At 41.0% G+C, this 144,179-nt stretch overlaps 2 protein-coding genes, 1 non-coding gene and 1 pseudogene across 3 annotated transcripts; 1 reads left to right on the top strand and 3 right to left on the bottom strand.

Annotated features, from left to right (window-relative positions):
• Positions 1-3,694: 3,694 nt before the first annotated feature.
• On the top strand, positions 3,695-95,158 carry PHLPP2 (PH domain and leucine rich repeat protein phosphatase 2). The gene is made up of 19 exons (XM_075536902.1): positions 3,695-3,825; positions 12,652-12,944; positions 28,516-28,649; positions 40,157-40,347; positions 54,563-54,688; positions 57,023-57,177; positions 64,071-64,217; positions 65,119-65,349; positions 67,926-68,128; positions 71,248-71,308; positions 74,686-74,781; positions 77,013-77,168; positions 79,129-79,329; positions 83,536-83,698; positions 83,917-84,047; positions 84,706-84,816; positions 87,236-87,430; positions 89,201-89,432; positions 90,649-95,158. The coding sequence occupies exons 1-19, from the start codon at positions 3,727-3,729 to the stop codon at positions 91,801-91,803; spliced, it is 4,080 nt and encodes a 1,359-aa protein (XP_075393017.1). The 5' UTR covers positions 3,695-3,726; the 3' UTR covers positions 91,804-95,158.
• A 3,852-nt stretch (positions 95,159-99,010) lies between these two features.
• On the bottom strand, positions 99,011-111,369 carry MARVELD3 (MARVEL domain containing 3). Its single transcript, XM_075537453.1, has 3 exons — positions 110,971-111,369; positions 109,629-109,756; positions 99,011-99,645 (listed from the first exon to the last, which is right to left on the bottom strand). The coding sequence occupies exons 1-3, from the start codon at positions 111,357-111,359 to the stop codon at positions 99,011-99,013; spliced, it is 1,152 nt and encodes a 383-aa protein (XP_075393568.1). The 5' UTR covers positions 111,360-111,369.
• LOC142433001 (U2 spliceosomal RNA) lies at positions 99,858-100,049 on the bottom strand. The gene has a single exon (XR_012781063.1). It is a non-coding gene; the product is annotated as a U2 spliceosomal RNA (small nuclear RNA).
• Positions 111,370-140,907: 29,538 nt separating the features above from the next.
• On the bottom strand, positions 140,908-141,344 carry LOC142432697 (SOSS complex subunit C-like; annotated as a pseudogene).
• Positions 141,345-144,179: the final 2,835 nt, after the last annotated feature.

The following is a 144,179-nucleotide window of genomic DNA, read 5'->3' on the forward strand; positions in this document are numbered from 1 at the left end:
GAAAAAAGGAATTTAAATGCCTTTGTGATCAAAAAAAGGAGCTCTGATGGTATAGTGCAGCAGTTCTCAATCTGGGAGTCGATTGACCCTTTCACAGGGGTTGCCCGATTCATAACAGTAGCAAAATTACAGTGATGAAGTAGCGATGAAAATAACTTTATGGTTGGGGTCACCACCACATGAACTGTATTAAAGGGTGGAGGCATTAGGAAGGTTGAGGACCACTGGTATAGTGGTTACATGTTGGGCTGCCATCTGCATGGTCAGCTGTTTGAAACCTCCAGAAACTCAGTGGGAAAAGACTGGGCTTTCTGCTCCCACAGTTACAGGCTTGGAAATCCACAGGGGGTTGCTATAACTTGAAATTGATTTGGTGGCAGGTGAGTTTAGTTTTTTTGGTGACTAGAAAATGTGGGGACCAGATGTAAATAACATGCTCTGGCAACAGTTAAGTGCTGGGCTGCTAACCACAGGTCAGCAGTTTGAAACTACTAGCCTGCGCCACAGAAGTGGCTGTCTACTCCTGAAAGACTCACAAAGGCAGTTCTATTTTGCCCTGTATGATTCCTATGAATCTGAATCATCTCGAGATATTTGAGATAAAAAATGTTACTGTAGATATAAGCATCGTGGCATTTCTACGGAAATCTGATAATAAACAAGAACTTTGTTTTTCTAGACCATTTTGTATTGAGAATTGAGAACTGCTCTTGGGAATGTGTGCAAGAGGGTGTGCCTGGGGGCGCGTGTGTGTGTGTCTGAGAGAGACAGACAGATCATCCAGGTGGGGAATGTGTGCAGCTGCTGTAGGAAGCCAGGATGCTGAGTGGGGAGCACCTTTCATGACTGTTCTGCAGCTTGGGTTGAGTCAGTCATTTTTGTAACAATGAACTTGCAGTGAGGGCAGATGGATTTTTGCACACGCAAAATCCCTGAGGAACTTATTCTTAGGGTTAGTCTCAGCTGTTTTGCATTTTCAGAATTGTAGTTACATAACCCTTGGCATTCATAATGCACACTGCCCTGAATTGAAAGAAAGCAATATGTGACCTTTGAAACAAAGTATGAAATATGGATGGTAATAAGTGATTAGAAAACTTAGAATCAACTGGTTGTCAACTACAAAATTGGAAACTTGGCTAATGGGGACATCACACATCCCTTGAAAAATCTTGCAGGTGGTCCTGTCCCCTTCCCCTTTTGAGATAGGTAGTTTAACTGAATAGATGCTTTAGCCCATTAATTAGGCAACAATAAGAGAAAGCAAAAATTCCAGTTACCAGTGTTATTTCCCAGGATGAATTCAAACTCTGGTCCTGTGATGAGATTTTTTTTTTCCTTTGGGTGGTCTTAAACATTAAGGAGGTTGTGCCTTTCAGATGTGGAAAAGGTAGTGTGTGACAGTACTTCAAGAAACGGGTGTTAGAAGCACATTCTGAACATGTTTTTATTATAACCAGTGCATATCTGCCATGGTCAAATCACGTGTGTCTATACAGGTCCCTATGCTTTATATACCAGTGTGCTTGCTGGAAGAATTAAGCACTGAGAGTATCTGAGGTTTAGTGACTTGCTTGAAAGCAACTTCACAGAAAAAGGGAACAAACCCACAAATGGACAATCTAAGAACTTTCTCTCACCACAAATAATTTAAAATTCATTAACATGAGACAAATGAAGATTCTTGGAGATTTAAATTTTGATGTATATGTTAAGAAAGGTACATATCCTGCATTGTTAAACCTGAGATTTTCTTGTCCTTGTCTACAATTAAAGTATTTTAGATAATTGGCTTGGATTAGGCCGGATGAAGCAATACATAATAGTTACCATTTTTGTCCAGTATTTCAAGCTCAAAGGATGATTGTTTTTCTGCTGTCAAAGTTCTTTATAGCTTCCTTGAAGATTCAGTCACCTGTATAAGAGGGGAAGGCCTAAGAATCTACTAAATCTAGAAGATGTCCGGGGGTAGGGGGTCGGCATTGGGGAATATATAATTTATTTTTTTTGTTGAGAAGATATACAACAAATCATACAAATGTGCAATTCAGCCACATGGATTACATTCAAATTATGTAACCATTCTGACTCTAGTTCCTAAGGAGTACTCCCCCTCCCCCAATTTGATCCCATATAGCATAGTTCCCAGACTTATTTGGCCTACTGCCCCCTTTCAGGGGGAAAAAAAATGTACTCTGTTCTCAGTCTAAGCAATTCAGAAAGTTTGTACTATAGCCCATAATTAAGAGTAAAGTGCAGGTCTCTGCTTTTGTGGCACCCCCAGGTGGCATTATCTCCCACCATATAAGTAGAGCTTAGAAGAACAACGCTCAAGGCATTGACATGCTTTACTAGGTAACATATGGTTTTAAGATTTCAGGGTTTAAATACCTTAGGACAGTAACTTTGGGGGTTCATTCAGCCCCCCTGCCTACAGAAAGTCTGGATTCTATGAGATGTCCTAGGAAAATTTACTAAAGAGTATTGAACAAGAAGTTAATTCTAAATTTGGAAATCAAAATTAGAATAAAGCCAAACCTACTGCCATTGAGTTAACTTACCCCCGTATGTAAAGGTTTTGAACAGACATGGAAACAGGCCAACAGATCTCTACCCTGACGTGGCTGGTGAATTTGAACAAGGGACCTTCAGGTTAGCAGCCCAATGCTAATAAATACCCAAACCAAACACTGCCATTGAGTCTATGTGGATTCGTAGCAACCCTATAGGACAGGGTACAACTGCCCCTGTGAGTCTGAGACCGAAAAATGCCCCTTCTTTCACAGAGCTGCTGGTTAGCAGTTAGCCCAACCACGATGCCTTCACAACTCTCTTCCATCGCTAATAGTGAATGCAAATTCCTGCTTGTGTGTGAAGCGCTTTAGAAGTGCTATTGAATAATAAGCAAGCAAGCGTAGTAACTATCATGTATATCCGTATTTCGTAGCTTAAGAACCAGGAACTTAGGTCAAGTATCTTTCACAGGGACAGCACAAATAAGTGTCGAGCTGAGATTTGAAATCAGGTTGATTCCACACTTGGGTCATTGGTCACAAAACCATCACTGTAGGAATTGAAAGACAATGGTCAATTTATGTACAAAGATTTTCTGAACGGTAAATAATCAGTGGCTCACAGACAGTTTTACTGTATGAGGCAGAGTAATTATGAGGCAAGTAATTTGGGAGATGAGTGGACACCTCATACTGGCTCGAATTTGCTGTTGAACGGAGGTCCTAAGTCTCCAATAGGGAGAAAAGGACCTTGCTGAGGTGAACATTTTCAACTATTCTTCCACGAGCTCCGCAAGGGAGAGTGACAGGCCGGTTTCCAGATGGAAAGGGAGAGAACGATTGAGAGAGCTAACAGGAGAGCTACCCAGCGTCCAGTCACAATGACAGGTGCAGGCACTTCGGAGGCGGGGACGGCAGACAATAACCCTCCCTGCGCCTCAGTCCTCCCAAACCGGCACGACTCGCGGCGGAGGCCCAGCCCTGCGGGGACACCACGCTCCGCCCGCCCGGCTCGGTCGCCACCCGGCCGGAATGCGGCTCCCGGGCGCAGGGCCTGCCCAGGGCCCGCAGCTACGCAGGTCCGGCGGGGCTGCGGGAGGGGCGGGGCCGGGGCGGGGCCGCGAGGGGCGGGGCCGCCGGCCGCTCGCGCGCGCCGCCGAGGCTCCTCGCGCTGTAACGCCGGCCCGGCGTCCCTGTGCAGCCTCCGCCGCCGATGGGGGAGGTGGAGCCGGGGCCCGCGGGCCCGCTGGAGCCCCGGGAGCCGCCTGAAGTGCCCGCCAGCCGTCGGCCGGGAGGGATTCGGGTTCTGAAGGTGAGGGGGCGAGCGGGCGGGCCGAGGTGGGAGCGAGGGCAGGAACAGGCCGCCCCCGCCCCGCAGGCTGGCCGCGGCAGCCAGCCGCCCCCGCCCACGTCAGTCCGTCAGCCTCGCACTTCGGCCGCCCCTCAGCCGCGCGGGGGGCTCCGCAGCCCCTGCCCAGGCCTCCGCGCTGCGTCCCCGCGCTGCCCATCCCTGGCCGCCCGCCACCCTCCCCGCAGGCCCCCGCCGGGGCTCGGGTGTCCGCGGGCCGCTGCAGCCTAGCCGGCCCCTTGAGGACCCCGCGTCCCCCCGCTGCCTCCCTGCCCCGCGCTCGAGGCCCGGCGCCGAGGGCCGCCTCGCGCCTGGCGCGTACGCGGCTGTAAGTACGCAGGGCTTTCTCCCCGGACACCTGAAGACATCACCCCAGCGGGAGGATGGCGGCGGTGATTGGCCGCGCGCTCCGCGGGGCCAGGGGCTGCGCCAGCCCAGCGGTCAAACTCGGCCTTCGGGGCTCCCATGCCAAGTTCCCACCCGGCTCCTGGCTCGGGAGCCGCGGGTCTGGAAGGGCGACCCACCGCGTCTGGAGAGGAAACCCCGGGGGGAGCCTGATGCCGGGGAATCACGGAGCGTGGTGCGGCCGCGAGGAGGGGCTGGGCACGAAGGGGCATTCCTGCTGGCAGGGCGGGCCGGCAATCCCGGGAGACGCTCTCGGGGGAGCAGTTATGCAACAGGCAGCAGCGGGGCTTTGGGCAGGGATTGGGGGAGCAGGAGGGAATGAAAGATGCAGGCTAGTGGAGCCTTGGAGGCCACGATAAGAAGTTATTCAAATGCTTGCAGAACGTAGGGTGAAGGCGACAGCGAAGATGGTTCCAAGGAGGGATTGTGTGGGCCGCCCGGCTTTGAGTGTTTACTAGCCTTTGAGATAGTTGGAGACATTTTTTTCTGTAGGTCCGTTAGGTAGATGAGGTGTCCTGGAAGTCGAGTGGAATTCTACAAGATTTGTCGTGTCAAAATTACCTTGCCAGACCACTCAAATACACGATGTTAAAAATACATGCAGAGTTGTTGATTGGGATTGAAGCTCAACAGGATGCACATGCTATTAAGAGTTTTGGTAAGCCACCACACAGATGGTAAGCCCAGGCAGGGCCTGGGGAGGATTAGACAGATTCAGAGACTCCATAAAGCAACATAAACTAGGACTCTGTAATATATATAAGGAAAATTCCGTCATTACTTCCCTGTCTTAGTGCAGGGTCTTAATAACTTGATTTTGTATGTCTTGTACACGTTTATTGTAATATATTTAACTCAATTGCAAATGTAATTATCCAAAAGGTTTGGAAATTCATTTAAAAACTAAGGCCGACAAAAAAATATCAATTGTGAATGAATGCTATTTAAAAGAAAACAAAGTTAACTGACCCAGCTTATCAGGAAGTGGCAGCTCAGAGAGATTGGCAGTGCCTTCTGGCCTAGAGAGTAAACAGCCTTGCCCTTTTTTAGCTTTTTTTTAAAATAACTTTTTGGGAGGGGTGGGGAGATGAGGTGAGGAAGGAACTGAAAAATGAGGATGGTTTTTGAAGACCACCTAACACTAGTCCCAATTTGGACCATTAGAAACATTCCTGAAAGGGATTTTAATTACATTACTGAGATAGTTGTGTGGGAGACTGGGTGTCTAAGACCTTTGCATCCCTTGCTTTATTGCATATAGTCAACAGCTTACATAATCCTTTAGAATAAATGGGTTCATAGATGCCGTGTGTTCTACAACAAAAGTTCCTTTAAGTAGCTGAGTGGTTAAATTTTGTGCCAAGTGAAACTGGAAATGAATTAAGTAGCAGATTTTCTATACTTGGGAAGAAAGTCGTAATCTTCCAGATGTTTTCTGAAGAATCTTTGAAAATGGTTTTTCATTTTATTTTGTAGCGTTGTTTTTTTTAACATTTAACAAAGATGAGCACCATTATCGTCAAATAATAGATGTAGCTCTTTGTAAGAGGCTGATGATACAACTAAGGTCAGGCTGCATCTAAGTTCATTTGTGTGAGCCAACGTTTGATTCAAAGTCTACCCCTAGATTTCCGTTTAGAAAATTGCTATTTAAAATGTGTTCCTTTTATTGTTGTAATATAAGCATGATGTTTTTAATAGTCTTAAAAAGATTAGGCATACCTTTGAATTTTAAAAATATTCCAGATGTTCCCTATAATTTTAAGATTGTTTTATTTATGTTACTCAGTCTGGAGAAACTATGAAGTTATAGCTGAGTCAGTAAATGCCATGAGGCTTGTTTTTCAAGTAATAGTTTTAAATTTTTATAAAAACAATATGTGCATGGTTTAAAAACATCAATACCAGGAAGCTTCTAAGGTGTGAAATTATTGTACTCTTCCCATCCCAGCTAATTCCTTCTCACCCCTTCCAAAATATTTATTGTGTATTTCTAGAGATGACCCCATCATGTTCTGAAACTTTGAATGTTGGAACATATCTCCATCCTTTAGGTAATTCACATTCCAATAAAACTACCTGAGTATGAGACTTACCTTAAACCCTCTTTTCACTATACCTATATCGTAGTCCCCAGGAGTCCTGTTGGTGCAGTGGTTAAAACACTTGGCTGCAAACCAAAAGTGGGCAGTGTGAGCCCACCAGCCACTTGAGGAAGATGACGCTGTATCTCTGATCAAGAATTACAGTCGTAGAGACCCTGTGGAACAGTTCTATGCTTTATTGGGTCGCTTTGAGTCAGAATTGAGTCAAAGACAGTGGCTTTCACTTGGGTGTTTATACTATAGTTCCCGGGAGTCCTGGTGGTGCAATAGTTAAAGTCCTTGGCTACTAGCCTAAAAGGTTGTTGGTTGAACCCACAAGCCACTTTGGGAGAAAGATGAGGCAGATGCTTCCATACAAATTTGCAGTTTGGGAAACCATACAGGGGTAGTGCTGTTCTCTCTTAGAGGCTTGGGTATGGGTTGTACTAGAAATGGCAGTGGGTGGGGCTTTTGGTATATTAAGTCAACTCTGGATGTTACATCATTTGTCACCTTTGAACTGAACACAGCCCTATGTTATCTTTATTAAGAGTAAAAAGTATAACATTGAAACTGGGTGCTTAACTCATGGCTTACTCTGATGACTTTTGCTTTCTAGAAATACCTTTAAATCTGAAAAGAAATACATATGCTCTTTATATACTTGCTTGATGTCAAAATTGATGATTATTGTGCTTTCTTTTAGTTAAGTTTGTCAGTAAAAGTAAATAAGTAACATGTTCTCACTTTAGCAATTCCAGTGTTAGGTGCCATCAAATCAATCCCAACCCATAGTGACAACCGAATAAAACACTGCCCAGTTCTGCACCATCCTCAGAGTTGTTAGCTTTGAGCCCATTGCAGCCTTTGCAGCAGTCCACCTCATTGAAGGGCTTCCTCTTTTTGCTGTTCCAGTCACCAAGCATGAAGCCTTTCCAGTATGTCCAAAATACACGAGAGAAAGTCTCAATATCTAAGGAGTATTTTGACTGCTTCTTCCAAGACGTATGTGTTTGTTCTTCTCGTAGTCTGTAGAACTTCCAGTATTCTTCACCAATACTAATTAAAATAGTTTTTATGGCTCCTTTTTCCACATGCTTATGAGGTGACAGTATGACTTGGACCAATGCTAAGGTGATTCTGAAAGCTGAAATCAGCACATCAGGACAGCTTAACAGGAAGTACTGACTGCTAAAAGACCATTTCTATCAGTTATGTGACGATTTGGGCATTGGAGTAGGCCTTACTTAAGATAAAGGAAAACAAAACCCATTGCAATCAATTGATTTGGACTCGGGGGCAATTTCATATGTTCTTGTAGAGCTTCTCCATAGAGTTTTCCCAGCTATAATCTTTATGACAGCCAGGCCTATCTTTGAATGTGCCAGTGGGTAGGTTAAAACCACCAACCCTTAAGGTTAGTCATCCACTCACTGGCATAGAGGTGATTCCAATCCTATAGGGCAGAGTAGAACTACCCGTGTGGGTTTCTAAGGCTAACTCTTTAACTGAGTGGAAGGCCACATCTTTCGCTTGCAGAGCAGCTGGTGGTTTCGAACTACTCACCCTGTGCTTAGCCGTCTACTGTGTAACCACTATGCCTCTTGGGCTCCTTTTAGGTTAGCAGTTGAATGGAAACCCAGGGACTTTGAGAGGAAGGAAGTGCTAGGTAATCCAGCAAAGGTTAATGATAGTTTAACAGTTTATCTGGATTATTGCTTTCTTTGTTCAGGTCTATGTGCACATTGGATTGATTTATGGAAATACACATTACAGTACTAACCCCATTTATCTCTACAGGGAGAGAGCCTATATCATATATGCAGGACAGCAGTTTATTCTTTGAGGTAAATAATGATAGATTTCTAGTTTTAGGGAAGTAAAATACATTATGCATTAACAACAACAACAACAACAATAAAAGCCTCATTTTAAAAACGGACAAAAATCATTGGAGAAGAAAAATCACAGGAACATTAATGCTTCTTGGGATCTTAACTTTTTTAGGTCTAAAAAGGTCCGTGTCATTCTATTTGACCTTTAATTTTTTTTGAAGGAACTATTTGGTGGTGGTTTTATATGGTGCAATGTTTGCTTATATCTTTTCCGAGGTGAGCAAAATTTGTCCATTGAATGTTGATTGTAGACCTCTTTTGTATAAATGTTACTGTACTATATAGAATGCTGTTTTCAGATGGGTCATCTGATCTTTCCCAAATATTAAAAAAAAGAATATTTAAAATTAACTAGTGGTTAAAAGTCTTTATTGGTATAAATACGATGGTCCCAGTGCTTGAAAAATAAGTACTTGAAAGTCTTTTTAATTCTGAGACACTCATTTTTGGAGTCTGGCCTTCAGTAGAGAGACCTAGTTCCCCCTTGTACCAGGGATTTTTCCTACTTATCTAAAGTTAGAATCAGTAATAATCATTATGGCTTTGAGTAGCTGTACTCAAGTCTCCAGCAGCTGGAAAATGATCAATTTACTTATACTAGACAGGTGGGACTTTGTACTCCCATAAAGAGTTAGAGTCTTGGAAACTTACAGGGGTAGTTCAACCATGTCCCCTAGGGTCACTATGAGTCAGCATTGACTCAACAGCCTGGCTTTGATTTTTTTTTTTTACCCTACATATTACGTGTTGGGCTACTTGCTCTATGCTTCAAATCCATCAGCCGCTTCTCAGGAGAAAAATTAGATAGGATGAATAATTTTTTAACATTTTATTGGGGACTTATATAGCTTATATCATAATCTGTACATACATCCATTGTGTCAAGCACATTTGTATATATGTTGCCATCATCATTTTCAAAACATTTTCTTTTTACTTGAGCCCTTGGTATCAGCTCCTTATTTAGGTTGAATAAAACTTTACAATCTTGGAAACACTATGTGGGATCACTGTAAGTTGGGATCAATTCAATGGTAGTCTGTTTTGTTTTGAGTTTATCCTAAATAAATAGATGAGACAGTGGGCTCAAATTTACCAGTGATCCTGAAGATGGCACAGGACTGGGCATTGTTTCATTTTGTTATGTGTATGGTTGTCACAGGTCAAATCTACTCTGAGCAACTAGCAACATCTCAAATTTAAATAATGAATCCAGTCTTGTTCTTGTTTCTTTCTAAGTGGAGGATACCTTTTAACTTTAACTGTCCCTTTTCTCCCATTACTTACTACCTGGAGTCATGGTGATGTAGTGGGTTATATGTTGGGCTGCTAACTGAAAAGTCAGCAGTTCGAAAACACCAGCTGCTCCCCAAGAGAAAGGTGAGGCTCTCTACCTACTCCTGTAAAGAGTTACAATCTATGAAACCCACGGAACCAGTTCTACTTTGTCCTATAGCAGTGGTTCTCAACCTGTGGGTCATGACCCCTTTGGGGGTCAAATAACCCTTTCACAGGGGTCGTCCGATTCATAACAGTAGCAAAATGACAGTGAGGAAGTAGCAATGAAAATTTTATGTTTGGGGGTCACCACACATGAACTGTATTAAAGGGTCTCAGCAGTAGGAAGGTTGGAAAACACTGTCCTATAGGGTCACTATGAGTTGGAATCAACTTGATGGCAATGAGAGTGTATCTTTAGAAATTGAATTTTAGGTGCTATAACTATAAATATTTGATTTAAATGTTTATTAAGATATATTCAATTCTGGTATTTAAAAAAAATAGTAAAGAAAGTACTTTCACTTAATAGTATGCTCTTGATTCAAAGAAACTTTTTTAGATTCTACAGAAATGTAGACCTTATCCTAAGAATGAACCACATTATTTTTTTTAAATCATTTTATTGGGAGCTCATAAAATTCTTATCACAATTCATACATACATCCATTGTGTCAAGCACATATGTACATTTATTGCCATCATCATTCTCAAAACATTTGCCTTCTACTTGAGCCCTTAATATCGGCTGCTCATTTTCCCCTCTTTCTCCCTACTTCTCTTCCCTCATGAACCCTTTGTAATTCATAAATTATTATTATTTTGTCATATGTTACACTGTCCAAAGTCTCCCTCCTCTTCTCTGCTGTCCATCCCCCAGGGAGGAGGCTATATGTAGATTCCTGTAATCGGTTCCCCCTTTCCACTCCACATTCCCTCCACCCTCCAGGCATCACCACTCTCACCACTGGTCATCTGTCCTGGATTCCCTGTGTTTCCAGTTCCTATCTGTACCAGTGTACATCCTCTGGTCTAGCCAGATTTAAGGTAGAATTGGGATCATGATATTGGGGGGAGGAAAGCCTTTAAGAACTAGAGGAAAAGTATATGTTTCATGGTTGCTACCCTCAGCCCTGACTGGCTCATCTCCTCCCCAAAACCCTTCAGTAAGGGGGTGTCCAGTTGCCTACCGATGGGCTTTGAGTCTCCACTCTGAACTCACCCTCATTTACAATGATATGTTGTTTTTTTTTTGGTATTTGATGCTTGATACCTGATCCCTTTGACAGCTCGTGATCACACAGGTTGGTGTGCTTCTTCCATGTGGGCTTTGTTGATTCTGAGCTAGATGGCCACTAGTTTATCTTCAAACCTTTAAAGCACCAGGCACTATATCTTTTGATAGCCGGGCACCATCAGCTTTCTTCACCACATTTGCTTATGCACACATTTTTCTTCAGCAATCATGTCAGGAAGGTGTGCATCATGGAATGCTAATTTAATAGAAGAACGTGTTCTTGCATTGAGGTAGTACTTGAGTGGAGGTCCAATGTCCATCTGCTGAAGAATGAACCACTTTTTAATAAAAGTACAGGTTGAGTATACATTTCTGTGAGATTGAATTATGCGTACCTTTATGTGCCATCTAGGTGTTCAAGTAAGAGAATCTCTCAGAGGAAAGGGGAAGACATCAAATAATTAAAATGTCGTGATGAAATGTTCAATTTGGAGGTGTTTTACTAAGAAGTGGGGTTATTCTTTATAGGCAGGAAAAGAGAAGAGCCCCAGGATGGTGTGCATACTGTTAACACTTGACTGCACCTTGGAAAAAAGGCTTGGCCTTGTACTTCTGAAAAGCCAGCCATAGAAAATCCCATGGAACACAATTCTTCTCTGACACCCAGGGTCTTCACAAGTCAGAATCAACTCAAAGATAATTGATTTGGGGAGGGAAGCATAGGGATGGTAGACAACTCAGGCTCTGTAGAGAAAGTGATACCTTAGTAGAATTTAGAAAAGTAACTACTCAGATGGCGAAGATGATACAGGGAACCAGCAGAATTGTGGAAAAAAAGTTGGTTTGGGGAACTATATGTGGTTGGTATAAGGAACACAGTGTGAAGGTTAGTAGGCAAAGAAACTAGAAAGTGTATCAGTGTAATTGTTAGTGGAAATTTAAGTTTAAGGGCTCAGAAATGGTCTAATAAAAATAGAGGTAGTGAATGATCTTTTCAAACTTGTTACATTGGCTGTTGCAATTGTTTTTGGAAATAACTTGATTTCACAATTGATGAATTTTGCATACCTAAGCTGTCAAATACAATAATGTATTTTTTTTAATATAGGATGCAAATGCAAATGACAGAAGTGCAAAGATATTTGTTCAATATTGTGTCATAGCTTACTTATTTACTTGAGGTAATATTATGAGAGGATCAGAATCAGAGAAATTGGCATATTTGCATATGGAGACATACAAGAAAATATTTATTGCAGCATTGTTTCCAGTACTGAAAAGTTGGAAACAATGTAAATACTATGAATGGGAGAATGGAGACATTGTGGTGTATGTAATTAATGAATATTATTCAGTAGTTCAGATGGATAAGTTGAGTATATTAATATAGATAAATCTCTAAGCCAATATTGAGCTAAATAAAACATTGCTGACTATTAAGATTTAGGTACAGTTTTAAATTTGATAATACCATATATATCATATATATATATACATAGCAAACAATAAATATGTACATAGAATAAGATATTCTAAATATACAGTGTATGGTACAGAATACCATATAGTGTATGTATATTCTTTAATATGATCTGAAGCAAATGTAGTAAAACATTAACGTTTGCAAAGTCTTGTTGGTAGGTACACAGGTGTTTTATTATTGACACTTTTTCTGAAAACAAGGAAAAGAAAAGTTCAGATTAGGATGACAGATAAATGGAGCCATGAAAGCTAACACTAAAAGAAATCCCATTATCCAGGTTAAGATAACCAAGGGGACACTCATACTGCCCCATTAAGAGGAGATGCTAGCCTAACAATATTGGGGTTGAAGACTCAGCATGCTTAATGCATTTAAACATTTAGCTATTTCTCTCTTGATAATTTTTAGAGAAATATGAAACGCAATGGAAGCAGGAATTGTTTGACTAGAAGAAGCAGGTTTGGTTCTCGAGAAAGAGATTGGCTGAGAGAAGATGTGAAGAGAGGCTGTGTTTACCTTTATGGAGCAGAAATAACCACTGCCACTACAACCATTACCGCCGCCGCCGCCTCCTCTTCCTCCTCCTCCTCCTCTTCTGAATTGCATCTCGTCCTTTGCACAGTGGAGACCCTGGCATCTGAAATATGTGCTGGAGAGGGAAAGGAAAGCCTTTATTTGCAGCTTCATGGAGACCTGGTCCGGTAAGAGCAGAGTTTTCCATTCTTATTTTACTGCAATATAGGTAATGTGCGTTTCCACTTAGAAGTGGATTTTAGGGTTTTAATTTGCTGGAATGGATGCCAATTATGGAGACTTCAAAGAAGATTTGTTCATAGAATGCTTACTTTATGATTCTGAGATTCAAAAAAACTGCCCATGAAGGAACACTTAATGGTTGCTTTTTCTGGATTATACCAGAGATCTACATCTAAATTAAAAATAAATATTGTAAACATTAATTGGGGGAGGGGGGATATGTAGAAATTGAGTATCTAAAAAAGAGATGTAGTAAGTCGTCCTTTCACCCCTTTGGCAGCTCCCCAGGCTGTTCCAAAAGGCAGTTCTTATTACTGTTTTCTAAATAAAGCTACGGGTATTCCATTCACTTATAAATACTGGTCTATGTTCCTGCACGAGTGTGCACATTTACACATAAATTTATAAATTAGTGGTACTCTGTGCAATATACTGCTGACATTAACTTTTGGAGATATTTCCATGCTAATATTCATATAATTTTAATTTTCTTAAATGGCTGTTTAGTATTTCAATTTATAACTCCCATATTTTAGCCAACCTCTTATTGCACATTTTTAACAGTTTTCTTGATACATAACTCATGTACTATAAAACTCTGATTTAAATATATTAAAAAAGAATTGTGCATTTATCACTACAATAAATTTTAGAACATTTTAAATTCTTGTATCCATTAATATTAGCTCCTCATTTCCCCCCATCCTCCCCTGACATAACCGTAAGAACTATTAATCTAGTTACTATTTTTATAGATTTATCTATCTGAAATTTTAAAAAATATAAAGTCTGGAATTTCATATAAACAGAATCATTCAAGAATGATCCCAACAGCATCAACAAAATAAAACACACAAAAGCTTCAATCCAAAAGGAAGCAGAAAATAATAAAAAGTAGAGCAAGTTAAAAATGAGTCACAGGAAACAAATGGGTAAGATGTTAAATTTTAACCTAACTATATCTGCAGTTGTCCACTTTCCAAAGCACTCTGTCTGAGGACAGGACTATGCATGCCTTTGGTCAATGGACCAAGGACATAGACCAAGAACATACAATTAAGGCTTAATCCATGTGGGGGCTCTATAAATGGATTTTGGGCTTTCACTGTTATCCATAGCCTTCTGTAAATTAGATGCTCAGATTTTAAGATCTAATACAGCCTCCCCACCCAACTCCCTATCATGAGTTCTATTATTAATGATCCATTGATCACACTGGCAGTTAAGCTTCTTTGTGCAGACTTAGCTGATACTTCACTTAGATGGCTAATTGTGTAAGACACGCCCTTAGGATGCCAGACTCTATTCTTTCTGATACCCAGGCACTATCTGATTTCATCACACTTTAAATCACACTTTGCTATCGTACCCATATCTTCAGTGATAACTTCATGAGGGCAAGTATCAAACAGGGTCACCTCAGAAGAACCCATTTTCTTATTAAGTACAAATTCAAAATCCTACAGATATTTAGGTGATTATCAATTTGTTTGTTTTACTAATACAAACAATGCTTCAATGAATTATCTTGGACCTATGATGTTTCCCACATATAGGAATATATTTGTAGGATAAACTAGAAGTAGAATTGCTAGGTCAAAGCATATGTACATTTATAATCTTAAAAAATTTTATAAACAGTTTTATTGGTGCTTAATCCACATACCAGATAGTTCAGTCATATCAAGAGGGTTGTATTATCTTAACCACAATCAATTTTACACCATTTTTTTCTTTCTTGTACTCATTGTTATTAGCTCCTCATTCACCTCTTCCCCCAACCTCCCTATCCGTAAGAAATCTTTATTATTTTAATAGATAATCTCCTGGAGGTTTCCACTGACAAAATATACTTGTCGCTCCTTACTTTCTCCAATGTGTACTAGTGTAAAAATTTAGGTATAGATACCTACTAATGCAAAAGTGTATATCTGCTTACAAATAGAAATAATTGTGAAAAGTTTTAAATTTACAAATCATAAAGTTAGCACTTTAAGGACAAATCTTTTTAAATTCACTGACGTAGACTTTGCAAATCTGATAGGAATTCTAATCAGCATTTCTCTTAAGAGTAATACTGAACATACTTTTAAAAAAATCATTTTATTGGGGGCTCTTACAACTCTTATCACAATCCATACATCAATTGAATCAGGTATGTTTGTACATATGTTGCCTTCATTCTCCTCTAGACATTTACTTTCTATTGAGCCCTCCATACCAGCTGAACATACTTTTAATATATTGAAGAGACATTTGTGTTATCTTCAAAATATTTTTTGCATATGTATAGAAAAGTATTTTCATTTGGGGTGTTTTTTAAATTTTAAAATAATTTTATTGGGGCCTTGTACAATTCTTATCACAATCCTTACATCCATCCATTGTGTCAACTGCATTTGTACATTTGTTGCCATCATCATTCTCAAAAGATTTGCTTTCTACTTGAACCCTTGGTATCAGCTCCTCCTTTTCAACGCTCCCTCCCCATTACCCCCTCCCTCATGAACCCTCCATAATTCATAAATTATTATTATTTTGTCATATCTTACACTGTTGGATGTCTCCCTTCACCTACTTTTCTGTTCTTTATTTGAGTCTTTGATTGGGTTTGGTTTGTTTAATTTTTTAAACTATTGTTAGTTTTCTGAATTAAACATCAAATAAAAACCAAAACAGTTCCCATTGAATCTGTTTTAACTTACGGCAACACCGTATGTTCCACAGCGGAAATAAGTTCCATAGAATGTTAATGGCTGTTACATTTAGGAAGTAGATTGCGATGCCTCTCTTTTGGGGTTCCTCTGATAGACTCAAACAACTAACCTTTCAGCTGCTAACCCTTTGTACCATCGGGGACTCCACCAGCCAGCAAGAGTTCCTTAAATACCTGGTCATTGTCCTTCCCTCCTCCCTCATTCCTGTAGTAAATAAATATGCTGCTTGAAATACAATTCAAAGTTGTGGATGTGATTCTGCTGGAAGTGAGGAAGCTCCCACTCACACCTGAAAAAGTGGTAATAGTAGTAGCACCTTTTGCTAAGCTAAAATTGGTGTCATTTAAAAGATCTCAAGTGAGGCTTACTATGCATTTCTTCTAGGATTTTGGATGATTCCTGAAAAAGTAGACTAGCAATTTAATGTTTTCCTTGCTCACCAGTTAATGTGCTCAGACAAATACATCTCCTAAATCCATTTATAAAACTAAAGGATCAAACTGGGTTATCTTTAGGCTTTCCTAAATCTTAACACTAACTCTGATCTAATTTTATCAGGTGGAAACCTTGACCTAGATTAGAGCTGATAGTGATTGGTGGACTGTACTTGTTAAAACAGTTGACTGGAAAAAAACAAACAAAAACGGTTGACTGATTTGTATATTAATGCATATGTATACAGAGATATTATAAATGTGGAGAAAACCCTGTTTGCATTGGTTTGATTCTACTAGGTATAGTTAGTTAAGAAGACAAATGATAGGGTTTATGTACTTTTGTGAGTGCAAGCTACTTTTAGATTGGGAAGTTTGTCTCTTTTTAGCCCTCTGACTGATAATTCATAATGAAGTAGCTCTTTGAAGAAGTTCTGGCGGTGTACTGCTTATATGTTGTGCTGCTAACCACAAGGTGAGCAGTTCCAAACCACCAGCCACTCCAAGGGGGAAAGTGGGGCTTTCTACTCCCATATAGAGTTACAGTCTCGTAAATTCACGGGGCAGTTCTACCCTGTCTTATAGGACCATTATGGGTTGCCATTGACTTGATGGCAGTGAGTGAGCTCTTGGAAGATTTAATTTATTCAAAAATAATGAGAACACTTAGAGCTGTGGTTTGAAAGAATGAACATATTTTTCATTGCTGAAAAGCTCAATAAGTCTCATTCACTCCCAAAATAATGATGGTTATGATGCTGATCTTGGTGGTCGGTTTTTATCTGACATTTGTACTTGTTAGTTGCTGTCCAGTTAATTCCACTTCGTGACAACCCCTTTTATACAAAGTAGAACTACTCTAGGGGTTTCTAGATTGGGAACCTTCTGAAGCAGATTGCCAAATTCATCTCAAGAGCCTCTGGGTGGGTTCAAACCACCAACCTTTTGCCTAGAATATATCCACGCAGTGCTTAGTCCTTTACGTGTACCTTTTTATGTAATCCTCACAATAATAATAATGGAGATAGTATTATATAGAGGAGTAGATACCATATATATTTGAGTATAAGCCCACCCACATATCAGCCGAGGCACCTAATTTTACCACACAACTGCATTAAAAAATGTGCCGAAAACTTGTCTTTTACTTGAGTATATATGGTACTTTCTTCAGAAAAATCCTTTATAAGTTATTTGACAGACAAAGGGATAATGTTTTTTAGTAAACTTTTTGCTGCATACTGAAATTTAATTGGTGCTCTTTGTAGAAAATGTGGGAAAAAACTAAAGAGAAATAATAATAATGTGCAAGGTCATCTTTATGTAGATTATCTCATCTAATCCTCAAAATGATTTTGTGAGGTAATTGCTGATACTGACCCCATTTATGAATAAAGTGAGGTTTAGAGAGGTTAAGCATCTCTCCTAAGATCACTCAGCTATTAAGCAATAGGGCTGGAATTTGAACCTTGGAATGTTGACACCAGGTCCCATCCGTAACTGTCATTGCCTCTTCTCAGTTAAAGTTTTTTTTCTAACTCAGATCTTTTACTAAATAAGTATGTATGGTGTATGTGTATATACAGCTGCACAGATATTTCTGTGTGGTATATGTACAAATACTTAACATGTATATGTATATATGTGTGTATACATGCATACTTTTATTAAAATTTTGGATTCCTATTACATATTCAATTTTATATCCTGTCTATTCACTTAATACATAATCTTAATTTGTCACTAAGATTTCTCTTTAGATAGCTGTTTCAATAACTAAAAATATTCTGTTTGCTGTGCAAAATTACAAGATAATATTTAATAATAGTTTAGAATGTGGGTTCTAAGATAAGACTATGTGGGTTCAAATCCTGGCCCTGGCATTACTACCTATGTGAATTATATAACTCTACCTCACTTTTCTGTCTGTAAAATGAATGATTATATGTATATTATGGAATCATCATAAGATACTTATGCATGTTTTTAAGAGTAAGTTAATTGTGAAATAATGCTTCCAAAATTCTGTCTACCTGGAGAGTGAAGAAAGGTGATCAAACAGAATGCAAATTATAGAAGAGTGTAATTCATATTACTAAAAAGCATCCTATAGTGGCTGCTGTAGTACGTTGACAGGGAGCTGCCAGAGGTTCAGGATGGATTCAGAAGAGAACATGGAACAAGGGATATCATTGTCAATGTCAGATGGATGTTTGACTCAAAGCCGAGAATATCAGAAAGGTGTTTACTTGTGTTTCATTGACTATGCAAAAGTATTTGACTATGTGGATCATAAACTATGGATAGTCAATAAGAATGGGAATTTCAAAACACTTAATTGTGCTCATTAAGACCTGTACATGGATTCACCTTTGCAAACACAACAGCAGAATAGTGCATGATTAAAGATGTGCACCAGGGTGTATACTCTCACCATATTTCTTGAATCTGTGGAGCAAATTATCAGAGAAGCTGGATTGTATAAAGAAGAACGCCATATCAGGATTGGAGGAGGCTTAGTAACAACTTGTGATATGCAGATGACACAATCTTGCTTCTTGAAAGTGAGAAGACTTGAAGCATTTGCTGATGAAGATCAAGGATTGGAGTCTTCAGTAACGATTACAACTCAGTGTAAAGAAGACAAAGATCTTCACAACTGGACCAACAGGTGGCATTATAAGTGGAGAAAAGATGGAAATTGTCAAGGATTTCATCTTACTTGGGTCCATAATCAGTGGAAGCACTAGTCAAGAAGTCAAAAGAAGGGTTGCACTGGGTAAATCTGCACAGACTGTTTTAAAGTGTTGAAAAGCAAGCGTGCTACTTTGAGGACTAAGGGGCACATGATATTTTCAATGCTTCATATGCATGTGGAAGTTGGACATTGAATAAGGCAGACTGAAGAAGAAATTATACATTTGCATTGTGGTGTCAGCGAAGAATATTTAAAGTACCATAGGCTGCTAAGAGTATAAATAGATCTGCTTTGGAAGTATAGCCAGAATGCTATTTAGAGGGCAAAGATAGTCATACTTTGTCTCAGGTACTTTGGAGATGTATCAGGAGAGCGTGTCACTGAAGAACATCATGCTTGGTAAAGTGGAGGGGAAGAAAAAAAAAGGAAGGTCCAGATAGAAATAGATTGACAAGTAGTTGCAACAATGGGCTCAGAACGCAAGAACAACTGTGAGGTTGGTGGAGGGAGGCAGAGCTAACATCACGTTGTTAGAGTCAGAACTAACTCAGGTACCTACAACAGCAACAACAAAATAATGCTTCTCAAACTCGGTCTACCTGTTGCAATACAGATTCTGATTTGTGGGACCTGAGATTATTTCTATTCTAGATGGTGTGCTATACTTTGAATACTAAAGAAGCAAAATACTTAGGATATCTGACATCTAATAAGTGCTCAGTAAATGCTGTTTATTTGGATAGTTTCAAGTCATTCAACTCTCCAAAATAGTGTGATGACTAGACACTTAGCCATAAAATCTTAACATAGTTTCCTAGGCTAGATCCTGGAAGGAGAATTATTGGGACTAAAATTCCCCTATATATGTTTCTACATCTTCCAGTACTTCTTTTTTCTCTTGGTTTGGTCACTTGAGTATGACAGAATGATTACTTAGTCATAGAATTTTGAAGGGACTTTAAAGGCCATCTACTAGTGAAAATAAATCTACCTAGTCTAACACGCCATTTCCATTTAGAAATAGGTATGGAGTCAGGGTTTTTTTTCAGGTTGTCATGACTGGAGAGAGTTAGCTGCATTTAGGGAGCAAAGACAGAAGCTCAATGTCTTCAGTAGTGGGATAGTCCTACACAACAAAGGTTTGTCTTAAACAAACAAAAAACCAGTGAACTTCCTCACTGAGAGCCACTGAGATCATTCTGCTTTTGTTTTGTCTATGTAAAGCAAGCCTAGAGAGATTAGGTGTAGAACTCTTTTCAACATCTGGCTGTATACAACTGCCTTGACTCACAGTTCATCGCTCTTCATGCTAAGATTTTTGGTCTTCTTTTTACTAAACTGTGATAATTAGCTCACCTGAGAAGTTAATATGATTATTGCCTGGTTACAGGTGCTAACAAGATCACATGGGATAAAATACATTGTCCTTTGACTCCAGAGCATTACTTTTATTCTCCATCATCAAAATGACTTGTGTTTGATAGATGATTACAAAAAAAAAAAAACAACTCTTATGAAATGGCTGAAAGTTTATAGAGCAGATATCAATTTTATAGTCAACAATTAATACACATATTGCTTCATTTCAGGTGTTACAGTCCCCTCAATGTAATATCACTTACTTCCTCCTTGTGTTTCCTGTTTCCATTTGAATATCAAGGAAGCAAAATACTTAAGATAACTGACACCTAATTAGTGTTCAATAAATGTTACTTGTTTTGGGTAGTTTCAGATCATCAACTCTCTGCAATAGTGTGATGGCTGGACACTTTACCTTAAGTCTTTAGGTGGTGGGTTAGTTCCCTAGGTCCTCGAAGCAGAATTACTAGAAAGACACTTTTCATTTTGTCCTCTCCCTCTCCACTCCCCCCTCCCTCATGAACCCTTGATAACTTATCCATTATTATTTTGTCATATCTTGCCCTGTCCTACGTCTCCCTTTACCCACTTTTCTGTTGTCTGTCCCCCAGGGAGGAGGTCACATGTAGATCCTTGTAATCGATTCCCTCTTTCCAACCCACTTTCCCTCTACCCTCCCAGTATCGCCACTCACCACTGGTCCTGAAGGGATCATTGCCCTAGAGTCTCTGTGTTTCCAGTTCCTATCTGTACCAGTGTCCATCCTCTGGTCGAGCCAGACTTGCAAGGTAGAATTCAGATCATGATAGTTGGGGATGGGGGGGAGCGGGGAAGCATTTAGGAACTAGAGGAACGTTGTATTTTTCATCAGTGCTACATTGCACCTTGACTGGCTCATCTCCTCCCCTAGACCCCTCTGCAAAGGGGGTCTAGAGTGGCCTACAAATGGGCTTTGGGTCTCCACTCTGCACTCCCCCCCCCCCCAATTCACTATGGTAAGATTTTTTTGTTCTGATGATGCCTTATACCAATGTTTTGAGAATGATGAGGGCAATGAATGTACAGATGTGCTTTACACAATTGATGTATGGATTGTGATAAGAGTTGTATGAGCCCCTAATAAAATGATTAAAAACAACAATGAATTCATGAAAATATAAAATATTCTAAAACTGATTATGGTGATGATTGTATAACTGCTTTTAATATGCTTGCATGCAATGTGAATTATATGCTAATAAAACTTAAATTAAAATTCCAAATAACTAAATAGACTGCAAATTTTTAAAAAAAGACATTTTCATTTCTTCTTTCCTAGCTCTTCCGAACTTGTCCTGGACTAAATGCTACTACCCTTTTGGTCTCAAATGGTTCCTCATTGGTACTATTGTTTTCCTTATAGACTTGTCTATTGTTTGACTGAAAATTGAGTTACAGGGATGAGTTCAGTTCTAGACCAGAAGGTGACAAAAATCTTCTGTTGGTGGTGAGGATAACATCAAATGCTTTGAATTTTCTTTTGCATAAATTTTAACTATATGAAACAAGCTGGTTTACCTCAAAAAAGCTAGGTTGTATAATCAAACCTACTGACACAGTTCAACTCCTGATATCCTATGTACTAATTATGTGATCTCTCAGAACTTTAGCTTTCTTAGTGTCAAAAGTAGGTAAGTGTAACATGTAAAACACCTCTAGCATAGTGTACTCGTGTTTGGCATGGAGTAAACATTAATTGCAGGGTCTTTACTATTGGTGGTTTTATTACTTAATGCCTGTATTGTTGGTTTTAACATTTGCATTATCCCTTTAAGTGGTCAAGGATTGAGGTTTAATCTAAATTTGATGTAGACAGTGTTGCTGTTTTTTGATACAATGTAGGATTCCCTGTGTTGGATTTTTATAGTACAGGCTTTTGCCTTTCACTTCTGCTTACAACTCTAAGCCATTATTGAAGTAGAACTCTAAATTTGGAGCAAAGTGATCATATGTGCATATTATTCAGATTTACATGGACTGTAGTAGTTCTTAGGAACCCTCATGATGTACTAGTTATGCTTTGGGCTGTGAAACCACCAGCAGCTGGTGGCTCTCTACTCCTTTAAACAGTTACAGTCTGGGAAACCCACAGGGGGTCCGTATTAGTCAGCATGGACTCTGATAGTATTGAGTGAGTTTGCTTTTTTGGTAGTAGCTCTTAGGAGTATTAAAATAAAGCCAAAATCATATATTAGTTTTATTTTCTTTTAAAATAAAGCAATAATAATTTAAATGCTTAAATGGAATTTTTTGCTGCCAATTTTACTCTCTTCTACACCTGTCTAGCACTATATAGTTTCCCTATGATTTGTGAGAGATTTAACAAATAGCTAATTACCAGCTTGTTAATCTCTTGGAACTTTGAAACATAAAATTGAACTGTAAGCAGATTTCAGCACTTCTCTCCCCGTACCCATAAGCAAATGAGTTTAATGAGTAAATGGAATGAAATCTTCATTTACTCGTTTTTGCATTTCTTGAAATATTAACTTATTTGATCATTTATGTTAAATTAATGAGAGCAGATTCTAAGGTTCAATCGATTATTTTTTGTTCCTTTCACCAGAAAAATACTTTCTTTGGATGGAGATATGTAAAAAGGTTTTTTAAAAATCTGCAGATCTTTGTAGACTAGGGAATAGATTTAGCCATGTCAAATTCAGGATGGTTTTATTTTCTTTTGATTTTCTAGGGGAAAAGATTAAAAAATGAGCTATGAGATTTAATCTGAAAATACCATTACTTCTTGCTCCTGAAATGGACTACTATGACTTCATGACATTTAAATGGATTGTACTCTGTGTCCCAAAGTAATAGTAGGGCTCTCATAAAGATTTAATAATTTAAATTATTTGTAATTTAATTATTAAATTAGGTGAGTATCTTAGATACCTCATAGAATCTTGAGTTCTAAAAAAAGCAAAAGATCATTTGACCCAGTGTGATCCTGCAGGAATCTCTTCTAAAATATTCTAAAATACTTCGGAGAGAAGGTTCTCCAGCTCTTATAAACTATTTTGAGAAGCAGTCTACTTCATTATTGGAGAGCTGTAATTATTTCTTCCTCGTATTCAGTCCAAGTCTACCTAGGTAGCTTCTTTCCATTTTCCCTAGTGCCATCCTTTAGAGCAATACCAAACCAAAAACCAAGCTCACTGCTATCTGCCCTGTGGGTTTCTGAGATTGTAACTCTTTATGGGAGTAGAAAGTCTTGTCTCACTCCCTCAGAAAGACCGATGATTTTGAACCGCAGACCCTGCAGTTATCAACCCAATAGGGATCCACAAAGCCATAAGGCTTTGCCCTTGGAGCAATACAGAATAAAGTTAATCCTTTTGACATCTGAAGATAGATAGCTCTTTAAGTGTCCCCTTATTCTCTTGTCTTCAAGTTAATCCTCATTCAATCATGTGAAATGTTGGGAACTTCCAAAAGTTTGCATGGGGGCCAGGGATAATCTATTATTTTTTATTATGTTTTCCACAAACTTTTGGAAACTCTTGCATATATATTTTTTGTTATTCTTCATAGTATATAGAGCAGAATACCTAGTAGTTCAACAATTTTTACATGCATAACCCATTGACATTGATGACATTCTTTGAGATATACAGTCATTGTCACCCACTTTTCTGAATTGTTCCTCCCACATTAACATAACTTCAGGGCCCCTAAATTTCCTAGGTAATCTTTCCAGTTGCTGCTGTTAGTTTGATCCCAAACCAAACTCGTTGCCGTTTACTCAAAGTTACCCTTTAGGACAGAGTTTTGGATTTCTAAGGCTTTAAATCTTTATGGATATAGACACACCCTCATCTTTCTCTACTGGAGCAGCTGGTGGGTTTGAACCACTGATGTTGTGGTTAGCAGCTCATGAAGGGACCCTGATGGCTTAGTGGTGAGCTTTGAGCTGCTGCTAGTTCAGTAGTTTGAAACCACCAGTAGCTCCATGGGAGAAAGAAGGAGGCTTTCTACTCCTGTGAAGAGGTACAGTCTTGGGAACTCACATAAGCAGTTCTATCGTGTCCTGCCTCTATGGTGCCTATGAGTCAGAATCAACTCAATGGCAGTGAGTGAGTGAGTGAGTGAGTACATATGTAATCTGCTATACCAACAGGGCTCCTATATCTTGGTAAAACAATACAATTCTTTTAAGAAGGAAATACTCATTGTAAAAGATTTCTGAGAAACTACATCCTGAAGAGGTCAATGAACCATATAATATGAAGAATGATTGATATCTTAACTCGTAAAAAATGTCTACATTGAGAAATGTGTCTTTGTTGTTATTGTTGTTTGGGGCCATGGAGCCAGCTCTGACTCATAGTGACCCTGTGTACAACAAACAGGACAAACACTGCCCAGTCCTGTGCCATTCTCACAATTCTTCTTATGTTTGAATAACCACTGGGTCAGTTCATCTTGTGAAAGGCCTTCCTGTTTTTCGCTCCTCTTCTACTAAGCATGATGTTTTTTTTCCCAGGGATCAGTCTCTTCTGACATGTCCAAAGCACCTTCTTCTTCTTCTCCTCCTCCTCCTCCTCCTCCTCCTCCTCCTCCTCCTCCTTCTTCTCCTTCTTCTTCTTTTTTAAAATCATTTTATTAGGGGCTCATACAGCTCTTATCACAGTCCATACATAAATCAATTGTAAAGCACATTCTTCTAAGGAGCATTCTGGCTGTACTTCTTCAAAGACAGATTTGTTTGTTCTTTTGGTACTTTCTATAGTCTTCTCTAGCACCAAAATTTAAATATATCAACTCTTCTTTGACCTTTTTTATATGATGTCCAACTTTCACATGCATATGAGGCAGTTAAAAACATACTATGGCTTGAGTCAGATATATTTTAATCCTCCAGTAACATCTTTGTCAACAGTTTCAAGGATTCTTTTGTGCTCTTTTAGAACTATATATTAACAGACAGATGGTTCTTAAAAGAGCACAGTTCTCAATGCAGACATTTTTAACTAGTTAAAAACTATCAGTCATTCTTCATTTTATGTGGTTATGGTTAGTTGACTTCTCCAAGATGTAGATTCTCAGAAATCCCTTTTACAGTGCAGCTTTATTAGAATTTTATTATTGTACCAAAAGATGCTTAGTATTGTTGTAAACCTTTGTCAATCTTGACTTTATTTGGCTGAGAATTAATGGTAACTACTATTTTTATTCTGAAATGCTTGCAGTTTTTATTAAATTCAGCCTTTATTTATCACTGTAGGCCTTTAATTCTTTGCCCATTCCCTGTGTTACAGTTTTTTGTCATAATTCATGGAAGCTAAAAGATTTAATTAAATAGAAGATACCCAGGTGGTGGTTTTAATTTTTGGTTATTTTTCCTCATCAATGTGATTTCCCCTCCTAAATCACCATCTTAAAATACCCCTTTGATATAGTTGTTTATATTCAGCCATGCAGTGTTCCCATTCATGTTATTTTCCACTTATGTCTTGTTGCCAACATTTTATAATTCTCTAACTACAAACCACAGATTTTCTCTTTTTGCCATGATGAGAGCTGTATATACTATTTTTTCCAGTCAAAATAATTGTCGTGTTCTGAACAGAATCCTTTTAAGACATAAAGAATACTATACTTCAAGGCCTTTTGAGCATGCTTAGGCATTTCTTTTCTGATTTTGAATGGTACTGGTTTTAGAGGAGCAAATACTACAGTTTTATTCTACTTAAAATTTGGTTCCAGCCTTGACATTTTTGAATATTTTGCTAAGTAATTTGTATAATAAGTCTTGTCTTAAATGAATAAACATGATCTCAACCTATGAGTTAGGCCCTATTGTTTTCCTGTTATACTGATGAGGAATGTAAGGTGAGGTTAAATAACTTTCAGAGACATGCAAATGATAAGTGACAAAATGGAGACTCAAACCCAGGCAATATAACATTTGGAGCCCTTTCTTTTAGACTCTCTTACTTATATTGTTCACTTTCTAAATTCTTTTTTGTTAGGTATGTGTGTTAGCCTGGCTAGGATTAGAGAAACACATTCATAGAGACACTCATGTGTATAAAACGGAGCTTTATACACAAGAGCAATTAAATATTGAGAAAACATCCCAGCCTAGTCCAGATCAAGTCTATAACTCTGATATTAGCCGATATTAGTCCGATAGGTCTGGATCAATCTATAAAGTCCTCTTCAGACTCAAAACACATGGAATGACGCCAAGTACAGGACGATCACAGCCACTAGGTGGGATGTCTTGTGGATCCAGTGGTGTTGTAAGTATCTCAGTGCTGGCAGTGGTCTCCATGTGGATTCTCCAGCTCCCTTGTGTCTTGTCAGTTGCAAAATGTCTCCCAGGGAATTAGCAGAGAGTCTCCTGCCTCCAAGGAGCAATACAGGGGTTCCCAGAATCCTCAGGAGAAGGCCATGCCCACACAGAGGCCTCATTGCCTATATACTGATTGACAGGCTAGACTCCACCCCTACACTCTTATTCTTCAAATTGACACCAGATTATGTAATTACCACAGTATGGTTGAATCTTTTCCAGTTCAGCGCAACACTGTGTACAACATGCACAAAACAAGACTTAGTCCTGTGCCATCCTCAGTCATTGAACTTTTGGACCCATGTTGCAGCAACTGCATCACTCTGTTTCATTCAGGAACTTCTTCTTTTTCATTAATCTTTTACTCTACCAAAGGAACCCTGGTGGTGGAGTGGGCTCTGCATTGCACTTCAAGTTCAGAGGCTCAAACTCACCAGCTGCTCTGCAGCTTCTGTAAGGATTTTAAAGTCTCAGAAACCCAAAGGGGCAGGTTTACTCTGTCCCATAGGTCACTAGGAGTTGGAATTAAAGTGATGACTCTGGGTTTGACTGGGGTTTTAGTTTATCTTATCAAGCACAATGTCCTTCTCCAGGGATTGGTTCCTTTCTGATAACAGGTCCAAAGCTTGCAAGTCAAATTCTCTCCATTAAAATAAAATCATTTTAATGGGGGCTTGTATGGCTCTTATCACAGTCCATACATTCATCCATATTGTGTCAAGGACATTTGTACATTTGTTGCCATCATCATTTTCAAAACATTTTCTTTCTACTTGAGCCCTTGGTATCAGCTCATTTACCCCCCTCCCTCTCCCACCCTCCCTTCCTCATGAACCCTTGATAATTGATAAATTATTATTTTTTTCATGTAGTACACTGACTGATGTTTCCCTTCACCTACTTTTCTGTTGTCCGCCTCCTGGGAGGAGGGGATTATATGTAAATCATTGTGATCAGTCCCCCTCACTTTCCCCTCCTTTCTCTTCCCCTCCTGGTATCGCTACTCTCATATTGGTCTTGAGGGGTTTATCTGTCCTCAATTCCCTGTGTTCCAAGCTCTTATTTGTACCAGTGTACATGCTCTGGTCTAGCCGGATTTGTAAGGTAGAATTGGGGTCATGATAGTGGGAGGGAGGACACGAAGTCTTCCATTTCTAAGGAAGAATGTGGCAGTACTTCTTCAAAGACACATTTGTTCATTCTTCTGGTAGTGTATGTACAGCTTTTTCTCTTTTTCCAGTACCATAATTCAGAAGCATCAGTTCTACTTCATTCCTCCTCATTCATTTCTCAGCTTTCACATGCATATGAGATGGTTGACAATAAACGGCTGTAGTCAGTTGCACTTTAGTCTTCAAAGTGGCATCTTGCCTTTTTTATTAATACTTTTTTTTTTCGTGATCCAAGTGAATTTAATGAGAGTTCAAAGAAGCATCAGGTTTTACGCGGCACCCATAGGATTCCTTTGACCATGCGGCCTGGCAGAGACTGCTCCAGGACACGCAAGGATCTCTCCCCTCCCACGAAGACGACCAGACCACCCAAGCAAGACAAGCCTTTTATTAATACTTTATAGAGATTTTTGCAGCACATTTTCCCAATTCAAATATTTCATTTTAGAAAATATATTTTTAAAAAAATGTTGTCTGGGTTAGCCTAATAGGCTGTTGCTTTAAAATAGATAAGCAATTTTTTGTTTTTTTTTTAAGAAATTCTTAACTTTAGTTTCTAATTCAATGGTTATCAAAGCCCACATAAACAGAAGCTCTTTGGGATTTTCAAACAATATGAAGAGATTCTAAGTCCATAAAAATGTGAAAACCACTTGTTAATCTGTTCTAGTTATATCATATGACGTGTTATAGAAAATCTTGATATAGAAATAAAAATCAAGATTGTATTGAAAAGTTTTTAGGAAGAAAATATGTTTAATACTTTACCAAATGTTCTTCTTTTGAATTGTATCAACAGGAGACTTGAACCTACTGAGCGACCTCTTCAGATTGTTTATGATTACTTGTCCAGGCTGGGCTTTGAAGACCCTGTACGTGTGCAGGAGGAGGCCACCAATCCCGACCTTGGCTGTATGATTCGATTTTATGGTGGTAAGGATTTACCAGTGTTTCTTTATTTAATATGTGGGCTGTTTTTAAGCCAATACCTAGTTTAGCTTAAAAAAAAAAACAAAAACAGAAAACACCACGTCAGGGATGAGGAGTGATTTAGAAGTCTTAGGGGGATAAAAATCTTCCTATTTTATTTTTACCCTTTTTATTCTTGTGTTTTCCTAACTTACTAGAATTGTTTTGTACCTTTGTCAGACTTGTGATCAGATAGCAAATACTTTTGTATCAGTAATATTATCCACTGATAACTAAGGAGTTCTGGAAGGAAGAAAATGTTTTGAACCAGATTTTGGTGGCAGTTGTACAATGCTGCTTGATGTGGATGAACTATGGAATGGCATGCTGTCTGAATTAGCTCCTAATGAAATGCTTTGGGAAAACAACAATAATATCCAATGTCTTGTAAAGGCCCATGAACGTCTAAAAAGTTGATAGTCCAATGATAATGGGAAGTCAGTCTTTATTATATTTATTTTGACATTTAATGAATATAGAAGAGGGTCTCAGGGAGTTCATGAAAAAATTCCATTATCTTTCAATTTCTTATTTTCATAAACTTTAAAAACCATTTTATGGAGAATTAGGAGAAGGCGTACAGAATAGATAATCAGTTTTACATTCAGTGACTCATTAAACCATGAACTTTTTGAAATATCTCCCCTTTCATATCTGCATACTTTCTATATTTATATTTTATATTCTATAAGCCTCATACAGATTTTAGAACTAGGATATTTAACTTTCTCTGCTCTTTTTACATCTTCTATATTTTCTGTAGACTATTTGTCATCTGATGATTCCCTTAATAATAAAGTTGCTAGTTGCTGTAGACTCATTCGAGTCATGGTGCCACATATGTTACAGAGCAGATCTACCTCAGAGGTTTTCTTGGCTGTCATGTTAATGGAAACAGATTGCCAGGGCTTTTCTTCTGGGTGGGTTCAATCCAAGGACTTAATAAAATCACATAGCTTTTTCGATACTACTTTGCAGATACCATTTCTGAAATTAATTTTTAGTTATATGCATTCTATCAATACTTATTAAGTACCACTTATTGAGTGCCCACTGTATGCTAATTTTTAAAAACAGTTTTATTGGAATATAATCCACATACACAATTCAATATAAAAATCATATCAAGAAGAATATGTACTGCATTTATAAATATGGATTATATAATTTACTCTAGAGCTATGGTATGTGGTGGACACTATTATCCCTACTTTACCGATGGTAAAACTGGCAGAGAACAGTTAAATACTTTGTTCAAGATCATACAACTAGTGTGTGACAGTCATTTAACACTTAACTGCTTTGAATTAATCTGACTCACTTATCAAATAGTTGAACCAGAATGGTTAAATTAATAGTATTTGTAGGCCTATTTATTAAGATTCTCGGTTCTTATTCCATAAATTATTAACTTACTTTTGTGCATTCATTTTTTGCCTATTTAACATGGCTTTATTTATTTTTAATTATAAAATATCACAATGTAAAACTTTTTGTTTTAACCATTATTAGGTATATCATTTAGTGATATTAATCACATGCATATTGTTTTTTAAAACATTTTTTATTGGGGCTCTTACATATCTTATAACAATCCATACATCAATTATATCAAGTATATTTGTACATACGTTGCCAACATTATTTTCTAAACATTTACTTTCTATTGAGTCCTTGGTATCAACTTTTTTTCCCTCCCCACCCCTACCCTTGTGACCCCTTGATAAATGATAAATTATTGTTATTTTCATATCTTACACCGTCCACTGTCTCCCTTCCTCCATGTGTGTGGTTATATATCAATCATTGGGATTGGTTCCCTCTTCCTCCCCTTCCTTTCCCCACCTGCCCACCTCCCTCCTACCCTCTTGGTATCGGTACTCCCATTTCTGTTCCTGGATTCTGTGTGTTGTGAGTGCCTCTGTTCCTGGATTCTGTTTGTTGTGAACCCCTGTTTCTTATCTGTACCTGTGCACATGCTCTGGTTTAGCCCGAAGTGGAAGGCAGGACTGGGATCATGATAATGGGGGGTGAGGAATCCTCAAGGAACCAGCGGAATATCGTGTGCTTCATCAGTGCTGTATTGATGAGCAATGTTTTATAGCCATCATCACTATTTCCAAAAGTTCCTATCACTCAAAATAAACACTCCATACTTACTGTGTAATAACTTCCCATTCTCTCCTTCCTCTAGCCCAGTGGTTCTCAACCTTCCTCATGCTGCAACCCTTTCATACAGTTCCTCATGTGGTGGTGACCCCCCAACCATAACATTATTTTTGTTGTTACTTCATCACTGTTATTTTGCTACTGGTTTGAATCGGGTGACCCTTGCGGAACGGTTATTTGATCCCCAAAGGGGTCACGACCCACACACAGGTTGAGAACTGCTGCTTCTAGCCTACGGTTAACTACTAAACCACAATCTATTTTTTGTCTGTGTACATTTGTCTATTCTAGATATTTCATGTAACACGATCACACAATATATGCACTCTTTATTGCAAGAAAAAGGGAACTAAATACACACACATTTACATAGTTCTTAAAGGAAATGAGATTAAGTACCACTGGAGAGAGTACAAATTCAAGGCTCTGCTGTTTCATGGTGGGAGAATAGATGCCAGGTTGAATCCAAAAATGAGAAGGAAATCATTTTACGACCATTACAACACACCTATCATTACTGTAAACTGGGTTTAAAAAAAGGCCAAACACTTGTAGCAATACCATGCTACTTATCCGATCGTAATTGAACCTAAGTTCGTCATTCTACATTTGGATTCTAGAATGAGCTGAACTTTCCAGTGAAAGTGAGCTACTTTTTACAAATTGAAATTGCATTTGCATTCATTTGCATTATGTGGCTTAATGATTTGCACTGATTCCGGTATATTTGTATCATCACCTGACAAATTATACCATGTCCAGGATCTTGTTAAAACTCTTGGGGAGCATTGCTAGTTGTGTTTTAAAATATTCCGGTTTTTTATATTTTTTTGGTGGGAAGGGACCCTTGAATAGGGAACCTTTCAAAAATGAGTTATGTTAAGGTAGATAAAGCTCGTATAACACTATTGAGGAAATTATATTTTTGAAAATAGACAGTGTATGCATATGGTATCAAAAGCAAAAGATACAAAATTAGATATTGAAAAAAAATATCTATTATTATCTGAGGGAACTTTGAAAAGTTCATGGAAAAATTGAATTGAAAAATAATATAGTAATTTTTCCTCAGAAGCCCTCTCATATAGCAAATTTCTCTGAAACATAAAAATATGATAAATTCCTATTATCTTACAGTTTCTGTATGTCTGAAATAGAGGAGCTTATCTGGCTGGCTCTGATTTCCTGTGATTTCACTCAGTTTGATGATTGGGAATGCAGTCATCTGAAGGCTTGATTAGGACTGGAGGGTTATTTCAAACTTGGAAGGACGCTGTTCTTTGCCAGCTGTTGATAAGCCTCAGTTCCTCACCATGTGGACCACTCCTTAGAACTGCCTAAGTGCTATTTCTCCAGTAATGAGATCTCTCTCTCTGGCTCTCTAGATCTCATTCTCTCTCTCTCTCTCTCTCTCTCTCTCTCTCTCTCTCTCTCTCTCTCTCTCTCTCTCTCTCTCTCTCTCTCTCTCTCTCTCTCTCTCTCACACACACACACACAGCCTCCATTGTCTTTATCATCTTGCCTATGTAAATTTCCATCATTTCCAACACATTCTGTTTGCTATGAGTGAATCACCCAACAGAGGAGAATTGGGTTATACCTTTTTCCGAGAGCATCAAAGAGTTTGCCTGAAACCACACTGTAAAACCACCAGAAAAAGTATATTTTGCTTTACTGTTCTTTCACTTTTATCTACTCAGTGTAGGATCTAGAAATAGCCAGAAGGAAAGATAATTTAAAGTAGCTTAAATTAGTTCATGAGCAGGGGCTTGGGGAATTTGCTTAGTTAGGATATTGTGTGATTGCTGCCAGGGTCATAAAGGCCTAAGTTCAAACAAGTTACTGTTGTTGTGTTTTCTTGTAAAAGGCTCCCACTGACCCAGGCAGTCTTTGTGTAAATACTAGTATCAATCCTTCTGGAGTGTAATGCTGGAGGGAAAGTCAGTGGAAGTGTTGGCTGAGTGCTATGTCATTATTTTCTGCCCTAAAAGCAGTGGAAATAACATTTCACTAAAGATGAGCGGGCAGCCTGATCAAATTTAGAGATTAAGAGAACACATTAATCACCTCCCTTATTTGTGTGTGAGGAAATGGAGTTTAAAGGGTGTGATTTCCTGGTGAAGTGGCAGTTCTGAGACTATAGCAGAGGCAGGACAACTCCCAGGCAAAATATTTCTTTCTGCATTGTACTTGCCATACGTTATATAAAACAAAGGCCAAAAAGCACAGACATAAGCAAAAGAAGCCAGGCACAAAATAATCACATAGCATGTTTTTATTTAACATAAAGATCAGAATGGGCAAAACTCAAGCTATGTGTGATAATAACACTATATGTTCATCAAAGTCTCTTTTCTTGGCACATTTTATTGTACTGTAGGTGAAATCTTCTAATCAGTAATTTATACTCAAATTTTTCTGTGACACTGTTTGTTATCTACTCAGTGGGTCAGTGTTCTCCCCTTCCTCTTGGGTTCTCTGATTCATTAATCAGATTTCTCTGTTCCTTATTGCTATCTCATTTTTTATTTTGGGAAAATGTTGCCATTTTGATCTTACATAGTTGATGATTCTTAGGAACACATTCTTCCCAAGTGTTACTGTGTGTTTTTTATTCCTGTCTTTAATTGGCTGAGAGGTGCTTCCCCCCAAGTATATTCAGTTTCATGTTATAATCCTGTGGGTTTCTCTAATCCAGAAGTTCTCAACCTGTGGGTCGCAGCCCCTTTGGAGTCGAACAACCCTTTCACAGGGTGTACCTGATTCATAGCAGTAGCAAAATTACAGTGATGAAGTAGCAACAAAAATAATGTGGTTGGGGGGGGTCACCACAACATGAGTAATTGTATTAAAGGGTCACGGCATTAGGAAGGTTAAGAACCACTGGGCTAGTCTCTTTCAGATTAGTAAATCTGGCCTCCCTCTCTTAAAAAAATTTTTTTTAATCTTACCTGGATTCGCTTATCCTAACTGGGACATTCTATTGTGATCCTGGTCAGAGAGGTCCTTTGGACATTTATTGAATATCACCTTTTTTACACCATAATTAACATTTCATGCTATCTAGTTTGTGACTTTCTTTCCTTTCCCCTCTTAACCTTGGTAACTATCAAAGAATTTTTCTTTATGTAAAGTAGTGATTTTTCTTTATAGTAGTGATCTCATACAATAGCTGTGCTCTCACTCTGCATAATCTCCTTCTGATTCAACCATGTTATGATGTTTCCTGGATTGAGGTCCATGTGTACCACAGTTTGTATATCCATTCTTTCGTTGATGAACGTTTAGGTTGTTTCCATCATCCATACCCACCACCCATAGTGGTTATATAATTTCGCAGAACCCTCAGCAGTGGATGAGAGTTCCAGTCGACCCACACCACGCAGCATTGGTTCTCCCTTATTTTGTATTAATGCCATTATTGCTGGCATGAGTGTTACATGTGTGACTTGTATTTCTCTACTAGGTAATGATTGGGAGCACCTTCTCATGTGTTTGTCAGCTACTGGAATGTCTTCTTTGGTGACATGTCTGTTCATGTCCTTTGACCTTTTAAAAATTGAATTGTTTATCTTTTCGTTGTAGTGTTGTTGAGGTTTTCTATAAATTTTCTGTAGGTCATTGTCAGAAAGGTTTTCCTAGTCTGTAGGGTCTTTTTTTTTTTTTAACTCTTGGTGAAGTCTTTCTATGATCATAAGTATTTATTTTTTAGGATAGCTCATTATCTGTTAGATGTTTATATTTTATATTTTAGTTATGTTTGATAGTTTACTTTATGCCAAGTTAAGACCCCAAGGTTTGCTGTTCCTCCTTTTTCTATCGTAGAATTGTAGTTGAGCACACGACTCCCCAGCCACACCTCATTTTTCAGCCTTTTCCTGCAGTTAGAGGTGGAGATGTGTACATGCAATTGCATTTTCTTCCAGGGTGTGGAGTAGAATTGATGGCATCACTTCTACACCGGGCTCGTGATCGTTCTCTGCATGCATGCTTCTCAATGCTCTTCTGGGAGGCAGCTGACATAGTTAGAGCAATGCTTGAAGTCACTTGTTGAAAAAGCAGTCACCATGAGTCTAAGTTTCCAGAGGAGAATTTTGTGCCTTGGCAATCCAAATTGCCCACCCTAAGAGGGAATTGTGTGTCTGTTTGTTATAATAGCTTAACTGATTGTAACTAATGCAGGGCCATACCTAAGTGGTAAAAATATATATAAGAAAATGATTATTAGAAAATAAAAAATTAAGAGTTAAATTAGAAAGAAAAACCTAGTTATTGGTTGACCTGTAAGATGAAGGAAGGTGGAGGTGATGATTTCTACAATGGGAATTTTTGAGTCAATACCAATATACACATTTTAAATTTGATTATTCCTACACTATATCAACATTTGATAGCAATAAATAGTTTCACTAGCAGGATTTGAGGGTTCTTATTACCCAACACCTTTACAACATTAAAGAAAACAATCCTAAACACTGGAAACTAATTGCTAGTGAGTCCATTCTGATTCATACTGATCTTATATATGCGTGCGACCTGGAATGTTTTTAACAGCCTTTTAAAATGAAGGTGCAGGCATCTGACCACTGGCCACCCATGGACTGAGGGGCTCACTCATGAGACTGGCTTTGTACTAACCAGCGCTGGGTGGCAAGGGAGCTGCTGGTGCCAGTGGTGCATAAAGTGCCTGCAGTCTCCTGGCCCCACAGTCCACAGCCCCTCTCTCTCAGGAGGAAACACTTGTGGTCTTTGAAGTGATTGGCTTTCTGTTCACAGGTACAGACTGCAGGAGTCCCCCTCCCTCCACACTATGCCACGCACGGGGCCAGGAGTACAAGCCACTGTGAAAGGCACAGAAGTTGCAGGGGATGAGGTGGGCAGCCTTGGTGGCTCCTGCAGCCACTGTGCAGTGAGGCCAAGTGCGGACACAGGTGGAGTTCAGCAGGGTGTGGACCAAAGATGACCCTGTGCCTATTCTCACAAGGTCACCAGCTGAGGGGGCTGCTGGGAGGATGGCGGGGTCTGGCAGAAGCTCAGAAGTATGAGGAATCCTTTGGAAAAGAATAAAGTGAGCTGAAGATTTTTAAAAAAATTAATATATAGTTACACGTACCAGTTTTGTTTAGTGCATTTGCATTCCTTTACTATCCTAAGTCATAAACTGTTTTTATTGGTTTTATTGAGATATAATTGGCATGTTATACAAGTCAATAGTTCAGTCATATTAAGAAAAATTGTGCAATCATTTTCACAGTCAACTTTGGAGCATTTTCTTCCTTCCTATACCCATTGCTACTGACTCCCCATTCCTCCCAACCTTTCCTTCCATGCCCTCAGGCAATTTTAAAAAATAAATCATTTTATTGGGGCTCATACAACTCTTATCACAACCCATACATACGTCAGTTGAGTAGAACACCCTTATACATTTGTTGCCTTCATCATTCTCAAAATTCGCCTTCCGCTTGGGTTCCTGGAATCAGCTCATTTTCTTTTTCCCCTTTCCTTCCCTCCCCGCTCCCCACTCCCTCATGAACCCATAATAATTTATAAATTATTATTTTATCTTATCTTACACTGCCCGGCGTCTCCCTTCACCCACCTTCCTGTTTCCCATCTCCCCAGAGAAGAGGTTACATGTAGATCCCCTAGATCGGTTCTCCCTTTCTACATCCCCTTCCCTCCCGATATCGCCACTCTCACCGCTGGTCCTGAGGGGTTAATCCGTCCAAGATTCCCTGTGTTTCCAGATCCCTACTGCACCGCTGTGCATCCTCTGGTCTAACCAGGTCCACAAGGTAGAATTGGGGTCATGATAACTGGGAGGGGAGGAAGCATTCAAGAACTAGAGGCAGGTTTTGAGTTTCATTGTCGATACACTGAACCCCCTCAGGCAATTATTAATCCAGTTACGGTTTTTATAGATCCATTCATCCTGACTTCCCTAAACAGAAAAATATACAAAACAAAGATAAAAAACATAAGACACAGCTACAATAACGAAATACAGAAAAACCTAAATTGAAAAGAAAACAAAATATTTTAAAAACAGAATACATTCAAAATGGGTCAAAAGGGAGATCTAATGATAGGATGCTATATTGTAACCTGTTTAGAACTGCTGAAATCTACTTTACTTGCTCATTGTCTGATATTAAGGTTATTCACACTCATAGACTTTGGTCATGGGGATACACCAGAGACTCAATCATGGTAGGGGACCCACTCAATGGATTTTGGGCTTCTACTATTATTCATAGTGTTCTGAAAACCAGGTGTTTAGAATTTAAGCTTTGGTATGGCTCCTTCCTCCGGGTTTGAATTTTAACATTATAATCCTTGGATCACACAGGCTGGGGTGCTTCTTCTGTGTGGACTTAGCTAATTCCACACTTAGATGGCTGGTTATTTTGAGACAAGCCTTTAAAACCCCCAGTGCTATTTTTTCTGATAGCTGGGCATCATCTGATTTCTTCACCACACTTTGATACAGCACCTAGATCTTCAGTGATTTCTTCATGAGGGCAAGTATTGATCAGAGCCCTTTCACACAAAATAATTGTTCTTATAGTAGAGTTACAATCAAGTGAGTGCTCAAAATCCATTTATGTGTCTATGGTTTATATATGTCCCTGGTTCACTTTAGAGACTATCATTTTATTGGAGTACATCATAACCCATCCACATTGGCCATAAGGTAATTCTGTTGTTAGTATCATTATTTTAGTCAGTGGTACATCATTTAAAACACTGTTGAAAAGAAATTTATACATGTGTAGGACATCTTTTGGGAGTCCTGGTGGTGTAGTGGTTACTAGTTGGGCTGTTAACTGCAAGGTCAGCAATTCGAAACCACCAGCTACTTCAAGGTAGAAAGATGAGGTTTTCTACTCCCTACTGGCTCAAAGTGTTACAGTCTCGGAAGGTCACTATGAGTTGGCATTGATCCGATGACAGTGAGTTTGGTTGGGGTTTTTGGAGGACATCTTTATAGACTCCAATATATGAATTGTTGACTTGTACAGCTTTGACAGTTGGGTGATTAGACAGTAGTTACACAAACCCGGAGGATTACTAAGGCAGGACCACATCTGGTAGACTAACACAAAAAAGCATAGAGAGCATGCAAACTATATGTTGGTCCCAGGTTGCCATTCATTCGGCAGCCTCAAAGCGGTAGGTCCAAACCAAACCAGAGTCCATGACCACCAATTTCCTATCCTTGGGATAGCCATCATCTGCTGCTTCTCGTACTAGGGCATTTCAGCTTGAAGTTCAAGGGAGTATTTCAGTTCCTTACCTGCTCCAAGTGAGTTTTAAAGTCAAGTTCAGTTTGCTTAGTGTGGCTTATGAAGGGTGTTGTGCATCTTCAAGAGAAAGCTCTATCAGCTTTCTTCGTAACATTTGCTTACGCACCCATTTTGTCTTCAGCGATCGTGTCGGGAAGGTGAGCATCACAGAATGCCGGATTGTTAGAACAAAGTGTTCTTACACTGAGGGAGTACTTGAGTGGAGGCCCAATGTCCTTCTGCTACCTTAATACTAAACCTATAAATATATGCACATAGATCTATTTTACCATCCTCATATAATTATATTTGCATATGCACATGCCTCTATTTAGACCTCTATAAATGCCCTTTGCCTCCTAGCTCTTTCCTCTATTTCCTTTGACTTTCCTCTTGTACCACTATCGTGCTCATCTTCATTTGGGTTTCAGTAATTCCTCTTGGTTACATTACCCTTGATCACATCCTACCAGGCCTCCTACACCCTCCCTTACCACCGATTTGGATCACTTGTTGTTCCCTTGTCACTGGGTTTGTTAACACCACTACCTTTCTCCCACCTCTCCCTCTCCCATGTCCCCCCGGAACTGTCAGTCCCATTGTTTTCTCCTCCAGATTGTTCATCCAGCCTATCTTATTTAGACAGACCTGTGGAGATAATAACATGCGCAAAAACAAGACAGCAAAACCAAGCAACAATATACAGCAAAACAACAACAAACCAATGACAATAAAAAGAACAAACACAAGAAAGGAAAGTTTGTAGTTAGTTCAAGGAGTGTTTGTTGGCCTTTAGGAGTGTTTTCCAGTCCACTCTGTTGGGGAACCAAGCACTGGCCCCAAAGTCCACCTTCAGCATTCCCTGGGGACCTCGCTGCTCCATTCCCTTGCAATTCTGTTGTACCCCTTAGTGTTTTGCCATATCTGTATGTTAAGAATTAATGTTTCAGGTGTATATTGGGTCTCGACTCAAGTAATCCCTCAATGCAACACTTTGTTCTAACAATCTGGCATTCTGTGATGCTCACCTTCCCAACATGATCACTGAAGACAAATGGGTGCATAAGCAAATGTGGTGAAGAAAGCTGATGGTGCCCGGCTATCAAAAGATATAGCGTCTGGGGTCTTAAAGGCTTGAAGATAAACGAGGGGTCATTTAGCTCAGAAGCAACAAAGCCCACATGGGAGAAGCACACCACCCTGTGTGATCATAAGGTGTCGATGGGATCAGGTATCTAGCATCTAAGACCCAGAATAAAACCATACTCAAGGTGAATTGGAGGGTGGTGGTGGCATGGAGTGCCTATCTATAGACAATTGGACATCCCCTCACAGAGGGGTCACAGGGAAGAGATGAGCCAGTCAGGGTACAGTATAGCACTGATGAAGAAATGGGGAGCTCATATCAGGGACTCAAGTGGGAAGAGAATGCTTTGAAAATGATCAAAGTGGCTTATGTGAAAATGTGCTTAACACACTGGATAAATGTATGGATTGTGATAAGAGATGTAAGAGCCCCGAATAAAAATATTGAGAGAAAAAAAAAAGAAAAAAAAGTGGCATCCAAAGTAAAATCCTGCTTTTTAAGCCAAAATTCAGATACTCAGTTATAGAACATCAATAATTAAGTTTGAAAACTTATTTTCTAAAACTTGTATTGCTTGATCACTTATATCTATAAATAGAATTGTTGAGTGTTAGGAAACTATGGCATTATCAAGTAAACCTTGGATTACTAATCACAAGGTCTGTAGTTCAAGTCCACCAACTGTTATGTGAGTAAAATATGAGACTATCTGTTCCCATAAAGAATCCCAGCCTCAGAAACCCTGTTTAAGATTACTGTAAGTTGGAATTGACTCAGTGACAGTGGATTTTATGGTTTCTTTTTCCCTTTTGGCATTTGTATACTGCTTTTTATTCTATAGAGTCACTATGCATTCACATCGACTTGATGACAGTGCATTTTGTACTACTTTAATGGTGGACTCTGGAATACTCTTTTCTTTACAGAAAAACCATGCCAGATGGATCATCTGGACCGAATTCTTCTGTCTGGTATCTACAGTGTACGCAAGGGAAAGACCCAGCTGCATAAGTGGGCTGAACGCCTAGTTGTTCTCTGTGGCACCTGCCTGATTGTTTCCTCAGTAAAGGATTGTCAAACTGGAAAGATGCACATTTTGCCTTTGGTTGGAGGAAAGGTAAGACACACAAAGATGAAATTTTCTTCCTTTCATTTTCTACTTTAAAAATCACATGTATTTTATAGTTTTTTCATATTTTTAAGGAAGCCTACATGACACTATTAAAGATTACACTCAAAGCTTGTATTTTAGTTTTCTTAGATAAAAGTAAAAGATACATACATACGCAGTCTAAGGAAAAGAGGGATTTATTTGCCTCCCATGCTCTCAGAGACGGCTGGAGGCTATTTGGGCCCCAAATCCTAAAATAGAACCAATCTATTGAGAACACCCTTGCTTCCACTTCCGGGCACTAGATCTACTACTGCCTGTAGCACTGAGACTACACAGAGAAGACTACCACTGGAAATCACCTTTGGAAACTAAAAGTAGCTGCCAGCATTCGTTATCAAAAGAGATTCTTCACATTCATAGTTTCTCTCTTTTTCCTATTAGATTAAATATTAAGAGTCTGGTACTATCACAGGTTCTTACCTAGCAGCTAAAGAGTCTTGGAAGCTAGGATTTGCTAGCATTTTTGGCATTATGGAAAAGGAGTTCATTTACTAGTCAGTTAATAACAGGTTACCTTAAACAGATTGTATTAATATTTATAAGTAGCTATATAATTTAATTTCAATTGTTATTATGATTTTAGTGATCATAAGACAATCTGAATATATGAGAATTTCCATAGCAATGACTTTGTGAATTCATGTTTTGAGACAACTATAGTCTTACCAAATTCGCAGCAGTATAGATCAGATACATGCATAAAAAGGAAAATGCACACAAAAACACATAGCTGGAAATTTAATGATACTATTGTTACAATTACCGAAGGCCGCATGGAAGTTACTTATATTATCTCTCAAAGAGCTGATAATGCTGCCATTAAAGTGAAACGAGGACTATATATATTAGCCCTAGAGCAGTGCTTTCATACAGTTCCTCATGTGGTGGTGACCCCCACAACCATCACATTATTTTCATTGCTATTTCATCACTGTGATTTTGCTACTGTTAAGAATTGAGCGACTCCTATGGAAGGGTAATTGAATCCCCAAAGAGGTCGCGACCCACAGGTTGAGAACCACTGCCCTAGACAGATGAATGGATTTTGAGCTTGCACTCAACTGTAAGCACTAACCTAAAAACAATCAGTTTTTTGTTATTTGAACAGTTTTATTGGCTGAGAATCCACATAGCAGTTTTTAAGATGCTGAAGAAATAATGGTTGAGACTTCTTTTGAAAACTTTTTAAAATTTTGAATTAGGTGGAATTTTGCATATCAGAGTATTTTATGCATTTAACAACGTGCATAACTTATCAACACTCCCGTCACTTGCCCTGTTCCTTCACTGTGCTCCCCCATCTCCCTCTTTTTGGATATTTTCTTTCCCTTCATCCAAACTAACCCTTATCTCCCTGCTAGCTTACTACTTCTTTCTCTCCCTTTCCCCTCCCCTCACCCATCCATTTCTGTTTCATATGATAGGAAAACTTCATCTTAATTTTTTTTCATATCAGTGGTCTCATACAATATTTGTCCTTTTGTGACTGACTAACTTCACTTAGCATAATATCCTCTAAATGTATGTCGTGAAATGTTTCATGGTTTCGATGTGTAGTATTCCATTGTGTGTATGTACCAAAGTTTATCTTTTCTCCCATGGATGGGCATTTAGCTTGTTTCTGTCTTCTTGCTATTGTGAAGAGCCCTGCGATGAACATGGTTGTACATATAGTATATACTTGAATATAAACCGACCCAAATATCAGTCGAGGCACTTAATTTTACCACAAAACTGCATAAAAAATGTGCTGAATTCGTGAGGGAGGGAGGGGGAAAATGAGGAGCTGATACCAAGGGCTCAAGTAGAAAGAAAATGTTTTGAGAATGATGAGGGCAACAAATGTACAAATGAGCTTGACACAATGGATGTGTGTATGTATTGTGATAAGAGTTGTATGAGCCTCCAATAAAATGATTTTAAAAATTGCTGAAAACTCTGCTTATACTTAAGTATATGTGGTATATCTGTTTGCTTGGGCTCTATTCCTTATTTCGATAGGATATGCACTAACTCATTTGCTGGGTCACATATTCTATTACCAGTGGTTTGGAGAAGTGCTCTGCTGGTTTCACAATGGTTGTACAGTTTTACAGCCCCACCAGCAGGCCATGAAGGTTCCAGTCTTTCCACATTTGTTGTTTTCTGCTCTTTTTAAAATTGCTATCGATACTGAATTGAGGTAGTGTTTCATCATCATTTTGATTTGCATCCCTCAGATGGCTAATGATCTTTCGCATTTCTCCATCTTTGCTGGCTGCCTGAATATCTTCTTTGGTAAACTCCTTCTTCATGTCCTCTGCCCTTTTAAAATTTGATTATTCATCTTTTTTGGTTTTGAGGTATTGCAGTCCTCTGTATATTTTAGAGATTAGTTCATGATCTAATCTAAGTCATTGCCATAACTTTTTCCAGCAAAAAGTTTTGTTTTCTTTTTTAATAAAACACTTTGATGTGCATCAGTGTCTTATTTTTAAGAGAGCCCATGTATTAGGACCTTTAAGTTTGTCCTTAATTTTTGATAGCTGATCACTATAGTTCTAGGACTTCCATGTAGGTCTCTAATTCATCTTGAGTTCATTTTTTATATGGAGTGAGGTATGGGTTTTGTGGAGTGAGTTAAGTATCATATTTCAATCTTTTGCAAATGGAAATCTATGTTTGTCAACTGTTTAGAAACTCTTTCCCATTTAAAATGTTTTGGCCCTTTGTGAAAAAAGTTACCTGTAGGTAGACAGATTTATTTCTGGGTTCTCAATTCCATTGGTCTACGTATCTTTTGTACCAATATTTGGCTGCTTGGCCTCCTCTGCCTATGTAGTAGAGTTTGAGGTCAGGAAGTGAAAGATCTCCTACATTGGTTTTCTTTAGTAGTGCTTTATTGGTCTTATGTCTCTTTCTTTTGCATATAAAGTTGGTGATTGGTTTTTCTATTTCTTTGAAGAATGATGCAGGGATCTGGATCCAAATTAAATTATATGTACAGATTTGGCTTGTTGTTAGGTGCCATCGAGTTGGTTATGACCCATAGCCACCCTGTGGACAACCATGGGTCTTGTGCCACCCTCACAAATGTTCCTATATCTGAGCCCATTGCAGCCACTATGTCTATCCATCTCTTCAAGGACCTTCCTCTTTTTGCAGTCCCTCCACTTTATCAAATATGTTGTCCTTCTCCAGGGATTGGTGTCTCCTGACAACATATCCTAAGTAGGATGAAGCCTTGCCATCTTTGCCTCTGAGGAGCACTCTGGACGTACTTCTTCCAAGACAGATTGGTTTGTCCTTTTTTTGGTCCATGGTATTTTCCATATTCTTTAACACCACAATTCACATGCATGGATTCTTCTTCAGTCTTTCTTATTCAGTGTCCAACTTTCACATGCATATGAGGCAATTGTAAATACCGTGGCTTGAGTCAGACACATATTTGTCCTCAAAGTAATATTCTTGCTTTTCAGTACTCTACAGAAGTCTTGTACATCAGATTTACCTAACAGAGCACATCTTTTGATCTCTTGACAACTGCTTCCATGAGCATTGATTATGGATCCAAGCAAGACGAAATCGATGGCAATTTCAATTTTTTTCTTGATTTATCAGAAGAAATGGGGGTAGTATTGACATTTTTACCATGTTAAATATACTTCTGTCCATAAACATGGTATCTTTTCCCACATATATGTATATTTGGGTTTTTTGTAATGTTTTGTAATTTTCTTTGTACAAGTCTTTTGTTTCTCTGGTTTGGGTATTTCCTAAATATTTCACCTTTTGTATAGCTATTAAAATGATGGTGTTTCTTTGATTTCCTTTTCAGAGCTCTCGTTATTAACATACAAGAATCTGACAGATTTATGTAATCTTGTGCTCCACCACATTGTGGAGTCTTTCAATTATTTTTAGAAATTTTCTTGTCAAGTGTTCAAGGTTTTCTGTGTGTAGAATCTATTAATCTTCAAATAGTGTTTTGCTTCTTTTTGCAATTTGGATGTCTTTAATATATCTTTAATGTCTAATAGCTGTAGCAAAGACTTCCAGTACAGTATTGAATAAGAGTAGTGGTAACGGTCATCCTTGTTTGGTCCCCGTTTGCAGGGGATTAGTATCAGTTTCTCCTCACTGAGTGAGATATTACCTGTTGGTTTTATGTGTAAGCCCTTTATTATGTGTGGAACATCCCTTCGATTCCTGTTTGTTGAGTGTTTTTGTCAGGAAAGGGTGCTGGGCTTTGTCAAATGCCGTTTCTGCGTCAGTTGATATGATCATGCAGGACTGTTTGGGTTGAGAGTATTGTGAAAGTAGAGTAAAACATGGACCTTGCTACTGAAAGTGTACTGAGTATTGAATAGGATACATAAAAATCAGTCTGTATCTAGTGGCAGAATTTGAAGGGTGAGAAGAAAAGTTACAAAAGAAAAAAGATTGCCTACAAAGGAGTGATCTACTGACAACAGTTTTATCAGGAACAGTAGGTGCTAGAAGATTGTCAGAAGACTGAAAAATTACTCAAAAACAGCACGTCAATCTTAGTTTTTCATCCAGCCTGAGTTTCTATCTTGCACATACAAAAAAAGACTTTAGAACTGATATTAACCTCACTGAAGTATTAAAGATATAATTCTAAAAAACAAAACCAAAAGAGGAAGAAAACAAGCAAGAAAATTCAAAGAGAAGTGATGAGAGGTAAAAAACAAGGACGAGCTTATAAATAAATAAAATATCAAGAAATTTAGCTTAATATTGATTGTAAGTTAAAATTTTCTTTGCCTTTACAAGAAGCTAAAATGACGCTGAACAACAGTATAAGATGTGACAGTGTGTTCCAAAAGAAAAGTGTGATGTCATCTAGGAGTTCTTAAATAAGAGGATAACAACACCAAATATCTTTAAATTCATAAGAAAAGTGATTTGCCATTATGAACTTCAGTGACTCCCCTCTGACCACAGTCCAGGGAGGCGAATAAGCTGGCTGTCAGAGCACACGAATGCAGTTATGGCGCCTGCAGTTACGTGAAAATCTAATACCTTATCTAGGTTTTCCTTGTTTTGTCCACTGACTGTTGCTGGGTATTTTTGTTTGTTTTTTCTTCCTGTTTGAATTTTGTTTGGTTTTCTGTATATGATAGCTATAAATAATAAATCTATAAGCAGTAACTTGATTTGTAATTACCTAAGGGAATGGCAGGGGAGGTTTTGGGGGAAATGGGGGCCTGACAAAAATGAGAATGAAAACAAAACAATGTCTTAAATCAGTGGTGGTAATTATTTCACAACTCTATATTACTAAATAATTAAATTGTATGGTATGTGAAATATATGCCAACAAAACTATTTTAAAACAAGAAAAGAAAATCACAAGAGACAGTACAAGTACATGCATACTTGAAAATACTGGAGTTGCTAACATGGAAAAGACTGATGAATACTAAGTTACACAAAGATATGGAGCAACTAGACTGTTCCTATATTACGGCTGAGAATGTAGTCATTTTAGAAAATAATTCATTCCTTTTTATCAAGGAAAATAAATATAAATGTAATATTTCTGAAGTTTTGTGTAGGCAGCAATAAAATAGTCTCAATATGTATATAATGCACAAATTTACATTATTCAGAAGTTGACAGTTGACAGATTAACTGTCATAGAGGAGAAGTTACAAATCGATCTCAGTATTCTGTCATATTTTGGTGTATAACATTACATAAAATATTTAAAGAAGACCTGCCATCTAAGGTACAACTGTTCATCTCTCCCCATCTGGAGAAAAGAGGAATAATGAACATTAAAAAGCATATGAAAACAATCCAGTGGACTAATTGGACCATGCAAACATAATTTCTACAACCCTGAGGCCACAGGGTACCCAGCTACCACTACCATTCCTCTGAAAAGGATCACATTAGTAGGTCCTAGAGAGAGTAAGAGGAAAATGCAGAACTCAAAATAAGTGAAAGAATGGTGGGGACCCCTGAGACTATCACCCTTAGTCATTCTTCACTCTGGAACTGAACTTTTACCCCCATATTAGAAAAATCCACCAGTTAAGAATAAAAGGACAGCATTTACTCATTCAAGGGTTAGGAAGGGAGGAAGAATGGAAACCAGGAAACAGTGGCAAGAAGTAGGTTAGGTGAGGCTACATTGTGAGGATTGCAGTGGATGAGTTGTAACAAAATATGTGTGGATTGTTGAATGTAAAACTAATTATCTGCTATGTAAACCAAGTTTTACAATAATTTTTTATAATATCTGATCTTCATGTCATTAGGCTTCTTTATTTTTACACAGACTCATTCACTTGCAAATGTTTAATTTACTAATAAATGTTTATTACATAATAAAAGTGGTAATTTTAGTGTGTAATAACTGCTATGAAAATTATTTAAGAATGATTGATTGTGGTAAATAGGGTATGAAAGTTACCATTTTAAAGTATACTATTCAGAGCATTAATTCTATTCCCAGTGCGAGCAACCGTCTATACCATCTTCCCCCAAAACCTTTTCATCCCCCTAAACAGAAGCACTATACCTATTAACTGGTTAATGAATCTTTTTTTTAAAATCATTTTATTGGGGGCTCATACAATCTTATCATAATCCTTACATACATCCATTGTGTCAAGCACATTTGTACTTTTGTTGCCATCATCATTCTCAAAACATTTGTTTTCTACTTGAGCCCTGGGTATCAGCTCCTCATTTTTTCCCCTCCCTCCTTGTCCCTCCCCCCAGGAACCCTTGATAATTTATAAATTATTATGATTTTGTCATGTCTTAACACTATCCGACGTCTCCTTTCATCCATGTTTATGTAGATCCTTGTGATAAGTGCCCCTTTCTACCTCACCTTCCCCTTCCCCTCCTTGTATCCTTACTCTCAGTATTGGTCCTGCCTGAGGGGTTAATCTGTCCTGGATTCTCTGTTGTCTGAAGTTATTATCTGTACCAATGTACACCCCCTGGTCTAGTGAGATTTGTAAGGTAGAATTGAGATCCTGATAGTGGGGGAGAGGGGAGCATTAAGGAACTAGAGGAAAGCTGTATGTTTCATTGGTACTTCACTGCACCCTGACTACCTCATCTCCTCTCCTTGACCCTTCTGTAAGGGGATTTCCAGTTGCCTACAGATGGGCTTTGGGTCTCCACTCCATGCCCTCCCTCCAGTTCACCTTGGGTATGGTTTTATTCTGGGTCTTAGATGGCTGATACCTGATCCCATTGACACCTCATGATCACACAGGCTGGTGTGCTTCTTCCATGTGGGCTTTGTTGCTTCTGAGCTAAATGGCCGCTTGTTTATCTTCAATCCTTTAAGACCCCAGATGTTATATCTTTTGATAGCCAGGCACCATCAGCTTTCTTTTTTTTTTTTTCCCTTCTTTTACATTTTATTAGGGACTCAAACAACTCTTACCACAATCCATACATATACATATATCAATTGTATAAAGCACATCCATACGCACCATCAGCTTTCTTCACCACATTTGCTTATGTACCCACTTTGTCTTCAGCGATCATGTCAAGAAGGTGAGCATCATGGAAAGCCAGTTTAATAAAATAAAGTGTTCTTGCATTGAGGGAGTACTTGCGTGGAGGCCCAATGTCCATCTGCTACCTTAATACTAAACTTATAAATATATGCAAATAGATATATTTCTCCATTGCCATATATAAATATATTTACATATGGACATGCCTGTATTTAGACCTTTATAAATTCCCTTTGCCTCCTAGTTTTTTCCTCTATTTCCTTTGACTTTCCTCTTGTCCCACTATGATGCTCAGCCTTCATTTGAGTTTCAGTAATTCCTCTCGATTAGATTACCCTGGATCAAGCACTTCCAGGCCTCCTACACTCTCCTCACCATTGATTTTGGATCACTTGTTCCCTTGTCCCTGAGTTTGTTAACAAGTGTCTGGAGTCTTAAAGGCTTGAAGATAAGTGGCCATCTAGCTGAGAAGCAACAAAGCCCACATGGAAGAAACACACCAGCCAGCCCATGTGATCATGAGGTATTGATAGGATCAGGTATCAGGCATCAAAGAACAAAAAATCATATCATTGTGAATTAGGGGGAGTGCGGAGTGGAGACTCAAAGCCCATCTTAGGCAACTGGACATCCTCTTACAGAAGGGTTGCAGTGGGGAGATGAACCAGTCGGTATAGTATAGCACCGATGAAACATACAACTTTCCTCTAGTTCTTTAATGACCCCACCCCCGCCACCAATTCATGATCCCAATTATACCTTACAAATCTAGACCAGAGGATGTACAGATAAGAAATGAACACATAGGGAATCCAGGACAGATAAACCCTTCAGGACCAATACTGAGAGTAGCGATACAAGGAGGAGAAGGAGAAGGTGGGATAGAAAGGGGGAACTGATCACAAGGATCTACAAATAACACCCTCCTGGTGGACAGACAACAGAAAAATGGGTGAAGGGAGACATCAGACAGTGTAAGACATTACAAAATAAAAATAATTTATAAATTTTGAAGAGTTCGTGAGGAAGGGGTGGTGGGGGAAGAGGAGAAAAATAAGGAGCTGATACTAAGGGCTCAAGTAGAAAGCAAATGTTTTGAGAATGATGATGGCAACAAATGTAAAAATGTACTTTGCAGAATGAATATATGTATGAATTGTGATAAGAGTTGTATGAACCCCCAATAAAATGATTTAAAGAGAAAAATAAAAATATTTTTTTTGCCTTTAATCCTTTAAAAAATCATTTTTGGGGTGCTTGTACTACTCTTATCACGATCCATATATATATCCATTGTGTAAAGCACATTTTTACATTTGTTGCCATCATCATTCTCAAAACATTTGCTTTAAATTAAAAACAAAAAAAGCTATATTCTCATCAAAGATATAAAGACTGGGTTGTTGGAATTTGGGGGATTTTTTTTTTGAGAGCTGAATGTATATCCATACCATCACCCAAAATGATTATGTGGCAAGGTCTACCTCGTTGTTTAAACCTATTGATTCAAGGTTTCAACAATTCCTAATTAGAGTCTCCTGCAGTAAGTGGGACATAGGGTACTAGTATACTGACTATTGACCAGGAACTCTTAAGGACAAGAGATGTGCTTCCTAGCTAGGACTAGTTAATGTGTGGGAATTATTATACATTTCTAGGATTTATTATTATGTGAGCCATTAGCAAATGTGGACCGAGAGAAAGAGATTGTGCTCGTGTGTATGAGCAAGTGTGTGCAAGCTCTGTGTGTTTTCTTCTAGCATTTATCTGGTGGGGGCACCTGGAGGGATAAACAGTTCTCTCTGGAAGATGGACTAAGTGGGTACATAGCTTGCTTCAGGCAAGAGGAGAATGAAATAGTTGACTACTAGAAAAGATTTACCCAGGTCAAGGAAAGTGATAAGTGAGAGGCTATCATTGGTTAGATGGGATGAGAGATACTAAAAAAATCCTCAAAAAGAGATCCAATGAGAAAATGGATACTCTTAAAATTTGGCCAGGCCCAGAGAATGTGGAGTCAGCTTATGACGCTACTAGTCTATTAAGTTCTGTTCTTTTCCATTTCTACTCTAACCCTGGAGGAATTTAGAAACAGCATCTCATAGCAACTCATAGGCAGGGCAGGAAGTGAATCTGAAAAGAATGGCAGGGTATTCCTTCCTTGTAGTCGGGCAGCTATCTCTCTTAAGCTCCAATATTGTAGGAAAAGGATGAAGAAATGCCTCATTTTTCAAGTAGGAAATTTTGACTCTTATCAAATGAGCCTGAAGTTTCTTATTCTGAAAACATGGCAAGTAGTCTTATGTTGTAGAGACTTTGTACTTGTTGCTTGTACCTAGAACACTTTTAAAAGAATCATTTTATTAGGGGCTCATACAACTCATCACAATCCATACATACATCAATTGTGTAAAGCGTATTTGTACATTCATTGCCCTCATCATTCTCAAAACATTTGCTCTCCACCTAAGCCCCTGGCATCAGCTCTTCATTTCCCCCCTCCCTTCCTGCTCTCCCCTCCCTCATGAACACTTGATAATTTAGAAATTATTATTTTGTCATATCTTGCCCTGTCCAACGTTTCCCTTCACCCACTTTTCTGTTGCCCGTCCCCCAGGGAGGAGGTCACATCTAGATCCTTGTAATTGGTTCTCCCTTTCCACCCACCCTCCATCCACCCTCCCAGTATCGCCACTCACACCACTGGCCCTCAAGGGATCATCCGCCTTGGATTCCCTGTGTTTCCATTTCCTATCTACTAGTGTCCATCCTCTGGTCTAGCCGTATTTGTAAGGTGGAATTGGGATCGTGATTGTTGGGGAGGAGGAAGCATTTAGGAACTAGAGGAAAGTTGCATGTTTCATCATGGCTGCATCACACCCTGACTGGCTCGCCACCTCCCCGAGAACCTATAACACTCTCACCCCTTGTAGTTTCCATACGTTTTGTTCCTTTACCTCCTTAAGGGTCTCTGCTCAAATGTTATATTTTCAGCGAATTCTTCCTTAACTACTACAAAAGAAATACCCCAAGGGATGGTTTTAACACATTTATTTTTCACTTCAGGATGCTAAAAGTCTGGATTCAGAGTACCAGCTCTAGGAAAGGCTTTATAGCTGTCATCTCCAGGGGAGCGTTCTTGTTTCCTTTCAACATCTGTTAGCACAATGTTCCTTAAAGCTGCCTTGACATCATTTTTCTCCTGGGTCTAGTTGTTCTCAGCACAAGGACCTTGGGACCAAAGTATATGTTCTGCTTCTAGCTCTTTCTTGGTGATAAACAGGTCCACCCCTACAGCCCGTCTTATTTCTTGTAAAATAAAATGTGATGCAGGCCAGCTGCTGGGGAACTCCCTTACATCCAGTCTGGGCTGCAACCTTCAAAAGAATGTTGGCATCCAACCTTAATCCCTTGACAGTTCATTGACTGATCATCTCATGTGGATGATAACATCATCATATAATTGCCACAGTACATCATTATATGACTGCCAAACCACTGACAATCATGGTCCAGCTGAGTTGACACTTTTTGGAGACTACATTTCAATCTATGACAACTACCTTACTTATAATTCAGACAACCCTTGCCTCAACCCTGTGTAAACCTTTATCCTATTTTATTTTTCGTCATCCTATTCATTATATTATGATATACTACATCACATCATATTTTGGTGTTAATCTTGCTAATATATACTCCATTGTGTGCAAGATTTTTGTTATTTTTCCTATTGTATTCCAACACCCATAATAATAAATGTATTCAGTTAACAAGTATCTAATTAGCAAATTAAGATATTTCATTCTTAGAAGAGTAACAAATAAGTTTAGGATTATGCATTCTACTTCTTCCAATGTACATGAAAAATATTTTTGCCTGTCTTTTTAATAGATAAAATGCACATACAACACACTTTACCCCATTCAATTGTGTAATTCAATCACTTTAAGTATATTCAGAGAATTGTACAATCAATTTTTTAAATCATTTTATTGAGGGCATGTACAACTCTTATCACAATTCATACATACATCCACTGTGTCAAGCACATTTTGTACAATCAATTTTAAAGGATTTTCAGGATCCCAAAAAATAAACCTTATACACTTTAACCATACTGCTTCCCTCCCTCCAGACCAGGGGTCCTCAAACTTTTAAAACAGGGGGCCAAGTCACTGTCCCTCAGACTCATTGGAGGGCCGGGCTGTAGTTTAAAAAAAATCTATGAACAAATTCCTATGCACACTGCACGTATCTTATTTTGAAGTTAGAAAACAAATGGGGCAAAAACACCCAGCAGGCTGGATAAATGTCCTCGGTGGGCCGCATGTGGCCCGCAGGCCATAGTTTGATGATGCTTGCTCCAGACTCTCTACACCAAACTCACTGCCATCGAGTTCTGACTCATAGGGACCTTTGTATTGCTTTTGTAGTTTTCTGGTACTAAATTTTTCTGGGAGTAGAAAGCTTCATTTTCTCCCATGGAGTGGCTCGTGGTTTTAAACTGCTGACTATACACTACCCTATTACTATACACCCCTCTACTCCTTAAATAAAACAAAAACTCCAAATGCACTGCTATCAACTCATTTTTGACTCATAGTGACCCTATAGGACAGGGTAGAATTGCCTCTGTGGCTTTTAAAGACTAACTTTTTGTTTCTCCCTCCAGCCCTACACAACTACTAATCTGCTTTCTGCTTAAAGATTTGCCTGTTCTGGACATTTCTTTTAAATAGAATGATATAAAAGGTGGTTCTTATGCTCACCTTCCCAACCTGATCCCTGAAGACAAATGGTTGCATAAGCAAATGTGGTGAAGAAAGCAGCAATCTAGCTCAGAAGCAACAAAGCCCACATGGAAGCACACCAGCCTTTGTGATCACAAGGTGTCGAAGGGATCAGGTATCAGAAAACATCATTGTGAATGAGGGGAAGTGCATATTGGGAACCCAAAGCCCATCTGTTGGCAACTGGACACCCTTTACAGAAGGATCACGGGGAGGATACAAGCAAGTCAGGGTGTGATGTAGCAACAATGAAACATACAACTTTCCTCTAGTTCTTAAATGCTTCTTCCTCTGCCACTATCATTATCCCGATTCTACTTTAAACATCTGGCTAGACCAGAGGATGTACACTGGTACAGATAAGAACTGGAAACACAGGGAATCCAGGACAAATGATCTCGTCAGGACCAGTGCTGAGAGTGGTGATACCAGGAGGGTGGAGGGAAGGTGGGGTAGAAAGGGGAAACTGTTTTCAAGGATCTACATATAACCACCTCTCTGGGGGACAGACAACAGGAAAGTGGGTGAAGGGAGACAACATATAGTTTAAGATCTGAAAAAATAATAATTTCTAAATTATCGTGGGCTGGGAGGGAGGGGGAAAATATGCTGACACCAAGGGATCAAGTAGAAAACAAATGTTCTGAGAATGATGATGGCAACAAATGTACAAATATTCTTGACACTGGATGTATGTATGGATTGTGATAAGAGCTGTATGAGCCCCCAATAAAATGATTTTTAAAAGAATTCTTTCAAGGTATATCCATGTATTCTTTATAGCATACCTGTTTATGGTAGAATAATATCATATTTATGGAAATTGTTATTTTGTGTAAGCATTCATCAGTTAATGAACATTTGATGTTTTCACCTTTTGGCTATTGAGAAGATGCTATAATGAACATTAATGTATGAGTTTCTGTGAACACATAAGTGAATTCTCTGAGTATATACCTAGTAGTAGCACACTTAGGGACCATACGGCAATTTTGGTTACTGTTGTCCAGAAGGTTTGCAGTTTGAACCTACCAGCAGCTCCACAGGAGAAAGATGAGTCTTTCTACTCTTAAAAAGATTTATAGTTCTGCTCCATTCTACAGGATCTCTGTGAGTCAGAGTTGACTCAATGGCAGGAACTTTGATGGGGTTTGTTTTGTCTTCTTTTGTTTTAATGGCAATTTTATGTTTAACCTTTGAGGAACTGTCAGACTGGTTTCTTCCTTCCTTCCCTTTTTTTTCTGACTGTTTTATTAAGTGGCTGCATCATTTAACATTTCCATCATCAAGTGGGGTTCTGATTTTTCCACCTTACCAACACTGCCTTTTTTAATTATAGCCTCTGACTTAGTTATCTAGCACGCTATAACAGAAATGCCACTGATGAATAACTTAAGTATTTTAGAAGACCAAAATTGGAGTAGCATTTCTAGGGGAAATCTTTCTTCCTTGTCTTTGAAGGAAGGAATTCAGAATTCCTTGTTATTTGGTATCCCTTTCCCCATCTCTTCTCAGCTCACCCATTTAATCTCTGTTTCACAAAAGAAACGGACTCAATACATACTCTACACTGGTTTTACTGTATATAACAAAGACGACGTGTTTCCCCAAGTTACTATAACTATAGTTATGAAGGTTAGGATTTAAAACTCATATTTTTGGAGGACATAATTCAGACCATGACACCATCCCAGTGTAATAATAATGACATGCATTTCCATGGTGTCTAATATATTAATGTTGAGCATCATTTCATATGTTCATTTTTGTATAGTCTTTGTTCATATCCTTTGCCCATTTAAAAAAATGGATTCATTTTATTTGTTAAGCTTTCTTGATGATGGTTTTCTCTCCTCTCCATTGCAGGTAGAGGAAGTGAAGCGACGGCAGTACTCACTTATGTTCAGCTCAGCTGGAGCCCAAGCTCAGACCTATCATGTCAGCTTTGAGACTTTGGCTGAGTGCCAGAGATGGCAACGGCAAGCTTCGAAGGTGATAAGCTGTGAAACATCTTGATGACTCTGAGATAAGAATGTAGACAACCCAATATAAATATATTTTGAAGTTGAATTTATTCTTGAGAGCACATTCTGATTTTTTTTATCATAACCTTAAGAACCACTTCAAATTTGAACTAATGGGACATTGACTTGCAATTATGTTCCAAACTATTATTTTAGATATGCTGAGGATAATTCATACTTTTAGCATACTTCCTGATTTTTGGCCTTTAAAGATTTCTCTAAAAGTGCATTACAGTTTCCAAATTCTCTTATTGTCATAGCCATCCCTACAAAATTAACATCACTTCCAGAAAGTGGCTGAGCCAAGGTGGCTGCAAAAAGACAGTGTCTTTTCATACCAGACAACCTCCGTACAAAAAGTTCATGGAAAAATTCTATTATCTTTTAATTCCATTTTCCACTGACTTTTTTTTAAACCCCCTCATGTTGCTGTGAATAATGTTAATATTACTCATTGTATGAACTGTTAAATTTACAACCTATTCTTTTTTTAACCTTTTACTTTTTTTTTCAAGCAGCTTGTGCTGTTGTTTTGTGTTTTTAATCATTTAATTTGGAGCTGTTATAGATATCATAACATTCCATAGTTCAATCACATCAAGTAGTATGGCACAATTGCTAACATAGTCAGTTTCAAAACATTTTCTTCGTGAACTCCTTGATATCAGCTCCCCTTTACCCCTTGTCTCCCCCACCGTCCCCCTCAGGAACCCTTATTTTTTATTTTTTTGCCATGTCTTACACCTTCCACTATATCTATTTATGTACAATTTTGCTTGCCATTGCCCTCAAGTGGTGTTATACGGTCATCAGTGCTACAGCTGCTCCCCATTCTCCCCACTCCTCACTTCCCTTCCCTTCCCTCATGCAACTGTTACTCCTATGACTATTTCTGAAGGGTTCTCCAAATTGGCTTTCATTTATTGAATGATATCAATTGTACATTTGAACATACACAAGTCTAACATGATTAATGAGGTGAAACAAATAAAAACCATATTAGTAAGGGGGGGAAATATTAAAGAACCAGAGGATAGTTCGGTGCTTCATTAGTGCCCCCTGGATTCATCATCCCTTGCCTGTGGTCCTTCTAAGAGGAACTTGCAGGTGGGTTTTGGGTCTCCACTATATCCATCCCCACCCCTTCACACTGATTTGGCTGCTTGGTTCTGAACTTCTGATACCTTTTCCCAGTGACACCTCATGATCACACAGGTTGATGTGCTTCCATGTGGGCTTTGTTGCTTCCCTGCTAGAAGGCCTCTTGTTTGACTACAGGCCTTTAGGACCCCAGACAATTTATCTTTTAATAATGGGGACCATCAGCTTTCTTCACTATTTGCTTAGCACCCATTTTGTCTTAAGCGATTGTGTCAGGAAGGTGAGTATCATACAGTGCCGCGTTACTGGAACAAACCATCCTTGTATTGAGATAAGATTTAAGTAGAGGCCCAGAGGCCATCTGCTTCTTTGTTGTATTTGCATTTATATACATATATAAACAAATATACCTATATGTAAGTAATTATATATTTGCATATATATATATATATATATATATATATACATATATGTATGGGTTTTTCTTCTTTCCTCCTGACCCACTATCATGTGTACACATCGTTCACCTCTCAGTAATTCCTTAGATAAAATTCTGTTGATCAGACACAACCAGAAAAACTACATCCCTCTTGCCATCCATTTTAATGCCATTATTCCCCTGTACCCATATTTATTGGCTATCACTCTCCTCCCTTGGCCGCCTCCTGTCCTGTGCCTCCCAGGAACCATCGGTCTTATCACTGTGTCTGCAGGATTTTTCCTGTCCTGCTTATCTTGTATAGATAAACACAGAAAACAAAAAGAAGAAGAAAACTAAAAGAACATACAAGTCGTCAAAAGTCTAGCAGGGATTCTGACACAGAGCAGATGAGTATCTCTGTTAAACAGAAGGACATGTTATAATTCATCAGTCCAGTTCCCTTTTCTTTCAGGATTCCACACCCCGGGTCCTGCTTACCTAATATGTGTTGTTTTTAAAGAATAATATTTTATTGTATTTTTTGTGGAATTTTGCATAGCAAATTAGGTTTCTACTTGGCAATTTCTATACAAACTATTCACAGCATATGGTGTCAGGGCAAAATAAAAATAAGCTAACTTTTATAAATGAATAGAAAGATCTCATTTTCCCCCTAACTTTTATTAGTCCATGCTTCTGTGTAAAAATGCCATTCCTCCTTACACTTAGTAAAAGACATCAGTGCTGGCCCAGGTGACTGTCCTTTTTTATTTTATTCAGGTGGTGTCCCAGCGAATCAGTACAGTTGACCTTTCATGCTACAGTCTTGAGGAGGTTCCTGAGCATCTCTTCTACAGTCAAGATATCACCTACCTCAACTTGCGACATAACTTTATGCAACTAGAAAGACCAGGCGGCCTAGACTCCCTGCACAAGTATGTAGAAAATTCTTTTCATTTATAAAATAGATTTCCAAACTAACATTAAAACTGAATTATAATCAATGTCATAATTACTGTGCTTTCCATTATATATATCTATTGTATGTGTGTGTGTGTGTGTGTGGTTTTTCATGGAGACAATAGATAACGTGTACACATCTTAAGTGCACAGCTCAGTGTACACCCATTGTTTTGGGCAAAGATCAAGGAGGGACGAGAGAGGAGGTAGAGGGAATACCTTCTACTGATGCCCAGCTCGCTGTTGTTGACAAGATCTGGAGGGGTTGGGGGGAAGGTAGAGCTCTACTCATGACATTTCCTAACCTCTTTAAAGACTCCCAAATAATCACAACTTTCCCAAATTCTGTTTTGTATGTATTAAGAACAGCGATTGCATTGATCACTCTTGCAGCATCTACTCATTATTTCTACTTAATTCATATGACATGCCTTTCAAAAAGTTGCATTAAGTACTCCAAGTAAAGTTCTATTTATTTTTTTAAATTGTTTTATTAGGGGCTCATAAAACTCTTATCACAATCCATACGTACATCAATTGTGTAAAGCACATTTATACATTCATTGCCCTCATTTTCAAAGCATTTGCTCTCCACCTAAGCCCCTGGCATCAGCTTCTCATTTTTTCCCCTCCCTTTCTGCTCCCCCCTCCCTCATGAACCCTTGATAATTTATAAATTATTATTTTGTCATATCTTGCCCTGTCCGATGTCTCCCTTCACCCACTTTTCTGTTATCCATCCCCCAGGGAGGAGGTACATGTAGATCCATGTAATCGGATCCCCACACTCTCCCTTCACCCTCCCAGTATCACTTCTCACACCACTAGTCCTCAAAGGATCATCCATCCTGGATTCCCTGTGTTTCCAGTTCCTATCTGAACCAGTGTACATCCTCTGATCTAACCATATTTGTAAGGTAGAATTGGGATCTTAATAGTGGGGTAGGAGGAAGCATTTAGGAACTAGAGGAAAGCTGTATGTTTCATCGTTGCCACATTTCACCTTGACTGGCTCGTCTCCTCCCTGAGACCCTTCTGTAAGGGATGTCCAGTGGCCTACAGATGGGCTTTGGTTCTCCACTCCACACTCCCCCCCCCCATTCACAATTTTTTGTTTTGATGATGCCTGATACCTGATCCCTTTGACACCTCGTGATCACACAGACTGGTATGCTTCTTCCAAGTGGGCTTTATTGCTTCTGAGCTACATGGCTGCTTGTTTACTTTAAATTCTATGTCTTAAGCCTGTTTTCTGTTGAACATTTTATTAGGACTTGGGTGAAAATTTATTGAGCAAATTAGTTTCCCATACAAACATTTAAACACATTTTGTTTCATATTAGATACAGTCCTTTCAATGTAATAGCACTCTTTCCACTTCTTCTCAGGTACCCTTCCCATTTTCTTACCCCTTGGTGATTTTTGGTGAACTTTTGGTGAACTTTGTCCTTGGACAAAGACTGCCCATTGGTCTCATGGTTGATTGTTCTGAGGAGTACACATCACTTACAGGCATTATTATTCATTTTATAGGCCTGTTGTTTGGCTGAAAGTTGATCTCTGGGAGTGGATTCCGTTTCTGGAAGTGGTTTGAAGGGTATCTGAGGGCCATAGTCTCAGAGATTACACCAGTAAGTCTGGTCTTCTTTATGATGCTGAATTTTGTTCTGTTTTTCTCCCACTCTGTCTGGAACCTTCCATTGCAATTCTGATCAGAGCAACTAGTAGTAGTAGCCAGGCACCATCTAGTTCTTCTGGTCCTAGGCTAGTGGAGGCTGTGGTTTTGTGATTCACTAGTCTTTTTTGAACTAATTGTCTCCTTGAGGCTTTGATTTTTCTCCTCTGCTTTGCTTTGAATATGAAGAAACCAACAGTTTTTTCCTAAATGGCCACTGGCAAGCTTTTAAGACTGCAGAAGTACTTAACAAAGTGGGATGTGGATCATGGTCTTCATGGACTTTCTTATGTCCCCCAGAACTCCCGTCCTAAGCTCCAAAATTCCTCAAGGTGTTTAGTTATGGCTAAGAAGTTTATGTAACTTTGCTCTTGTATGCTCTACATTATATCAGGATATCTTTGCAGCACAGATAACTAAAATATCTTAAGCCATTTATGCTCATGATGTACTCCTACATGCAATTCCATACCCATTTAGCTAACATATCAGTGAATATGTGCACTCATAAATTTTGTCATTACTGGTCATGATGTGTTCCCTCTTATTGTGTATTGATTTTCCCTATATACAAATTATATATATATATATATTTACTAGCTGGTGATTTTCCTTTAGGTGTCTCCCTCTTTTTGCTATTGTGAATAATGCTGCAGTAAACAGATGTGTGTGCATCCTAAACTTTCACTTCCATTTGGAAGAGGAAGTACAGTTTTCATTTTTCTTACCATTAAACAAGATTTGTGTAAATGTTTGTTAGAGATGCAGCATCAAACTGCTATTGGCCTCCTGGATAATCTTTTTTTAAAAAAATCATTTTATTGGGAGCGCTTACAGATACCATAACATTCCATAGTTCAATCACATCAAGCAATCTTGTACAGTTGCTACCACAGTCAGTTTTAAAACATTTTCTTTTCTCTTGAACTTCTTGATATCAGGTCCCCTTTATCCCCACCCTCTCCCACCTTCCCCACAAGGAACCCTCATTGCTTTTTTCTTTTTTTGCTGCATTTATAACATCCAGTATTTGGATAATCTTTTTATATGAATCATTGACAATAATTCCTGCTGTACAGTGAGGGTGCATTTCGAGAGATTCTGTCTATTGAAAGTTAGGAATCAAAAGGATCAAACTTAGTGACCAAAAGAAAATAGGCCTGATGCAAAGAATTGCATTCCCAGTGGCAGGATTTTTTTTTTCTTTTTTAAAAATTTTTTTATTTTAACAATTTATTGGGGCTGATACAATTCTTTTCACAGTTCATACATATACATACATCAATTGTATAAAGCACATCTGTACAGTCTTTGCCCTAATCATTTTTTTCTCTTCTTTTACATTTTATTAGGGACTCAAACAACTCTTACCACAATCCATACATATACATACATCAATTGTATAAAGCACATCCATACATTCCCTGCCCCAATCATTCTCAAGGCATTTGCTCTCCACTTAAGCCCCTTGCATCAGGTCCTCTTTCCCCCCCCCCCTCCCCATTCCCCCCTCCCTCATATGCCCTTGGTAATTTATACCTCGTTATTTTGTCATATCTTGCCCTATCCGGAGTCTCCCTTCCCCCCTTCTCTGCTGTCCCTCTCCCAGGGAAGAGGTCACATGTGGATCCTTGTAATCAGTTCCCCCTTTCCAACCCACTCACCCTCCACTCTCCCAGCATCGTCCCTCACACCCTTGGTCCTGAAGGTATCATCCACCCTGGATTCCCTGTACCTCCAACCCTCATATGTACCAGTGTACAGCCTCTGTCCTATCCAGCCCTGCAAGGTAGAATTCGGATCATGGTAGTTGGGGGGAGGAAGCATCCAGGATCTGGGGGAAAGCTGTGTTCTTCATCGATACTACCTCACACCCTAATTAACCCATCTCCTCTCCTAAACCCCTCTATGAGGGGATCTCCATTGGCCGACACTTGGGCCTTGGGTCTCCACTCTGCACTTCCCCCTTCATTTAATATGATATATATATACATATATACACATACATACACACACTTATATCTTTTTTTTTTTTTTTGCATGATGCCTTATACCTGGTCCCTTGGGCACCTCGTGATCGCACTGGCCGGTGTGCTTCTTCCATGTGGGCTTATTTGCTTCTGAGCTAGATGGCCGCTTGTTCACCTTCAAGCCTTTAAGACCCCAGACACTATCTCTTTTGATAGCCGGGCACCATCAGCTTTCTTCACCACATTTGCTTATGCACCCATTTGTCTTCAGCGATCCTATCATGGAGGTGTGCAGTCAATGATATGATTTTTTGTTCTTTGATGCCTGGTAACTGATCCCTTTGGGACCACTCGATCACACAGGCTGGTGTGTTCTTCCATGTGGACTTTGTTGCTTCTGAGCTAGATGGCCGCTTGTTTATCTTCAAGCCTTTAAGACCCCAGTCACTATCTCTTTTGATAGCCGGGCACCATCAGCTTTCTTCACCACATTTACTTGTTAACCCACTTTGGCTCCAGCCGTTGTGTTGGGAGAGTGAGCATCATAGAGTTCCAATTTAATAAAAGAAGGTATTCATGCATTGAGGGAGTGTTTGAGTAGAGGCCCAAGGTCCTTCCGCCACCTTAATACTTGACCTATAAATATAGACACATAGATCTATTTCCCCATCCTCCTATATATATTTGCATGTACATGTCTTTGTCTAGACCTCCATGAATGCCCTTTGACTCCTAGCTCTTTCCTCCATCTCCCTTGACCTTCCTCCTGCCCTACTACCATGCTTCATCGCCACCTGGGCTAGAGTATACCTCTTCTCTAAGCAACCTTACCCTTGATCGTTTCCCACCATGCCTCAGTGGCAGGATTTTTATCTCTGTTTTGTTCTTGCTTCTGCCAAATCTACAGCCTGTCAGCTATGAAACCTCTCTTCTGAAGGAACCATTTTCATGCCATGTAGATCTCTTTTCTCACCCACTCTCCTACTCCATAAAAATAGATTCAAAGGAATACATATGTGATGTAAATAATTTGGCTTGTTGTTGGGAAAGGAGAAGTAGGTAATTACACCTTAGCTTGAAGTATATCATGATTTAAAAGATAATGTACATTACAAGACATATATCTCCTTAATAGCTATTATTGCTAGAATAAATTTTAAAAATACTAGGGCTTATTAGATAGTATGTTTTAGAAGAAAATTTTAAGCATAAGTCTGTATTTGATAATGAGATTACTATCTTAGTAATATTGCTATGTAGAAGTGAAAACACTATAATTTTAGAGAGTGGGTATTTATCTTTTCCTTTTGAGTTGCTATTGAAAACGCGAGTAATCTAGCCCAGAAGCAACAAAGCCCACATGGAAGCAGCACACCAACAAGTGTGATCATGAAGGGCCGAGGGGACCAGGTTTCAAACAACAAAGGCAGGGGGAAAAATCATATCATCGTGAATGAGGGGAGTGTGTGATGGGGACCCAGTGCCCATCTGTAGACAGCTGGACATCCCTTGCAAAGGGGTAGTGGGGAGGAGATGAGTCACTCAGGGTTCAGAGTAGCAACAATGAAACGCAAAACCTTCCTCTAGTTCTTGAACGCTTCTTCCCCCCAATTATCGTGATCCCAATTCTGCCTTGCGGACCTGGTTAGACCAGAGGATGCACAGCGGTGCAGTAGGGATCTGGAAACACAGGGAATCTAGGACAGATGAACCCCTCAGGACCAGCGGTGAGAGTGGTGACACCAGGAGGGAAGGGGGTGTAGAAAGGGAGACCCAATCTCGGGGATCTATGTGTAACTTCCTCTCTGGGGGATGGGCAATGGGAAAGTGGGTGAGGGGAGACGCCAGGCAGTGTAAGATAGGATAGAGTAATAATTTATAAGTTATTACGGGTTCGTGAGGGAGGGGGGAATGACGAGGGAGGGGGAGGGAAAAAAGGAAAATGAGCTGGTTCCAGGAACCCAAGTGGAAGGTGAATGTTGAGATGACCAGGGCAACAAATGTATAAGAGTGCTTTACTCAATTGATGTATGGATGGATTATGATAAGAGTTGTATGAGCCCCAATAAAATGATTTATTAAAAAAAACAAAAACACGAGTAATCCAGGTTGAGGACTGGGTTACAAATTCTGAAGTAAAAGCACCACACCAAAGGAACAGTCTTGGAAATCAAAGGTTGAGAATTTGGAGGAGAAGCTAGAGCAGTTGACAACATCATCATCAAGGTAGGAAATCACCTGAGCCATACCATTTGAACCTTGTATAATCACAGAGTTCCTGCTCTTAAGTGTTATGACCAAAGAGATTCTGTGGTAACACTTTATGGTGTTACCATCTCTAGTTAGTACATTATAGATAACTTCTTTAAACCAAATAGCATTAAAATTACTGTTTCATTCTGTACATTAGATCACTTTACAAGAAAATGCCATATCACATATGTATGAGAGGACTTCAATAAGTTTGAGGAAAAAGTGGGATTAAAGATAATGAGATCTTGACATAAACCTTTTGAAATTCCTTTTTATTTTCAAGTTCTAATTGACTTATCAATTTCAAGTGACAGTTGAATCAACATAATTTTAGTGTGAATAAAGAAGTTGTTTATAAGGGGATTAGAAGTTGCTTGTAACAAGTATATATTTGTTAGTTATTCCTATGGCCATGGGTTGATTGATTGTGTTGGAGTATAGAATGTTTCATATAGAAATTCAAAATACTGTCATTGAGTTGATTTCCATTCATAGTGACTGTATAGGAAAGAGTAGAAGTACTCCATGTGGACTTCTGAGATTGAAACTCTTTGAGAGCAGAAAGCCTCATCTTTCTTCCTTGGAGCAGCTCAAAGTTTTGAACTATCGACTAGTAGTCCAATATAACCACTATGCTACATTAATAGACATGAAAGGGGAAAAAAACGATGTCACACATATCATATATTATTTGCAACTCAAGGATAGTACTAGTAAAACTTTTTCTCTCTAGATTTTCTTCCTTTTAAAGAAAGAGAAGAGAGAATTTTGACCACATTCCACATTATATTCTTGACAACCCCGACTTGTGTGAGGCAGTGTAGTATCCTCTGTGTTAAACACAGTATTTGGCTGGTAGTGAGTGTTCAGTAAATTCTTGTGAAACAATAGTCATATGAAATAGATCTTTTTGTCATGCATAAAAGACCAGTTGTCATTCAGTACTGTAATTTGTGCCTTTGCAATTTAGATTTTCTCAGCTGAAGGGCCTGAACTTGTCCCATAATAAGCTTGGGTTGTTTCCTACATTGCTGTGTGAGATCTCTACACTGACTGAACTCAATCTTTCCTGTAATGGAATTCACAATCTGCCAAACCAGATTGGCAACCTGCTCAAGTAAGTATCTGAATTTTACTAGGTCTATCTCTTCCCCAACAATGAAATACATCTTGTAGATTTTAAGGTTCTATCAGCAGCCATTTTGACAACTAAAAATTGAATTGCCCTCAACAGTGACTGAGCCCTCAGTTTCACCACCAGAGACTCTCTAATTATTTTAGTGTTGAAGAAAACACTTGTGCACATTATTTATAAAACCAAACTCACTGCCATCGAGTCAATTCTGACTCATACCGACCTGAAAGGACAAAGGTAGCACTGCCTGGTGGGTTTCTGAGACTGTAACTCTCTCTTTTTTTCTAAGTTGTATTGGCATATAATCCACATATTATACATTTCAATTATTCAACATATAAAGAATTGTACAATCATTGACATTCAATTTTAGAACATTTCCGCCATGATTAAATCACCTTTAAAACGAGTTGCGAAATCACATTCAGTTCTAGTGCTCCCTCCCTCTCCCGCCTTCATTGTTTACTCCCCAAATCCCCTTAATCTCTCCCTGTCCCTATGTCCCCTGTAAACCCTCGCATCAGTTTTTATTTGTAAGCATCCTCTCCTTCTGTGCTTTACAAACTGGTAAACCCAGCAGAAACAGTAAAGAACACAGACGAAATAGCGCAGTATGGTAAAACAATAGTAAGATGGACATAAAATATGAACAATGAGTGAAAAAGGCTGAAACTCTTGATGGGAGTAGAAAGCCTTGTCTTTCTCCCTTGGAGCAGCAGCTGGGGATTTCTGTTTACCTTGTGGTTAGCAGCCCACCTCGCTACTCCACCTAGTACGTGTGTGGGGAAATCTCTTTGGATAAGCGATTTGGGACAGTTTGTTAGTTTTGGATTTCCATTCCAAGTAAATTCTTCATAAAATGTCGTGTGCTTTCTTCCTACAGTCTTCAGACCCTCTGTCTTGATGGCAACTTCCTGACTACTTTACCAGAAGAGTTGGGAAATCTACAGCAGCTTTCTTCCCTGGGAATTTCCTTCAACCACTTTTGTCAAATTCCTGAGGTTTATGAAAAGCTCACTACATTAGATAAAGTGGTTATGGCAGGAAATCAACTAGAAGTCCTAAACCTAGGGGTGCTAAACCGAATGAGCCATATCAAGCATGTGGATTTAAGGTAATGTTGGCCTTTATCCTATCTTCCTTTAGATTGACCCCTTAGAATTAAATTAAATTTTCCCTCCATAAAGACTCTCCATAAAATACTAGGATTTTAGAACATTATAGAAATACATATTTACAAAACTCCCATCCCAGCCCGACCCTGCTTAGCTTCCAAGATCAGATGTGATCAAGTGCGATCAGGGTGGTATGGCTATAGACTATTTAAAAAGCTGTAGTTATAGTAGAACTTCACTTAGCACTCATTAACAGAGGGATTAAGAATGAGACAGGTATTCCACATGATAAATACTTAGCAACATTTTATGAGAATTCTCTTGTCACATTGTTATCATTCTTGTTTGGTAAAGATATGCTTGGTACAAATATGTAGCATAACATTTGCCATTTCAACATTTTCTGTATGTACAACTGAGTGACATTCCTTATATCCACCGTGTTGTGGACTAATCACCACTCTCCCTTTTGTAGTCTTTTTCATTTTTGTCAGTCTTGTTCTTCGGAGCCGTCAAGCCAGTTCTGACTCATAGTGCTCCGTTGTAAAACAGAACAAAACACTGCTCTGCACTAGCCTCACAATCATTGGTAGATTTAAGATCACTGTTGCAACCAGTGTCAATCCATCTCTTCCATAATTGCTTTTTTTCAATGACCTTCTACTTTACCAAGCATGACCTTCTCTTCTAGAGACTGATCCAGGGAGAGACAAGTGGGTAGAAAATAGCCTTTCACTCTTTTGATCAATTATTTACTTACTAAGGAGCATCTATTTGTATATTTACTGGTAATTTTATTGTCCATAAATTTTCCCTTTTTCCTTGTGAGTCATTAGTCAATATAAATATTATAATTAGATTTTTTAAAGATTTAACTAATAAAAAATAAGAGTAGCCAAGAATTTTCTTGCTATCATAGTTTCCTAAATTAAAAAAAATTACTGAAAGTTCTATTATACAGTGTCATTGATAATCCTAGTAAGAATATAGTAATAGGTTAACTGGAATACAGGAAAACTTTAATAGGCTTGAATACATTATTAAATCATGTATTTGTATAGAAAAGAGCCAAGAATTAATTTTCCATAATTTGCTCTTGTACCATTTCATATGCTTTTAAAAGTTTTATTAGTATTTCATCCACGTCATACAATTCAATAATTCATTCATGTAAAGAAGAGTTGTACAATCATCACCATATTCAATTCTAGAACATTTTCTTCTTCCTTGTAGTCATTGTTATTCATGTAATTTTTCCCCAATTATGGCAAAAACATACACACCAGAACATTCTCCAATTTCACAACTTTTACATGTATAATTTAGTGCCATTGATTAGACTCTTCGTGTTGTACACCCATTATTGATAGCCTTTTCCAAATTATTCTATCACTATTGACATACTCAATGCCTCTTATGCAACAACATTTATTTTCTTCACCTGTGCTACATATTCATTGGTCCAGTTTAGTTTCTTTCTCCCCCCCTCTCTTTCTTAATATAATATTCACATATAATACATTTCCATGGTTAAGTCGCTTTTAAATGAGTTATATATACATAATCACAATTGGTTCTGGTGCTCCCTCCCTCCTCCTGCATTCATTGCTTGTTCCCAAAAGCCCCTCACCCTCCTTTTCTCCTACCCTACGTCCCCGATAAACCATTGCATCAGTTTTTATCTCTGTGCATCTCCTCCTTCTGTGTTTCATAAACTTGGAGACCCAACACAAACAAAGAACAAAAACAAAATAAAATGGCAAGGATACAATAATAATGTAAAGATAAAAATATAAATAATGAGTAAGAAAGTAAAGATTACCATCAATTTTTTAAAAAGCCAGGGAAGAAATTTTTGTCATGGAACAAACAGGAAATACTTGAGCCTAAAATTCTTTTTAGCAGAGGGAGGTCAACTGGCCGTGTATCAAGTTTGATCCAGCATAATAGAGTTTACAGTGATCTCCGTCCGGTTGTCAAGCTGTTGTAGAGCCCCTTAACCTTGGCTAGAGGGAATTTGCTAGAGGCTTCAGCTGACTAGATTCTCTGCAGATGGGTTTTGAGCCATTCCATGTGCTTCTAACAGAGACGGTTTTCAATGTAAAACCAATCTTGTACACTAGAGATGTGCAGTGTGGAGACCACTCCTTGTTCTCTTAACATGGCCCTGCCATAACTGACTAATTTTATACCCACTAATCCAAAAGATTTTCTCTATCTTCTTGTTCGTTGTCTTATTCCCAGTAAATAATACCTAGTCCTGACAGTTTTTTCCCTTCTCTTTATGTAACTTTTATGTGTATTTGCTAATCGGCATTGTTTAAGTTAGTTTGTAAGCTTAGTGCTCAAGATTAAAGCTGTTCTTGCTACTTACACAAGGGAACTTCAAAATATTCATGGGAAAATGGAATGAAAAGATAATGGGATTTTCCCACGTACTTTCTGGAGCCCTTTTATATAGGATCTTGCAAAATTAGACTAGTAGTCAAAACTGTCTAGGAAAGAGAAGGGATGTTATTCCTCCTATTTTTTTTGTTAAGCATATTTAATAGAATTTATTTTCTTATAATATTAGGATGAACCATTTGAAGACCATAGTTATTGACAATCTGGAGGGAAATAAATACATTACCTACATGGATGTGCGAGACAATCAACTGACTGACTTAGATCTTAGCTCTTTATGTAGCTTGGAGCAGCTACATTGTGAGCGGAACCACCTGAGGGAGCTGACACTCAGTGGCTTTTCCCTTCGAACTCTCTACGCCAACTCAAACAGTAAGTCTTCATCCTTCTGCAGCAGAGGCAGAGGTTTCTCTCTGGGATGCGCCTCGGTCTGTTGCAAAACAGAATTTGAGGTCTTCATGAGGGTCTTGGGTGGGGGACAAAATGTTCAAAAAGCAATGACTTTGGTAGTCTAAAGTACAGCTTAGCAAACCTATAGTCCATGGGCCAAATCCAGCTCACTACCTTTGTTTTTGTCTATCATGGTTTTTACATTTCCTTAATGTTTGTAGAAAATATCCAACTAAGTGTATGAAAATTATACGAAATTAGAATTTTCATGTACATAAACAGTGACTGAAACAATCTTATTGTCTGTGTATGGTCTATGACTAGTCGCATATCACCATGACAGGATTAAATAGTTGTAAGAGAGTTGATATGACCTATAAAACTTAAATATTATTTTACTTTTCACAGATAAATTTTGCCAACCCCCAAAACTAATATTGCCACATTCCGACAGTTAGAAATCCCTCATCTTAGTGGTTTTCTCTAGGAATGTTTTTTAATATGCAAGCCCTCATACATCGCTTTAAGCAGAGTTCTTCTTTAAAAAGAGGTTATAATTACTCTCTCTGTGTTTAAAGAATTAAAAGAAAACATATTCAATTTCATGAAGTACCAGAAAAATACAAATGAAACAATATAAAGTTTTACTCAGCAGATGAAACATTGTTAAGTGCTGCAAAGGAGGTGAAGCACTAGGCGCTCCCTTGCGCTGAAGTTTGTGGGATCACATGGTAAAGCTCAAACCATCTTAGAGAGTAATACTACAGTGTTCAGGAAGGCAGGCCTGCAGATAACTCAGATTCTACCAGTTCTTCCACTGTTGTATGCAGGTCATTGAATAAACAAAACGAGCAGAGACCGAGCATAGTTTAAGAGGTTTACTGGGTCCAGACTCAGCGCTGAGGGGGACCACACAAGACTCTGGTGAGTGCCAGTTGTGGACCCTGAACTGAGACTAGGGACAGGCTTTTTTATAGGGATATAGTTTATTGGGTCACACAGAAAGAATACAGTACTTTGCATTATCTTTTAGCTTGCACCAGCATGTGGTTTTTCTAAGGAGCTGCAGGATACAGAAGCGGAACATTTTACAGTTAGGCTGACACAAGCTTGGGATCATCCTGTTTTCTTCTGTTCTTATTGCAAACCCAGAACAATTCCAACTTCCTTATCACCCAGAGCAATTTCAATTTCATTATCACATTCCTTATCATTCTTGATCACATTCCTTGGGATTTTTTGTGTGTGTACTATTTATGTGTATACAGAAAGATATGTACAAGAGTGTATATTGCAACATTGTTCTAGTGAAAATAATTGACAAAATTAGTTACTACTAATAAGAAAATGGGCAAATAGTGATATATTTATGCCCTAGAATATTGCACAGCTTCGTGGATTAATTTGTTGCGAACTCTCAGAAGAAGAAAGCACAGAATAGTATGTGCTCTGTGATTATCATAGCACATTTTAGAAAAACAAAAAATATTGCTTTCCTAGCTATACGTGTGCAAGAGCATTACAAAAGGATTCATGGGTATGATAAAAATCAAATCCAGGATGGTGTTTACCCCGGCATTTATAGCAAATCAAACAAAATATTTCTTAAAACCAGGATGGTGGGTGAAAAACTGTTCCTAGTTTTGTTTTTACATTTCTATGTTTGTGAAATATAGAATTAGGACAAAAGAAAGTTAGGAATTATATTTTTGTCTTGATTGATCAAGTTATAGAAATTTTAGCTGTAGCTTACACCAATTGTTAGGTTAGAATACGTAGTGTTAATTTGTAATGTTGAACTGCTGTGTAGGGTTTCCAAGACTATCAATCTTTATGGGAATAGAGAGTTTTATCTTTCTCCCAAGTAGCAGTTGATGGGTTTGAACTGCCAACCTTGTGGTTAGCAGCACAATGCTACTGTGCCACCAGAGTTTCTTAGTCATTATGATGTGATTACATATTGAAGTTCCAATGCCATTCCAATGTACACGCTACCAGAAATGATGACTGGTAATACCATATCAGCTGTTGGGAGTGTAAATTGGTATAAATATTTTGAAGTTTCTCTCCCAGCTTTATACTCAACATAAATGCTTTTATTAACCTATAAATAGACATGAACGAAAATGTTATAGTTGCCCTAATCATACTAGCCTATCAACTCTAACATAAGTACATTATATTTGTGTAAAATAATTTTACACAGAATGAACTAATTACACCACACAACAGTATGAAGAAACCTTACAAATATAAGGTGAAGTGAATTATTCCACAAAAATAATAAGTACTGTGTAGATTCATTTATGGAAGAAAGATGGGGCTCTCTACTCCCATAAAGAGTTCAGGTTTTCCTCAGGACCAATCATGAAAGAAGAGATACCAGGCGAGGAAGGGGGGCAGGTGGGGGAGAAAGAGGGACCCGATCACAAGGATCTACATAGAACCCTCAGCCTGGGGGACTGACAACAGAAAACTGGGTGAAGGGAGACATAGGACAGTGTAAGACAAGAAAAAAAAAATCTAAATTATCAAGGGTTCATGAAGGAGGGAGGGAGGGGAAAAATAAGCTAATACCAAGGGCTCAAGTAAAAAGCAAATGTTTTGAAAATAATGATGGCAACAAATGTACAATGTGCTTGACACAGTGGATATCATGGATTATGAGAAGAGTTGTCTGAGCCCCCAATAAAATGATTTTTTTAAATTCTTGAATCTATACACTTAAAATTTGAGCACTTTTCCTGATTTATTCTATACTTCAATTAAAAGTTTAAATACTGCCAAGTAAGAATGAAACAACTCTTTTTGTTGCTCTTAGTTAAAGACCTAAATAGTTATTGTTGACACTAAACAATCCCCTGATTTTGTGTAGATCCAGTGCAGTACATAGCTCTGGCTGATTGTTAGGCTGTGACAGATTGGGAGGAGGTAGGAGTCAGAAGTGAAGAATCACTCTTTCGCTTTGTCTTTAGTGCTTCTCAGTAAGTAACAGCAGTATTATCTCTGGTGAGCCCAATGAGCGACTTTTCTCTTGTTTACTCTCAGATGCTTTCTTTTTTAGAGAAAATGTCACTAAAACGTATTTGCTTTTTGATTAGGGCTGACAGCGGTGAATGTTTATCCAGTGCCCAGTCTGTTAACTTCCCTAGAGCTCTCCCGGTGAGTGTGTGTCATGAGGGTGATGCTTGTTGGCATTTTCATGGTTAAAAGATAATCTGAGAACACTTTGGCAGTTGGAGGTACAAGAAACCTAAATATATATAATGAAATATTAGGGTAACTTGGAGGGGGATGAGTGAAGGAATGTCTCATAGCTTTTTACTATTTCCGTGAAAAGAAAGGCCTTCCTGACAACAGAAAGGTGCCTACAAATCACTCATTCTTAAATGTGCGCATTTAGGATGCTATCCTAATAGAGATTTATCAATTTTATAGCAGTGATTTTCTTTTTTTGTTTTTTTTTCTTTCCATTATTTTTTAAAGCATTTTATTAGGTGTGATTTTCTTTTTTGTCCATTAGAATCAGATAATTTAAAAATAGCGAATGGCTTGCTTTTTATTTCCTTCTCTTTTTTTATATTCCCTTGACCTATGTCGGTCTAGTTTTTTGAGAGATATTATGTTCAGGACTTTATTATATCCTGATTATAGTCAAGAATAATATAAGTAAGGTTTGCTTTCATCCATTAATTCATTTTTAACACTATTTCAGACATTCAAAACTTAGTAGTTGAGTTTTACAGACTGGTAGAGCGTCTAGTAGAGAGATAACAAACAGGCAGTTGGTTAAGAATTTGTTAGAGTGTTAGAAACTTTAAAGGGGCAGTAGACCCACTCATAGATAAGGGACCTTCAAAAAGTTCTCAGAGAAATTCCATTTATTTCCACAAACTTTTTGAAGCCTGTTGATATTGTTAGATAATGCATGAGGTAATAAATGTAAATAATATACCATAATACATGGTACATAGTAGGTGCTCAAGAAAATTAGTTGCTTTAGCCAGATTTATTTGTGGTGCTGCTTCTTAATTATCATTATTATTCTTAAATTATTAACTCAGTTTTCCTGTGTCATATTGCAGCACAGTCCTAACATAGATCAACACCTTCTTAACTGAACTTGAGCATTGCTAAGGAAAATCTTACTCAGATGGACATCACTGTATGTTTATGATTTGTACTTATTGGGCCTTTTTCTTGTCAGCTTCTTCTAGTGTCCTTGTGTGTTCCAAATTGCCCTACTTCCCTCCACCTTGATGCTTTGTATCTCTTCAACTCTAGAAGTTAGCTCTCTCCTAGATTGCGAAACAGAGGCCCTCTTGGGTGATTTCTTTCAATTTACCACCTTGCCTTTAAACTTACACAGTCCTATCAGTGCTTAACAGCGTTTTTCTGTTCAAGCTCAATCCGTCCATTTCTGCCTTTGATATCCCATCCTCTCCGACTGCTCTGAGACCTTGTTCTGTTAGTCATTTTCCTCTCCTCCTCTATTGGCTGTGTTCAGTTTCTTGCTTTTTCTCAATCTATTTTCACACTCATATCTTCTCTGTCTTCAAAAAAAAAAAGTTCACTTTACCTCACAATCCTTCTAGCTAATGCCCAAGCTCTCTTTTCCCCTTTTGTCCAAATTTTTCAAGAACTACTTGCTCTCCTTGGCTTAGTGTCCTCAGTTTCTATATATGTTATATATTTATTTAAACAAATATATTAAAAATATCATTTCAATTGTAGTCAATATGAAAAGAATCTAGATATTTTCATCCTTAAAAAACAAAAACATTAAGTGTAGTTCACATGTTCACATCTCAATTCAGAATATCCACCTTTCGTGTGCTCAATAGCTACATGTGGCTAATGGATATTGTATTGGCCATCACAGTCTCATTGGCTTCTTGTCTCACCTTGCTTTATTCTTCTCTATGGAGCTTCTTTACGTTGGCACTGTTAATCCTGGTCTTCTTCCTTCAATCCTACTTCCTTGACTTACCCATGTGATCTGACTTGACGCATGCCACTTTCTCCATTCATTCTTTCTCTTCTTCATCCCTAGGGTTCTGTCCTTGGTCTACTGCACTTTTCTTTTAATGTAATCTAACTTACTCCAATGGTTTCTGGTGCACTCTAGTGTCTGTACCAGCCAGGTCTCCATTGCAGGCCCACTTTCTCAGCCTCAGACCCATGTATCCAGTGCTAAGTCATTTCTACCTGTACATCCTTTACCATAAAATATTTGTGTACACTAATATTTGTTGCACTTACTAACCCCTTTCCTGCCTCAACTTGTTTGTCTAGTATTGTCTGTTTCAACTTTTGAGATGATCTCTGTCATCATCCAAGCTACAAACCGCCCCCCCACCCCACTCCCTATAGCTAATCCACCTCCAGCTTCTTTTGATTTTTGCTTCCTAAGTATTGCTGGAGTCCATCCCATCCCTTCATCTACTTTACCACTTACTTACTTACTTTGGCCCATATAATTTCTTGTCCGGACTTTTCTAACAGTTTCTTGATGGTTTTTTATTTTATCAGTATAACCCTCTTGTCAGATCTCTAGTTAGCCAGAGATTGACCTATTTAAAGTATAAAACTGACATTGTCTCTCCACTGTTTTTAAGTCCCTTAGTGAACTTCTAATAATACCCATAGGATAGTCATACATCGCTAAACACGGTTTGTTTCTGGTCCTCATGCAGCTCTCCAGGCTTGTTTCTCTTGCCATTTCTATACTGCCAAACTGCTTTGTATTCCCCATAGACCTCAGACATCGTTCTTGTCTCTGCCCTAGCTCTTTTTGTCATCTGCTTGGAATATTCTCCTCGCAACCAAGTCTTTGTAAGACGTTCTTCTAATTCTAGGCCAGGTGTCATCCTCCTTAGTAAGCTTGCCTTGATCTATTTCAGGCAGCATGTTCCTTTCTTTTGGCGATTATGTAGTATCTGTGTGATCACATAGTACATACTTCATTTTGCCTCAGTGGATTGGTAGGTGGATAGATAGATACCTTGAGGGTCTAGAGAACCTAACATTTAAAGATAAAAATCTCTCTTTATTCTTAAGTCTACATTTAGTGCTTTATTAAATATTTGTGTTTACATTCTAAATGTTTCAAACCTTTTAATCTTTTCCCTTATTAGGTATATCCCATACTTTTTTCATTCTGTCCAATCTCCTTGGAATTTGCTTCTCTCCTCCCACACTTGAAATCCTACTGCTCTTCTAAGGGTTATTTAAAATGCCACTTCTTCCATCAAGCTTTTCTTCATGCCTCCCTCATCTTATCCCATCAGGTGTGTGTGCTCACACTTGAGAAAGCCTGCTGCTGCTTACCCTCTTCGAGCATGGATCATAATTCAGTACTGCACATGTACCTGTGCTCGTCTCCCCAGCCTTCTAAGTCAGGAACATGCAGACCAGGGGCATGCCTGGGAATAGTGGCCCTTGTCTGCAAGGAGCACCAGCTGCTTACATTATAGTTCAATGTAATGGTTTCCATTCATCATGTTAAGTACTGCCATTTCATTATTTATTTTCCTCAGAAACCTACTAGAGTATGTCCCTGACTGGGCCTGCGAAGCAAAGAAGATAGAAATATTAGACGTCAGCTATAATCTTCTCACAGATGTTCCCATGAGGTATGTGTGTGTGTTACATATCTGTATTATATCTGTCTATATTTAATGATTTCCTCTAGATTTGGATTGGTTTTCAGGGTCCTTTTGCTTGTTTGTTCAGTGCATGTGGAGTACCTGCTGAGTGCCAGGCGCTGTGACTGCCATAAGGAATACAATTACGGTACAGTCGTTGTCCCTAAGCAAAGGCGACATGCGCAGATCACTGTGGTAATACAGAACCAGAGTTGCTCGTGTAGGTTGCTGATTCGCAAAGTTGGCAGTTCAAAATCACTAGCAGCTTCAAGGGAGAAAGATGGGGCTTTCTACTTCTGTAAATAATAGTCTTGGAAACTCACAGGGCCAGTTCTACCATGTCTGATAGGGTCATACTATAAATCAATATTGACTTGGTAGCAGTGAGTTTGGTTGTAGTGCCAAAGTAACAATGATATACTAAAAATTAAATGTAGGAACTTATAGAAACAATAGTCATAAGAATGAGTTTTGAACTACCAGTTGATCCTAGCACTGATATAAGAACAATTAGTTTGTAAAACATGACCCTGCTTGTTACTAAATGCCATGAAGAGATAACTGAAGACATGGGTGCCATAGCAGGATAGTGTTGGACAGGGTTCTCTAGAGAGACAAACCAGATTGCTAGTAATTATATATAAATATATTTCTAAAGATAGATAGATAATACAAGAAATGAATCATTAAATTATATACAGATAGATAATACAAGAGGTTAACAGTTAAATTATAAAGCAGTGAGACATTAGCAGTCCTTTAAGGCTTCAGAGTCGCCAGTTGCCAGTCCCCTTCTGTAGAGAGAGCTGGGCTATATATATCCAGGCAGCAAACAGCATGGCAGATCCCCAACTGTCATCAACTGTCGGTCCCCAGGTCCAGAGATGAACATTCCAATCGTGTGGGCTTAAAGGGACCTCAACCTACAGCGACACAGTCCACAGGCTAGGCATCCCACAGTTAGTGTACCCCTTTAAACTGAGGCACAGAACAAGCAAGGCGAGGCTCATCAAGCCATTTATCCCTCTGCCCTTCAGTTAATCCTACTTGTGTTTATTGGCCAGACTGTAACAATAAACTATCGCACCTGTATTGTCTTGTGTAATCCCCAAACAACCTTATGATTTCAAGACTGTTACCCCCATCTTATAGAAGCGAAAATAAAGCTTAGTGTGAAAAATGCTCAGGTTCTCGCACATCTAGGCAGTGATAGGAACTGGTATCGAAGGTGGTCTTTCTTAATTCAGAGCCATCATTCTTAGTCACTACCTTTTATGTTTTAGAAATTCAGAAAAACTATGACTAATGCTTCTTGGAGGAGAGGGGTTTATACTAACCTTTACTGGATGCATGGAATTTTCGTAAGTGCAGGTATAAAGAGAGTGACCTTCAAGGGGAGGGGAAAGGATATATTCAAGAGCTGATGTAGAAAGCTTGTGGTTAACACCTTAAGGGGTCTTTTGAAATTTAAAGTAGAGGCTCTGTACCAGGGAACACAGTCAGTTACACTCAAATCCTGCCTGTACCACTGATTACAGGATTATGAGATCTTTGGCAAATCAAAGTCAATGAACCTTTTTGAACTCTAAGATTAAATGCCTAGCACATTTTAAGCACTCAACAGTTTTATTATAATAAGTTTTGTTATTAAATGTATTATTATATGTTAATCACATTAATATTGGTAAGTAATTACATTGGACTTTTGGTATTAGATGCTTAGAATAAAAATCTAGGTTCCCAAACTTATTTGGCATTCCAAAAGAAAAAAAGTGAATGAATGATAACAAACAGCTCAGAACAGATTTAATTAAAAAAGAAAATTTTAGAGTAAATCAATTTAGATCAGTATTTCCAGAGTGAGCAAAACCATGTCTTGGTTATGCTAGAATGATCCAGGCAGGCCAAAAAGCAGATACATACACTTTATTTTGGCTTGTGGATCCCAGTAGTATAATGTATATGTAGATTATAATTGCCAGGTGTGGGTGGAGTGCTGAGTAATTTTTTTCAAAGTGACTGACCTTAATGTCTTCTTATTGAGGGTGAGGAAACATATGATCAAGGCTGCTTCCTTGCCTTAAGTATTTGTCCAGGATTGGACTGTTTTCAGGACTGGACTGTTTCTATTACTTTATTGGATTCAGTTAAATAGCCTAGGGCTGATCCAGAAGGAAATATTCCAGTAAATGTTTTGTTTATTGTACTGTTCCCCATAGAATTCTGAGTAGCCTGAGTCTGAGAAAATTGATGGTGGGACACAACCATGTACAAAATCTTCCCATGCTGATGGAACACATCCCCCTGGAGGTGTTGGACATTCAGCATAACTTGCTCACCAGGCTGCCAGATACTCTCTTCTCCAAGGCCTTAAAGTAAGTGCTGCAGAAGACTTAAAAAAAAAGAATAAACAATTATTAACAGGACATTGTGTTGACTTGTCATTGGAGTGCCCTTGGAACTTCATTTACAGTGTTTATCTGATAGTCCAATCTTGGGTGTATACTGAGGTGTAATTTGTATGAATAGTATATTGTTTCTTGAAGTAGTAATATTCAAAGCAAAATTGAAAGGCCTGTCAAGTACTTTTAAAAGTTTGTGTGTTTCAAACAAGTTTGGAAGGCTCAGACTTTCATCTCAGAAGATGAATACAGTTATGACCTTTAAAGAAAGTCGCATCATTCTGATACAGCTTCGTGGAGCTATGCTTAGCTATTGCCTAAAAAGAAGAGAACACACCAATGAACTTTTGTTGATTCTGATTTTACCCAGCTGTCACAAAATTACATTTTTTATTTGCAGATTTTTATTTACTGTTCTTAAAGTACCTTTTTTTTCAAGCTATGCATTTAAAGGTAATATCTTTCCAAAAGGTGTTGCTTATCTTCTCACTGTAAAGTAATTAATAGATGGTATGCTTTCCCATTTTAAGATCCACAATCAGACTTATCTAGAATGTATGTCACTTTTAAATGAAATCTAGCTTTTAATTATAGTCTTCTGCAATGTGGAAAACCCAGTTTTTCCTCAATTGAGAAATGCAGAAAACCAAGATCAGCAGTAGGTTTCATGAAGCACACACAGCATTTGGCCTTCAAATGTTCTCTGCTGATCAGCAGATACATCTCTTAATGTGCAATAAATACACTTGGTTTGATTTTCTAAATATAAAATCTTTTGAGAATTATAAAAGCTGCTTGAAGGAAATTTTCTTTTTGAAAAGTTTATATGGAGTCTTGATATATTAACATTCATTAACTAACAAAAGTGTGTCAGCAATGGATGAAAGGCAATCTGAATAAAGTAATTTTACATCCTTAGAATTTGTAGTAAGGAATTCACCCAGTGTCTAACCAACTGTATACTTTGAGGTGCATATACTACACAGTTACAGACAGACACAGTGTAAAGGCTAATTATAAATATGAAGATGAGTTCAAAATAAATGTTTATTACTATTACCTTTTTTGAACACATTCTGTATACACCAACTACTGTATTCAGCAGTTTTAAAAATTATACATTTTCATCTAGATTTGTAAATCCAGAGTTATAAATCTAAATTTATAAATATTAAAATGAGTTATGATGCTTAGTGTTGGAAAAGGTATGATTCTTATACATTGTTTGTGGAATTAGAATCGGTGTATCTGTTAGAGCTCAGTTTGACAATCTGTATGAACATTTAAAATTATGTATCCTTTGACCACACAAGTCATGCTTCTATGAATATAGTCAGCATCAGGTCATAGGTGCTCATTCCACAGTCTGTGAAGTCGATTCTGGCTCATAGTGAACCAATAGGATAGAGTAGAACTGCCCCTGTGGGTTTCTGAGACTTTTAAATCTTTATAGGAACAAAAAGTCTCATCTTTCTCCTGCAAGATCTATAGTAGAATACAATGAGAAACAGCCTTTTATGCCCATTACTATTAAGATATTAAGTAGCTAAAAATTATAATATTATTAAAATCAGACAAGCATTTTTCTGAAGGGTATTTTAATAGTTGAGATAAATGTGAACATCATATTTCACACAGCCTTTCAGTAGACACATAGGTAAAAGATGAAGCTAAGTTAGGGTCCAGCCACGAGGGAAGCCTGGAAATGTAACCAACCACATCGGTATTTGTTTTCTTTCTACTTGGTTAGCATGAGTTGAAATAAAGGAATATTGAGTTGGGTAGAATCAATTAGATCTACCTGGAAGAAATGCCTTCTATCCAGTTTGAGAGCATGAAATGGCAGCATTTCATCCTGAGATGGCATGACGGGCTCTGTCTAAGGAAGCAGTAAATATACGTAAGAGAGTGACTACTGGTGTGTGTTCATCAGTCTCAGGTACTTGAACGCTTCTGCAAATAGTTTGGAGTTCTTACCATCCGCGTGTACTGGGGAGGAGAGTCTGAGTGTGCTGCAACTGCTTTACCTGACCAGCAACCTCCTGACAGATCAATGTATACCTGTGCTGGTGGGCCACCCGCACCTGCGAATTTTGCATCTCGCAAACAACCAACTACAGACTTTTCCAGCAAGGTAAACACTTGCAAACTTTGATCATTTCAGACATGTAGCATTAATTCTGCAGTGTCAGAGTAAATCAGCTCAGTGCACCTTGCTGTCTGTTGAGTGATTTAATGATGGTGTGGTCTCACTAGAGTGGGAAAGTCTCATCTTAATAGTGTACACCCGGCGACATCCTGACCCAACTCGTTGGGTCTCGGAACTGCCCGGGCGCTCGTGCCCCTGTCCCTTTCTCTTTTCTCCCATCCCTCCGGGGAGTTCTTTCCCTGCCTCAATAAAATCTATCTCAACTAAAAAAAAAAAAATAGTGTGCACCCAATTTTTAAGTGCCAGTGCCTTAGCTATCTAGTGTTGCTATAACAGGAATTAGTGACTTATAACAAACAAATTAATTTTCTCACAGATTAGAAGGTTAAAAGTCCAAATTCAGGGTGTCAAATCTAGGGAAAGGCAGAAAATTTTCTCTGTTGGTTCTAAAAGGTTCCTCTTTTTCTTCAGTTTCTGCTGCTCGATTCCTTCAAGATTTCCATGTGATTTGGCATCACTCTTACATTGGCCATGCTATGCTCACTTGTTTAATCTCTTTTATGTCTCAAAAGAGATTGACACAAGATATACTTTATAGTGATGTAGCCTCATTAACACAAGATAATAACCCATTCCTAAATGGGAGTATGACTATAGGCATAGAGTTTAGGATTTATAACACCTTTTTGAGGGGCACAATTCAATCCCATAATAATCTATACCCAGAGAAATCGTGCTTATGATATGTTTAATGTTTAGTGTTATGGCCTGAAATTCTACATTTTTCCTTTTCCTTTGTTAACACTGTTTATAAAATACTGTTGAGTCCACTAACTTATTGATGTTATATATTTTGAATGCCTGCTATATGTGAAATTCTGTATAAATACTAGGAAGTACCAACAAGATGAAATTTCGGTCTTTATGCTTTAGAAACTTATTCTGAAACTAAGGAAATGGACCTGTAGTGCCGTGTAATCAGTGCAGAATGTTAAAGATAGCACAGGTTTATGGCAATGTCAATTTAAGCCAGAATTACAGTAGTCGAAAGGAGGAAACCGCCTAAATGTCCACCAATAGATAAAGGGCTAAACAAACTGTGCTACATGCATATAGTGACACATTATTATTACTTCCCTAAGGAGAAATGAAGTCCTAATACATGTTACAGCATGGATGAACCTTGAAAACATTATATTAAATGTAATTATATTAAAAAAAAAGACAACAAACAACTCAATGCCATCAAGTCACTTCAAACTCATAGCAACTTTGTTCAGCAGAGTAGAACTCCCCCAGGGCTTCCAGATCTGTGATCGTAATGGAAGTGTGTGGCCTTATCTCTCTTCTACAGTGCAGCTTATGGATGTAAACAGGCGGCTTTCTGCTTAGCAGCTGAGTGCTTAACCACTGTGCCACATGGGCTCCTTAGTGGACACTTGGGGCCTTTCTGTTGTCTTTGCAGTTTCCTGGGAAACTATAGTATTTTCAAATAAAAGATTTTTTAAAATAAGATACAGACTGGGAGTGAGCTGCTTGCACAGAACCTGGAATATGGTTAGATTTCTTAAAGGAAGAGTAATCTAGAAGGATGAAGAGCTGAATAGGAGTTATCCAGGCGCTTCCTATTAGACATAGAGAGACATTTACTGCTGTCCCAGAGTTTTATAGTGTACCACTGGAGAAATAAAGACTTTCAAAATATGTCTAACTTAAAAGATGTGGAATTTTTAGCATTAAAAATTTCATATATGCTAGTAGTTATTAAAATTCATGTTTCAGAAATGAACTATGAATGCAGGGAAGTGATGTTGGATATAATTTCAGTGAAATTATATGTGCACATATATAATAAAATATAATTGGATAAAAAGAAAAACAGTTTTATTGTACAAACTTCTTTTTAGGAATTTGGGTTTTTTTTTAAATCATTTTATTGGGGGCTCATATGACTCAACACAATCCATACATCCATCCATTGTGTCAGCACATTTGTACATTTGTTGCCATCATCATTTTCAAAACATTTTCTTTCTACTTGAGCCCTTGTACTTGTAGAAATAATTTTTCAAATGTGCAATTAGATATTTAGAATTTTTAGAATAAACGGGACTGTGAAGCAAGAATAAATTTGATTGCTTTCTTGAAAGAATTTGAAGTAAATGCCTTTAAAGTACATGTACAACCTTCATTTCAGGATAAAGATCTCTTGAAATCTTATCAGATTAATTCTTTCCAAGTCTGTGTATAAAACTGAAGATTACAGGTGTAGTGAGACATTACTTGTAATTCCATAAAGAGAAATGAAGTCCTGATATGTGTTATAGCATGGGTGAATCTCGAAAACAGTATACTAAGTGAATTTTTTTTTTCCCCCAAAACAACCACCAAAAACCTCATTGCCATCTGGTCAATTCAAACTTAGAGCAACCCTATAAGACAGAGTAGAACTTCCCCATAGGGCTTCCGAGGTATGTATATAAATAAATGAAGATGACAGGTGAAAATTAGATTGGTTGGGAAATGTTAGGTATAATACTCTGAAGCTATCTGAATTCTGGCTAATTTGATGACACAATACTTACTGAAGGGGTCAAAACTAATTTGATAGTGAAGCTTAAAAGAAAATAGAAGAAATTAGAAACAAAGGCAAGAATTAACAGATCACAAAAAGTACCATAAGCCATCTGGGTAAAAGTGATTGCCTTTGAGCCCATTTTGACTTGTAGTCGTGCTATTGATCTGAAAAGAATTGCCCCATAGTTAGGCTTTAGGGAAGCAGATTGGCACTCTTTTCCCCTATGGAGCTACTAGTGGGTTTGAATTGCCAACCTTACAGTTTGCAGCCAAGTTGAATTTCAAACCCGTGGTCACGTTCGCTCCTGAGCAGTGTTGTGTGTGCATAGTTCTGGCTACTAAGTAAGAGACTGATTGAGGCCAGGGTACTGAATCTCTAAGTTAGAAAGATCTGAACAAAGAATAGTATCAAGAAAGAAAAACAAAAGCTTGAGATTTGGAATCAGAAGACTAGGGTTGGAATCCTGACCCTACCGTTTATTAGCTATATCATCTTAATCTCCATGTGTCTTAAAAATGGAGATACATTTTTTATGGTTGTGCATATTAAAAGGGAAATATAAGTTACTAAGAACCTGGCTCAATTGAAAATGTTAAAAGATTACTTAAGGAGTCAAAAGCCAGTATTAGAAATAGCAATTACTAGGTCAAAGGAAGAAAGGATAGAAGTGGATATCTATGATAGTCTGACAAAAGAGAGAAGACGTAACATAGGAAGGATGAAAATGTTTCAAATAGAAGGAACAAAAAAAGTGGGAGGATAGGAGCAACTCCAGTACTGAAGGCTCTAGGGCAGCGGTTCTCAACCTGTGGGTCGCAGCCCCTTTGCGGGTTGAATGACCCTTTCACGGGTCACCCGACTCATCGCTGTAGCAAAATGACAGTTATGAAGTAGCATTGAAAATAATTTTATGGTTGGGGGCCACCACAACACGAGGAACTGTAGTGAAAGGTTGTGGCATTAGGAAGGTTGAGAGCTGCTGCTCTAGAAGGAAATTGGAATGGTGTCACAGTTACCTTCCAGGAATTCATTCATTCACTTAGCTAGTATGAATTATATAGTATTTTTAATTTACCTTAGGTGCAGCATAGTAATAACAGAGATGAAATTTCATTCTGCAGATATACTCAGACTTTGGTGTCATGAATACAAGTTGTTTATTTTAGCATTTGTTAACAAAATCAGAAGATTAGAGACAACCTAAATATTATCAAACAATTTGGACGTGGTTAAATAAATGATGAAACATCTTTATGGTGAACTGTTTTCTACACCAGTACTTCTCAAACAGGGTTCTTGAAAGTTAAGCTGCAGTACCATAAAGTGCCCACTGGACTCCTGTTAAGTAAGTATATAACAAATGGGTGACCCTCCACTCAACTGATGATGGCTAGGTACTGTGCCGGGAAGTCTTGAGAAAGTAACCACTCAAATTATTCTTCATAGGGCTCATTTATCTTATGGAATCCATCTTGAGAAAGGCTGACCCAGATATTTTGGGTGATGTCGTGGACATTATATATTTAATGGCATGGAAACATAATTGTAAAATAATTTTCTTGACAGCTGCTCAGATTTTGGTGGAATATGGTATTTTGATGTTTCCTTTTCAGTAAACTCAATAAACTGGAGCAGTTGGAAGAATTGAACTTAAGTGGCAACAAGCTAAAAACCATTCCCACGACCATAGCAAACTGCAAAAGGCTGCATACCCTTGTGGCACACTCCAACAATATCAGCATTTTCCCAGAAATACTGCAGTTGCCTCAGATCCAGGTACCTTTCTGTGCTGGCATGAAGATGCCCTTAGTGGGGAAATGGCAGAGTATGAATATGATGTTTCCCTTTTATAAGGAAGAGGAACGTGGCAGCTTAGGACCACAATGTACTTAACTAACTCCTGGGAAGAAACTAAGTCCCCCTGTGAGGAAACAGTTGGGAGTAAAGTATGAACTCTCTGTGATGAATTTTATTTTTGATTTCTCCTTTTTCAGTTTGTAGACCTAAGTTGCAATGACTTGACAGAGATCCTGATTCCAGAAGCTCTTCCTGCTACATTACAAGACCTTGACCTAACTGGAAATACAAATCTGGTTCTAGAACATAAGACACTGGACATATTTAGGTGGGAAAAGTTCTGAAGTTGAATTCACACATGCTTTTAGTCCCCCCAGTTAGGTGCACTCTTCTTCAGTATGGCAGAGGTCACGGTTCACTAATCAACTAAAGAATAAAGTGACAGGCATGCAGCCCCTGTCTCTGCTTGGATTCAGTTATGTGTGTCTGTTCTGACGACTAGTCAGTTTACTGATTTTAGACTTCAGCCACACGCTAAACACTTTTACACGACCAGCACAGATATCTAAATAAGCACAGATCACTTTACTTCTAAGACTCAATACAAGTTCATCTGTTGTAACAAGACTCCATTATATCAGAAACTTAAGTACTAATGATTGTACAACTCTTCTTGATATGATTGAACTATTTAATTTTATGATATGTGGCTATGTGCCAATGAAACTTTAAAAAAAATGCTTCAGTAGACAGTTCACTGAAACTTGGAATTCTAGTAACATTTGGCTCCTGTTTCTTCTACCTACTCCATTCCTTTCTCTCCTCCTCCCTCTCAGCCAGTGGCTGATTACACCACTGCCATTCAGTCTACCTAGAGAACCTTAGTCTCTCAACAGATGGTTTATTAGAACATATTATTGTTGGGATAGTTTTGTAAAATACAGACAAGTACCCAGTTTAAACTTTCCTTCCTCTATTTCCAACAGCCATATCACAACTCTGAAAATTGATCAGAAACCTTTGCCAACCACTGATTCTACAGTCACATCAACCTTCTGGAGCCATGGACTGGCTGAGATGTCTGGGCAGAGAAATAAGTGAGTACGTTAGTCATGGATACTGAGAAGGGAACAAGGCAGCCTCTGACATCTGGGTGCTCACCGGCCATGATGTTTTCCTGTTGGGCATCAACAAATCCCAGAATATAAGCATCAAATAAGACTCTTCTGAGACTGATAAAATGAGACAAAAACCAGATCAATGTATAGCTTTAAAAAATACCAAACAACCCCTTTCTTGGCTAAAGAGGATGACTACTCATTTATCAATTACAGCATTATCTTCCCCAGTCACCCTTGCCTATCCATAAAATTTATTAAGATGATATTATAGAGCATTCAACACTCTCTGACCCCACTCAGTCTTACAATTTCCCATTTCCTTAGACCTACCCCAAAATTACCGAACAAAAGTCTATACCTTGTAATAGATTCTAATACCCTCCTCCTTATGGAATTGAAAGGTAATGAACTTTTTTCCACTTACTTTTTGACGCCTCGTCCTATGCTCCATGGTTTTCCTTGCTTCAGTGAGTAATAAAGCCAACTTGTTCACTTATAAGTGTGATGGTAATTGTGGGCTGATTTAGACAATGTTATGGTTGTCTGCTACTTTGGACTCTATTCTGATTCATAGTGATACCATAGGACAGTCTAGAACTGCCCCGCAAGGTTTCTCAGGCTTGATGGCAGCTGCACAAAACACAAACAAAAACACACCCAAAACGCAGCTGCTGTCGAGTTGATTGCACTCATAGTGACCCTGTAGGACAAGGTAGAACTGCTTTTGTGAGTTTTGAGACTGTAACTCTTGAAGAGTAAGAAAGCCCCGTCTTTCACCCCAGAGAGCTTGGTGGTTTCGAACTGTTGACCTTGCAATTAGCAGCCTGTGTAACCACTGTGCCACCAGGTCTCCTATGGGAGTTGCTAAACCACCTGCCTTTTGGTTAGCAGCAGCCATTTCACCATCAACACTTCTCTAATGACAAGGTTGTTTTTGTTGTTAGGTGCAGTCGATTGGTTTCAAATCATAGTGACCCTTTGTCTAACCAAGCAAAATGCTGGTCGTAAAACAGCTTCAGAATCATTGCTATGTTTGAACCCAGTGTTACAGCCACTGTGTCAGTCTGTCTGTTAAGGGTTTCCCTCTTTTTTTGTTAGCCTTTCTTTATTTATCAAGCATTATGTCTTTCTCAAAGGACTGCTCTTTCATGTGCTCAAAGTTCATGAGACTCACCATCCACACTTCTGTAGGCAGGAGCTTTCTGTCTGCTTGTTCCAAGGCAGATTTGTTCAGTTGTCTGGCAGTCCAGATTCATATCTTCGCCAGCACCTTAATTCAAGTGCATCAAATATTCTTAAGTCTTCTTTATTCAATGTTTACCTCTCACATGCACACGAAGTGATTGGGTCAGATTTTTTTAAAGTGGCCTCTTCACTTATCAATAGCTTTAAAAGGTCTTTTGCAGAAGGTTTGCCCAATGCAGTACATTATTTGCTTTCTTCTGCTTCCGTGACTGTTACTTCCATGGTCATTGATTGTGGATCAAGTAAAAGGAAACCCTTGACAGCTTTCAAATTTTCTGTCCATCATGATGTTGTCCCTTGGTTCACTTGTGAGGATTTTTGTTTTCTGTATGTTGAGGTACAGTCCATATGGGTTTAAGTCCTCTTCCCATACAAACAAGCAAGGTGATCTCATCTAAGTATCACAGATTAGTTCGTTTTCCTTGGAGCTTGATACTGTGTCCTTTTTCAGCTTCTCAAGTTTGAGAAGTTCAGCTTCTCAATTATTTGCCCAGGATACAGATTGAATAAGTGTAGTAAGAGGATCCAACCCCGATGTGCACTTTTTTTCTAATAGGAAGCGCACTGTATCCTCTGATTGCTTCTTGGCCTGTGTCTAGTTTTGAGAGACCACAAGGTAGTGTTTTTGGAATTCTCATTCTTTTCACTGTTCACAGTCCTTAGTCACTATAAACAACAACAGCTCGCTGCCATCCAGTCGATGCTGACTCATACTGATCCTTAGGACTGCCCCTGTGCGTTTCTGAGATTGTGACACTTTATGGGAGTAGAAAGCCGCAGCTTTCTCCCTTAGAATGGCTGGTGGTTTCAGTCGGCTGACCGTTAAGATCACAGCCCAGTGAACAGCCATTATGCAACCAGGGCTCTTCAGTCACTGTAAAGAGATGGTATTTTCTCTTTGTAGCCTTGGACAACATTGCAGATAAAATGTACTGTCCACCAGTGTGACTGAATTCCCCTTCTTATGACATCTACTTTCACATGCTGCTTAATTAGCTAATCTAGGGATTGATTTCATGTTTAGATTATTAGGATTTACTACTGTTCTTTCCACCCTCAATTAATTCTTACTTTTTTAAAGAAGGTCCTCTGAAGAAGACTCCTTTACTAATAACTCCTTAATGTGTACCTTCTCATGTACCTGTTATAGGCTATGTGTGTCTGCCCTCGCTGTGGACAACTTTGCAGAGGGCGTGGGAGCTGTGTATGGCATGTTTGATGGAGACCGGAATGAGGAGCTCCCTCGCCTGCTGCAGTGTACAATGGCAGATGTGCTTTTGGAAGAGGTACAGCAGTCAACAAATGACACTGTCTTCATGGCTAACACCTTCTTGGTATCTCACAGGTAAGTAGGCGGGTTTAATAATCTCTGAGTTCCATTTTTGGAAAATACATCTCTTTTTTCGTGTCTAAGTTATGGAGACAGGTCCAGAAAGGGATTGTGTGCCACCTTCCATGATACCCTCTCATCCTCTTAAGCGTGGCATTGGAAATCTGGGCTCTTTTAAGAGTCAGTGAAAGGTTGGCTTGTGCTGATCAGATCCATATGGTTCAAATCCTTGTTATTGGAGGTTTATCCAACTAATCTCATTAAAGTCCCGACCAGTGGTTCTCAACCTTCCTAATGCCATGACTCTTTAGTACAGTTCTTCATGTTATGATGACTCCCCAACCATAATTATTTTCATTGCTACTTCAGAACTGTCATTTTGCTACTGTTATGAATCAGGCGACCCCTGTGAAAGGGTCCTTCGACACCCAAAGGGGTTGTGACTCACAGGTTGAGAACCACTGCTCTAGACTGAAGAGCAAAAGTGCTGTATAACCAAATTATTGCAAATCTTTTAGTAGCTAATGAGTATCTTGCACATCGGTTGGGCTGTGCAAAGGACATGTACAGTGGATCTCTGTGACAGAAATCACATTGTATTTCAGCTTAACTGTTGGGATGTGACACGACTAGAGTCACATGGCTTTTCATTCATGCATGTCCTCTGCACAGCTCAGCTGATCCTGGTCCAGGTGCTGTTGGCACCCCTAGCATGGTTTCACTTTCCATGGTTTCAGGTACCTCTTACATTAGCTGTTGTCCAACAATATTTAAAGTATGTGCTGTTCTGAGTACTGTTGTGAAATTCTACACCTTCCCCCTCAATCTTGCAAGTGACTTCTTCCTCTGCTGGGCATGAGCCTAGAAAACACAAATGAATCAATACCTACCCTCCAGGAGTATCTTGGGTACGTGCGGTATGTAAGTATGTACAAGAAAAAAGCATAATATGTGTAGAGCTTGGTACTACCAGTGATTTAAAGCACCCACTGGTAGTCTTAGAGCATATCCCTTGTGGATAAGCAGGGCCGACTGTAATTATGTCTCCGATGAGATACAAGCAAAAGTAGGAGAGAAAGATAAGCCTTTAGTGCCCAACCTCACACTCCACCCTTTGGGGAACTTTTCAACATCACTCAGAAAGGGTACTTTCAGGTGGATAAAGAGAATAAGACTGCATCATAATCACATGACAGAAAAACATGGCTGTCACCCCTACCATTCTGAAAGACCACCATAGATGTTTTTTCAAGACCAATATTGAAAGCATCCCCAACTTTCATATAAAACTAGGTACTATGTCTTTACTTTTTTTTAATTAAAAGATTTTTCTACAACTCTTAGAACAAGAACCATCTATTCATCAACCTTATCAAGCATATTTGTACATATGTTGCCATCATTATTTTCTAAACATTTACTTCCTATTTTAGCCTTTGGTATCAGCTCCTTTTCTCCCTCCCCACTTGGTGACCCCTTGATAAATTATAAACTATTATTTTCATATCTTACTGACCGCTGTCTCCCCCCATGGTTTCTGCTGTTTGCCCTCCCCGGGGGTGGTGGTGGTGGTGGTGGTATGTGTCAATCATTGCCGTCAGGGACCCCTTGCTCCCCTCTGATCCCCAACTTCACCCTGCTCTCCTGGTGTCGCTATTTCCGTTCCTGTTCCTGTATCCTGTGTGTCGTGAACATCTGTACCTGTGCACATGCTCTGGTCTAGTCCGCACTGAGCACAACTGGCATCATGATAATGGGGGTTTATTTACTTTTGTTTTAAAACAGAAAATTAGGAATGGCTGGTCAGAAGCTGGGCTCCTCTGCTCTCCTGTGCTACATCAGGCCTGACAGTGCCGATCCAACGAGTAGTTTTAGCTTGACTGTGGCCAACGTTGGCACGTGCCAGGCAATCCTGTGCCGAAGTGGAAAACCAGTGTCCCTCTCTAAAGTCTTTAGCCTGGAACAGGACCCAGAAGAGGCACAAAGAGTCAAGGACCAAAAAGCCATCATAACAGAGGTACATCTTTTTCTCTTTCCCTCATTTCTAACCCCCAAAATCTAACGACTGCTTTCTTGCATAGAGGCAGTGTAGGTCCATTTTCTTCCTTGATTCAGTTTAGACTTAGCTGCTATACTACATCATTACCCTCTGAGTGATTGCTGTTGACATTTCCAGAGTGCTTTATAAATTGTCTCTTAGTTCAGACAGATGTTCAGTTTAGATAGTTTTAGCAGTGGTAATGAAGGACGATCTTAAAGATCAGTCATTGTTGCTACTTGCTGTCAAGTCACTCTAACTCAGGGTGTGACTCGTGTCAGAGAAGAACTGCGCCATAGGGTTTTCCGGGTTGTGACCTTTTAGATGCAGATTTCCAAGCCTGCCTTCCAGAGCTCCCGTGCGTCGGTTTGAGCAGCCCTTAATCATGAGTACTACACAGGGATTCTCACCCGCAAGAAAAGGTCCTCTTTATCCCTCACATACAGGTCTGGAGAATAAAGTTTACGGGTGTGTGACAGTAAATGACAGTAAATGAGAAAGCCAGTTACAGTTAACTGCAACCGTGAAATAAATGTATAGCTGATGTTAGAGTTTTTGTTTTATCTTAAAAGCAATTCAAAACGACTGGTAGATGAATATTCCCAGACTGTAACCAGTTACTCCTGCTCCTCTTAAGGATAGCTTTGATCTGATTCTCATTCTTGGTACAAGCCTTACCGAGTGAGTAAATTACACTGTACATTTGTTCATATTTCTAAAAATTATTTAATATTTTAGTTACAAAGATTCTCTTAATCGTTTGCTATCTTAATCTTTTTGGTCGCAACTGTGTTTAATGAGTAATCCTTGTTCTGAGTCTTGCTCCTGAGAAGCCTAGTGATGGGGAGTTTGTGACAGTTGTGTTAATTGCTCTAAGTTCTTTCTCTATTTAAGGACATGTGTAACCTCTATTTCATGTCAGAGCAAATAATTTTGAGAAAGCAATGCCTTTAGTCATTTAATTTTAATTGGTTTTAATATCAGTCCTCGGAGCCATTTGATATAATAACCATATGGTATTTTGTCCTTTTAGAATATAATAGATTTGCTTCATAAGTCTCCTTAAAATTATATGGGTACCAAGAAGAATCACATCTCATTTCATTGTAGATTTCCAAGCACTGTAATATAGAAAGGTATAAATAGTTGCCTGTCACTGTTTATTTCTCAAAATGTGAATTCTGCTTGTCTGTAGGACAACAAAGTGAATGGAGTAACCTGCTGTACCCGGATGCTGGGCTGTACATACCTCTACCCTTGGATCCTTCCCAAGCCCCACATATCTTCCACTTCACTTACTATTCAGGATGAATTGTTGATTCTGGGGAACAAAGCACTGTGGGAACACTTGTCCTACACAGAAGCTATTAATGCAGTGCGTCATGTCCAAGACCCATTAGCAGCTGCCAAGAAGCTGTGCACTTTAGCACAGAGCTATGGCTGTCAGGACAATGTGGGGGCCATGGTGGTTTATTTGAACATCGGGGAGGAAGGTTGTACATGTGAAGTGAATGGGCTCAGCCTCCCAGGTCCTGTGGGATTTGCTTCAACCACCATCATTAAGGACCCCCCCAAGCCAACCACCCCTTCCTCTAGTAGTGGTATTGCCTCTGAGTTCAGCAGTGAAATGTCCACCTCAGAAGTGAGTAGTGAGGTGGGATCCACGGCTTCTGATGAACATAACACTGTCGGCCTGGACACTGGCTTGCTCCCAAGGCCAGAGAGGCGCTGTAGCCTTCACCCGGCCCCTACCTCTGGAGTTTTCCAGCGCCAGCCTTCTTGTGCAACTTTTTCAAGCAACCAGTCTGACAATGGCCTGGACAGTGATGATGACCAGCCTGTTGAAGGGGTCATAACAAATGGCAGCAAGGTGGAAGTAGAAGTAGATATCCATTGCTGTAGAGGTAGAGACCTTGAGAACTTTACTACTTTTACGGAGAATTCTCCTACCCTGTATCCTGAGGAACATGCTAGAGGTGTGCTTTTTGGGATCCGAAGACAGAACAGTGTGAACAGTGGCATACTCCCACCAGTGAGCAAGGACAGGATGGAATTGCAGAAGTCTCCCTCCACTTCCTGTCTCTATGGAAAGAAGCTCTCCAATGGCTCTATTGTGCCTCTAGAAGATAGCCTGAACCTCATTGAGGTGGCCACAGAAGCTCCCAAGAAGAAAACTGGCTATTTTGCTGCCCCAACACAGCTTGAGCCCGAGGATCAGTTTGTTGTACCTCGTGACCTGGAAGAAGAAGTGAAGGAGCAAATGAAACAGCACCAGGAATGCAGGCCTGAGCCTGCGCCCAGTGAAGAGGATCGGACTGCGGTCCCAGAGGAGTTTGACACAGCTCTGTGAGTCTCCCCAGGAGTCACACTAGTGGAGTGGGCTGTGCAGGGCCATCGCACCCCTGCATTTCTAAACCAGAGATGAGCCGGGCGCGAACTCAGAGCCAAAAAGGGGTGAGAGCTATCAGGGTCTTGCTCTGGATAAGCCACTGTCAGTGTTAAGTTTTGCATTTAACCCGTATTGGGATTTCCAGAATTGCTGGGAAGAAAGCAGCTGTTCTGCATCAATCCTACCACCTGCCATTAACCCTTTCTCTCCTAGGATAATTTTGAGAATTTGCCTGCCTGGGCAGGAAAGGGACTATTTCTGTGGAGGAAATGACTGAAGATTGATTCCCTTTATTAATTGCTGCTGATGGATCTCTGTGACAGAGAAATCACCTTATATCTCAACCTAACTGATTCGGGAATGTGATGTGACTAGTCACATGGCTTTTCATTCTTCTCTACGAGAAAACAGCCTATCAAAATGACGTTTATTGGAAATGTAGAACCAATCAAAAGATAATTTATGTATGTAATGAGAGCACTTTTCATTGACTGTGAATTTTTTTATTTTTGAATCTGCACTCGAGCCAATTTTCTTAGAGGCAGCCTGACATCTCTGTCCCTAGGGAGAAAGTAAGCCAGGCATTGGAGCCTTCTGTAAGGGTACTGGGGAAGGTCATGGGTCATGAGGAATTTTGGGATTGGTCTCTTCCCATCACATATGCTAGAGTTGGCAGCCACTCTCTTAGTGCAGCCAAGGCCGGCACTGCTTGTGTGCAAACCTTGAAGCACAGCAGGCAACCAAAGAGACTGAGGCTGAGTGAGAACAAATTATGGATGGATGGAGCTGACGATAGGCATGTTTCTTTGCCTAGAGCAGAGTGATGGTTTTCTATTACATCACAAGTGAGTTGAGAATTCACCTTTCAGGTTTTTCACAGTAGTCTTGTGAAAATTGTTTACCTTACATGGCTTCAGAGTACTGGGCTCAGTTACTAAGAAAGACTCAATTGAGAAATTCCTAAGCTTACAGAAAACTTGGTTTACCATGGTTTTTGCACATTCCACTTAATCCTAGCAACATTTCTTTGTATATTTCTGTTGCCTTGGCCAGGATAAAATTCACTTAGGAAAATTAATTCTACTTAATTCATATTAAATTTTGGCATTGCTTGATTTTACCAAGTGGGTAATGTGCTTTGGATTTTTTGGAATACATTCACAATTAAAAAAAAATAGAGTGGAACCAATTTTAATTTCTTTTTTTAGAAACAATGTTAAAAGATAGGGGTGGCATTTAGCCCTCTGTATTTTTGAAATTTGTCTTTAAAGCAATAGTAGATAACGACAACCTGCTCATAAATGGGTGTGCAGTTTTCCTCTTCCCCAAGATTCTAGGTCCATCGATATGTCACTGGCCTGTGCTCTTGAGGGATTCTGTACCCCTAAATGACTGTCTAATATACAAGCCCTCAAAATCTGAATTTGAGTCCTTGAATTTCAGAAACACTTGACTTCCCTGTGTCCAACTACTGGTCAGATATTGAAAGATTCTAGAACTCAGGTCTTTGATTTGTTGGGGGTTGGGGAGTGAGCTCTGTTCATATAAATGTAGGTGGTGGTAGAAAGGTGGGAACAACAGTGTTCAGTCACCTTATTTTTTATATGAGATTTGGGGCAGGGGCGTAAAACATCGTCCTACCCAGATAAGAACCTTTCAGTAATAGAATTGTGATAGTACCTAGACTTGAAGGTTACTTTGGGGAAATACCACTTTTTAATAATACAGTCTCATAAAATTTGTCATTTATCTGTGAATGTTTTTCTTCTCTGTGTTCCCCACCTTACTTATTAGAACTACCATTAAAACCCAGTTCTGAATTGACCTTACCAGATATAAATATATTTAATTTTTAGTCAAGAATTCTGAAATTCAAAATGTTTTTGTGGTAGAGTTGTTTTTAGCAAACACTAGATTGTATTGAGAACTTTTCACAAAGCCTATACCAAAATGGCTTATTCTTTGAATTCATTTCCCTCTACAATTAGTTGCTCTGTGTTAAAACAGAGTGTAAAAAGGCCATAGCCCATTACCAAAAATATAATACAGACTCTTGACTGATGAGCTAATTGAGAGAAGTTGTGTGATCTGATTTAAGCTACCTGACTAGTTGAAGTCTAGTGATCCGTCTCCTGGTGAATGTAATCAACTTTACAGTCCTTAGCTGAGTGGGCACACCCGGGGGCAGAGTACAGCTGATCTCTAGCCAGATTCTGGCCTCTGCATGATTCTCAGGTCTCTGTGTGTACCTCCCATTTCACTGAGAAATTTAACGGAATCCTGAAAGAATATTGTTGAATATAGAAGGAGTTCATGTGTCCATGGACAAGAAAATGCACATGTCTTGGCAGCATAGTATTCTTTGTTTTATCCAAGTGGATTGGACGTTTATTAGAGAGTTTGAATAGTGGTAGGGGTAATGCTACAGTGCTACTATGGAGTCGTTGATTAGCACTTCTAGTACATCTGAGGCTTTATTATACTACCGTAGTGTGTATGTGTGTGCAATAAGGTAGTGAATTCCTTTTCCTGGGGTGTAGAAGAGCCAACTCGAGCAGCCTGGCAATCATTGGGTGCTATTATAACTGTTTGTGGTGAGTGCTATTCTCCAGGAGATGGCGCCTGATCGACTGGACATTAAATGATGCTCTTTCCGTGTAGACCTGCCTGCAGCAACAGCAGGTACTTGGAAGCTCACCTTCTCTATCTATTCAATAATTATTAATCAAAAGACCTCCACAAGGGAGCACTTGGCTGTTATTGGTCAATGTACCAATTATTAAATAATTAGTCTCCACGCCATTCAGTGACGTCTGCAACACCACTAGAACTTTCTTGCATCACGTTTCACTTCCCTCTGGTTGGAGCCCTCCAGACTCCCGGGTCCTGCAGGCAAGTTTAATCTTTCTCTCCAGCTAATGGCTTTTGCCCCATAGTTGGGTAAATACTTCCTAGATTGAGAAAAGCAGCTACAGGAAGTAAACCTTGCTGTTTCCCTCATTTGGTGATCATTCAATCACACATCGGCTCCTTGTATTCTTCATTTTCATGCACTTCTTTCTCCCAGATGCTGTAGGGTGTTTTTCCCTCACTGTTGCCAATGGATGTCATCCAGACAGTGGGCTCATATCGTATGGTTTTGTGCAATCATTGTTGTAGTCCTAAGACTCATTATAGTGTATTTTTGATATTTTTGAAATGTGTTAAATTTTTTAATCCAATAATATGAGCCAGAGCATGTTCCAGCAAATCTATTGTTTGTAAAAAAACAAAAACAAAATGAAAAAAACCACATTAACAATAATAAATAAAATAAAATGGAATATCTTTTTCATGGCTTTGTTTTAAAATGGAGTATGTGTTCTTTCACATGCTATTTTAGCATGAAACATGATCTTTCTGCATTTTCTTTTTTTTAGGAAATATAAACAAGAACAAACCAATCAACCTACATTCTATGATGCTCTATGAAGCAATGAGTGAAAGCAGGAAAAAGTATTTTTGATCTTTTCAGCTGAAAAAGCAAACATCATATTCTGACTTTGTTTATGTGTAAAGACCTCAAAGGCAGAAAAGAGTTCTTATTTACATGTAGATTGCTGGTGACTAGAGGAAACTGAGGGGCCCTGGTGGCATGCTGGGCTGATAACCATAAGGTCAGCAGTTCAAAACCACCAGCCACTCGGTGGGAGAAAGATGAGACTTTCCACTCCTGTAAGTATTTACAATCTCAGAAACCTACAGAGGCAGTTCTACCCTGCCACTATGAGTTGGAATTGACTCAATGCAGTGAGTTTTGAGAGAAGAAACCAAATTGTGAACAGTCTGTACCTACCTGAGAGCAATACAGATGAGCTAATTGGATAATCTGACCATTTTGCTTCTCATAACAACTTTGGTGTTGGCGAGAACTAAAGGCTTAGCTCTTAGAATCCTGTTAGGCCAAAATGTCTTTTGGGTGTCTCAGAATCTTGTGGAGTCTAAGCAAGGTTTACTACCCTCACTCCATTTAAGAGCCAACGCTTCCCTTTTCTCGAAGCATGGATGCTTTAAAAACGTGGCTCAACAACTTTCAATGAGTACCGGTTAGGCATCATGCCCCCATCTCTTTAACACCCGGATCCCTAAGACAGACCTCCCTATTCCAGGGTGCCAGAATGAAGCTCCCCAAGCATGCTGGGCTTTGCTTCATGCCCTATTAATTCCCTGATAAACTGAAGGTCACTCAGAACAAGTTCCAATGTGTGATTCAATTGCCCAAATCGTGCCTCTGCTACTTAAAAGACTTAAGGCGAGTTATTGAATCTCTAAGGTCCATTTTTGAAGTATGTGAAAAGGGGAAAACTGTATCTCTTGTCAGTTAACGGAGATTACAGAGTGCGTCTGTGGCACATTACTGTTCTCTACCTGGCACAGTGGGCTAGCGCTCAAATGTGAACTACTGGGTCACTCCATCTCATCTGCAAACCACAGATAACAAAGGCTTGCTAAAGCACTTTGAACACTGTGAAACCGTAAGCCAGGAGTGTACTATTAGAATGATCTGCGGGCTGCATCTACTTGGGAGGAGCCCACCCTCAGAACAAGGTCATGAAGGGCCTAGGTACAAAGCTGAAGGCAGGGAGCCTGGTCAAAGCTTCAGGTTCATCAAGCACAAGACCCGGGGGGTGGGCAGAGATCTGAAAAGGGCACATTCCAAGGAAGAATTGCTAGGTCAGAATGGTGAGGTGGGTGGCAGTATGTTGTTTGGTTTTTGCTGCTCTTAAATGCTTTCACCCCGTCCTAGTGAAAACTAGGGTGCTAGCCACTGCCTTGAGGCTGAGGGCAGTGGAGCGCATGTGCCTTTCCGTGGCACAACAGCTTTTGAAAATTTTAACCTAGCACTGTAGATTTCTTGTTCATTATTCTCCTGTCACAAGCTTTTATTTGTAAACATGTGATTCAGATACTTCCCTTGGTCTATACGAGATGGTACCCCAAATGAAAAATTTTTTCAAAGCTATGCATTTTAATTTTTTTACAAAGCAACCCTATCACCTTTAAAGTACTCTCCATTACACTTAATACATTTGTCAAATCTGCAATTCCATTCTTAGAAACTATTTTCAAACTCATCTGTTTCGATATCTGACAGCAACTCCCTCGTTTTTTTTCTTCACCTCTTCTAAGTTGCCAAATAGCTGTTCTTTCATGACCCTCTTCATTCTTGGAAACAAAAAGAAGTACACGGAGCAAGGTCAGGTGAGTAAGGTGCATGGAAGAGAGGTATGCTGTTTTTTAGGCCAAAAGCTGGTGCACTGAGATGACTGAGTGAGCAGGTGCATTGTCGTGGTGGCAAAACCAGTCCCTGTCTGCCATGAATCAGGCCTTTTTTTGTTACACACTTTTACACAATCTCTTCAGAACCTATAAATAGAAAGCTTGATTAGCGTCTGACCTGGTGGAACAAACTTCAAATGTACTACCCCCCTCACACTGAAAAAATAAATGAGCATCATTTTGATATTTTATTAAAGTTAACGAGCTTTTGGGGGCAAGGTGACGATGGTGTCTTTCACTGGCCTGCTTGATGTTTGCTTTCAGGGTCATAAGAATAGACCGTGCCTCGTCACCAGTATTGACCTGGGAAAGTCTGGATTGCTTCACAGAGATTCTTCAAAGTATGGCATGTTTCCACTCAGTGCTTTGTCCTGGTCAGAACCCAAGGCATACATTTCCACAGTGACCTCTCATTCCCAAGTCTTCCATTAAAATTTGCTGAACCAAGTTCCAAGATAGTCCAGATAATTGTGTTCTGCAAGCTGTGTCCCACATCACAAGTTTCTGTGGCATTTTTCCTGAGCAAGAAACAGTTTCACAGCCGTACCCTATTAAATCAGCCATGACAATAGATGAGGTTCATGTGAAAGTGCTTTTACGAAAGAATTCTGTGACCAGAGAACCTTCCCAGGCGACGCCACTGGGTGCACAAAATCAGAGCTAGTTGCTCACTGTGCATATTATGAAAGCTCCGCCCAGTGGTGCTTTTTCCCATTTTTAAAATTTGTTTTCATACCACCTCGCATGAGGTTCAGTTTTGATACTGTACCTTGAATAGGTTCTATAAGAATTAGCTATCAAAACAAGAATTAGAAAAAAATAACTGATGAGAATGCACATTCCTAGTTGCACCTGATGTGAACTGATATACTCAAGACTAATCAAAGTGTAAGAGCAACTACATTACTAAGAGGACTATTCTAAAGTTTCAGTGTCAGTGATCCATTACATTATTAAAATAGTCTGTAAAAGGCAGAGGGCCCTGTGGGAGAAGGCAGGAATGAAAAGGCCTTCAATAAGCTTTTATTGTCTAGTAAAATGAACTGTTTTATCTTTTAAATCAGTTAAGACTATTAGCTTTCTTACTACATAAAAGCTTCATGCTTAACTATTTCAGGAAAAGTACATTTCAATTGGATGGCTTACCACAAAATAGCAAGTAACTTGGAATGGCTGGCCAAAACAAAAACATTCTCTCTGGGCCCTGATAAAGGAATCCTGAGCAGGAACATGCATGCTAAAAGCATCTCAATGAATCAGGAGTGCGACCTGCCATCTCAGACAGAATAGCTTTTGAGGGCTCAAGGAAGTCCCCGTCACCTCTGTATGGATAGAAGAAGTCCTCCTCTTGGTGGTACAGAATGTAAGTACTCAGAACTCAAACCCCACAACTGCTTTAAAATCCTTCCACGGGGACCAGGGGTGGGGCTATGTATGGTATGTTCCTTCTGATGACTTTAAAGCAGTTGTGATGGCTAAGATGCTGCTATTGTAGCACTGAAACCTGCTGCCCTCTGATGTGTAGTCATCTTTTAGAATTTCGCTGGCTGGTCAGCTTTTAGCACAGTAACAGTACCATGTGGGGAGAGAGATATACCACAGGGGTATATCGACCTTATGCTAATGGCTCTCTGTTGGAAAGCTCTCATCAGTTAGCCAACAAGGATTTATTTCCTTTATAGAATAAAGATGAGACAATCATTTATTTAACTTTGCACTGATCCCTAGAAAAGGCATGGATGAAATTAAGAATGCAAAAGAAAAATGTAAACTGTTAATGTACAATTTTATAGGGCCAGGTTTATTGGGAGACAATGAGCCATTGACATGTAAGTTTCACAAGATGTCCTCAGAGTATTCCAGACCACAGGTACTCTGGGGGACCACTGAAGTTTCTCTGCGGCTCGCGGCTCTTTCTGTAGTGCTTCAGTTCTCGGTAGTTCCGCAGGGCCAGTACCATGCTGGCAGTGTACAAAATCACAAGAAGACAAGCAAAGGTGGCTGCTGCTCCATCAGTGCCTGCCAGCTCGCAGTTCATCCAGGTAAGACCCCTGCGGGCATAGAGCCGCTCTCTCATTTTGCAGGTGTCTGTGGAGTTGATCCGCAGAGCCACGTGGAGGTAAACGCCAATGCCTGTGCAGTAGCCCACTGCTGCTAGCAAGCTGAAGGCAGCCTCCACAAGGAGCCACTTTCCCGGCAGTTTTGTTAGGCTCTTGGCTCCTTGGAGTAAAACACCCATGGTGAGGACTCCCAGCCCCAGAGAAACTGCCACACCACCATAGATCAGGGGTGCCCTCAGGACCGTGTACTTCTGATCCAGCTGCCGAACCTGCTCCAGCTCAGTGCCCTCAAATGGTGAGTGGTAGTTCCCAAGGCCGCCACCACTGGTAATGCTGGCACTGAAACCGGCAAGGACGAAGTAGGAGGCCACGATACATATGAGAACCATTCCGTTCAGTATCACTTCCAATATCTGTACCACACCTAGGAGGAGACACACCTGGATTTAACACTGACAGAACTCACCCACGAAAACCCTCCAGGTCAAACCAGAGAAATGGCAGATGCTGTAATTTAAGTCACGATCCAATTCAGTGTTCACATCCCACCACTGCCACACCACACCCCCTTTTAAAATATGCACGTTTGAATAATTTGAAAACTGGCAATTTTTTTTAAATAAAAAGATTCTCCTGAGGGGGTGCACCATTCCTGGAAGTACTGCAATACTAGGTCAATGCGTGGAGTGGACAGAGCAAGCTCCTATTCCAGCTCCCTAATCCAAAAGTTCATTTAATATATTGTCCTCAGATAGAGGACGTATCAGATATTAAACTGATAAGAACAGATATTACAACTTGATCTTAGCCAAAAGGCTGAGAATTGGCAATTTCTTAAATAATTAAACATACCCTTACTCTGAGACTCAGCACCCACATGCATCACCCTAAAGAAAAATGAGGCCTTCTGTTTGTCCACACAAAACCAGGTACATGAATGTCCATAGCAGCTTTGTAACAGCCAAGTGTTGGAAACTCATGTTCTTCAGTGGGTGATTAAACACATGGGGGTGCATCCAAGGAGCCCTGGTGGCTTAAGTGGTTAAGCACTCAACTACTGCTTAAAAGGTCAGCAATTCAAACACATCGGTCACTCCAAGGGAGAAAGGTGTAGCAAGCAGTCTACTTTTGTAAAAGATTTATAACTTTGGAAATCCTATGAGACAGATTTTCTCTTGTCTTATGAGGTCACTATGAGTCAGAATCAATAGCAATCAATAGTTTTTGTTTTTTAAGTTGGTACATCCACACCGTGGAATACTACACAGCAAAAAGGAATGAAATACTAATACAGCTCAAGGAATTTCTGCTGTGTGAAAAAAGCCAGCCTCAAGGTCACATACTATATGATTCTACAACAGCCTTCTTGTAGACACAGACATGTAGAGTTGGGGGACAGATCGGGGTTAGCACTGACTGAAAAGAAGGTTGCGGGTGTGACTAAAGGGAGAACCTGGTGATGGAACAGTTCTGAAGTAGACGGGGTGGTTCTATGAACCCACATGTGATAGAACCACACACAACACACACGTGTGCAAACACAAATGGGTAAAACTGGCCAAATCTGAATCAACCCTATGGATTAGTCATGTCCATTTCCTGGTTTTGATATTATAATAGGCACAGTTACCACTGGGGTAAACTGGGTAATACACTGGGCCTCCCTATACTATTTTTACAACTTCCGGTGAAGCTCTAGTTCAAATTTTGGAACAACAGAATGACACCAAAATGTGTGAAAAAATTCACTCCTGCCTCCGCCTACCCCAACCACTTGTCATCAGTTTCTAGTACAATTTCACAGTGTGTTCAAAGTCACAAATTCTTATTTTATCCTTTCTCCTCCCCCCAAAAGCTTATCACACATCATCCTCGCTGTTTCTACTTAATCCATCCTAGAGAGGGTTCCAAGTAAGTTCATGGAAATATCCACATTCTTTGTTATGTGGCCTCCAACTCCATTGCTTAGGTGAGCCAGTTTACTCACCCAGAGCCCTACTGATGGACTCTGACTGGAGCTGCCCACCTGAGAATTTCTTACAAGTTCAAGGAACTTGCTTTGAGGTCAGCAGGGGCCATCGGGTGAATGGAGACTCTGTGTGCCTTTGGCCTGGTCAGTGTTCACTTGTTACTACCAGAAACCCCAGGCTCCTAGGTGTATTTCTGAGCAAAGGTCTGTCATTCTCATGGTTTAGAGATGAAAAGAGGAAAAGGTGGTTATTGGACAACAAGATCAAGTCCTCACTCTTCTGCCACGGGACCTTGCCCAGTTCACTCAGCCTTTCCAGGCTGTACACCCTGATGAGTGATCCCACAGAGCTGCAGTGAGTCTCACATGAAAGAACACAAAAACACTTTGAAAAATTATCAAATGTTATATAAGTAGATGGTGATACTAACATTCATAAAGTGGAAGGGGATTAGTAGCAGACTTCAGAAATGGGACCAATGTATGAAGAAAAGTGTGGCTTCCAGAGAGCAGAGAAATCCTCTAGTTCACCCTCATACTGAAAGAGAGCAGCATCCCCAAGTTCTTCAGCACAGCTGCCAGGCTTGCTGATCCTATCTCCTGCCGGGCCCACATGCATTCCTAGGAGATCCCTAGGGCACAGTCAAGAGCTCTGAGTTGAGAAACTATATTCCTCTCATTTAAAATTTGAAAATACCATCATACCCAAACAGCCTATTCTCCACCCAGGCACTGTGTACTGCTGGCCCTTCTCTCCCTCCAGCAGAATGAGTGGCTTGTCCCAAACACCATTCTAAAGCAAGTATGGCAGTAGCACACAAAAGCTAATCTTGTCCTCAGGACAGAAACAGCTATACCAACACCTGAACTTGTCCTTCTGGGACCCACCCTGCCAAGTGTGGAGTTCCAATCTGTGCAGCACGAATCTACTAGATGCTACACTGAAATGGAATACATCTGGATTTTGTCAATGAGCCACTAACTCCATTTATGAGGATAGTCTTGTGCCAGGTCAGATGATACTGGATATGTTTAGGATAAAAACACAAAATAATAATATATAATTGATGAAGGATTCATGAGGGTGGGAGGGAGGGGATGGAAAGAGGAACTGATATCAAGGGCTCAAGTAGAAAAAAAGTGTTTTGGAAATGTTGATGGAAACTTAGACAAGTGTGCTTAATACTATTGAGTGATGGATTGTTAAAAGATTCGCAAGATTCCCCCCAATAAAATGATTAATAATAGTACCTGCCAAGGCCTGGCCTGGTTTAGCGATCAATATTAAACAGGTTCACATATTTCTAAGCATGCTGTTAGTGGGGATGGGTGAGGAGAAAAGTGGGCAGTCATCAAAACTTGTCTTGGAAGAAAGGCCTGGTGATCTACTGAACAGCCAACCACGGAAAAGTTGATGGAGTGAAATAAACAAGAGTTCTGTTCTGCTCTCTGTGGCCAGCATGACTCAGAGCTGCCTCAGTGCCTGACCGCTGGCTATCAGGGTTTATTTCTACAAAGGGAGAAGCAAACAGGAATGAGATCTGTGTCGGCAATAGCTTTTATCTGGCGAGACTGCTTTGCGGCTGGTCATTTAACCCTCCACTGACTTCTGCATCTACTTCGGTCGTTGCGCTGTTACTGTGGTCCTGGAAAAACAGATCAAACCAGGTTTTTAATTTTCCAATTTAAAACACATGCTCAATCCAGCCATATGTAAAGTGAAGAATAAAAATTCATTCTCTTCATAAATAAAATAATACTAAAAAATAACGCTTTCTTAGGTCTTCCCGAAGGCGCCCTGGCGGCACCTTGGTAAGCACTGAGCTACTAACTGACAAGTCAGTGGTTTGAATCCACTCAGCAGCTTTTTCGGATAAAGAACTGACAATCTGCTCTTAGGATTACAGCCTAAAAAGCCCCACGGGACAGACCTACTCGGTGCTCCAGGGTCACTCTGAGTTGTGAGCAACCCAGATTTGGAGAGGAGACTCCCAAATAACATGTATTCTTTGAGAAATTTTCTTTTAACATGAACACATTTTATTGCTTTGAGAAATTTTCGAGCCATATACAAGTACACACATATTTCCTTTTCTAAACCTAAATGGAACTCCCACTTAAATGTGATCAAGCACATTTAAAGGAATAATAAACATACTGCAAAGAGAACCATTGCCTCCAAATTGAAATTTCTCTTTGGATTTTTTTTATTGGAGCCACATAAAGGAAAGAACATACTACTTTTTTTTTCACAGAACTATATTTTAATGTTTCATAAAGCCACAAATTAATGTCTGACCCAAAGTAACAGACTGTTCCATTGGGAAAGATTTTCAATTCTTTTATTCTGGATGGGTCCTGAATTCCACATGCCAGGCTTAATTCTTTGTACAGTGGTACATTTACAAGAGGTACAAAACACTTATTGAGCTTTCAAGGCAATTATAAGGGGCCTTAGAATAGCTCCTTTGCAGTGAATTAATCTGATTCCTCTTTCTTCAGCCCACACCCACCTCCAACTTAAACTGTACAAGAGTATTCGCCTCAGAAGCCCTCACCGCCTTCAGCCACAGTTCTGAGGAAGTGGAAGAAAGGGAGCGTTCAGGCCAAAATGATGTCTCGTGGCTTTTCATCGTTGTTGAAGGGAAGGTTCTTCAACCCCCTCCCTTGATTGCCGTTTCGTCAGGAAGGGTTCCTTGTGGGCCGTGGGCTCCGAGGCCACAGAAACCACAGCATGCTGTGCAGTGGGCTGGTCGCTTTCCAGGGTGGGCACCATCCCTGACGAGTGTTCTTGAGAAAGAGAGCAGTGCGGGGTCGCTGCCAGCACCTCCATTGTCAGAACATGGAGGGAAAAGACCCTTAAAATACAATCATTTCTGCTGGCTTGTCTTTCAACTTCCTTACTTTTCGGTAACCCTTGATGGCCAGGGCAGCCCCAAAGGCAAAGACCACGATGCCCAGGACGGCAAAGATGGCGGCTCCTATGTCCCCCCCATGGAAAGCGCAGCTGAAGCCACTGTAGCCCTTGCTTTGGTACAGTGCTTCCCTCTCCTTACACAGAGCGGAGTGGTAGGCAGCAGAGAGCTGGCTGAAGTAGAAATACAAAGCCGGGATGTATGCTACAGCAATAAGCGTGTCCAGTAAGGCTTCAACCCCCAGGCATGGTGGGCAGTGCCACGGGACCCGCAGGACACCCATGGCAATGAGGAGGCAGCTGTAAGCCAGGAGGGCTCCGCTGTAGGCCATGGCTGCAGTGACTGTGGGCAGCTTCAGCTGGTAGAACTGGACATCCAGCTGCTGGGCTTTCTCTCCATCGGCACCGTCAAAACCACTGTAAGCCCCTCCGAACTGGTAGTAGTAAATGCCCCCCAGGCTGGTGATGCCCGTGTAGCCCCCTGTGGAACTGTAAGATACAGAGCTGCAGGCCAGGATCAGCAAGTTCAGGAGAACCTCCAGCATCTGGCAGCAGGCTGCAAAAAAAGGGTGTGTTACCATTTGGGGAGATGATACTTAATCCCTGGGTGATGCAGACAGTGAAGCTTGGCTGTTAACCCAAAGGTTAAAGTTCAAATCCACCAGAGGCACCTTGTAAGAAAGACAGACCTGGCAATCTACTTCGGAAAAGTCAGCCACTAAAAATCCCACGGGGCACAGCTCTACTCAGACACACGGGGCTGCCAGGAGTTGGAATCAAAAGCACCTGCTCCGGTTGCTACTTCTTTTGTGTGTGTGACTTAGCACTTGAGAGATTCTTCTAGCTCGCACCACTATTTATGCTGTCCCCTGGGAACGATTCGGTGCCTAACTGGTTTGTGATGGTAGTGAGGAACTCTAGTCTGCAGACGGAACCAGAGCTACGGAGGACTGAAAGGAGAGCGGAGCCGCCGATCTCGTGAGAGGTGCAGGCAGATGGTGGAAGAGATGAAATCAGCAGGAAGAAAGGCTTCCTGTGCGGCGGGAAAGGCCAGATGTGCTCTTCCCTGCCCTCTCCCCTGAACAAGAAGGGGGTTCCTGTTGACACCTGCTTTGTAGCTATCTTCAATTGTAGAGGTGACTTCTAGTTTGGGGGGAAAGCCATTGAGCTTAGAAAATGCTGACCTTAGAAAAAAGTATGGACGTGTACGTCAAAATGTTAACTACGAGTTTCATGCCTTGTGAAAAATTAAGTTAAAATCACACTCCTTAGGAGAACTGAGTCTCTGTTAAAACTTGGTGATGGCCACGAAAGGGATCCAGGTTTCCCACCAAAGCTGGGCGCTTCTCTCAACATCCGCTTTGTTGAGATATAGTTTACAAACAATAAAATGCGCCCACATTAAACATACAGTCTGACAGGATTAACAAATGTATGTCCTGTTTAATTCCATTTTTCCACAAATCTTTTGAAGCTCCACAGTACACAAGTTTGGCTTTTTCTGCGTATGAACGCACTCATACCCAGTTTTTTTGTTTGTTTGTTTTTTTCATACTCAGTTCTTCAAGCCTGCTTGCCTAGGCACACTGAAAACTTGCATGCTTTGAAGCTGGACATTGTCCATAGTGGACAGGTTTTGGGGTTGGCTGAAGGCCCACTTTGGAAGGCCTGATGGTCAACATCACTGGCATGTAGAGAAGCAGCTTTTGTGCCTGGTTCCAGTTGATCTCCTCATGAAACTGGATCACATGATTGCTCAGGGCAAGGATTCTCTCCCAAGTTATTCTCTTCACATTCTGCCCCCCAAAGTGCACATTTGTGCATTGTCTCCTTTGATAATAAATGGAATGCATAGTTCAGTGTTAGAAAAAAGTGTAGACAAAAGGAAACAATGTGTGAAAATTGTCTATGAGCCAACTGATAAAAATCACCATTATTGAAAAGTTCATTTTTCTTCTGGGTTTCTGGTTGCACCCACACCCCATAGATTTTGCATCTGACTCTGACCTATGATTGAATCACCTACTTTTTTAAAAAACATTTTATTAGGGACTCATACAACTCATCACAATCCATACATACACCAATTATGTAAAGCACATTTGTACATTCTTTGCCCCCATCATTTTCAAAGCATTTGCTCTCCACCTACTTTTCACTTAATGGTACTTTGTGAACATTTTTCTATACAGTGCATATGAATCTACACCACAATTTTAAAAGACGTTCACACCGTCAAGTTGATTTTGACACACAGCAACCCCATGTGGCTGAGTGGAACTGCCCCGAGGAGTTTTCTAGTCTGGAATCTTCATGAAGCAGAGCCCTGATGATAAAGTGGCTGTGTGCTGGGCTCCTAACTGCAGTACCATTGAACCGCAAAGTCAGCAGTTCAAACCCCAGCCACTCCTCAGGAGAAAGCTGAGGTCGTCTACTCCCATGAAACCCACAGGTACAGTCCTACCACGACCCGTAGGGTCACTATGAGTCTGAATTGACTCAGTGGCAGTGGGTTGAGGTTTTTGTTGAAATCTTTATGAGACAAGAGCACCACCAGGTCTTTCTCCCAAAGAGCCACTGGCGGGCTCAAACCACCAACTTCCAGCTAGCAGCAGAGCGCCACCACGGCACCTTGAAAGGTGATCCACAGTGAGTTTATCTTATGACAGCGTGAATGATATTCACTCTCTCTGTGTTCTGTTCTCTGGGAGAGAGTAATTTCTGCACAGATAGGAATAGCCCACACCTTACTCCTGTTTTAGCTTTTGTAGAAACAAAGAAATCACAAGTTGGGGGAAAGTCTTAAAAAAAAGCCCCGCGGCTCTCCCAATCCTCAAAAAATGCACACAAGTTTGGCTCTGAGTCAGCAGCCTCGTTCCCAGCAGCCATTTGGAACCATTCCTGACATCCTGGCTCTGACTGGCAGAATCATCCCAATCTGCTCACTCAGGAATGAACGCTTCAAGTCAAATTCGGGTGTGAAATCTTGGAGAAAGCTCAGTCCAGTGGGCACTGAGTGAGGGTACTAGAGAAGTATTTTTAAAAGGGGGCTTGAGAAATGCCAGTTAGGGAAAAAGACGAGGAAACAAAACCCCACAGCTGTCACCCTGAACTCCCCCCACGTGATGAAGTGTGAATGCTCTCGGCAGTGGGGACCAGTTGTTACTGAGTGTACTCCAACCCAAGGAGACCTTATGGAGCTCAGAGTTGACCCGTGAGAAAGTTTTCAATGGGCCCTCGGCGTGGACTTGAACCACCAACCTTGCCATCCAAGCTAAGCACTTAACCATTTGCACCACTGGGGAGTGGGCCCTAGTAATGGGGAGCCCTGTGTTTTCCCCGCTCTCCAGTGGACTGCAATTGCAACACCTCCAAAGTAAATGTTCCTAAGTAGGAAACTGGCTCAGAAATTCAACCTTAAAGCCCTCTGGAGTCCTAAATCTGAAAGCTATGAAGCGGCCCAGGCACCACCGACTATAGAGACTACAATTATCCTGGGAGGAAAAGAAATGAAACATTTAAAGTTAAGGCTGGAAGCTGAAATGTGATCACCACAATTAGAGCATTAAAGATCTGAAGAAAGAGGGATGAGCAAGAGGGAAAGGAATCGGCGACAAGTGCAAGCTCGGGAGACCAAGAGGAGCCTGGAAATGCACCTTCTCTCCAGGTACATTTCTCCCCTTTCACCCAACGACAAATGTGCACACTTGTCCTCTGTAAACCACCCCCCTTCCATCGGTCATAACACCTGCCTGAGCTTTTTGTCTGACCTGTACCCTCAGCCCCTGGCAATTTTACCACCTGAAGTCCATGGTGTGAAGTGAACTGGGGCCTTCTCTTCTGACTGTTGGCCTCAGTGGTCCAAGCTGTCTAAGAGTAGACCACCCCAAACTTCAGAGTCTTATCCTGGAAGCTAGTGAGAGCAACAGCTACCTCCCAATTTTACAAGGCCAGTCAGAGGCAGCAGAACAAGACAAAGTAGCTCAAACAAGAGACCAAAATATAGCACCAAAAAAGAGAGGGTGGGTTCCACCTCTACAGAAAAATCACACACAAATTATTCTGGTCCCCGATAAAATGACCTTTAAAAACAAAGAAACAAAAACACTCAAATAAAAAGACATTCTGGTGACCTTTATCCAGGTATTAATGTCCTGCTTGAGGCAAGTGGTGGTGTTTAATGATGGTTCTCTCCAAACAAGGCAGCACTCTGTGTGTTTCTGCGATGAGAATTCTGTACGGGCTGTTATTTGTTAGCTTCCACTGCTGAACCTTCCTCTCCCAGTCAGACTGACTCAGAAACCCAACCTGCAGGCTCAATGCCAAAATGCCAGAAGCCAAAGCTCAATCAAGCCCTGCTCTCACCTCTTGGTAAATCAATCACAAGAGGAAAGCAAAACAAAGCAACAAGTCAAAACCCCCTCGATGGGGAGAGCTGCTTACCAGCTTACGGCTTATTTCTGCTACTTATATCACCAAGAAAGGCAGAAAGGTCACCTGAGGAAACCATTTCCGGCCTTAGGACTCAGATTCTGTTTCCATTCTATTCCATTCCAGCTGAGCCTGTTGGCACCAGGGGAGTTGAGAGAATTACAGACACCCAGATAGGGCTCAAACATGTAAACTACAGGGAGGATCCTCGTCCCTAGGTTGCCCAGAGCCCTTTAATAAAAATCTCTTGTAATCCTGTAATCGCCCACATTAGTGCAGCCATTTTAAGACACACTTAAAGTATGAGCTCTGGTTTCTCTCCCCTGAGGCTGGGAGGCTTCCCCATTAGTCATGTGCAGCTGAGAAAGTATCATCTGATCATGTGTGCCATAAGGGCTTGCCCTGACAAACCAGATTGTCCTCATTACTGGCCCAGCCCAGCCTGTGGTGCTAGGATGGGGCATTGGGGAGCTGACACCGTGGAAGCCAGAACTTAGTAGGTTTGGGTCTCAGGGGAAAAAAAAAAGTTTAAAAGACATACGTTTTGGCAACAGTGGCTGTCGTGGTTTGTAATTCTATAATCAAACTGATTCCAACTCCGTGATTCTACAGAACAGGGTAGATGTACTGCCCAGTAGGTTTCCAAGGCTGTAATCTTTATGGAAGTAGAAAGCCTCATCTTTCTCCCTCAGGGCGGCTGGTGGGTTTGAACTTCTGGCTTTGTGGTTATCAATCATCATAATCACAAATGTCCATGTAAAACCCAAACCACTGCCACTGAATTGTTTCCAACTCGTAGTGATGCTGGATGGGGTTTCCAAAGTTGTTCATCATTATGGGAACAGACACCAGTGTAGACATCTGAAAGTACATTCTCAGGTCTGAGCTCTGCCTTCAAACCATGAAGGAGATACCCAGAGGCCGAGGGTAACCTCACCAGGATCCGGGCATATATAAGAAGTGTGGAATCCGCATACAGGTGTGGAAACGAAACCACTAGGAACCAAAAGGGAACGTTGGCATGATGTTTTACCCCACCAGCTAAGAACAACCCTTGAAGGTCAAGGGTCCAATTGCTTGCGAAATGGCTCACCTCTCCCAGTGCACAGGTATCTGCATTTGTGGCAGTCCAGGAGTCCCTCGGCCTCAGACTGGTAGAATTCCACTTCCTCTAGACCAGACCTGGGAATGGACGGCACGTATCTCCCTGCAGCGAGTTCACTGTAAACAAAACACACAGGCGCGGTGGGTGATTGTTGTGGTTGTTACCAGTCCATTCTGAGTCTAAGTATCAGAACAGAACTGCTCTTTCCGCAGGGTTTTCAAAGCTGTAATCTTTACAAATACATTCTGCCACATCTTCCTCCTACAGAGCAGCTAGTGGGCCCCAATCCGGGACTTTTGGGTTTGAAACTAAGCCCGGAACATTTGAGCTACCAGGGGTCCTCTGCTGCCATAGAGTGAATTCTGACTCCTTTTGACCCCACAGAGTGGAACAGCCTCGGTGGGTTGCCAATACTGTAACTCTTTACGGGCGTAAAAAGCCTCATCTTTCTCCCTTGGAGCAGCTGTTGGCTTTGAACTGATGACCTTGCAGTCCCCTACACCACACTGTCAACAATTGAGGGTAGTACCCCTTTTAGCCCAACAATTAGATGGAGAAAAAACAGAAATGCATTGCCTTTCGGTTCAGAACACTAACTGGCTGTGAACAAAAATAACCCCTCAACTTGCTTTTGGGGAATGGGTAAGAGAGCTTTAGAGGCTGGGTCTCCAGTTTTATGAGGAAAAGTTGTCGATTCTTCCGGGTCACATCGCTGCAACACGAAGTGGCTACAGTTGGAAAGCAAGCGCTAGTGTGTGTGACTCTCGCGGCACACCCTTTGGTAATGTAGTCTGTTTCAGATAACGTAACATAAACTCAGGATAGCAGCCTCCTCCCGGCTGTGTGCACACAACCCTGGAGTCGCCCAGCGGGACGGAGCCTAATACCTCCTCAAAGACAAGGGTCAACGCACACAAGTTGGGCATCAGCTCAGGACCTGTTTCTCGCTGTCTTGCTCTGTAAACTGGGAGCTGGCAGGGGGAATAGCACACCTGTACACAGTGCACCGTGTCTTATACCCTGGGCATTCCGTAAGGTTTGTGAGACTTGATGGAATGTTAGATGGAAAGGTGATCAAGGTGGAGGGAGGCAGGGCACCCACCTGCGGTGCACAAGGGGCAATCGCGTGAGCAAGTAGGGTGGAAGTGCTCTTGGCTTCCAGTCAAGGAAGAACACCGTGCAGTCACCTCTAAGGGCAAAGGGACTTTAAACTGACTTCCTTCTGGGAAGATGGCCTTTGGCACGGGCCAAAGAAGCCCGTAAAGCAGGCGCTTCCACTCCCACGCCCCTCAAGGTGTGCTCACCGGTCCGGTCCAGGCGCCGCACTCACCTGTCTGGCCCCCGGCGCGCGAAGCCCTCCTTCCTGCGGGCTGGCGGCCCCGGGGTTTCCCAGGGCGAGGCCCAGGGGGGCGGGGCCGCGTCCCAATTCGGTCCCAGGGGTTCGGCCCGCGTCCGGCTCGGGCGGGACTTTTCCCAAACTCGTCCTTCCTCGGGGCGATGGCTCCCGACCCCGCGTCGGTCCGGCCGGCGGTCTCGGTCCCTCCCCCCGCTCTGGTCCGCCCGCCGCTCCGCGTCCCGCCGCTCCGCGTCCCGCCGCCCGTCCCCCGGCCTGTCCCGCAGTCGCTCGGCGTGGTGGTCTCGCTTGGGACGGGCGGGCCGGTCTGGGTCTCGTTCTCTCGGGCGGGCCCGCGGCTCGCGAGCCCCCGAAGGCTCTCCCATAGCCGGGTTCCGCGTCCCCGCCCCGGAGCGACCGGCGACAAACTTTCCCGGTCGGTGGCCGAGCCTCGGGGAGGAGCGGGGTGGCGAGCGCACCTGTGGCGCGCACGCGCGCGAGCCCCGCTGCGGGCCCGGAGGGCGCTCACCTGGACGCACGCGCCGGCAGAGGGCGCAGCTGTGCGCAGGGCCGCCGAGCGGAGACACGCCCCCAGCCTGGGGCGGAAGCCGCGGGGGGTCGGGCCCGGGGGCGTGGCTGCTCGAAACCCGAGGGGCGTGGCTTCCGTCCCCCGAGTGACCTTATAGGAAGGCCGACCTGCGTGCTTTCCCGGGACTGTCACTGTGCAGCAGGTGCCGCCGCGTCTCTCTGGGGAGGGGCTGTTGGTTTTGAACCCCCGTTCCTGCGCTCAGCGGTCCAAAGGATAACCCACTATCCCACCGAAAACCAAACCCCCCAAACCCTGCGCCTTCCGTGAGGGAGGGAGCCAGCAAAGAAAGGCCCTCGGAACGCGAGCCTCAGGTGGCTCCCCTGAGCACCTGGCGTAGGCTAGCGCCGGAAAGGTCGCCCTCCACGCTCAACCACGACCTACCGTCAGTCAATAGGGTAGTATGGAAATTTCCATCCTAAAGGAGAACCTAATGCAAGGTCCAAACATGTGTCTAAGAAATATTTTAATGAACATGTCTCTTGTGGGGTGTGTGTGTGTGTGTGACGCGTTTGAGGACAGTTTTACCATCAGTTATGGATGGAATTGTGTCCTTCAGAAAGTTATGTTGAAGCCCTAATTGCCATGCCTGCACCTGCGACCCTCTGTGGGGAAATGGGTCTTTCTTTGAAGATATTCCCAGATAGGTAATATTAGAGTAGTATGGGTCCTAATGTTAATCTTACCTCTCTCCACCTTATAATCCTAGAGGAGGGCTTGATAAAAGCAGGGTGCAGACACAGTCAGAGTCACCGCACAAATCTGGCTGCGAGACCAGGAACGCCCGGAAACATTGGAGGGGGAACAGGTGACAGAAACGGAAAGCGAACAGGAAAGTCTCCCTCTAGTGCACACAGAGAGAATAGCCCTGCCAACAGCCAGGTTCAACCTTCCAACCTCCAGAGCAGCGTGAAAATAAAACCCTCTTGACAGTTGATGGCGCTTTGTTGTGACAGCCCTGAGAAACGAAGACGGTGTTACCAACGCAGGCCTCAGAGGGCACAGCGGGGAAACACAGGCCCAGACTGGAGGAAAGGGGAAAGCCTGCCATTGTGAGCGAGCTGAGAGGAGAGTTGCCAAGGAAAGGAGACTGAGGAGTGAATGAATAGGTAACAGCTTTCTGAGGAAGGTCATGAATCTTCATTGAGGCAGGGTTGTTGCTTAGCCTGGAAATGCCTTGTCAGACCCCTTGCTATCTGTTATCTTGCTGAATGTTACCCATGTTGGTTTGGTGATGTTTTTCCCTGGATTTTTTCGTCCCTTAACCCAAGTTCTGTTGTCTCAGGGCCTTTTCAGTGCATTTTTGGTGGGCCAGGTCTGGTTATAATCTATTATCCCAGGAGGCAATGGCTTAAAAGAAGCAGATTATCAGGAAGGAAAACCACAGCCATTGAGTTGATTCTGAATCGCCTTCCAAGGCGGTAAATATTTACAGGGGCAGGTGACCACATCATTATCCCTCGAAGTGGCTGGTGGTTTTGAACCGTCAACCTGTAGATATGGTCATTGGGCAAGCTTTGGAATTTACAGTGTTACACAGGGCCAAACGGGTTGGGGTCGCCTTAACATCCTCCCAGTTAGGTTCTGTGAATGGTTTCATTCCATCACTCCCTACAAGAGAAACAGTCATTGGGATGTGTAGCTAAAAGGGACACCTTTGGATAGTCTCTGTGTGATCTGATGAGCCCCTTTCTCCTTCAGAACACCTTGTGTTTATCCTCAATTTAAGAGACCTAAACGGAGAGGCATTGCTAGCCCCAATCCCTTTCAAGGACACTGAATGAGAAAGGAAATTTACAGGGATGGCCGAGTTGGCCAGCAGGGGTCAGCACAGGTTCAGACTTGGGATGTTCTATCAGTAATAACTGGAGGCCTCTGGGCCCTGACCCACACCTTGTGGTCTTCCTCAGTCTGAGCACTTGCTTATCTCAACCTGGGTGACCATAACTCCTCACTCTAGCGTGGTTGAAATCACGCACTTCAGTTTCAACTCAGTGGCAGTGAGTTCAGTTTAGATCAGGGTTTCCTGCACTTCATAGAAGGGCTTGGGAACCGCCATGTGCCTAAAGAACGAACAAGCCTGTCTGGGAAGAAGGACAACTAGAGTACTTCTGAGAAGGAAGGATGGCAAGCCTTTGTCTCGTGTCCTCTGGACATAATTATCTTAAGAGACTGGACCTCATGCTTGAGGGACGCTGAAAGAGAGGAAGGCCCTTGGTATGATGTACTGACACAGTGGCGGCGCCGAAGGACTCAAGCATGAGAACTGTTGGGAGGGCCGTGCGGGACTGGGTAGGGCTTCTTTCTGTTGTACATAGAGGGTCACTATGAATTGGGACCAACTTGGTGGCAAATAACAACGTGTGCCTTAGAGTCCTCTTCACAAACAAGGGCTAATAACTGTACCTTCCTCCTTGGGGCCATGCCTGACAGACAGTAACCTATTGCCACAGAGTTGATCCCACTCTGACTCGGTAGCCTTGTAGGAAAGAGCAGAACGGGCCCATTGGGTTTCCAAGGCTGTACTCTCTACAAAAGCACACTGCCACATGTTTCTCCCGTGGGGCCGCTGGTGGACTGGAACTGCCATCAAGCAGTTCACCACGGTGCCTCCTGACAGAGCTTAAAACTAAAAAATTACAACAAGGCCTCAAGAAGTTTGGGGGTGGGTGGGGAATTTTTCCCACAAGCTTTTTGATGTTCCCTGTTTCTTCTTATTACTGTCTTTGTGATTGTTGATCGGGCACTGTGGACTGGGAAATAAGTAGTCAGCCCTGTCTTGAGAGCGTTGACAACCTAAGGAGAGAGGCAGATCCCTAAGAGAAGAGAAAGGTGTCTGGATGGGTGTCAGTGGGTTATGAAGGCAGAAGGAGCAGGAGCCACCTTCCCAGCGGAGCGGGTGCTTGTGGGTGACTCTTACTGGGACTTTCCGGCGCCAAGGCAAGGGAAAACATTCCAGATAGAGAACAGCAAATACAAAACAGACACCTGCATGTTTGGGGACCTTAAAGTTCAAATTGTTCCATTTGACCCAAGCACTAGGAGCAGGTGGAGAGAAAACAGACCAAAGAGGTGAACAGGGGTCAGGTGGTACGGGTTTTGAAGACCAACCATATGTTCCTCCCAAGGAAGTACACACAATCCCCACTGGGGTGTGCATGCAGACAATAGTAGAACTTCTGATTAATTTGCAAAGAGCCAAATAATTTTAGGGTGGCAATAAGGGGCCCGGGTGATGCCGTGCGTTAGACATTGGGCAGCTAACAGCAGAGTTGACGCTTCAAGCCCCCCAGCCTCTCGGTGGGAGAAAACCAAGGCTGTCTGCCTCCATAAAGATTTACAATCACAGAAACCTCGTAAAGGGCTGTTCTTACTCATTACCTGTATTTTTATCTTTATATTATTATTATTTTATCCTTACTACTTCATTTTTGTTTTGATTGTTTCTGTTGGGTTGACCAGTTAGTGAAGCACAAGAGTGGATGCACAGAGATAATCACTGATGCAGGGTCGATGGGGGAGGCAGGGGTTCATAGGAGAGGTAAGGGTGGTGGGTGGGAAGAAGGAGGGTGAGGGGATTTCAGCAGTAAACCATGAATGCGGACGGGCAGGGAGCACTAGACCTCATTGTGATCACACAACTCATTTTAAAGCTGATTTAACCATGGGGGTTAAAAAAGAAAAATGTTCTAAAGATTGTGGTACTGATTGCACAACTCTTCTTGATATGATTTAACTGTTGAATTGTGTGATGTGTGGATTATATGCCAACAAAACTGTTAAGAAAAAGGTGTTGGCAATGGTTTGTGGTTGTTTTTAGCCAATGTTCCCTATGAAATTGCAAAGAATGTAAGTTATCTTTTCGACCTATATTCAAGTATTGAATAATTATTCCTAGCACTCTTTATAGAAACAAGCAATATAAAACCAGTTTCTACACTGCACCCACAAGTATCTGTTTCTTTAGAGGAATATATATATACACAAACACACACACACACTTTTTTTTAAAGGCAGATCCATGGACCCCAGGGACCCCTCTTGGCATACACTGCAACATGCATAATTCGGAATGATTTCTTCTCTAGAGTTGATAAAGTCAGCTCTTCCTGTTCCTCGCTCCCGCCCAGACCCAGAGCCTTACTCTAGTGTGCTCACCTACTTAAACACACAGCACTTACGATGTGCTTTCCAATCTTGCACCTCTGTCCACACGTCTCAGCCTTTTAACCCAAACCTCTATGGACCCTTCAGTTGTCTCCCAACCCTCTGTTCCAGCAGCTCTAAAGGTGGGGTGAGCCCCATTTCCCCTCTCTCTGCCCTTTCTGAGTTGAGTCCCCATCTTCCCTTCTCCGCTCCTGTTATTATCCAGGTTCGACCATCCAGAAGCACGGGAAAGGAGCTGGCAAAGACAAGACCGTGGGTGAAATGATAACCTAACCGACTGCCTGGGTAAGGTGAGCCACCACTCCAACCTGAGGAGCCTCTGCATCATCGACCTATGTGGGATCGCGGACTCTCTGAGGTAACAGGGTGATTTGTGGTTGGTGCCAACATGTGGTTGGCAGAGACAGGCAGAAAGTGTGTCATTTCCTGAATCGAAGGGCTGAGGATTTGCTAGAAAGAGTGCCAACAGCATCCTGAGGGGAGTTTTGGAGTTGAACCTTGGCATCAGCAACATTTCCTTTGGAACGAAGTAGCTGCTCTGTGCTGATGTGGCTTGGGGAAGTTCGGCATCTCATTTCTTCTCTGCCCAGTTAAAGATCAGCAGATGATTTTTGCTCTGAGATGTGAAGGTGGGTGATTCAGGAAGGTACACCCTTGGACAAAATTGACAGAGCAAGGCCAATTCTTTTAGGATTTAAGGATATCTAGACAGTTGCTATAAATAATGGTATGTTAGGTAACTATTGTTGCACAACAAATTGTCTCAAAATGTAGAAAAGCAGTGAAAATAATTCATGATCTCCCGTGGTTCCCCTGTGTTACTTTTATTTTTTTTTAAATAATTTTATTGGCAGCTCATGCATCTCTTTTCACAATACATACATCCGTTGTGTCAAGCACCTTTGTTGCCATCATCATTTTCAAAACAGTTTCTTTCTACTGACTGATGCCTTCCTTCACCCACTTTTCTGTTGCCTGTCCCCCAGGAAGGGGGTTATGTGTAGATCATTGTGATCAGTTCCCCATTTCTTCCCCATCTTCCCCTTACCTTCTTGGTATCACTACTCTCATTATTGGCCCTGAGGGCTTTATCTGTTCTGTATTGCCTGTGTTTCCAGTTCTGACCTGTACCTGTGCACATGCTCTGGTCTATCGGGATTTGTAAGGTAGAATTGGGGTCACGATGGGGCTGGGGCTTGGGAAGCACTAGAGAGCTAGAGGAAAGTTGTATGTTGAATCAGTGCTATACTGCACCCCGACTGGCTCATCCCTTCCCTCTGATGTTCCTTTTCGTTTGCTGCCGTAACAAACGCTTACGCTGAAAGCAGCACCACCTGTGCCGGTCCTCTGTTCTGGCAATGGGTCCCACAGGCTAACGTCAAGGTGCTGGCAGGGTTGGTTTCCTTCGGGAGCCCCCATCTTCACAATGGTTCGTGTGTTTGAGGCCATGGTTGCAGCCACCGTGTCCACCCATCTCCCCGGAGATCTCTCTCTTGTACTGGCCCTGTGCTTTAGCGAGCACACTACCCTTCTCCAGCAATCGACCCCTCCTTACATGCTCCCAGAATGTCAGAAGTCTCTTAGCCGAGCTTACCTAGTTGGTCTACAGAGCAGACACTGAACTCAAAACGTGGATCTCTCTGGTACTAAAATCTTTGATTTCAACTACTATGGGTCAGAGATTCTTTGTTTTTCGCCTTCAGAAAGTGCTATCTTTCGGAGGAGGATGCTTGGGTCCAAAAACAGGGATCTTTGTGCAGCTTATGTGTCTTGTCACTTTGTTTCCCCAGGAGGCTTGCCTGGTGGCCCACATCTGAGATGTGATCATGTAATTGGTCTCTATTCTGGGGCTCTCCTAAGTCTGCCTGCATTTCATAGTGTTTGACACATCATTATATTTTCCATCATTATGGCACCCAGTGACAAACACAGCAGCCACTCCTCAGGAGGAAGATGAGGCTGTCTGCTTGAGATAGTTAAGGTTTATTGTCCAACCTGGCTGATAAACACATGTGGAATTAATTGATGGGTGGAGAAATAAGTGGCTCGGTGAGCCTTGCCTTTCTAGTTCTCAGATCTCTTGCTTTCTGAGGTCAGACAAGGGTGCATTTGCCTTAGCCAGTTCCCTGCTTCAGCTGGCAAGGCTCACTTCCTGTGAGACCATCCCTGAGGAGAAGCCACATGGACCTACCCTGAATCAGCCCTGGGTGCTGGAGCAGCCGTACGGAGATCCCTGCCAGCACTGAGATGTTTACACGCTCACTGACTGATCCGGCTTTCCTCCTACATTCGGCGTCATTGCGTGTGTTTTGTGAGATGGAGGGGGACTTTGTAGATTGGTGTCAGACATATGGGCTAATGTTGGATTTATGGGCTTGGACAGCACTGGGCTGGGATGCTTTTTTAATGTACACTTTCCCTTTATATAAAATTTTCTCTTATACATATGAGTTTCTGTGAATTTGTTTCCCTGGTTTACCCAGATGAATACACTGCTCCTTTAAAGATTCATAGCCCTGGGCCCTACATAGGGTCCTTATGAGTCGGAATCCACCTGGTGGCAATGGCTTGGGGTTTGGGTTTGTTTTTCCGAACATGTTTTAAAAAAAAAGTCCTGGAGGTGTAAGAGGAAACTAGCAGTTTCCTAAACCTTAAGACATTAGGGATGACACATGTACAATAAACCAAAACAAAGTGTTTGCTCCTCTAGTCTTTTCATCCCAGTAAAGGTGCCGCACATTGTCTTTGATCTTGACTCAGAAAATCCACCGCTCTGCCAACAAACTGCACCTGCATCAGCTGATCCGTGTTGACCCTGGTGGTGTTCTGCACACAGACGTCAACAGCATACCCTGTCCTGTTCTCAATCCCAATTTGACCAGAAATACCCTGGTATTGGTGATTCCCAACTCAGGTTGCACAATGACCCAGAGCCAGCTGCCAGGAAGATTTAAACTGGATGCTGCTCCCCATATTCCGTTCTCTCCAGTTCACATACCTTTCCTGCTGCCTGGGGCATATGGTGGCCCCAAAAGGCTGAAGGCTCGACCCAACCCCCCAAAACCCTGCTCAGCGCAAACTGTTAACTTTTTACATCATTCCTTGACTTTTGTCTAAGACAAAATGTCACTCAGAAGGACGCATGATCTGTGCCGGATAGCACCAGTCTCCCCAGCCTGCAATGGCTGCGCCAGGAGGAGAGGGGTATCACCTCCTTCAGTGCTAGCCAGCGTCTCTGGCATGTACAGTGACTGTTCACTAGATAGTATCTGTTAACGAGAGGAACATCACCTCGATCTTCTAAAGTCTATGTTATCGCTATTAATTTGAATTTGAGTAGTACATACCTGTGGTAGAAAAAAAGTAGGAAAATTGAGAAAACATAAAGAAGAAATGAAAATCAAGGAGGCAAAGGGCATTTATAGGGGTCTAAATAAAGGTATGTACATATGTAAATATATTTATATATGAAGATGGGGAAATAGATCTATGTTCTTATAGGTTTAGTATTAAGGTAGGAGAAGGACATTGGGCCTCTACTCAAGCACTCCCTCGATGCATGAATACTTTCTTCTATTAAATTGGCATTCTATGATGCTCACCTTCCCAATACAACCACTGAAGACAAAGCGGGTGCATAAGCAAATGTGGTAAAGAAAGCTGATGGTTCCTGGCTATCAAAATATATAACATCTGGGGTCTTATAGGCTTGAAGGTAGACAAGCGGCTATCTAGCTCAGAAGCAACAAAGCCCACATGGAAGAAGCCCACCAGCCTGTGTGATCACCAGGTGCTGAAGGGATCAGTTATCAGGCATCAAAGAACACAAAATCATATCATTGTGTGCTCACTTCCCTGACATGATCACTGGAGACAAATGGGTGCATAAGCAAATGTGGTGAAGAAAGCTGATGGTGCCCGGCTATCAAAAGATGTAGCGTCTGGAGTCTTAAAGGCTTGAAGGTAAACAAGCGGCCATCTGGCTCAGAAACAACAAAAACCACATGGAAGAAGCACACCAGCCGGTGCAATCACTAGGTGTCAAAGGGATCAGGTATCAGGCATCATTAGAACAAAAATCATATCATAGTGAATGAGGGGGGGAGTGTGGAGTGGAGACCCAAAGCCCATTTGCAGGCCACTGGACATCCCCTTACAGAAGGGTCTCAGGGAGGAGATGAGTCATTCAGGGTGCGATGTAGCAATGATGAAAAATACAACTTTCCCATAGTTCCTAAATGCTTCCTGCTCCCCCACTATCAGGATCCGAATTCTCCCTTGAAAGTCTGGCTAGACCAGAGGATGGACACTGGTACAGATAGGAACTGGAAACACAGGGAATCCAGGGTGGATAATCCCTTTAGGACCAGTTGTGTGAGTGGCGATACTGGGAGGGTAGAGGAAGGGTGGGTTGGTAAGGGGGAACGGATGACAAGGATCTTCATGTGACCTCCTCCCTGGGGGACGGACAATAGAAAAGTGGGTGAAGGGAGACGTTGGACAGGGCAAGATATGACAAAATAATAATTCATAAATTATCAAGGGCTCATGAGGGAGAGGGGAGCAGGGAGGGAGGGGAAAAATGAGGAGCTGATGCCAGGGGTGTAGGCAGAGAGCAAATGTTTTGAGAATGATGAGGGCAATGAATGTACAAATGTGCTTTACACAACTTATGTATGTATAGATTGTGATTAGAGTTGTATGAGCCCCTAATAAAATGATTTAAAAAAGAAAAATGAAAATCAGTGATAGATTTATCAGCCTTTCTACAAATAATGTTGAGATAGTTAAGGTTTATTGTGTCAAGCTGGCCGATAATCACATGTGGGGTTAATTGAAGGGCGGAGAGAGAAATGGTTGGGTGAACCTCATCTTTCTAGTTCTCGGTCTCTTGCTTTCTGATGGTCAGACCAAGGTGCAGTTGCTTTAGCCAGTTTCCTGCTTCAGCTGGTAAGGCTCACTTCCTGGGAGACTATCCCTGAGGAGAAACCGCATGGACCTATCCCAGTGCAGCCCTGGTTGTTGGAGCAGCCATGAGGAGACCCCTGCCAGTGCTGAGATGCTTACACACTCACTGACTCCACTTTCCTCCTTCAGTCGGAGTCATAGTGTGTATTTTGTGAGATGGAGGAGGACTTTGTGGATTGATGTTGGACATATGGGCTAATGTTGGACTTCTGGGCTTGGGCAGCACTGGTTAGGATGTTTTCTTGATGTGCACTTACTATTTATATGAAACTCTCTCTTATATATATGAGTTTCTGTGGATTTGTTTCTCTAATGTACCCAGACTAACACAAATGTTGTAACATTTTCCCAGTAACATTGATATCCAACCCGATGTGCTTGCTGTTGTGAAAGTGCCTAAAACTAATATAAGGTGGTCTTAAAAGAATACACTCACTCACTCACTGCCACAGAGTCGACTTATAGTGATCCTATAGGACAGGGTAGAACTGCCCTTATGGATTTCTGAGACTGTAGCTTTGGGAGTAGAAAGCATCAACTTTTTCTCATTGAGTGGCTGATGGTTTTGAACTTCTGACTTTGTGAGTAGCCACCCGACACATAATCCACTTATGTCACCAGGGTTCCTTAAAAAGAACAATTTTAAATTTTCCCTAAATGGTCCTTTGGGTGGTCCCATATATTTTCCCCTTTCAGTCACTCCTACACTCAATGGCCATCTGCTTTTAATAACATCTTTGCCAGGGGGGATAGTGTTGTCATAGGATATGATGTCATTTGCAAAGCCAAATTAATTCTGTAAAGCAAATTCATGTTTGGCGGTTCCTCTGTCCTGGGCACGGGGGAGAAGGAGGCAGTCAGGAGGTCAAGGGGAGTGGGCAACGTCACAGCATCAAGGCAACCTCCATCACATGTTGGGGGTCGCCACTCTGAGTATGAGCACGGCCCTCAACACAATGACACTGGGACACTGTGTGTGAGAGGATCACCCTGCCTCTGAGCAACAGTCCTGAGCATCCTGTCCTTCCGTGCTAGCCCATTCCTTATCCAGCCATCTTCAGGAGCCTGTCATTGTACTGATAGTGTGTTTAACATCAGAAGGCTCATTTCAAACAACTAGGACAGGAGCTTGAGATCCTGGGTAGCAACTCCATATATTTTAGATGAGGATGAGGCGCCCAGGAATAGTAGGGGAAGGGCAGCGCATGTTGCAGAGGGACTGAAGCTAGAATCGAGGTTCTTGCTGTATTTTTCCTTCATATCCCACAAACTCCAGCTGTTTGTACCCCATTGCAGGACCCTGGGAGTTCTTAGAGGCTTTAGAAATTCACGGTCACCTTTGTGTTTCGAGTCTCTGCTTTAATAGAGCTTTTCTGTCCCATGCCACCCTTCAGGAAAGAGATAAACAAAACACGCAGGTGGAAATAGTTTTCACACATGGCAACGGTTGTCAAAGCCCTGGGTTATAAAAGTGTGCGATTAAAACACAGCTTGGTCAATGGACTGTCCCATCAGATTATTATTGTCAGATGCCATCGAATCCATGCCTGCAGAGCAACCTTGGGGTTGACAGCCCAATGTGTGACCACCGCACCCCGGGGTCCTAGTTCGCCCTCATGTACCATAAAACAGAACACTGCACAGCCCTGCAATTGCTTCCCACTCATTTCTGGGTGTGAGCCTCTTGTTGCAGCCACTGTGCCCGTCCATCTCACAGAGGGTCTTCCTCTTTGTCACAGACCCTCGACATCACCAAGCATAATGTCCTCTTCCAGGGACTGGTCTCATCTGGTTCCGTGTCCAAAGTACGTGAAACAAAGTCTCAGCAGCCTCGCTTCCGTGGAGCATTCCCACTGTCCTTCTTCCAAGACAGATTGTTCATTCTCCTGGTGGTCTGTGGTGTAGCTCGTATTCTTTGCCGACACAGTCATTCAAAAGTATCAGTTATTCTTACCATCAGATTATATCTCTCCAATTATATTTATTTGTCTGCACAAGAAACCACCTCAGAGTATATCTATAGGTAGGTCTGTATGCATGTATACAGATTGTATCTATTTTATGTGCAAGGAAAAAGATTTTTGATAATCGTTAGCTTTATTTATTTTTTTGGTGGTTTTTCTTTCTTATTCTTTATTTTTTAAAAACATTTTATTAGGGGCTCATACAACTCTTATCACAATCCATACATATACATACATCAATTGTATGATGATCGTTAGCTTTAATCGGTTATTTCCATTGGTCCTTTTATTCCTATAAATTTCCAGTAAGACTTATTTTTTAAACCTGTTTTTCTCAATAATGTAAGGTTCAGAACTTTGGTGTTATACCTACTTTGATTATAATATTCAATATCATAAAATATTCTGAGCAATGCATACATTCCTTTATTCTTTCACGTAACCATCACATCCTTTTAAAGCATATGTTATAGCCTAAGTGCTGGAGTTACTTGGTAAAGCATGGTCTTTGGCCTCATTGAGTTTGTAATTTAGTGGGAGAGAAACTGCACCCTAAATAAATAATCACAACATAAATAAAATTACACTTGCAGAAACAAACAAACTCACACCATTCAGCCGATTCTCACCCACAGCTACTCTGTGAGACTGAGTAGAACTGTCCCTTTGGGTTTCTTCGACTGTAAACCTTTGGGAGGTAGAAAGCCTCACCTTTCTCCTGTGCAGCCAGCGGTGGTTTCAAACTGTCGACCTTACAGTTAGCAGTCCAATGCATAAGACATGGCAGCTCCCTCACAATTATACTTGCAATTAATTCCAATAGAACATTACAGTGGAACCTGATGCAGTTGAGCGTTAGCAGGGAAGGTTTCAAGAAAGTTCCTCTTGTTTGTGCCGAGATCTATAAAGTAAGCAGAAATCAGCCAAAGGAAAACTAGACCTCTCAGGGCAGAAGAAAAAGTATATGCAAAAACTAGGGCTGGCGGGAGACTGGAGCCATCCTGGAGCAAGACCAATGGGCTTGCAAGTGATGCTTATAGGGGTGAATAATTGTCAGAGACAGGTTAGGTTGGTGTTTTGTTCTTCAGGGGTCATGGTGGTAGAGGGGTTGATCTTTATCCTGAGGGCAATGGAGACTCAGTTTCAGCAGGGGTGAGAGAGGGAGATATGATACAACCAATATAGCTCTTTGGACAGCATCACTCTGACTGACTGCAATATGGCACATCGAGAAGGCTGAGCGAAGTTGTTGCAAATAGTTAATCCAAGAGGTGATGGCAGGGAGGGTTAGGAGTAGAGATGAAGAGAAGGACATGGATTTCAGAATAACAATTCTTCTTCAAACTGCAGACTAATTAATCTTCATCTCTTCAATATCTTCAGTTGATTTCATTTCATATGTAAATATTATATAGGGATTTATTTATATCCTCAGGGAGATATATATATATATATTTTTTCCTGCACAGATATATACAAGTTTTTTGTCCTCATCTTACCACTGACAATACTTTATGTTTTTACACAGTCATTCCTTGGTCAAGGTCATTTTCAATAGCAAATGGGTTTCTGAAGAAATCTTGTTTGGTGGGTGAAGGATCCACTGAGGGGCTCCCATGAGATATTTCCCCTGCATTCTGAGCCACTGAACTTCTTTTTAAAGAACTGTGGCAGGAGCTGCGGAAGGCCCATTTTTGGTCTTGCCTGGGGTCTTAATCACTGAAAGAGCTTTGTTCACTTTCTATCCCTTCCTTGGGACCGAATCTGCTGTTGTCTTTTAAATACACCCCTTCCAGATTGGTCTGTTTTTAGCTTTGGGACCTCTGTTGGGGAAGAATGCCCCAGGCGGTGGCGGTGGCAGCCTCAGGGATCTTTAGGAGGCCGGTTGGACAGTAGTTAGCTACCAATAAGATGGTAAAGGATTTAGGGCATCTAGAATGGCAGACATGAGAAACCCAGCAAATCCTCCCCCACCCCCACCCCCACCCCAAAGTAATAATAAATCTGGACAAAGTTACCAAAAGCAGCCATTTAAGGACTCGGGAAATCGCCCAATGGCACACTCATATTGAGAAGTGTTTACTCAAGAAAAGTCACGGAATTTCAGGAAAGAATCAGGGAAGTTGCTACTTTATTGTCTGGGGATAATCCTGCTTCCTCCACTCCAGTTCTTTCGACCTGTAGTTTTACCCAAAGGACAAGTGATAAAACTCAGCAGCTCATCTGCTGGAGGAAATGAATTTGTTGTGGATCAGAGTGTGGGAAAAATAATATGCCCAGGAATAGTTATCCCAAACAAAAGTGGCAAACATTAGGAAGAGCAATGTTGGCGCAATCCTGAAGTCTGGGGCAAGCAACAGACCAATGGATTAGCCAGAAATTTAGCAGGGATGTTAGAGAATGAGATGTCACAGAGACCCTGATGAGCTTCCACGGATCTTTGGCGGCCTGGCAGGCTATGTGCATGAGCAACTGTCTACGTGTCCCTAACTGATGTAAGGCTTTGTGCAAATGCCAGAGAGATGTGAGAAGGCTTGGAAGAAAACAAAAGTTGGGATACACTTGTAAACCGTCTCAATTTGGAGTGTGTTCTCCAACTTACATATAGATTCATCAGCAAAGGACAGAAGCCTCTTTAGCTCTCGATGTTAGAATACAATCGCTGACCAATCATTGACTAACCAAAGCTATACAACCCTTTGGAAAATCATAACTTTTTTTTGAAACTAGAAGAAAGAAACAGATCATAGATATTTTTACTCTACACTACAAAGGAGATACGCTCTTCAGAATTAGTCCAGGCTAGTCACCAAACAAATAACAACAAAATCAATAACAATATGCCCCAAAGGAGAAAAATCAGAATCCAAACTTTCTATAATATATAAAATATCCAATTTTTAACCAAAAAAATCATAGCATAGGGGAAAACAATAACAAACCCCAGGAAACTGGCCTGTAACTAGGAAGAAAAGTGACTTGAAACCATCTCTGTGGGGACACAGATGTTGGATGTAGCAGACAACAGCTTCAAATAGGTGATCTAAGTATGTTTTTTATTTATTTCTCTTTTTTTTAAATTGTTTTATTAGGGACTCATACAACTTTTATCATAATCCATACATACATCAATTATGTAAAGCACATTTGTACATTCATAGCCTTCATCATTTTCAAAACATTTGCTCTCCACTTAAGCCCCTTGCATCAGGTCCTCATTTTTTTCCCCTCCTTCCCCGCTCTCCCCTCCCTCATGAACCCTTGATAATTTATAAATTATTATTTTTCCATATCTTGCCCTGTCCGACATCTCCCTTCACCCACTTTTCTGTTGTCCGTCCCCCAGGGAGGAGGTCACATGTAGATCCTTGTCATTGGTTCTCCCTTCCCAACCCACCCTCCTTGTATGTTCCCAGTATCGCCACTCACACCACTGGTCTTGAAGGGATCTTCCACCATGGATTCCCTGTGATCCTGGTTCCTATCTGTACCAGTGTCCATCCTCTGGTCTAGCCAGACTTGCAAGGGAGAATTCGGATCATGATAGTGGGGGAGGAGGAAGCATTTAGGAGCTACGAGAAAGTTGTATTTTTCATCATTGCTACACCGTACCCTGAATGACTCATCTCCTCCCTGAGACCCTTCTGTAAGGGGATGTCCAGTGGCCTACAAATGGGCTTTGGGTCTCCACTCCACACACACCCCCCTCATTCACTATGGTAAACTTTTTGGTTCTGATGATGCCTGATACCTGATCACTTTGACACCTCGTGATCACACAGGCTGGTGTGCTTCTTCCATGTGGGCTTTGTTGCTTCTGAGCCAGATGGCCGCTTGTTTACCTTCAATCCTTTAAAACCCCAGGTGCTATATCTTTTGATAGCCAGGCACCATCTGCTTTCTTCACCACATTTGCTTATGCACTCATTTGTTTTCAGCTGTCTAAGTATGTTTTTTTAAAAAGCTAAAGGAAACCATGCTTAAAGAATTAAAAGAAGGTATGCTGTCAATGACCCATCAGGTACAGAACCTTAATAAAGATACAGATATGATAAAATTACACAAATGAAAATTTTAGAGTTAAAAATATAATTACTGAAGTGAAAAATTTACTAGAGAGACTTAACAGCAGATTTGAGCTGGCAGAAGAATAAGCAATCTTGAAGAGAGACTACTAGAAATTATCTAACCTGAGGAAAAGAAAGAAGAAAACAGTGAAAAGCACTTCAGGGGCGTGTGAGACACCACCAGCTCTACAACATGCGAGCAACGGCAGCCCCAGAGGAGGAGAAAGGGCATGAAAATGGCTCAAAAAACGTTTAAGCTCTTTATTGTGAAGTAGGTTAAGGCTTGCAGAATGCATCATAGTTTTACATTCAACGGCTTGTACACATTTTTTTTCTTCTTTTTTTTTTTGATTCAAAAAATTCCAAGTTTATTCCTGCAAGTGCTTGCAGAAGGTGAACAGCCAAGTTTCTCCTCTCAGCTGTTTCAGAGTTCAGCCCTGACCTCGCAAACTAATCTACAAGAAACGGATTGTCCACAATGATACAGGAAGAGCATTTATATACATTTTGATTCAATTCATCATTGCAATTCCTTCAATGTGCCACCGCTTATCTCACTTCTTCCCTGTGGCTCCTATTTGCATTCCCCTCTGAACTCTCTCTTAAAACAAATGCTCCCCTTTTGATCTTAAGTGATCGATTGTTCTAAAGAGGATGCGAGGTCAGTTCCATGCCTGAAGTGTGAGGACGGATGGTCTTGAGAGAGGAGAGGTGGTGAGGGTCCCACCAGTCTCTCTGGCCAGTAAGCCTGGTCTCTCTGATCATTTTGAGTTCTGCTCCACATTTTCCAACCACTCTGTCCTGGACCTTCTAATGTGATCCTTTTCAGAGCAGTTCGTTGTGGTAGCCGGGCACCAGCTAGTTCTTCTGGTCTCGGGGCTGTGAAGACTGATGTTTTCCTGGTGCATTAGTCTATGTGTTTTAAAATTTTTCATCACTATTCTTTACTCTGGACAGGGAGAGAGGGCAATAACTGTACCTTGGATGGTTGTTCGTGAACTTTAAGACCCCAGTCACTACTCACCAAATTAGGATGCAGAACATTGTCTTTGTAAACTATGTTTTGCCAGTTGACCTTGATGCCTAGTGACTTTTTCCTTCAAGGGGTTTGACTATGTCTAAGAAGTTTTCATGGATGTGCTACCATATTAATGAATATGTTTGCAGCAAAAGTTAAAATAATAATAATAATAATAATAAACCAAATTCACCTCCATCAACTTGATGCCAACTCATAGCAACCTTATAGGACAGGTAGAACTGCCCCTGTGAGTTTCCGAAACTGTAACACTTCAAAGGAGTAGAAAACCCCACCTTTGAAACATCTCCCCACAGAGGGGTCCAGGGAAGGGATGAATCAACCAGGGTGCAGTAAAGCACCAGTGGAACACAAAATACTCCTCTGATTCCTGGAGGCTTCTTCACCAACCCCCCCTCCCACCCCGAACCCCCACTATCATGACCCCAGGTTCCTGGAGGCTTCCTCACCAACCCCCCTCCCACCCCAAACCCCCACTATCATGACCCCAATGCTGCTTCCCACTCTGGACTAGACCGGCTCATGTACTACACAGGTGTAGGTAAGAGATACAAGCTCACAACACAGAATCCAGGAACAGGAATGGGAATAGTGATACCAGAAGGGGAGTGGGAGGGGGGAGCAGGAGGGGAGGCAGGGGGAACCAATCCCAGTGATCAACATAAAACTGCACACACCCCTTCAGGAGGAAGAACTACAGAAACCATGGGGAAAGGGAGACAGCGGTTGGTGTGAGATATGAAAATAATAATTTATAATCTATCAAGGGGTCACAAGGTTGGGGGTGTGAAAAAGAGGAGCTGATACTAAGGGCTCAATAGAAAGTAAATGTCTAGAAAATAGTGATGGCAACACATGTACAAATATACCTGATACAATTGATGTATGGATTGTTATAAGAGTTGTCTGAGCCCCCAATAAAATGATTCAAACAAACAAATACTAAATGTTATAAATAGTAAAAGAAAAAAGAAAAAGATGTTTACTATTGATATTACCACTTAAATATAATATTGGCGTTTCTGGTTCTTGGTTTATGATAGGATAAAGGCGTGTCATGTAAGAATTGGTAACGAAGAGAGAACTAATTTTAGCATATGATATGATCTTCTACATAGAAGTTAAATTGAATTAGCATACTTTAACTGTTCATAAAAGCTCAACATGAAAAAAGAGTTGTAAGAGCCCCCCAATAAAACGATCTTTTAATAAAATAAACCATTTAAACAAGGCAAGAAAAGAAAAAGAAAACCCCATCTTTAACCAGCAGAGGAGCAGGCAGGTGATTTCAAACTTGACCGTGCATTTATCAGCCCAGTGTGTAACCACTGCGCCACCAAGGCTATGCCGGTACCCTCTGACCAACATCTCCATTCAGGGATACACTCCCGTTCTCCTCCCACCTGCTCAGCCCATGTCTCTATAGAGACCACGTTGGGTATGTAGTAGTGTTTGCCTCTGTTGCCCGCAACTCTTGCCTCTCAGTGTCTTCCCCTGCCTTCACAATGTTGTACTCACCTCCCTCCTATTGTGTTGCCTTTCCCTTCACCCAAGTTAGCATTTGTCTACCCACTTGCCCCGACTTCCCCTCCCTCCTTTCACCTCCCACCGCTACCAACCACCAACGGATATTTCTTTTCATGTGGAAACCTGTTCTTAGTTTTTATAATAGTGGCCTCATTCAACGCTTTTTTCCCTTTTGTGCTTGAAGAAGTTCACCAAACTTCTCAAATGTTTATGAAACGTACTAATCTGCACAATCAAGATAAACTAATAGGCTGCCCCTCTTCGTTTAGAAAAAATCATTTTATTGGGGGCTCATACAACTTGTGTCACAACCCGTACATCCATCTATTGCATCAAGCGCATTTGTACATTTGTTGCCCTCATCATTCTCAAAACATTTCCTTTCTCCTTGAGCCCTTGGTGTCAGCTTCTCATTTTTCCCCTCCCTCCCTGCTTCCCCCTCACAAATGTGATGCTCTTCTCGGGCTCTTGTGAACCGCATTTCCCAATCCTTTTGTTCTGAAATAAGGCTGTAAATGAATTCATTTTTAGCAACAGGATGTGAGAGGAAGTATGTGGCCCACTTCTAGTTTGAAACGGTTCCCATGCCTTTTCGACTTTCACTCCACCTTCTCTTGCTACAGTCTGCTAGAATCATGGACACCCTGAGACATGCATGGACAATGATAGAACCACAGTGCAGAAGGAGCCTGGATTCTGGAATCACTGCTTGGGGGAAAGATGCCCAGGAGAATGCCCAGTCACGAACACCTGCTTTGTACTTGGTCTGATTCAGAAACAAATAGTCATTGGATTAAATAATTGAGAGTGGCGATTGTTACAGCAGCTAGTGCTAACTGGCCGAATGACGAGGGGTCTGGTAAACTGATGTTACCTTTGAGTTCTCAGAGTAGAAATATGAGGAGGCAGTTGAAAGAACAGGATTTTTAGGAGAAGCCGGGGAAATAATTTGAGTATCATTAGACATCGCCGAGATTTGGGGAGCTTCAATGCTCAGCTATCCTATTACCAAAATGCACATGATATCAGTATGTCCAACAGTTTTTAGCGAGTTATATGTGCCTTGGGATTGGGGTTGCTAGTTCCTTTCTCAGTCTGTGATTTTTTGGTGGCTTTGAAGCAAGTTTGAGAGTGGCTGTTCCATTTACTAAGAACCCGGATCAAAGCCACCGATGGTAAAGATAAAAGAATGGCAAATTCTGAGGACCGAATTTCTGATCGCGCAGCTCCAGGAGCCAGATTAACTGGATTTGAACCCATCTAAGCAAGAAATTTAATCTTTCTAGGTCTAGGTTTCCTTCATGGAAATTGAGCATCATAATAGAGCCTGACCTCCTAGAGTGGCTGTAAGAATTAAATTTCTTAATTGATACAATCAATGTTCATGGAAGCACCAGTGAAGGGATCAAAAGATGGGCTGCATTGGGTACATCTTTAGGGTATTGAAAAACAAGAATGCTACTCTGAGGATTAAGGAGTTCCTGACCTTAGCCATGGTATTTTCAGTTGCCTCATAGGCATGTGAAGTTGAACATTGAATAAGGCAGACCGCAGAAGAATTCATGCATTTGAATCGTGGTGCTAGCAAAAATAATGAAAATACCATGGGCCGCCCAAAGGGCAAACAAGTCTGTCTTGGATGAAGTAAGGTCAGAGTACTCCCTAGGTAAGGGTGGTGAGAATTCATCTCATGTCCTTAGGATATGTTGTCAGGAGAGACCAGTCCCTTGAGAAAGACACCCTGCTCAGTCAAGTAGAGGGGCAGTAAAGGAGAGGAAAGCCCTCTGTGAGGTGGATGGACCCAGTAGCTGAAAAAATGGGCTCAAACACAGGAACATGTGTGAGGCTGGCGAAGGAGTAGATCGGGTTCTGTTCTGTTGTGCATTGTTCTCTATGCGCTGGAACCAACTCCTAACAACCAACAGCACCCAGAACTAGGACTGGTATGTAATAAGCCGTATATTGTAGCTATAATTTTTACATCCTCACGAATCAGAACTCTATGTCTTGATTCCTTTCCTATCTTCCACAGGAGGAAAAACACATGGATAATGTTTTGTTGTTAAGAGAAAGGGAAATCTTGACAGGCATGACTCATAGATACAAGCGAAGGATGAATAGAAGTTGAAGCTCTGTTGCTGCTGGACTTTCCTGACCCTCCCGACATCAGGCCCAAGTCTTTATCCTCCAGCTGAGAACTGCCATTCAACACTAGCAAGTTAAATGGCGCAAGCTTGCCCACGTGACTGGCATCAATGTGGATGCATAGTTTGGTTCTGAGTTACCTGCCACTTGCAAATCAATCCTGCCACAGGAGTGCCCATTTGTTGTATGATTTTCTGAACATTGAGGGTGGCTTATAGTTTATCCCCTCTCTCAGAACTTAACAATTGTCTCTTGATTAAAACAGGTGTGGGGGTAGAACTGTGTGACGCCTGCCCTCAATAATGCACGCATTTGCAAAGAGACAGTGATATCCACGCGCGCAGAGTCAACGCGCTGGCTTCCAATGGTTACGGACTCCGCGTCTCCCACAGACGCTGGGAGTTAGAGTCCATCCAGAGGCACCTTGGGGGACAGTCCTGGTGATCTGCTGCAGAGTCAATGCTCTGGAAATAAACAAGCCAGAAACACCCTGATCAAATATTTGTGAGACAAGCCTTATAGTTAATTATTTTCATATTGAGGCTCACTGGCGTGTAAGTGAAAACTTTGTGGAAGTTAACAAACCCACAAAGCAGAACAAATCAGTCACTTTTATAAGCAAACTTGCTGGTCACTTTCATAGATGGATCCTACTCAAAATTTCTTCAAAAACACTAGTATAAGTAACGTGTATGTGTGCACATAAAGCTACCATTTTATTTATTTAAAGAAGGAGATAAAGGCTCCTGAAGACGCCAGAATAGCTGGTATGCACATTCCTTTCCCTTCCGGATTATGTATTGCTCTGGGATCAGACCGTGTTCCGCCATCATCTTCTCTTGCCCCTTGTGGGCAGGAAACCTGCAGGCAGAACTCTTCCGTTGTTGTTGTTTATTCCTGACTTTTCATGTCCCTGGGCAGCAGCACCTGGTTCTTCCTACTTGTCATTTGAACTCTGCCTGGATCGCCAGATTTTCTGTGCGGGGAGGGGAATGGGATCCTTCCCTGTGGTATACACAGTGAGGTGCAACACCGGCGTCATTGAGCCTGACATTTCTCAATGTTGTCTCAGGGCACAGGAGATGAGCGCTTGTTCCAGGGGACTGAGATCTGCTTTGTTAGGTAGGGAATGAATCCAATCCACCTCAAGTCTGGAGAACAGGATGTTTTCAGGGCTAGCAACCTAGCCTGCCTGTTCTTACCACGTGGCAAACTGCAGTGTCCCCAAGTGTCAACTAAAGGGTCAACAAAGCCACTTTTCCTCTCTCCTCATCCAGAACCCTTATAGACCTCCTCTCTGGTGACCCTCACATTGCCTGCCCCTCGTTCTGCGTCTTATCCATACGTCAATCAAACCAAAGCTAACAAGAGTAGGTTGGCTCTGTCTCCTGTTTGCCGCTCGATACCCGGCAGTCAGAAAACGGCATGTCCTACTTAACAGAAGGGGTGTTGAGAGGTCACCAAAGCATTTGTTCCAAAAAGTTAATGATTTTTCCTGCCTTGCTGATTTCTTAACCACCACTTAACCACGATCAACACAGATGTTTTAGTGACTGTGAAGTAACATTGTCCATTGGATAAGAACATGGAAGCACAGATGTTAGAGGAGGTGGCCTGAGCTGATTTTGCTAGAAGTCTGGCCCAGTGTGATTAGACTAAATTTAGGGTCTAGGCGTACAGGGCAGGGGGCTACACACCTCTCTGGAGGCTCTAGCTGACTTGCTTGCCACCTTCATTCCTTGACCTGGAGCACCTTTCAAAGCTAGCAACTTCCCTTGTCTCTGACCCCGTTTCTCATTACATCTCCTCCTCCTCCTTTTTCTCCTCCTTCACCTCCTTTTTCTCCTTCTCCTTCACCGACTCCAGCTTCACATGTCTCTGACGCTCTCTCTTTCTGCTTAGCCTGTGTTTTGACCAGCGATTTAGTAGCTGTGTGATCTCGGACAATTTCCATAACCTTTCTGCACCTAGGTGTCCTCATTTGTAAAATAGGACTTAAAAAAATCGTGCCTACCCACGGTTTTGGTGTGAGAATTCAGTGAGTTACCATAAATAGTGCTTAAAACTTGCAGAGGAGCCAGGAAGATAGAGATGCTTCACCAATATTTGTTGATGAATAAAATTTGTATTACTTTGAAATTTGTTCACATAATACTCAGAGAGTTATATTGATTCTTGTGCGGGCATGAAGACACCCACACTCGGTCCTTTTTCTCAATTAGCAGTGAGGCAATTGAAACCGGAAGATCGCTCTCTGCCCGGCTCTCTGCTGCCGCGGCTGCTTTCGGGCCCAGCAGCCTGAAGACAAAAAGAAAAAAAAATGCAGAAAACAATTGAAACCCAGAAGAAAATTTCATGTGCTTGGAGACTGGCTCAAATAGGCCTCAATTTCCTTAGAAAGAAAATGATATAATTAAAATATTTCACTAAGAGAGATAAATATAAAAAATACTATTCTATATCCATATATCTCTTTACTACCTCCAAGACCTTCATATATTTGGTGATACTGACAATCCATAACCTTTGGATTTTACTTCTTCCAATAAGGTATTTTCCCCATTAGCGCTGAAGGATGCCAAGGGAACTTTGCTCTGGATTTCATGTTCATGGACTTAAAAAAAAAAGTTTTCTGATTATTTTCATCTCAGAAGTTACATCAGACATTTCTTATTTACAGGGGAGACAGGGCGTTTCAAGGTCCATCTTTGGCGTCTTTGGGGATTCTTGCTGCCAAGCGACATGTTCCATTGAGAGAAGTGCTGTTGTGTCTGTGGAAGCGAGAGTGGCCGTTGACTGTGCAGAGGCAGGTGTTCTGACTATCAAGGCAGGGCGCTCACGTCTGGAAACAGACAGATCATGATTTCCGTTTGCGGGACTCAGAGCCTCCCTCTCAGGTGTCTGCAGAGCAGGTGAGCCTGAGGAGTGTCAAGATTACTCTTCAAAGATCTGAGAAAGCGTCTTGTTTTCCTCTCGTGTTGAAACGTCCCATTGAATGTTGGACAAGTAACCAACCGACAAGCCGCTCTTGGAATCTCTGGACTTTTCCCACAAGTTTTGCTTCTTTAAAACACAATGTAATGTGTTTTGAGTATCAGTGTAGGCTTAGGTTTGGGGTACACTTGAAAGTTATCCCACACCAGCAACTGGAAACAGTGTAGACACGTTTCTGACAAAGTGTGCTTTGTGGTGAATTTTAGGTTCTGCTGAAAAGAGCTATTTGCTTCTAAATTGCTGATTTTATGTTTTCATTAGGATAGGAATGGGAAAGTATCACTCTGTGAGTTATTGCCAATTTATTTTAAATTATTCTGATAAAATATTCAACATAACTAAATGAGTTCATAATACAAGTCAAGAGCCTTAGACAGTGCTTAACAAGAATGCTTCATAAAGATAAGCTAGTTTTACATTGTTATTCTTATTTTTCATGTAAGCACCTATTACGTTAGGTACCATCGGTGGTACATCAGTGGTAAAAGACAGCAACAAAACACAGGCCACAATCTTTTTCCGTATGAAACTGACATGCTGGCTGGGACAGTTAGATCATATGTAGAGGGTGAAAAACACATATGGTGTGGTACCGATTTTAAGACACGCTTTTCTTTACACGTTAGTATCTCTGAGATCATGGCGTATCTTGCAGTGAATAACATCTTGCCAGTATAACTGTAGACACTTTTCTGTTGCATCTCAATGAATGATACACAGGTTGAGCGATGGCATCTTGTGGTTGCTGGTGTTAGGTGCCATTGAGTCGGTTCTGACTCGCAGTGCCTCTGCACAACAGAGAGAAACACTGCCGAGCCCTGCGCATCCTCACAATGGTGCCCGTGCCTGAGCCCATTGACGCAGCCACTGTGCCCGTCCATCTCCTTGAGAGCCTTCCTCTTCGCTGCCCCTCGGCTTCACCAAGCAGGATGTCCTCCTTCTCCAGGGACTGGCCTCTCCTGATAGGATGTCCAAAGTACCAAGACTGGGAGCTTGATAGCTGGGCTTCCTCAAGACATCAGATGGTTGTTCTTTTGGCAATCATGATGCTTTCATTTTCCTCTCCAACACGGTTCAGCGCTTCTCAACCTGTGGCTCTCCACCCCTTTGGGGGTCGAATGACCCTTTCACAGGGGTCGCCCGACTCATAACAGTAGCAAAATTACTGTGATGAAGTAGCGATGAAAATAATTTTATGGTTGGGGGTCACCCCATTAAAGGGTCGCAGCATGAGGAAGGTTGAGAACCACTGCCATAGTTCATATGCAGCATCGCTTCCTCTTGGGTCTTCCTTCTTCAGTGTTCCACTTTCACATGCAGATGAGGCGATCGAAACTACCATGGTTGGGTCAGGCACACCTTAGTCCTCAAAGTAACACTCTAGCTTTTCCTCAGCAGATTTACCTAATGCAATGTGTCATTTGATCTTTTATCTGCTGCCCCCATGAGCATTGATTTTGGATGCAAGCAAGATGAAATCCTTGATAACTTCAACCTTTTCTTTATTTGTCACGATCTTACCTATTTGTGGGATACAGAAAGGTCATTCCCCAGGTTGTCCCCCATATTGTATGCCAGACCTAAGGTGCTGCTTACTAACACATGTCAATGGCTACACACGTGGACTAAAGGTTATCTGCCTGAGGTTTATCAGCCAGCTAGAGCAATCAGACCCTATATGAAAACTCTCAGTACCATCTGAACCAGTAGGTGTGGGGTACAGGTGTGGGTTCAAGGGACAGTTGTGTAATTGAGGGGTAACATTAAAGAGATATCAGACAAGATAAGGCATGCAATTGCTCACCTCCCAGACGGCCATGATCTCAGCAGCCGGGTCCACGCAGAGAGAGAGAATATATTTCCAATCATGGCTTATATACATTTAGGGGATGTACAAGCACCCTAAATTATATCATAACAGGAAGGGGTTATACCATAGGAATACATGCAATATCGGGGGGGGGGCGAGCTAGGGACGTACATGAAATAGGAAGTGGAGGCACTAGGGGTGACATGTGACAAGATGGGTGGACTCTAAAGTCAGGATGTCAGCCTAACCTTGATCCTCCTTGAGTTGGCTTGACCTTGTCTTTGGGCTCTCCTTCAGGGGGACAATCCACTCTCCCTCAATTACACAACTGCCCCTTGGACCCATTCGACTGTGGGGATTGGTACCCCACACCTCACAGTTGTGAGGCTTCTTGTTTTCTTTACGTTGAGTTGTAATCCCCACTAAAGACTGCAATCCTTTATCTTTATTAGCTAGTGCTTTCAGTTCTTCTCACTTTCTTTTTTTTTTTGGATTCCCACTCACGCCTTCTCACTTTCAAAGCAAGGCTATGTCATCTGCATAGCGTAGGTTGTTAATAAACGTTTCTCCAACTCGGACGCTGCATTCTTCACAAAAACCAACTTCTCTGATTATTTAAATACTTTTTTGAATTTGTATTACTGAAAACCTAATGAATGGTATCTTAGATTTGATATAATAGTATGTTAGATATAGTCAGTGATATGAAAAATAGAAGGCAGAGAAAGAATTAGGATCATTTGAAATTTACATAGAATATATCCCTCTGTCTTTTTATGTCTATGAATTTTAGAAGCCAAAAGTAACAATTATTTACTAAAATTATACTTTTTAATTTTATTTCTGTTAATAAAATGTGGACTCTGGATTGGATTCCAGAGCAGAAAGAAGACAATAATGAAGAAGCTGTTGAAATCAGGGGAAAAAAGTTTGGATTTAGTTAATAGTGGTATACTAATGATAATTTCTTAGTTTTGATTATTATGCCATTGTTATGGAAGTTATTAACATTAGGGAAGCTGGATGAAATACATATGAAAACTCTCAATACCATCTTTATAGTTTTTTTCTGTGCATCTAATAGTCCAAAATAAAAAAGTTCACGAGAAGCATTACTACTATACATAAGATCACCACATTCTAAACCCACTCAATGGTAACTAATAGCAACAACACATTAAAGAAAACCTGTCCTGATTTTTATAGACAAAATTATATCCCTTCTAATCCTAAAAACAAAAAACCAATCTGCCTCGAGTTGATTCTGAATCGTAGGGATGGTTTAAGACAGTAGAACTGCCCCTGTGGGATTCTGGGTTGTACACCTCTGTGGAAGCAGAAAGCTTCATCGTTCTCCAGCAGAGCACTGGTGGGCTCAAGCTGCTAACCTTACCGTTAGCAACCCGGCTCATAACCCACTGCGCTGCTGCCGCTCTTTCGAATCCCATACCCTGCTCTGTTCTCTGTGGCATTGGCACCTCTGTACTCTATAGAAGGCCTGGTGGCACCGTGGGTAAGTACCTGGCTGCTAACAGAGAGACGGATTCCGAGAGAAAAGATTACAGCTGAGGAAACGCACTGGGGCGGTTCCACTCTGTCCTATAGGGTCACTGTGAGCTGGGATCAATTAAACAGCACAGAACATGCTCTATACATTTCTCGGCTCACTGCTTTTCTTCCCCCACAGAAAATGTCAGCTACAGGAAGATGAGGGCTTAGCTTAATTCCTTCATTACTATATCCTTAGCACTCAGGGCAGGGTTGGGCTCATAAATAACCTGTTGGAAAGCCCACATGGAAGAGCACACCAACCTGTGTGATCGCGTGGTCCCAAAGGGATCAGTTATCAGGCATCAAAGAACAAAAAATCATATCATTGGCTGCACACCTCCATGATACGATCGCCGAGGACAAACGGGTGCATAAGCAAATGTGGCGAAGAAAGCTGATGGTGCCCGGCTATCGAAAGAGATAGTGTCTGGGGTCTAAAAGGCTTGAAGGTAAACAAGCGGCCATCTAGCTCAGAAGCAATAAAGCCCACATGGAAGAAGCACACCAGCCGGTGCGATCATGAGGTGCCAAAGGGACCAGGTATAAGGCTTCATGCAAAAAAAAAGAGAATATATATGTGTGTGTGTGTGTGTGTGTGTGTGTGTGTGTGTGTGTATACCATAGTGAATGAAGGGGGAAGTGCAGAGTGGAGACCCAAGGCCCAAGTGTCGACTACTGGAGATCCCCTCACAGAAGGGTTTAGGAGAGGAGACGGGTCAGTCTGGGTGCGATGTAGTACCAATGAAGAACACAGCTTTCCCCCAGATCCTGGATGCTTCCTCCCCCCAACTACCATGATCCGAATTCTACCTTGCAGGACTGGATAGGGCAGAGGTTGTACACTGGTGCATATGGGAACTGGAGGCACAGGGAGTCCAGGGTGGACGATACCTTCAGGACCAGGGGTGAGAGGGGCGATGCTGGGAGAGTGGAGGGTGAGTGGGTTGGAAAGGGGGAACTGATTACAAGGATCCACATGTTACCTCCTCCCTGGGAGATGGATGGCAGAGAAGGTAGGGAAGGAAGACTCCGGATAGGGCAAGATATGACAAAATAACAATCCGTGGATTATCAAGGGCTCATGAGGAAGGGGGAAGCGGGGAGGGAGGGGGAAAAAAAAAAGAGGACCTGATGCAGAGGGCTTAAGTGGAGAGCAAATGCTTTGAGAGTGATTAGGGCAAAGAATGTACAAATATGCTTGACACAATTGATGTATGTATATATGTGGATTGTGATAAGAGTTGTATGAGCCCCTAATAAAATGTCTTAAAAAAACCCTGTTGGATGAATTTTGTTGAATGATGTTTAGTTGCAGAACTCTTGCTGAAGTAGAACTTTAGTTGATTAGGGCGCACAATGGCCTACCTCTCTAGGTCTGACTTGGTTCAAACCTGAATCCTATTATTCATTTTCATTCTAATTATTTCTGCCTTCCCACTGAGAGAAATACGTATTATATCGCTCTTCTCAAGCCCTTGGCACCCCATTACATCTCATTTTTGTTTTGCCCAGGACCCTGCAGAAGCTTGGTGTTCCAAGTCTTAGGTAATTCTGCGATTTGGCCCCGCTGATGGCTCCTTCCCCTCAGTGGATCCCAGCAGTGAAGCTGGATGAAGTTTACTGAGTTGCATCACCTTCTGATACTTGTTTCCAGGCAGACTAGCAATGGAATGGCCTTGAGGCCTCACAGTAGCAGCAAACCCTTTGACCTTTAGAACATTCTAGGTTTCTTGGCTAAGGGAAATAGAACTACAGATCCATGTAGATCGAGTAAATGACTTTCTGCATTGTAGAAGTTACATCAGCCTTGTCTGGGAGGAAGAGCTTGTGTGAATTATATACTAAAGGGTCCATTCTGAGAGGCCTACTTTTGAGCTGGACTATGAGACAGATAGATGTTCTCTCTCATGGAAAATTCTGTACTGTACAAAGACAGGAGCTCTCACTGCCAAGGCAGCTAAGAAATAACCCAAATGTCCGACAAATGGTCAAACAAAACATCCAATCATTAGACTCTCATGGACATGCAGCAGACTGTATTTCAGCCACAAAAGGATGAAGGACATATACAGTGGGGAGGGGGGGGTGGAATGAGGAGCTGATACCAAGGGCTCAAGTAGAAAGCAAATGTTTTGAGAATGTTGAGGACAACACATGTACAAATGTGCTGGATGCAATGGATGGATGGATGGATTGTGACAAGAGTTGTATGAGCCTCCAATAAAATGATTTTTAAAAATCACAAGATTAATTTCCAAGGACTTCAAGTGTGTTTGTTTGGTGTTTTCCTCCATGGGTACAAATGACACTCTTCCCTGCTGAGAACTCAGGGGCGTTGGGCATCTACAAATGAAGAGCCACCCGTGCTGACTAACAAAACAACACCAAAAACTAGTTGACTTAATGGGACATGGCGTAAGCACAAACTGACAGGATGACGTTGTTTGCTAAGTTCCATGAAAGCAAACAGGTACAAGCTTTATTTACTTTGTTAACCTTTACCATTCAGATGCGGAGTGAAAAGCCAGAACTTTTTTTTCCCTTACAATTGTTTTCACAGCATTCGGTCACATAGATAACCGTGGCACAGGTCACAAAGATGTCCACAAGTGATTGGGGATTTAGTCTTCTCTTGGGGTTTCTTTTAAAATTGAGAAGAGGGGAACTACTTATGAGTTAACAAAGAAGATTTTAAGATGAAGTGTTTGGCTATGAATTCAATAGTTATATACATTAATCCATACTGTGGCTCAATTAAGTCTAGTGATTGCAAGTTTTTAAAAGCACCCTCATTTCTTTAAAGTCAAGTACTGGATATGATTCTCAACAGTCTTTTTCCCACATGAGGGGTAATGGCGAGCTTGTGTGACTGTGCAGTTCCAAGTCTGATTGAAGGTTAAAGAGCAAACTACATTACCAAAGGGCAATCGAGTCCCAGGTAGCCCAGCCTCCTCCTTAGAGGACGCAGCCTCCTGTGCTCTCCGTACTGAGGTGACCCTCCTCGGTCACATGGACCTTTCTCTTAAGAAGGCCAAAAATGTAAAAGTTCACCAGAATTCTGAAAGTCACAGTTTGGTTGATGGTAGCTTTGGCTTTTGGGATGACAAATGTTTCCTTCACTCTGGGTCAAGGCGAAGTAAAACCGTAAGAATAAGATTCCCAAATGCAGAGTCTTGAGTGATGAAGTATCCAGATGGATGTGCACCAGCGTGCTGCAAAGCAGCCTTCTGTTGGCTGCCAGGTGCTGCTGCTCGGCAGGGTCCCGGAAATCCTCGTTAAGAGAGGGTCTCCAGAGCACCGTGCTAGCTCCAGGATGATTTGTTGGCGATTGGTTCTCTGCATGAGTAATTTTCTTTTCTTTGTCCAGTTCAGCTAAGACTGCAGCCCTATTTTTAGTTTGAAAACTGTGGCTGTCAGAAGAACAATCAAATCTGTCTTGGGAGAAGGCCTGTTAGAATACTCTGAGGCGAGAGGACGGGGAGACTGCATCTCAAGTCCTTTGGACACGGTGTCAGGGAAGACTAGTTCCTTGTCCTGAAGCATTGCCTGCCATCATATGGTCTGTTTCATTTACCTTCTGTAGCAACTGGTCAACACGAGAATTGCCGGAGACCCGAGGCCACCCGGCATAGCCTGGGCTGTCAGGTCATGGCTTTCAGGCAAGGGTGACCACTCAGAGCAAAAAGCCAGAACTTGAAAGGCTCAGAAGGCATCCTCAAAACCAGTTACCCCAGTCTAGCCATGAAAAAGAAGAGGAGGAGGAGGAGGAGGAGGAGGAAGAAGAAGGAGAAGAGAATCTCAAGTGAAGGGATTCAAAACCAAACACACTGTCATCAAGTCCAGTCTGACTCATCACAACCCCATAAGACAGGGTAGAACTGCCCCCCAGGTTTCTGAGGCTGTAAATCTTACGAGAATAGAAAGCCTCGTCTTTTTCCTATGGAATGACTGCCAAGGCCATTCAACAAGGACATTCTGAAAGCGTCACAGACCAGAGGAGACTTGTCCCGACCCGCGGGAACTTCAACGCGGACCCTGGAGAAGGGAGTGGGAATTGGGGGGACAAGAGACACAAGAAATGGAGACAGGACAGTAGCCTGATCAAATCTCGTTTATTGAGTAAAAGGTTGCAGTTTATGTGGGGAAGGCGGGAGGAGGCAGGATGCAGGTGCTTATATATAATGATTACACGCATTTTTACCCAAGCTTGCAAGCAGAGTTCATTCCGGAACAGTGACTGCAGAACAGAATCGTGCAGACAGAGAGCGACTTCCTTATCGATGTCTGGCAAGCTAAGTATGTCAGACACAGCTGCAGGGCTCTGTCACGTAGGCTGGGCTGGAAGAATCCCCAGAGCTCGGGCTAATAAATTCCAAGTAATGGCTGGGCCTCATGGCTCCGGACAGAGACTATGGAGACCTAATGATTAAATGCAGTGTGATTGGGATCCTGAAACGTATGGACATGAGTGAACGCTGAATTAAGTTTAGTTCATATGAATGTCTATTTCTGGGTTAAAACTAGGCATGCACCATGGAAAGACAAGCTGTTTAAACTAGGGGGAACTGGATGAAGGAGAAATGGAGACTGCCCTGGCTTTATAAGTGTTCTCTATTGCGAAAACTATTCTACAGTTAAAAGTTGGCTTAAAAAGAAAGAAAAGCTCAATCAGGTTACCTCTTGGTTCTGACAGCCTTCTCCTAATCTCGTTCACAGGTTTCTTTGTTTTGTTTTTACTCAAATGAGATAATAAAGGTGACAGCAAAACACACAGCTCCCTACACAGATGTAAGAGGCTGTTAATAACGATCGAAGTCCAACCTAACTCTCCCAAGTCCCTCTCAGCACCTTCCGCCATGCAAGGGCTTCATTCTCCCTCCTTTACCACTCCTCCTTCCCGGTCTCCTATCCTACCTGCCACCATCCTGCCCTCTGGCTTATGCACTATCAGTAGCCAAAATTGGATGGTTTGAGGGTAGGATTCTTGCCTTCTTTCTGCGCGGGAGATCCACAGCCACCCCCTCCCTGCCTGTCAGAAAAAGCTTGCGTTTTGCTATGATGGTAAAAAGGCATCAGCAGAGCCTACACACTTAAGGCACACTAGGAAAAACAGTCCGGCAGTTGACTTCTGAAACTTAGCCAATATAGACCCAATGGATACATGGTCTAATCCATGACTGGGCATGTCTTCCTTTGGTTGCATGTAGGGTCACCAAGAGCTGGGGGGCCAACTTGATGGCAGCCAACAGCAACTCTTAGGATTAATGTAAGGATTCTATGTAGTGGCCCAGCGGCCAAAGCACCCATGTGCTAACGCCACAGCTGCTTCACAGGAAAAGACGTGGTAGTTCTCTGCTGTCCTGTGAGGTCATTACATGTTGCAATGGCGTCCACAGCAATGGGGATTCTTGGTAGTGGGACTCTTCACCTAAAGGTTGGCAGTCTGAAGCCAATGGCAGTGGGTTTTGGGGGTTGAGCCGAGCTAAGTGGTCATTAGCAATGGCACTACCCTGCGTGGGTCAAGGACTGGGTGGGAAATAAGTAGACACGGATAAAGGGCTTAGGGTTTGGGTGACCATTAAACAGTAAGTTTTCTAAAAAATTTATAGACTTAGAAAAGTGTTCACAAAATAATGTAAAATGAAACCCATAGAATATGAACAGAACATAAAACTGTGATCTATAAAGCACACGAATGTAGTAAACCTAGCAAAAATATTTTTAAATTTTGGCCATGGGCAAAGTGCTTTGGAGCTATGCATGTGGTTCTCAACAGTTACTTCCTCCCAAGCCTGTTCTTCATCTGGAAGCTCCACTGAAACCTGTTCACTGTGGGTGACCCTGCTGGCATTTGAACTCCCGGTGACGTAGCTTCCAGCATCCCAGCAACACTCAGGCCACCACAGTACGACAAACTGACAGAGAAGAGGTGGAAGAAGAAGCACTTGTTGATGAAGATCAAGGATTGCAGCCTTCAATATGGATTATGGCTCAATGTGAAGACCAAAATCCTCGGGGGTGGGGCGTGGGGAGAGTGGGGGATCTGGGGAGCAAACAATGAATGGACGAAGGGGAGGGAGCATGAAACTGATTGTGATGATGCATATATAACTCTTTAAAAAGGCAATTAAACCTGGAATTGTATGACATGTGAACATTATATCCAAAAAACTACTAAAAAAAGAAAGAAAGCACACTTAACCAATGGTTACCACGGGTGAAGGAGGAAGTTTTTGCTTAGGGGGCATTGAGTTTATGTTCACTGTGGTGGAATAATTTTGAAAAGGATATCAATAATGGTGTACACACAAAGAGTATAATCAATGACATTGAATTACACTTGTAGAAGTTGTTGAATTGGAGAATGTTTTGTTGTGTATATTTTTAC

Source organism: Tenrec ecaudatus, chromosome 18 (genome assembly GCF_050624435.1).
Source record: "Tenrec ecaudatus isolate mTenEca1 chromosome 18, mTenEca1.hap1, whole genome shotgun sequence".
NCBI lineage: Eukaryota > Metazoa > Chordata > Mammalia > Afrosoricida > Tenrecidae > Tenrec > Tenrec ecaudatus.

What these genes read in the sequence shown, in the direction of transcription:
- PHLPP2 (XM_075536902.1), top strand. Translation starts at nt 3,727, where the DNA reads ATGGGGGAGGTGGAGCCGGGGCCCGCGGGCCCGCTGGAGCCCCGGGAG. An exon ending in TATGATTCGATTTTATGGTG is followed by an intron (nt 28,650 to 40,156) that starts GTAAGGATTTAC and finishes TTTTCTTTACAG; the next exon opens with AAAAACCATGCCAGATGGAT. An exon ending in TCTCTACGCCAACTCAAACA is followed by an intron (nt 68,129 to 71,247) that starts GTAAGTCTTCAT and finishes CTTTTTGATTAG; the next exon opens with GGCTGACAGCGGTGAATGTT.
- MARVELD3 (XM_075537453.1), bottom strand. Translation starts at nt 111,359, where the DNA reads ATGGGAGAGCCTTCGGGGGCTCGCGAGCCGCGGGCCCGCCCGAGAGAA. An exon ending in GCGCGCCGGGGGCCAGACAG is followed by an intron (nt 109,757 to 110,970) that starts GTGAGTGCGGCG and finishes TTTTGTTTACAG; the next exon opens with TGAACTCGCTGCAGGGAGAT. An exon ending in ATACCTGTGCACTGGGAGAG is followed by an intron (nt 99,646 to 109,628) that starts GTGAGCCATTTC and finishes GTCTCCTCCTAG; the next exon opens with GTGTGGTACAGATATTGGAA.